The sequence below is a fragment of the Carcharodon carcharias genome, chromosome 4, assembly GCF_017639515.1.
Source record: "Carcharodon carcharias isolate sCarCar2 chromosome 4, sCarCar2.pri, whole genome shotgun sequence".
NCBI classification, from domain to species: domain Eukaryota; kingdom Metazoa; phylum Chordata; class Chondrichthyes; order Lamniformes; family Lamnidae; genus Carcharodon; species Carcharodon carcharias.
In genome coordinates, this window is record NC_054470.1 from 68289902 (window position 1) to 68434080 (window position 144179).

The 144179-nt window shown below is 48.8% G+C and overlaps 1 protein-coding gene across 2 annotated transcripts; it reads right to left on the reverse strand.

Annotated features, from left to right (window-relative positions):
• Positions 1–24483: 24483 nt before the first annotated feature.
• LOC121277299 (CXXC-type zinc finger protein 5-like) lies at positions 24484–91505 on the reverse strand. Of its 2 annotated transcripts, XM_041186584.1 has the most exons (3): positions 90771–91505; positions 80664–80717; positions 24484–26041 (listed from the first exon to the last, which is right to left on the reverse strand). In XM_041186584.1, the coding sequence occupies exons 1-3, from the start codon at positions 91500–91502 to the stop codon at positions 25994–25996; spliced, it is 834 nt and encodes a 277-aa protein (XP_041042518.1). In that variant the 5' UTR covers positions 91503–91505; the 3' UTR covers positions 24484–25993. The 2 variants fall into 2 exon arrangements, with proteins under 2 accessions (XP_041042518.1, XP_041042519.1); XM_041186585.1 differs by lacking the exon at positions 80664–80717.
• Between the last annotated feature and the right edge of the window lie 52674 nt (positions 91506–144179).

The following is a 144179-nucleotide window of genomic DNA, read 5'->3' on the forward strand; positions in this document are numbered from 1 at the left end:
GGTACCTGGAGGACTGCTGGAGGACAGAAATCTGCTGAGTCCAAGTCAGATGATGAGCCTCTGGACTCAGTCATACCTCAGTTGTCGCAGCTGCAAAGTCAAGCCTGGGAGCATCAGGAAGGAATGTCCGCTGCACTCTTCAAATTGCAAGGCACAATAGAGGAGTGCATCGGCCTTCAGGCTGAGGTGATAGCTCCAGCATGCCCACACACTGAGGTCAACACTGGCAGAATGGCAGCTGCCATGAAGACCTTGGTCCAGAGCATCATTCCTGCACTGCTGCATGGGCTGAACTCCACCACTGATGCCATAGCTGGCCTCCAACAGTCTGTACGCGAGAGGGGTGTGGGGCAAATCGATCTCACTCCAGCTTCATCTTCTCCTCAAGGAGTCAGCCAGGGATTGTCGGGCACCCATAGGGAAAACGACTAGCAGCTCGATACCCCAAGGCCATCTACCCAGGTGACTCTGGGAGTGTCCAGCACATCCGAATCCCTTTTTCCTGTGACCCCAGCAGCTCCAGTTCCACAGGCCGAGGAGGTTGCCGCTGCCACATGGCAGATCCCCAAAAGAAGGCCAGGGCCCTCCAGGCGTCAGCCCTCCAGGCGTCAGCCCTCCAGAGCACGCCCGCCAAGGCCATCACAGACAGGGCATAGCAGTCAGCAGGCTGCCTCCACCTCCGCTGTGGATGTCTGGGGAGCACCAAGATATAGCAGGAGGGTTGGACAAGTTAAGACAATGCAGTCACACAGCCTAGGCAAAAGTGTTAATCACTTGTACATAAAGTTCACTATTGTAAATAAACTCCCAAGAATGTCTCCCTGCCTATGGCTCCTTGTTCTGATGAGCAGCGTTCTTATCACTCAGATGTGAAGCTTTTCTGCACAAGATAAAGCAGGTGTCTCAGTCCAGGGCCTCTTCCCTGTGCTCTGTGCAGCCTTCAGACCAAAGTGATGGTCAGCCTCACATTCCCTGAACACATTAGTGACCCCATCACCTCGACAAGCGCTTGTCATTGCTGCCAGAATATAGTGGGCAGGCGCCACAGAGTACTCTCATTCTTTCAGGTGGGGTTGGCCCCCATCACTTAAGCATCTGTGACCAGTGATGCTGTGCTCCTGAAGGGCTCAGGTGCTGAAGACGGACAAAGGATCAGATGCTTCTAAAGTTTCATGGCTGCGTCTCTATGATATGACCCTGATCACAAAGCGCAAGTGAGCTGCCCTCAGCCGAACAGAAGTCAGACATTTACGGAGGCTATGTGAAGATCTACTGAGTGTCCTCACTGCATGTTGTCATCATCCTCCTGCAATCGAGCGACTATCAGGGCCTCCACTGCATCTCCATGACAGGAGCATTCTCACAGAGGGTATTGGCGCTGACATAAGCCAGACTGGAGTCAAATGTTCAGAGATGCAATGTGAGGATTTATGGGGTCACCTCACTGCACATCGTCATCATCCTCCACAAATCTAGCAGCTATGAGGGCCTCCTGAGTGCGCCTGCTTCATCTGACCAGTGCGAGGGCCACATCCCCATCGTCGTCACTTTCGAGGACCCCTCACCCTCATCCCCATTGGCGTCCTCCTCATTGGAGGAGACCTCCAGCTTCAATATCTCCTCCTCAGCCAGCTCCTCTCCCCTTTGCAGCGCCAGGTTGTAAAGGGCACAGCCGACGATGACAATGCGCGACACCCTCTGTGGACTGTATTGCAGGGCTCTACCAGACCGGTCCAGGCACCAGAACCGCATCTTTAACATCCCGATCGTCTGCTCCACCAAGTTGTGAGTTGCTGCATGAGTTGCTGCATTATACCGTCACTCTGCTGCAGTCTGAGGCCGCCGCACAGGTGTCGTCAGCCACGTCCTCTGCACGTAGCTCTTGTCCCCGCGGAGCCATCCCTGCAGCCTCTGTGGACCCTGGAAGACTGCAGTGATCTGCGGACGACTCAGGATGAAGGTGTCGGACACATTCCGTGGAAACCGTGCACACAACTGCGGGATGCGTTTCTGGTGGTCGCACACCAGCTGCATATTCAGCGGTTGATGTCGTTGACCACGTGTTGCCATGGAGATCTGAGCACCATGTAAGTGCAGTCAATCACACCCGGCGCTTGAGATCTTGGCAAATCCAATCGCTCCTGTAAGCTGGCTCTCCTGATCCCGGGCGAAATGCACAAAGTTGTGTGTCCTCGCCAAGAAGGCCTCCAGGTCCTCATGGATACATTTGTGGGTGAAGGCTTATGAGATTCTACAGAAGTTACCTGTGGAGCCCTGAAAGGAGCCACTGGCGTACAAATTAAGCACCAATGACACTTTCAAGGCCACTGGCAGTGGATGCCCTCCATGTCCCCGTGATGCTAAATCCTACAGTAGCTGGCAGGTGTGACCAACCAGTTCCCTAGACATGCACAGTCTTCGGCGACACTGGTTCTTGATCATCTGCGTCCATAGGTGCCGACCAGCAATGGCTCCCTGTGGTTCTTCAGTGACGTGTGCAGGAGCCCCAGCCACCCCTTTTCCTGAGGGTGCTGCTCCTCCCTCTGTCCAGCCAGGCATCTGAGTCTCTTTCTTCTTCTTTGTCTCCGCTCCCTATAAGCCATGAGGCATACAGCTAAGTCATCAGGCTCCATGCTCCAGATGTACTCCTCCTGCAGGATATAAGAGAGAGATGCGTGAGTTAGCATGGGTGTACTAAGATCCTCTCTTGATTAAATCTGAAGGCCCCTTAACGCATCCCAGAGAGTGCTGGCAACCACTTGGGTGGCCAGAGTTTAGTGCGGTGCTTGGCTGCCTGAAACCCTACCCAACTCTGCCCCACTCCACTTGACCATTTAGCGGCAGCTTTGCCCATTGGACTGCATGCTGTGCTCTCAGCTCAGGCACAGGTATTCTCCTAACCCACACTGCAAGGTTGCACTGTTAGCTTGAACCATGGGGGAGACCGAATGATGACTTTGCAAGGGGCTATGAGCACCTTCACCAATGACTGCTCCACGTCCAGCTTTAACAAGGAGATTGTATACCTGCCTGGTCATCCAACTGCTCTCCAGTTCACTAAAACACTCATTCTTTTGCAGTCTGTGCCAGGGGGTGAAAAGTTCAGGAGCACTTGGTGGCACTTTCAGGCCTCTGCATTGCTTGAGTGGGCAGATAAGCTAGGGGCCCAGCTCCTCGCATGTCAAAGTGGCTGCAACTAAACTGTCTCAGCTGCAGGGCAATGGTCACTTTATGCAAGGCTTCCCTAGTGCATGGCTGCTTCCCCCCTTGCCCCCCGCCCAACCCTGCTTGTGCTTGCAGTTTATCATCAACTGCAGTGCAGCTCTTGCCTCTCCCCAACTCACCTCAACCACAGTGTAGCCCTTATTGCACCCCCCCATCCGCTCCACCAACCAAGCCGCCTCAACCTTTAAGTCCAACAGGCAACCCTGGTGTGCGCTGCGCCACTTTACTGTGCATTCACCTCCAAGTTTCCCTCAAAGTGCAGCCTGCCAAGTGCACGCCTTGCATATGCTGTTGTGAAACACATTGGCGTACAATCATGCTGACAAGCTCGGATGATCCAGCACAGGGGGTAATGATTCCAGCGGGCTGGGCTTAGAATGATGTGCAGATGTGTTACAATGAGGTTCCTGACATCTGACGGCAGGAAACTCAGCCCACCATTGACAGATGGAGTGGACAATTGCAAACTGTTTTCCATAACACCATAAGCCGTAGGAGCAGAAGTAGGCCATTTAGTCCATGGTGTCTGCTCCGCTATTCAATGAGATCGTGGCTGATCTGATAATCCTCAACTCCACTTTCCTGCCTTTCCCCCATAACCTTGGATTCCCTTACTGATTAAAAATCTGTCTATTTCAGCCTAACAATATACCTAACAACCCAGCCCTCTGCAGTAAAGAATTCCACAGAATAACTGCCCTCTGAGAGAAGAAATTCTTCCTCATCTTTGTCTTAAATGGGCAACCCCTTATTTCGAGATTATGCCCTCTAGTCCTAGACTCTCCTACAAGGGGAAACAACCTCTCAGCATCTACCCTGTCAAGCCCCCTAAGTATCTTATAAGTTTCAATCAGGCCACCTCTCATTCTTCTAAACTAACTTCTCCTCATAAGAAAATCCCTCAATACCAGGGATCAACCTAGAGAACCTTCTCTGGACTGCCTCCAATGCCAGTATATCTTTCCTTAGATAAGGGGACCAAAACTGTTCACATTATTCTCAGTGTGGTCTAGCTGGTGCCTTGTATATTTTTAGCAAGACTTCCCTATTTTTATACTCCATTCCCTTTGAAATAAAGGTGAACATTCCATTTGCCTTCCCTATTAGTTGCTGAACTTATAATCTAGCTTTTTGTGATTCATGCATGAGGACCCCCAAATCCCTCCGTGCTGCTGCTTTCTGCAGTCTTTCTATCATTTAAATAATATTTAGCTCCTCTATTCTTCCTGCCAAAGTCCATAACCTCACATTTCCCCACATTAAATTCCATCTGCCAAATTTTTTACCCATTCACTTAACATGTCTATATCCCTCTGTAGACTCTTCGTGTCATCCTCACCACTTGCCTTCCTACCTATTTTTGTGTCATCCGCAAACTTGGTGATAGTACATTCATTTCCCTCATCCAAGTCATTAATATATATTGTAAATAATTGTGGCCCCAGCACTGGTCCCTGTGGCACTTCACTAGTTACAGTTTGCCATCCTGAAAATGCCCTCCTTATCCCAGCTCTCTGTCTTCTATTAGTTAGCCAATCCTCTATCCATGCTAATATACTATCTCCAACACCATGGGCTCTTATCTTATTAAGTAGCCTCATGTGCTGTATCTTATTGAATGCCTTTTGGAAATTCAAATTTATTACATCTATTGGTTCTCCTTTACCTATCTTGCTGGTTACCTCCTCAAAGAATTCTATTAAATTTGTCAGGCATGATTTCTCCTTCATGAAGCCATGCTGACTCTGCTTGATCATATTATGCATTTCTAAATGCTCTGCTATTACATCCCTTATAATAGAATCTAACATTTTCCCAATGACAGATATTAAGCTAACTGGCCTATAGTTACCTGTTTTTTGTCTCCTCCCCTTTTTGAATAGGGGTGTTACATTGGCAGTTTTCCAATCCTCTGGAACTTTCCCAGAATCTAAGGATTCTTGGAAGATTACTACCAGTGCTTCCACTATCTCTATAGCTACTTTCTTTAATATCCTAGGATGCAACAAGTCAGGTCCAGGGGACTTATCAACCTTTAACCCCATTAGTTTCCCTAGTACTTTTTCTCTAGTGATACTTATTGTATTCATTTCCTCTCCCGCTTTTGCCCCTTTGATTATTTAGTATTTTTGGAATGTTATTAGTATCTTCTACAGTGAAGACTGCTGCAAATTATTTATTCAACTCCTCTGCCATTTCCTGGTTCCAAATTATTATTTCCCCAGCCTCATTCTCTAAGGAGCCTATGTTCACTTTGGCCTCTCTCTTACTTTTTATATATTTAAATTGTAAAAACAATTTTTGGCCTTCTTGTCATATTGTCTGCTCACGCCGCCAAATATGCCCACGCCCAGCATGCACAGAAAATTGTGCCCAGAACATAAGACCACCTGAGACAAAATTATATTCAAGGGATTTGGTTTTTTTTGTTCTTTCACAGGAATGTGGGCTTTGCTGGCTCAGTCAGCATTTATTGCTTATCCCTAATTGCCCCTGAGAAGGTGATGGCTCACCAACCCCTTGAATCGCTGCAGTCCATATGTTGTAGGTGCACTTGTAATGCTGTTAGAGCAGGAGTTCCAGGATTTTGACCCAGCAATAGTGAAGGAATGGCAATATAGTCCCAAGTCAGGATGGTGTGTAGAGTGGAGAGGAACTTGCAGGTGGTAGTGTTTCCATGAATCTTTCCTTTTAGGTGGTAGAGGTCATGAGTTTGGAAAGTGCTGTCAAAGGTGAGTTGTTGCTGCAGAGCATCTTGTACCATGGTATGCAGTGTTGCCATCTTGCATTGATGGTGGAGGGAGTGAATGTTTAAGGTGCTGGATCGGGTGCCAATCAAGCAGGCTGCTTTGTCCTGGATCGTGTCAAGCTTCTTGAGTGTTGTGGGAGATGCACTCATCCAGGCAAGTGGAGAGTATTTCGTCACACTCCTGACTTGTGACTTGTAGATGGTGGACAGGCTTTGGGAAGTCAGGAGATGAGTTACTCACCACAGAACTCTCAGTCTCTGACCTGCTCTTATAGCCACAGTTTTCAGATTGCTGTTCCAGTGCTGGTTCTGTTTAATGGTAACTCCCAGGATGTTGATGGTGGGGTTCAACAATAGTAATGCTATTGAATATCAAAAGGAGATGGTCATTCCCTGGCATTTGTGGGGCAGAAATGTAACTTGCCACTTATCAGCCCAAGACTGAATTTTGTCCAGGTCTTGCTGCATTTGGACATGGACTTCTTCAGTATCTGAGGAAGTCATGAATGGTGCTGAACATTGTGTAATCATCAGCAAACATCCCCACTTCTGATTTTATGATGGAAGGAAGGTAATTGATGAAGCAGCTAAAGATGGTTGGAACGAGGACACTACCCTGAGGAACTCCTGCAGTGATGTCCTGGAGCTGAGATAATTGACATACAACAAATACAACTATCTTCCTTTGTGCTAGGTATGACTCCAACCAGACGAGAGTTTTCCCCTGATTCCCATTGACTCCAGTTTTGCTAGGGTGCCTTGATGGCATACTCGCTCAAGTGCTGCCGTGATATTAAGGGCAGTCACTCTCACTTCACCTGTATTTTAAAAGAGAGGGCCATAGGAAATGGAAAGGCCCTGGTAAGGTTGTAATGGTAGGACAGTACTCATCAAACATAGCAATCAAACTATTAAGGTTCATTCCTCACAATTAATTGGAATTAATTACAAAATTTCAAACTCCAAGTAACTGATAGAAGTAAATAAGGCATCTTAAAATTCAGAAATTAACATGTTTTGTGATGAAGGTCCTGAGAGACAGAATACAGTAGATCAAGGGCTGGATATTGGTAACGTGAGCAATCATGACACAAATGACAGAGCTATTAAGACCACAGGCCCATTACCCAGAGTGGGCACTCGGATAACCTGCAGAGGGGACTAGTGAATGGAGGGATGCGACAACTGTGGAAGCAAGAAGCAAGGCCCATGTCCTGGCAGAATGGGGTGAAAGAATAGAGAGAAAGAAAGTGCAGTGCATGTATTGATAGTGGGTCTGGAAGTGACTCTTCTGTCAGAAACAATTGCAAAACCAGAGAGAGAGAGCCTTCAATCTTGCAGTAGTAGTCCCGACAGGCATAAGCATGCAAGCGAAGGTTGTTTATTGAATAGATTACAAAATAAGTACCACAGAAACTAAGAGCAAAACTAGCAGTAGGATTGCTCATGGTTGTTATGTTTTAGAGTTTGCCAATAAACTTGAAGATAAACATAACAGAGGCAAAACAAAGGGAATTAGATAGTTAGAGAGGGTTTGGAGTTTATTCTGAGGTACCAGATAAGGGACAACCAACTTTGTACTGGATTTGTACTGAAAAACTCCTTGCAGATGGACCTTTTAGCTGGCTAAAGCAAGGCTAATTGTAAAGATTTTGAAGAGTAACTGGGTGATGCAGGTGTTAGAGTAGACTTTCTCCATAGCTGAAAATGTAATCTTGAAAATCGTTTTAGCCCTTCTGGCTACCTGTTCATGGGAGTATAGATCAAACAATGTAAAAGGCACATGTCTATAGGGCGATATTTTTCATAGGGAAGTGCTTCTGAAACCCTTCAAAGAGGTAGCACACACAGAAGGGAAACTATGGAAATTTTAAAAAATTATTAATGTGTTCTTAATAATATTAGAATCAAATTTGAAATTGGGAATCAGGCTTATGGTGTTTTTAAATATATTAGTTTAGATTTTAAGCAGAGTAGGTCTGGAATAACTTTAAATCAACAATCCTATTAAGAGAATATTACTCCAACCCAGCTAAATGTACCAAGTCCTCTCGGAAAGCTGATGTTATTTCTAAAAGAAGGGACAGAGTAATTAAGTATCATAGTGTCATTACGGTGCAGGAGGCCATTTGGCCCATCGTCTACAGTGGCTCTCTGAAAGACCATTCCACCTAGTCCCACTCCCCTGCCTTATCCACATAACCTTGCACATTCTCTCTTTTCAGATAGCAATCCAATTCCCTTTTGAATACCCCAATAGAACCTGCCTCCACCAGTCTTTCAGGAAGTTTGTTCCAGACTCCAACCACCCTCAGGGTGAAAACATTTTTCTTCACATCACTTTTACTCCTTTTGCCAATTATTTTGAATGATATCCTTTATTAATAGAGGAATTGAACATAAAAGTAAGGATGTTATGTTTCAGTTAAAAAAGCATAGGTGAGGCCACATTCTTGAATACTGGGTGTAGTTTTGGTCTCCTTATTTCAGGAAGAATGTTGGAGGCGGTTCAGGAAAGGTTTACTAGATTGATAACTGGAATGAGCAGGTTGTCTTATGAAGATAGGTTGGACAGGTTGGGCTTGGTTCCACTGGAATTTCCTCTTGTGGGTGAGTCCAGAACTAGGGGGCACTGTTTTAAAATTCGGGGTCGCCCTTTACGGACAGAAATGAGGAGCAATGTTTTCTCTCAGAGGGTTGTGCGACTTTGGAACTCTGCCTCAGGAGACAATGGAAGCAGGGTCACTGAATATTTTTAAGCCAGAGGTAGATAGATTCTTGTTAGGCAAGGGAATCAAAGGTTATCGGGGCAGATGGGAATGTGGAACTCAAAACACAAACAGATCAGCCATGATCTTATTGAATGGCGGAGCAGGCTCAAAAGGTTGAATGGCTTACTTCTGCTCCTGTTTCATGTGTTCATATGTTCACAGTCCCAACAATTTACTCAATAAACTTCCCTGGTGATTGTAATTTTCCTGAGTTCCTCCATCGCTTCAATTTCCTGATTTACAGATATTTCTGGGATGTTACTTGTGTCCTCTATAATGAAGACCGAAGCAAAATACCTGTTTAATTCATCCGCCATCTCCCTTCTTTCCCTTATCAATTCCCCAGACTCACTTTTTAAAGGACCAATGCTCACTTTGTTAATTATTTTCTTATTTAAATATCTGCAGAAACTCTTACCAGCCATCTTTATGTTACTAGCTAGCTTTCTCTTGTACTCTAATTTTTCCCTCCTTATTAATATTTTGTCATTCTTTGCTGCTCTTTATATTATTTCCAATTTTCTGGCCTTCCACCCATCTTTGCGTAATTATATGCTTTTTCTTTAAGTTTGATATTGTCTTTAATTGTATTAGTTAACCACAGATGATGGGCCCTCCCCTGGAATTTTTCTTTCTCATTGGAATATATATGTTCTGTATATTCTGAAATATCCCTTTAAAAGTCTGCCACTGAACCTCTATTGACTTATCCCTTAACCTCACTTGCCAGTTCACTTTAGCTAGCTCTGTTTTCATGTCTTCATAATTGCTCTTATTTAAGTTTAAAATACTAGTTTTGGGAGCACTCATTAATCCCTCAAAATGAATGTAAAATTAAGTCATATTATGATCGCTGCTACCTAGGGGTGCCATCACTATGAGATTATCAATTAATCCCATCTCATTGCTCAATACCAGGTCTAGTATAGCCTGCTCTCTGGTTGGCTCCAGAATGTGATGTTCTAAGAAACTATCCTAAAAACATACAATGAACTCCTTATCTACGCTACCTTGGCCCATCTGACTTTTCCAGCCTATAAGTAGATTAAAATACCCCATGATTAATATTGTACCTTTCTGACAAGCTCCCATTATATCTTCTTTTATACTCTGCCCTACCGTGTCATTATAATTAAGAGAACTGTACACAACTCCCATAATTGACTTCTTACCTTTATCATTTGTCATCTCAATCCAACCTGCTTCTAAATCCTGGTTTTCTGAACTTAGGTCATCCCTCTCTAATGTGCTAATATGATCATTAATTAACAGAGCCACCCATCCATCTTTTCCTGACTTCCTGTCTGTAGTAATTATGGTTTTGTTTAGCGTGTAATGTACCTTTAAGAATAATACTTGTTAGGCAAGATCACATGATCTGTAGTAACCAATAGGAGAGTAGCACGATCTACCTCAGCAGTCAATGTAGTGTTACAGTTGAAGTTGAAAGCACACGTGTAGCTGCTGCTGAGTCTATTGCAAATAAATTTAAAGTTTCCACCCAAGAAATGTCTGCAGATCGACTCTGTCATTAATAGTACAACTCGGCCACCTATAACAAACTGGTGATGAGGATAAAACAGGATTGAACAGAAGAAATCAAGTTAAAAAGAAATCGGCACTGTACCTTGCCCAGTGATTGTAAGCAGCAAGCTCTGTTAGAATTGAACAAGTTATCCTCTCTCAAAATGCCAAAATTTGGGAGAATTGATCCTATTGAACCTACTACAGATGATTGGTCTCAGTACATAGAACGCCTCATGTTCTTTTTTCAAGTGAACGAGAATATGGGGGAAGAGGCAAACAATCCTCTTGAGTACTTGTGGGAGCAAAACCTACAGCTTGATTCGAAGTTTGATAGCACCCAGTGCCCCAGATTCGAAAAATTCCGATGAATTGACGGACCTTGTGAAGGGTTGTTTTCAATTAAAGCTCTCAGTCACAATGCAGAGGTTCAGGTTTAATTCGTGAAATAGAGCTCCGGGTGAGACAATTGCATGCTACGTGGCAAATTTGAAGCAGCTAACAGAGCATTGTGAGTCCGGTAGGACTCTGAATGACATGCTCAGAGATTGTTTAATGTGTGGTGTAAAAGAGGACTTTATTCAGAAAAGATTATTGTCCAAAGTAAATCTGGATTTCAAGAAGGCGCTCAAGATAGCATTGGCCATGGAAAGCACAGTAAGAGATTCAAAAGCAATACAGGGTGAAAAATGGTGCCATCCTCCACATCGGACAGGAAACCTCAGCCGAAAGTGATGCCACAAAGCGAGACTCCGCCAAGAAGCGGGAAACAGCCCCTGCCAGCTGAAGAATAAAGAAAAATAATTTAGCAGCGAAATCAAAGATTAATTTTAATAGAGGTGGAAACAATCAATCTTTTAGCAATTGGCATTCAAAAAAACTGAATGCTAATATTGTAACAGAAATGGACATATGATGCGGCAATGCAAGGAATGATTCAAGCAGGCTTGTAAACAAAAGAAGAAGCAGAATGAAATTTACAATATAGAAGAGCCTAAAACAACAAATTCAGACATTTACTTGTTGTTTAGTCTGAAAGTTGGAAAGACAGAACCAATATTCGTCACAGTGAAAGCAAATGGCAAACCTGTTGGAATGGAAGTGGACATGGGAGCCTCCATTGCAGTAATTGGGGAACATACTTTCAGATATTTGAATAACGGTGAGCATCAATTATATTTAGAAGAAACAGCTGCCAAGCTAAAAACATATGCGGGTGAAGACATTCAAGTAAAAGGCACAAGCAGAGTAACTGTCCACTATGGAAGCCAATCGGCATAGCTCCCAGTGTTGGTATTGAGAGGCAGAGGACCAAGCCTTCTAGGGTGAAATTGTTTAAGGGAAATCAACTTGATTGGCCACTGGGATTCCAAAAGGAGCTGGAAGCATTCCCGTTTTGAAAAAGGAGTGTGTAAGGACTCAACAACCTGAAGAAATGCTGGCTGCCTTAAGCCAAAACCCGGAAGAACAGCAAAAGGAACTTGAAGAGACCCTGCTAGATGACAGAGTTCGAGGCGAGGTGAGCAACCTTCAAACAGTAAAAGAAAACCTGCTGAAAGACCTTCACACACTACAAGATGCCCTCAAGTCAAAGTTTGTACCCCTAGAAAAGCATGAAGAGAAACAGAAAGAAATAGGAAGAATTCAGCACTTCTCTGAACAAACTGAAGGATGAATTGGCAGAGAAGACACAACAATGTTCAATTTTCCAGGAGGCAGCAAACAAATACAAAAAAGAGACAGAAGAGCTGAAGAATCAGCTAAATTTTTAAAAAATCATTCATGGGATATGGGTTTCGCTGGCTGGGCCAACATTTATTGCCCATCTCTAATTGCCCTTGAGAAGGTGGTGGTCCCCTGCAGTCCATGTGGTGTAAGTACACCCACAGTGCTATTAGGAAGTGAGTTCCAGGATTTTGACCCAGCAACAGTGAAGAAACGGCGATATATTTCTAAGTAGGGATGGTGAGTAAGTTGGAGGGGAACCTCCAGGTGGTGGTGTTCCCATCTCTCTGTTGCCCTTGTCCTTCTGGGTGGTAGTGGTTGTGGGTTTGGAAGGTACTGTCCAAGGAGCCTTGGTGAATTCCTGCAGTGCATCTTGTAGATGGTACATACTGCTGCTACTGTGCGTTGGTGGTAAAGGGAGTGAAAGTTTGTGGAAGGGGTGCCAATCAAGCGGACTGCTTTGTCCTGGATGGTGTCCAGCTTCTTCAGTGTTGCAGGACCTGCACTCATCCAGGCAAGTGGGGGGTATTCCATCACATTCCTGAATTGTGCCTTGTAGATGGTGGACAGGATTGAGGAGTCAAGTGAGTTACTTGTCGCACGATTCCTAGTCTCTAACTTGCGCTTGTAGCCACAGTATTTATATGGCTAGTCCAGTTCAGTTTCTGGTTAATGGTAGCCCCCAGGATGTTGATAGAGGGGGATTCAGTGATGGTAATGCCATTGAACATCAAGGGGCGAAGGTTGGATTCTCTCTTGTTGGAAGTGGTAATTGCCTGACACTTGTGTGGCCTGAATATTACTTGCCACTTGTCAGCCTAAGCTTGGATATTGTCCAGGTCTTGCTGCATTTAGACACAGACTGCTTCAGTATCTGAGGAGTTGCAAATGATGCTGATAACTGTGCAATCATCAGTGAATATCCGCACTTCTGACCTTATGATGGAAGGAGGGTCATTGATGAAGTAGCTGAAGATGGTTGGGTCTAGGACACTGCCCTGCGGAACTCCTGCAGTGATGTCCTGGAATTGAGAGGACTGACCTCCAACAACCACAACCGTCTTCCTTTGTGCTAGGTATGATTCCAGCCACTGGAGAGTTTTCCCTCTGATTCCCATTGACTCCAGTTTTGCTAGGGCTCCTTGATACCACACTCGGTCAAATGCTGCCTTGATATCAAGGGTGGTCATTCTCACCTCACCTCGGGAGTTCAGCTCTTTTATCCATGTTTGAACCAAGGCTGTAATGAGGTCAGGAGCTGAGTGGCCCTGGCAGAACTCAAACTGGGTGTCAGTGAGCAGGTTATTGCTAAGCGAATGCTGCTTGATAGTACTGTTGATAATCCCTTCCATTACTTTACTGATGATCAAGAGCAGACCGATGGGGTGGTAATTGGCCGGGTTGGATTTGTCCTGCTTTTTGTGTACAGGACATACCGGGACAATTTTCCACATAGCCAGGTAGATGCCTGTGCTGTAGCTGTACTGGAACGGTTTGGCTAGGGGTGTGGCAAGTCCTGGAGCACAAGCCTTCAGTATTATTGCTGACCAAATGAAGCCAAAGAGGCTTTGGAAGCAAAAGTTGCAGAATTTTCCAAGAAGCAGACAGGTAATGAAATTTTGGGAGGCTCAGCCACTGAGCTCAGACCAGTTGAGCTTGCATCTGAGAGAAATCTGGCCAATTTGTGAAATCAGTGAAGTCAAAAAGAAAGCCGAGACTAAAGTCTGCACTAGAAAGAAGAGGGCACGCAGAAAGAGGATATAGAAATACTAAAAGAGCTTTAAGTCTGGCAGCATCCAAATACACTTTCGTACATTGGTCTGGCAAACAAATCGAAAACGCAGATACCCTTAGTCATTTGCCTTTACAAGAAAATGATGAGCATTTCCCAGTTCCACAGGAACTTGTTCTCATTGTTAAATTTCTTAGATTCCTCACCGGTATGTGCTCAACAGATTAGAGACTGGACAAGTCGGGACATAGTCGTATCTCAGGTACGAGAACAAGTGCTACATGGTTGGTCACAGGAGTCCGTATCTGACGAAATGAAACCATACTTCAACAGAAGACATGAAATAACCAGCCAGGATGGCATCTTATTGTGGGGAGCATGAGTGATAATTCCTCCAAAGGGAAGGGAGCCACTTTTAATTGAACCGCACAGTGTCCATCCAGGAATTTCCTGAATGAAGACCATAGCATGTAGCTATCTATGATGGCCTGGGATGGATGGTGAAATAGAGAATTTAGCAAAGCACTGTGTGCAATGTCAGCAACTGCAAATTTGTCAGTGACCATTCCATAACACTCATGGGAGTGGCCAGGTAGACCCTGGGTGCGGTTACACATTGACTACATTGGACCTTTCCTGGGAATAATGTTTCTGCTTATTGTCGATGCCTTTTTAAAATGGTTGGACATATATAAGGTGAAGTCATCAATGTCAGCCGCTACAATTGGGAAATTACTTCAGAGTTTTGCCATTCACAGACTACCAGATAGTCATTTCCAATAAGGGCACAGCATTTACAAGTGCTGAGTTTCAACAGTTTATCAGCCTCAACAGTATCACTCACGTAAAAACTGCACTGTACCACCCTTTTTGTCTGCCCTGGAGTGCTATGTTTGGCTGCAGTAGAGAGCTTCAGTTGGAGATTGGAGACTGATGGAGTTTAAGGGTTACATTAAGGGTTAATTTCTATCTAAAGTCTAGTCTTTCTTTAATTTAGCAATTAACTAAAATTTGCTGTTAGGGTTGGGAGAAGGTGAGTTTTAGATCGGAAAGGAGAGGCCAGTGAGAACGGTATAAAAGGCCGCAAAAAACAGAATGAGACCAGAGAGGAGAGGTGTACCCTTAGGACCTTCAGGCGGTGGAGTTCAAAGTGATGTCACGATTCAAAAAGTGACAACTCAGGGGAAGCAGCTGATTGGTAAGTAAGAAGAGGCGAGTACTTCTACTACTTTTTCTACTAACTAAACTGCTGCAGTCCATTAGCTTAAACAAAACAAGATGAGGACTTTGGGCTGTAGTGGAAGTGTTTGGAGTGGTTTAAGGCCCCTAGCATAGTTATTATTCTTTAAAGGGAGTAACTAACAAGCTTAACCTAAAGGGAAGTCATGGCAGCAGAGCTTGCACCTGTGATATGCTCCTCCTGTGCTATGTGGGAAGTCATGGAAACTTCCAGTGTCCCTGGCGACCATGTGTGCAGGAAATGTGTCCAGCTGCAGCTACTGGCTAACTGCATTTTGGAGCTTGAGCTGCGGGTGGATTCACTGTGGTGCATCCATGATTCTGAGATTGTTGTGGACAGCACGTTCAGCGAGGTGGTCACGCCGCAGGTAAAGACTGAACAGGCAGAAAGGGGATAAGTGACCACCAGGCAGAGTAGAGGAATGCAGGTAATGCAGGAGTCCCCTGTGACCGTCCCCCTCACTAAAAGATATACGGTTTTGGATACTGTTGGTGGAGATGACTTCTCGGGGAAAGCAGGAGCAAACTACAGATGGCTCTGCTGCACAAAAGGGGAGGAAGAAGAGTGGCAGGGCTATGGTGATAGGGGATTCAATTGTAAGGGGAACAGACAGGCATTTCTGCGGCTGCAAAAGAGACTCCAGGATGGAATGTTGCCTCCCTGGTGTCAGTGTCAAGGATGTCACAGAGAGGCTGCAGGGGGAGGGCGAACAGTAGTACATATTGAGACCAGTGACATAAGTAAAAAAGGGATGAGGTCCTACAAGCTGAATATAGGGAGTTAGATGTAAATTAGAAAGTAGGCCCTCAAAGGTAGTAATCTCAGGATTACTACGAGTGCCACATGCTAGCAAGAGTAGAAAAAACAGGATATATTGAATGAATATGTGGCTGAAGAAATGGTGTAGAGGGGAGAGATTCAGATTCCTGGGACTTTGGTAGGACCAGCACAAACAGGACAGGTTGCATCTGGGCAAGATCGGGACCTCCTCTGAGGCGGTGGGGGGGTGGGGGGTGATGTTTGCTACTGCTGTCGGTGGTGGGGGGGGGGGGGGGGGGGGGGGGGGGGGTGTGGTGGTGGTTTAAACTAGAAAGGCAGGGGGATGGAACCTGAGCAGGGAGACAGAGGAGGGGGAGACAAGGATAGGAACGAAAGACAGAAAAGTAAGAAGCAAAAGTGGAAGGCAGGAAAAACAAGGGTGATAAACAAATGGATTCATAGTGCAAAATGAAGTTAAGGTGACTAACAAGGTTAAAAAGACAAGTCTAAAGGCATTGTACCTTAATGCATGGAGCAATCACAATAAGGTAGATGAATTAACAGCGCAAATAGATATAAACAGTTATGATATAGTTGCAATTATGGAGACATGGCTGCAGGGCGACCAAGGATGCGAACTAAACATCCAGGGGTATTCAATATTTAGGAAGGACAGACAAATAGGGAAAGGAGGTGGGATACCACTGTTACTAAAGGAGGAAATCAATGCAATAGTGAGGAAAGATATTGGCTTGGAAAATCATGATGTGGAATCTGTTTGGGTGGAGATAAGAAACACCAAGGGGCAGAAAACGTTGGTGAGGGTTGTCTATAGGCCCCCCAAATAGTAACGGAGATGTAAGGGAAGACATTAAAAAAGAAATTAGAGGTACACGCAATAAGGGTACAACTGTAATCATGGGCGACTGTAATCTACATATAGATTGGACAAACCAAACTAGCAATAATACTGTGGAGGATTTGCTAGAGTGCGTACATGATGGTTTTTTAGACCAATACATCGAGGAGCCAACTAGAGAGCGGGCTATACTAGACTGGGTATTGTGCAATGAGAAAGGATTAATTAACAATCTTGTTGTGTGGAGTCCTTTGGGGAAGAGTGACCATAAAATGATAGAATTGTCCATTAAGATAGAGAGTGAAGAAGTTGAATCTTAAACTAGGGCCCTGAATCTAAATAAAGGGAACTACGAGGGTATGAGGCATGAGTTGGCAATGATGGATTGGGGAACCTTACTAAAAGGGCTGACGGTGGATAGGCAATGGCTAATATTTAAGGAAGGTATGTATGAATTACAACAATTATTCATTCCTGTCTGGTGCAAATTAAAACAGGAAAGGTGACTCAATCATGGATTACAAAAGAAATTAGGGATAGTATTAGATCCAAAGAGGAGATATATAAAATTGCCCGAGAAAGCAGCAAGCCTAAGGATTGAAAGCAGTTTAGGATTCAGCAAAAGTGGACAAAAAGATTGATCAAGAAGGAGAAAATGGAGTATGAGAGTAAACTTGCAGGGAACATAAAAACTGATTGTAAAAGGTTCTATAAATATGTGAAGAGAAATGATTAGCAAAGACAAATGTAGGTTCCTTACAGTCAGAAATTGGGGAACTTATAATAGTAATAAGGAAATGGCAGAAGAACTGAACACATATTTTGGTTCTGTCTTCACAAAAGAGGACACAAATAATTTCCCAGAAATGATAGGGAACCAAGGATCTAGTGAGATGGAGAGATTGAAGAAAATCAGCAGCAGTAAATAATAGTGCTGGAGAAATTAATTAAAGGCTGAAAAATCCCCATGACCTGATAATCTACATCCCAGAGTCCTAAAGGAAGTGGGCCTGGAAATATTGGATGCAATGGTGATCATTTTTCAAAATTCTATAGACTCTGGAGCAGTTCCTACAGATTGGGGGGTGGAAAATGTAACCCCGCTATTTAAAAAAGGAGGGAGAGAAAAAACAGAGAATTACAGACCAGTTAGCCTAACATCAGTAGTGGGGAAAATGCTAGATTCTATTATAAAAGACACGGTAACCGAACACTTGGAAAGCATTAACTGGATTAGACAAAGTCAGCATGGGTTTATGAAAGGGAAATCATGCTTAACTAATCTACTGGAGTTCTTTTGAGGATGTAACAAGTGGAATAGATAAGGGAGAACCAGTGGATGTGGTGTATTTGGATTTCAAGAAGGCTTTTGATAAGGTCCCACATAAGAGGCTAGTGGGCAAAATCAAAGCACATGAGGCTGGGGGTACTATACTGGCATGGATTGAGAATTGGTTGACAGACCAGAAACAGAGTGGGAATAAATGGGTCTTTGTTCAGATGGCAGGCGGTGACTAGTGGTGTATCACAGGGATCAATGCTTGGGTCCCAACTATTCATGACACATATATATATAAATTACTTGGATGAAGAAACCAAATGCAATATTTCCAAGTTTGCTGATGACACAAAACTGTACAGGGTTGTGAGTTGTGAGGAGAATGCAAGGAGGCTTCAGGGCAATTTAGACAAGTTGGGTGTATGGGCAAAAACACAGCAGATGTCGTGTAACATGGATAAATGTAAAGTTATATGCTTCGGTGTGTAAAACAGAAAGGTAGAGTATTATTTAAATGGTGATATATTGGGAAATGTGGATGTACAAAGGAATCTGGGTGTCCTTGTACACCAGTCAATGAAAGTAAACAGGCAGGTGCAGCAAGCAATTAGGAAGGCAATGGTATGTTGACCTTCATTGCAAGAGGATTTGAGTTCAGAAGTTGGGATGTCTTACTGCAGTTATACAAGGCCTTGGTGAGACCACACCTGGAGTATTGTGTGCAGTTTTGGTCTCCCTATCTAAGAAAGGGTATACTTGCCATAGAGGGAGTGCAGCGAATGTTCACTAGGCTGACGTCAGGGATGGCAGGACTGTCGTATGAGGAGAGATTGGTTCGACTGGGCCGGTATTCACTAGAGTTTAGAAGAATGAGGGGAGATCTGATTGAAACGTATAAAATTCTAACAGGGCTAGACAGACTAGATGCAGGGAGGATGTTTCCCCTGGTTGGGGAGTCTAGAACTAGGGGCCAGTCTCAGGATATGGCACAGGCCATATTGAATTGAGATGAGGAAAAATTTCTCCACTCAGAGGGTGGTCAACCCGTGGAATTCCCTACCACAGAAGACTGTGGAGGCCGGGTCACTGAATATATTCAAGAAAGAAATTGACATTTTTTTGGATATTAGGGGCATCAAGAGAATTGGAGAGAAAGCGGGAATATGGTGTTGAGATAGAGGATCAGCCATGATTATATTGAATTGCGAAGCAGGCTCGAAGGGCTGAATGGCCCATTCCTGCTCCAAGGCCAGAATTTTCAGCTCGGCGAGCGGGAGCAGAGCCTGCTCACCGAGGCATATAATGACGTGGGGTGATGTCGGGCGTGCATCCCAACATCACGGCGCGTCATTTAGATTTTCAGTTCGGCTGCGCACCTGCCGACCTGTCAAAGGCCTATTAAGGCCATTTAAAAACCAATTAAACTAATAAGCTGAGCTGCCTGTCCAACCTTAAGGTTGGCGGGCAGGCGAAGAGCCCAGGTGGCCTTCGCATTTTTCTTGGAACCTCATCCATGGGCAGGATGAGGTTTCATGAAGTGTTCATAAATTGAATGAAAACTTTTATAAAAATTTATGGACATGTCCCAGCTCATGTGACACTGTCAGATGAGGGGACATGTCTTAAATTTTTTTTTCTTTATTTAGATTTTTAAAACTTAAACTAGTCTCCCTGAGGCACCTCTGTGCCTCAAGGAGATTTCTGTGCTCTTTCACGCACATGCCCGAAAAAGCGCAGGCCCCGACTCAGGGAACCGCCATCCACCTGCACAGGGAGCGCTCAGCACTTCCAGGCACACGTCACGCTGGCAGGCTTTAATTGGCCCACCCATGTAAAATGGTGGCACGGACCCGATCGGGGTGTGCCTGCCCCCGCCCAATCCCCCCGACGGGGGAAAATTCTCTCTCCAGTTTCTATGTTTTCCTCAAACAGACTGGCCGAAAGGGCAGTTCAAATGTTCAAGGTAGGCATTGAAAAAACTAACTGGCGATTCCTTGGCAACCAAACTAGAACACTTTCTTTTTCATTACAGGACTACTCTTCACACTACAACAGGTGTCACACCTGCGAAGTTATTTTTGAGACCGCATCTCAGGATGAGATTGAGCTTAATAATGCTAATTTTAGAGCGGAAGGTGGAAAGGAGTCAGGGAAGCCAAAAAACTAAACATGTCTGGCATAGTCACAAGAGGAAATTTACCGTGGGAGAGCCAGTAAACATGAAAAATTTCAGGGAAGGACCAAAGTGGTTACCAGGTGAAATAAATGCGGTGACCGGACCTCTATCTTACCACATGGAGGTGGAAGGCCGGATCATCCGTAAACATGTGGACCACTTAAGGAAGAGAGAAAGACAAATCATCAAGATTTGGTTCCACCAGCGATCATGAACGGGGCTGCGTTTCCTGTTGAGGATACTCAACCCAGGATTGACATGTCTGACGTTCCTGTAAGAGTTGAGGATACAGAACTGCAAGTGCCCACCAAAGCACCTGATGTTCAGGCAACTCTGGAAAAGGAAGTTCCTGACAAAGAATCTGAAGTTGTGGAGCTGCGACATTCCACACGTACCAGGAAACCACCTGAAAGACTGAACTTGTAAATTCCTTACCCAGTGTAAATATTATTTTGTCTTGAAAAATATGTACTTGTAAATATAGTATGTATAGCAGAGTTAAAGGGGAGGAGTGATTTTATTTAGTGTACAAGGTACCTTTAAGATCACATGATCTGTAGTAACCAATAGGAGAGTAGCGCAGGCTACCTCAGCATTCAGTGAAGAGTTAGTGTTGGAGCTGAAAGCACACATCTAGTTGCTGCTGAGTATACTGTAAATAAATTTAAAGTTTGCACCCAAAAGGAATCTGCAGATCAACTCTATCATTAAAAGTGCAACTTGGCTACCCTACAACACTGTCCTTCCTAAGTGTCATGCACCTTTCAATATTCAGGTCTCAGTCTATGTCATCCAAAGCCATGGTCTCTGTAATGGCTATCAGATCATACTAATGTATTTAGATTTGCGCTATCGGTTCCTTTGTTTTGTTTCAAATGCTATGTGCATTTAGATAGAGCACATTAGTTTCGCCCTTTTATTATTTTTGTAGTGACTAGGCTTGACTGCTGACTTACTCTTAGATTTGTACTCTTTGTCCCTTCCTGTCACAGTCTGTTTATTATTTCCCATAATACCTTTCTCTCTTGCCTTGTCACTACTCTTTGGTTTACCACGGGCTGAATTTTGCCGCCGGCGAGCAGGGGGCAGGGCCTGCTTGCAGACGCGCAAAATGATGCAGGATGACATTGGGCGGAACTCTCGACGTCATCCCACTCCATTTAAATTTTCAGGAAGGCGGGGGCACAGCCAAATCAGCTGTGGGCCCACCGACCTGTCAACGGCCAATTGAGACCATTGACAGGATAATTAAAACAATTAAAGGACCTGCCCGTCCAACCTTAAGGTTGGTGGGCAGGCCAGGAACCCTGGCGAGATGAGGTTTCATGTAGGGTTCAAAAAACTTTAATAAAGTTTGAGTGAAACTTATTAACATGCCCCATCTCGTGTGACATTGTCACTTGAGGGGGACATGGTAAGGATTTTTTTATTTTTCCATTTTTAATGTTTGTACAAGTGTCAGCGATCTCCCTAAGGCAACCAAACTAGCACACTTTCTTTTCCGTTACAGGACTACTCTTCACACTACAATAGGTGTCACACCTGCGAAGTTATTTTTGAGACCGCATCTCAGGATGAGATTGAGCTTAATAATGCTAATTTTAATAATGCCTGCACAGGGAGCGCATAGCGCTTCCCGCCGGGCGTCACACTGGGCAGGCCTTAATCAGCCTACCCATTTAAAATGCCGGTGAGGCCTGCTTCTACGGCGGGAATCGGCTCCCCGCCCGCCAGAGATTGGGTCGGGCCCGCCTGCCCGGTGGGCAGAAAATTCTGCCCCATATCTTCCCAAATTTGATCCCTTGCCCTCACTATTCAGTTTAAAACCCTCTCTACTTCCCTAGTTAGGTGGATTGCGAGGTCACCAGCCCCAGCATAGTTTAGGTGTAGACCATCCCAACAGTACAGATCCCTTTTCCCCAATGCTGGTGCCAGTGCCCCACAAGCCGGAACTCACTTCTCCCACACCAGTCTTTGAGCCATGCACCCATTTCCCTAATCTTATTTGTCCTATGCCAATTTGCACATGGCTCAGGTAATAATCCAAAAATTATTACCTTTGAGGTTCTGCTTCTTAATTTGGTGCCTAGATCCTCATACTGACTATGCAGAACCTCCTTCCTCATCTTGCCTATGTCGTTGGTACCTACATGGACCACAAACACTGACTCCTCACCCTTTCACTGCAAGTTCCTCTCCAGCCCTGAGCAGATGTCCTGAACCCTGGCGCCGGGCAGGCAACACATCTGTCGGCACTCTTGCTCTTTGCTACAGAGAACAGCATCAATCCTCCTCACTATACTGTCCCCTACTACCACTACACTCCTTTTTGCTCCCCCAACTTGAATGGTGTCCTGTACCACAGTGCCATGGTCAGTTTACTCATCCACTCTGCAGCCCCTGCTCTCATCCAAACAGGCGGAGAAAACCTCAAACCTATTGGACAATTAAAGAGGCTCACACTCCTGCAGTCCTGCCCTCCAGGTCCCTTTACCTCCACTCACAGTCACACCCTCCTGTCCTTTACCACTGACCAAATCAGAAGACCCTATCCTAAGTGGTGTGACTGCCTCCTGGTATAAAGCATCCAGATAACTTTCTCACTCCCTGATGTGTCGCAGTGTCTGCAGCTCAGCCTCCAGCTCAATGATTCAGAGTCAAAGTTCCTCAAGCCGCAAACCCTTACTGCTGACGTTTTTGACCTGGGTCACAATGTTATCCAGGAGCTCCCACATGCTGCAGCCTTTACACATCACCTGTCCTACCATCCTTAATGTGTTTTAATTAATTACTTATTTATATTAATCACTTATTTATGTTGCTTTCTTATATATTTTATTAACTTTACCACCAATTTGTGTACTATTTTAAGCCTCAGAACTTACTCACTTACCAGATGCTCACCAAACAGCTAGCTCCTGTCTCTGTGGTAGAGCAAGAACCCATTCCTATGGGATGAGAAAGATAGAAAAAGGAAACAAAACACCTTCTTTCCCACCCCCCTTCACCAAACTCCAAGTCTTCATCCAGTTAGCTGCAGTCCGTTTTGAAGTTAGAAGGTTTTGGGTACAACAACAACATCGGACTTTTAAACATATAATGAAGGCTAACACTTCAGTGCAATATTCAGGGGCTGCTGCCTGGTCAGAAGTGCCATCTTTCAATTGGACATAAAACATCCCACAGAACTGTTTGAAGAAGAGCAGGGGCGTTCTCCCTGGCGTTCTGGAAGATTATCTGGTCATTATCACGTTGTTAGCTGTGGGATCTTACCATGCACAAATTGGCTCATGTATTTATCCATATTACACTTCAAAAATACTGCACTGGCTGAGAAGGGCTTTGGAATGTCCTGAGATCATAAAAGCTATTATAAATATAAGTACCTTCTTTCCTTGTTAGCATCAAGGATGAAATAAAAGACTTAAATGGATGCAGATTCCTGACTTTTGAGCTGATCTTAGTAACACACTTTATTTTGGTGCATGTTAAAACTACTCACAAAATCAGTTACAAAAATAGTTTTAGTTCAATAAAACGATGCCACACAACATCTTGCCCTAGACTGAACGGGTCAGCGAGAGGCTACTAGTCCACATTTAGCGACGATTGATTTCAGCTACAAGGTCATCAAAGAAAAAAGATCAGGGAAGTACGAACATAGCATTCAACTAACTCTGGCTGCAAATGTGCGTCTGCAGGCTGTTACTGCACAGGTCCCCAGATGCCGAGGCCTAAAGAGACTGAAAAATAAAAGCAAGAAATGCTAGAAATACAGAGTAGTCTTATCTGCGACCCTTTAGAGAAATGACGTTTCAGGATGTTGACCCTGCCTCACTTTTCATTTTAATTCAGAGTTACAGTTTCATTTTACTTCATAGCCAGTTAATGTGAAACACTGATCAGACCTTCAGCTTTGATCCAATTGCATGTAACTGGCTAAATGAGAGAACATTGTAATTTATTTTAACAAAACATTTTCACTAAATCAAGCAGGTTGCATGAATAAAACTATGGGTCTAATTTTGACTTTGTTCAAATTCAAAATGATCCCCATCCAAGAAAGGTCGTAGGCAAATCAAGGTTGTTTTCTTTAACTTTGGTGAATATCTTATTACTTCTTAAAGATGAGAAATGTGATAACTGAAACACTATTACCCAAAGCACCAACTGGAATTCCCTGGGGTGCTATACCACAACCAAATGCAGCCTTAACTTCCCTTGACTCCATAAGACCATAAGAAATAGGAGCAGAAATTAGGCTATTCGGCACATCGAGTCTGCTCCGCCATTCAATCATGGCTGATAAGTTTCTCAACCCCATTCTCCTGCCTTCTTCCCGTAACCTTTGATTCTCTTACCAATCAAGAACCTATCTATCTCGGTCTTAAATACACTCAATGACCTGGCCTCCACAGGCTTCTGTCGCAATGAATTCCACAGATTCACCACTCTCTGGCTAAAGAAGTTTCTCCTCATCTTTGTTCTAAAAGGTCTTCCCTTTACTCTGAAGGTGTGCCCTCGGGTCCTAGTCTCTCCTACCAATGGAAACATCTTCCCCACGTCCACTCCATGTCAACAAATTGCCGAAAACCCTGAAGCAAAACAGCATGCCCAACTAAACTATTGGGAAAATTTTCTTTGTTCCAAAAATCACACCAGTGGTCTCTTTATGTGAGACTCTGAGTACAATGCCCAGTTGGGGGCAACTTTTTCCATGCATCTGCACTCAGCAAGTGAGCGGGTTGAGATTTCTCAAAGTTATTGCTTGTCGAATGCTTGCTGTTAGTAAAAGCGAGAGAAAGGGTTTTGTTCTAGACATTGAAGCTGGACTGGTGCTCTGGGTTTCAGAGCTAAGAGGTCAGGGCAGTGGCCCACTAAACTGCCCCCTCATCCCCTTGTACTTCAATAATCTGGCACAGAACTGAAAGATTAAACAACCATTACAGGCACTTTCATCGTAAAGGAGTCATGAGGAGCATTCAATCTTATTTATGGAGGTAATTTTGCACTTTGGAAGTGGCCCTGCTAACTGCAGTGACACATTTTCTTCCTGTCAGAAGCTTGAAGGGAAGGTTTTGCTGACACCAGTTACTGGATGAAAATATACCTGAGTGTCTTCTGAGGTCAGTTGCTAATTCCTGATTAGGAATTACACAATGCCCCAAATGGCGGATTCTGCAAAGACCACTCGGCCTGTACTGTCACCAAAATGTATCTCTTTTTTAAAGAGAAGACCCTGTGAAGTATGTCTCTTTGCTGGTGGTGTGTAACAAATGTAACTGACGGCTAGGAGGGCAAGGGGATTTCATTACAACCAACGACCTCCTCCATCTCCCTGTGCCTCCTCCTATGCTGAACAGAATGGCCTTTACTACTCATCTGTTATTCAGTTGGTCCACTATTTTTGAAAACCAAATGGCCTTATAACAGCCCTGTTGGCTTCTTCAGTCAGTATGAAGAAACAGCTGATAACAGGCTGAGGAAGCAAGAGCTGGGAGCATGCTAAGAAATACAAACATGTTGCTAAACAAAGAGGAAAAAGAATTGGCTCTTAGTAAAACAGTTATATCCTTCACTAGCTTACAAATCATGCTCATTATCTATACAATTGCACTGCAGGTTATTGCTTAATCCCCATCTTTTAAAACAAGTTCTTTTTAATAAACAATAGCACTGGCCACAAATGCATACGTAATATGTTATAATGATTGTCCAGTTCTCTCCATCAAACAGTACAAGTTGCATTTTTGTACAATTCATCTCTAATAATACCAACACGTAGTTTTCACATAAAACCAAAGATGCTTAAAAAATACAATGTCCACTATGATAACAAAAAGGAACCACTGGCATAGAACTCATGCCTTGCGTTAGGAACACATGCAGAACACGTTCTCCACTTGTGAGGCAAATCACGTTCCATGAGGTTGTGAGGAGCTCCTCAATTACTCTCAGAAGAACCACCTGAAAGCTTCCCCTCCACCAGGGACGATTACCCTCTACAAAAGGGAAAGGAAGGAAAAGTTAGATTATCAATTAAAATAGAAATAAAAACCTGCCAACAATGAAGTTGTTGTTTTTGTATCTTCACAATTCCTTTCTTGGTGAATAGAGTGAAGTAGATTTGTAGCCTGATTAACAGTTTCACAGACTGTGATGTGAACACTTATTCCAGAACTGTAGCCATCTTCATACCAGCCCATAGGCTGGCTCGTCTTGTAAGATGAAAGGGATTTTGGGCTACAAGAACCCAAGGGGGGGTGGGGTGGAGGAGGTGGAGGATTGCCTACATCGACAACAGATGCAGGGAGCCCACTGGATGTCAACCCAGGATTCTGAGCCACAGCTTTGGTCTCCATTCACTGGGACTGTGTGTGCAGAGCACGGCTCGAACTTAGCAACTTCTGATTCAGCCACCAAGCCGAAGGTTCACTTTCAATGCTGAAGTCAAAGTAAAAAGCAGAAAATGCTGGTCAGTTAGTGTCTGTAAAATCAGGTTAAAGTTTTGAGTGTGTTCTTAAGTGAACTCTGGTGAAAGGCACACAGACAACAGGATATGGTCACCTACTTGGCTATGGTAGAGGAAGAGCAAGTTAGAGATTAGAAGCTCAACTCCCACCAAGGCAAATTTTGAAATAAATTCAACACATCTGGGCTAGCAGCAGAGAATGACCACTAAAGCTGCTGGATTTTTGTAAAAGGGTTTACTCATGATCGTTAGAAAAGAGAACGTGTCAGTCCTACCCAGTCTGGCCTATGTGTGATTCCAGGCCCACACAATATGGTTAACTTTTAATCCCCTCAGGACATGCAACTTGTGATGCACTGAAAACCCATTGGGAATCATTTTGATTTCATCACTGTACAAAAAGATGAAGCTCTTACACTGGGTTTAGTATTTAATGGAACAATTGCCCTAACCTCTAGAATCATTTTAATTCATTACTCAGTGTAGGATTAGCTGTTTTATGTTCCTTTTCTAAGGTTCACTAAATTACATAGAACATATAGCACAGAAACAGGGCAATCAGCCCAGCCAGTTGAATTCATATGCCACTCGAGCCTCCGCCCTCTAACTCTATTAGCATAACCCTCTCATTCTTTCTCCCTCTCGTGCTTAACTAGTCTCCCTAAAATCCATCTACACTATTCACCTCAACAATTCTCTCTGGCAACGAGCTCCACATTCTCACCACTCTCTGGGTAAAAAAGATTTTTCAGGATTTCCCATTTGATTACTTGTGACTAACTGATTGCCTCTAGCTTAATTTTTCCCCAGAAGCAGAAACACTCTGATGCTGCTGTATTAAAACATTTTGTAATTGTACAGATCTCTATTAGGTCACCCCTTGGACTTCACTTTTCAAGAGAAAAGTGACCCGGCCTCGCTGTTCATCCTTTCCTGAGAGATATAGCCTCTCTGCTGGTATCATTCTTGCAAATATTTTTGCACCCTCTCCAGTGCCTCTATCCTTTTCATAACAGGGCAAGCAGAATTGTGCACATTACTCCAAATGTTGTGTAGCCGAAGTTCAATACAAGTTTCGCATAACTTCTCTACTTTTCAATTCTATCCCTCTAGAAATAAACTCCAGTGGTTGGTTTGTTTTTTAAGGGCCTTTATGCTTACTGTCCTGGAGTTCAGAATTGCTCGCATCTTAAAAGGCTTCTTGGGTTTAATAGTGGACATATACAGCTTTCTTCATTAACAAAAATTGGGAGAAATTTTGATTTTTACAAGGGAGAAGAAACTGGGCAAGGTGTAAAATGAGCTGCCAATTCATTATGATTTCTTTATCACCCAAGACAGAAGTTAAAATTACTCCCATCATAATTACATGCAGTTCCTGTTATGCCAGTGTTAAAGGTGCCATACTGTGTGACACACAACAGCTGCTATTTTATAGTGAGAATATATTACCCTGAGATTGTGCAATCTGGCCACTGGGTTCCCATTAATTGACTAACATGCTTCTGAGATTCTATTTTGCCTACCAGTTTTCTCATATGTAACACATGCATTTCAACACAAAAAATAAAGATCTAATAATATATTTTTCACAATATCATTAAATTTATCTAATAACTTTTACGTGCCTTTTAATTCATTCATTAAAGTTTTAACTTGAAGACCTAAGCCTCTTCAAAGAGCCTGGGCTTGGAGTTGAAGCCTTTGTGCATGGCACTGACTGAATTTGATTTGTAAACTCTTAGCATGTGCATGGTGTATTGGTATCCTGCAGTGGTGCAATATTTTTCTTCAACTTTCAATTCATTTTAAAAAACAAGAGGACACATATAACAAAAGCTTTACTGAGGTAATATTTATTTTCAGTGTTTTTTTTTAAAGGGGAGGGCTTGACAAGCGAGAGGAAAAATGACAGTGGTCAGTCTGATTACACAGCTATTGCTGTGTTTGTCCGTGTGAACAATGACTACTGTAAGTGTATCAAGCTGAGGGAATGGGTGTGAGAGAGAGAGAAAGAGAAACTGGAATGGGATGGACTGGGAAGGGAAAAACTGCCAAGCAACTGCCTCTTCCATTATTGCTACTTACAAAAAGAAATGCATTGACTTTTGAAGTCAACTAGTTATCCCCACCTCTGTGCTGCTGTGAGGTTGATCTAAATACATACCAAAAGATTATAGAGACAGATGGGAAAAAGGTAGACTGAGGGAAAGGCAAAAAATAGTTTCTTTCCACATTCTATCTTGACTTATCTTTTTAAGAAAATTGAAAATCAAACAAAGACACAGGCAGAAATTTTCTGGTCCTGCCTTGGGGAGGGGCCGGAAAATTCTCGCTTCAGAGTTGGGGTGCAGGTTACGGAGTTGTGAGGGGGGTGAAGCAGAGGGAAAAATAGCAGAAGAGAATGAAAGGAGGAGGGGAGAAGGAATGTAAAAATGGGCCTGTGAAGGAGGGAAAAATGGGAGGGGAACGAGGGGCTATCAACATGTTTTCAAAGTTGGTGAACAGAATGCAACAGCAACAACAGAAAAGCCACTGATGCATGCCTAACAAGACAAGCTACTAAGAATTCTGCTAGAGATTACAATACATGGTGATGTGCTCAGTCAGGGAGAAAAAAAAATATGAAAAAAGATTGGAATGGATTTTCAATTGGGTTGGGAACCAGAAATGCGGGTTAGTTCTGAGTTCTGACCTTGCATGGTGTGCTTTAGGCAAGCCCACACTTCAGGTAATTACGGCAAAGGAATGGGCTCGCCACTCAATCATGAACTCCAAAGGGAGCCTTCCAGCACAGTGACTGGCAGCCCCTCCAACCAAGGTGGGAGCTGCCAATCTGAAGATGGATTTTGCGAGGGAGAGGCTGTGTAAGATTGTTTTTATTTTTCAAAATGCCAGCAGCCTGGCCATGATACTGGGGGGGGGGGAGCGCGCAACTTCTCCAGAGATGGCCAACAACTGCAGCTGTGGTCCCCCAGTTGTTATGGGGTCTGGGACTGGGGTCCTTCGTTTGATCTGTAACTCCCCCAACCCATTTCAAAAACGGGCTCATAGGGGAGGTTTTTCCCCTCGTCGGGATGGCGCAGCGGGCGGGCCTGGGAGCAGCCACATAACGGTCCACCGTCCACAATTGGGCCCCGAATGCGGTTTCACGCTGGTTAGCCAATTAACAGCCAGTTAACTGGGTGCTGAAATACTCAGCGCTGACTGGGGGGCCGGGTGCAGAAGTCAGCGCATGCACGTGGGTGTGCTCAGTGAAAGCTCCCTGAAGGCACTGAGCTGCCTCAGGGAGCGGAAGATTTTTCACATGAGAAATAAAGTTTTTTGGAAAAAGAAAAACATGTCCCCTCATATGACTCTGTTCTAAAAATGTATATTTTATTTTTAATTAACATCGGAAATCTCATCCCACCCTTGAGTGAGGTTTCCTCAAAAATCCAAAGGCCGCTTGATCTATTCGCCCACCCGCCAACCATAAGGTTGGATAGGCAGGGGAAAAATTCCATTTAATTAATTGATTAATGGGCTTAACAGCCCTCTTAATTGTCGATGGGCACTGCCAACTTCCATGCGCACCCGCTGACTGAAATATCGTACATTATTCCACATTCATGTGTTTCCATAGCGACTGGGTAAAATATTTGCTTTTGTTTAGGGAATACAATGAGGTAATGAAGATGCAATTAAAAGGATTATTAGTAATTATGAATCAATAGAGAGGGAGGGTGGGGATGAGAAAAAGGAGGGCATAGGAAAGTGGACAGGAAGGGGAAGGGGAAAAAGAGATGGGAGGAAGGGGGAAGGGGAGGTGGAAAAGGTAAAATGGAAGCAGGAGGAGAAAGGTAGGGGAAGGGTGTGGGGAGATTGAGGTGGTAAGGGAAGGGGAGAGGAGAGGTTAGGGGGAGATTGGAAGAGGGGAAGAAGTAAGGAAATGGAAAATGGAGGGATGCATAGGAAAGTAGAGTGAAAAAAGGGAAAATGGGGAGGGAGGGAGGTATCAAAGGGGAGGTAGGGTTGAAGAGGAAAGCAGATGTGTAAAGGATGGTGAGGAGGAGAGGTGAAGGGGAAAAACAGGAGGGCTCTAAGAAAGGGGAAGGAACAAGCATGGAGGGAGACATGTGTGATTGGGATCTGAGGAAGGAAAGGAGCCACTGAGGATGACATTTCTCCCCCTCATCCCAAATCCAGCCTGAAGTCTTCAATGGCCGGTAGCTCCATTCAAGCCATGTCCTTTCCAACAGAAAGGAAAGAAACAGAAGGGGACAGAAAGGGAAGTACAAAGAACTAATAGAATAGAATCACAGGGTGGAATTTAATTACCCCAGTGGCAAGTTTAGAGGCGGGCGCGAGCTAGAAGCACTGCTGTCTTCCCGCCTCTGCTCCGATTAAGTCGGGTGGGAAGGTTCCTGAGGCCTTCTGGCCCAGGTGCTAATTGAGGCCCTTAAATGGGCAATTAATGCCACTTAAGGAACTCATCTCGCCACTGCAGGTATTCAACCAATGGCAGGTGGGAGAGTTGCCATGTGGGAAGCCCGAAAAGCAAACCAAACACAGTGCAAGTCTTGAATCACGGACTGATTTGCCACAGGAATAGTTGAGGCAGAAACCATGCCTTCTTAAAGTGAAAGTTGGATAAATATTTCATGCAGAGGAGATGCAAGGATATGGGGAGTGGACAGAGTAGTTGGCTTAGTTTTAGGTTGCCTCAGCAAAAAAACCAGCACAGACACAACGTGCTGAATGGCCTCCCTTTTTGTGCTGTAAACACCTAGATTTAAACTGCCTTGTAAAGAATACTGGCACAATCCTACAAGTAGCAGTACTGTATGGAGTATTAGAACCATCCTATAAGGAATATAAGTAGAGTATTACACTGTCCTGTACGAGTATTAACACTACAATATTAGTACTGTAAAATTATTAGTACTGTAAGGAGTATTAGCCTCACCTTCCAAGCAGTTTTAATATATCTATAAAGGTTACAGGTACTGTTCTGTAAACAGTATCTCGCTCCCAAGTATTATTACCTGCATTAATACCTGCAGTTACAAAGGTCAATGCTGCTATACACTGATTAAATAAGGTAAATTACTCAATTGTTTTGTGATAACTGCTACATCTCCACTGAAGTTTGCAATATTGCAACATTCAAATCATTACAATTAATGGGCAGGAAAAACAGAAGAATCTTTACCCCAAAAGGCCATAATTTGCTAGGGTAGGGCATCTAGCAATATCTGCCGTTAGTTAGACTGGCCCTTGCATGGTTAGGTTTGTTAAATTTTTGTGACAAGCTGCTGAAAGTGTGAGCTGTTAACATCACAGCAAGAGAAAGAGGGTACCTGGGACCCAAAAGAATGGGGAAAGCAAGTGTGTATCTCTTTAAATAATCAGATTAAAGGATTCTGAAATGAACAGCAGAAGGACTGAGAGCCAAATTTGCGCTCCCGCATCAGGAACACAGAGTTGGGAAATTCCTGACTCCACAAACCTGACTCGTGCATAAGTGTCCCATATGGTCGGGTTTTTGTTCTGGGGGTTGGGGTGGTGCTAAATGGAGTCAGGCCTGCCGCCCCCTGAAACAGTATGAAGGCCTCCACAGGGGTTGTTGGGTGCTAAGGCAGCCTGTTTAAACGGCCCGCTTCGGTGATCTAGGATTTTGTTCCAGTTGTAACAGAAAGAACAAAATAAAAAGCAGCCCTCTAGCTCTCACACCCCCTCATCCCCCACACACTCCCCATGTCCCAGCTATGCCAACTCATGCCACCTCATGCACCCAACCTACCCCCATGGTCTCTCATACTCTCCATGCCAACCAATGCCCCTCTATCCACCTTCCATGTCAAATCAGTGCCAACTTATGCCACTCCATGACCCCCACACATCCCCATAGCCCTTTGTAAGCCCCATCTTCAGTCGTTTCATCAATGACCTTCCTTCCAGCATAAGGTCTGAAGTGGGGATCTTCACTGATGATTGCACAATGTTCAGCACCATTCGCGACTCCTCAGATACTGAAGCAGCCCATGCCCAAGTGTAGCAAGACCTGGACAATATCCAGGCAAGTAACATTCGTGCCACACAAGTGTCAGGCAATGACCAGCTCCAACAAGAGAGAATCTAAACATTGCCCTTTGACGTTCAAAGGCATTACCACAGCTGAATACCCCACTATCAACATCTTGGGGGTTGCCATTGACCAGAAACTGAACTGGACTAGCCATATAAATACTGTGGCTACAAGAACAGGTCAGAGGCTGGGAATCCTGCAGCGGGTAACTCGCCTCCTGACTCCCCAAAGCCTGTCCACCATCTACAAGAAATAATCCAGGAATGTGATGGAATACTCTCCACTTGCCTGGATGAGTGCAGCTCCAACAACACCCAGGAAGCTTGACAGCATCTAGGACAAAGCAGCCCACTTGATTGGCACCCAATTCATAAAAACATTCACTCCCTCCACCACCAACGCATATTGGCAGGAGTGTGTGCCATCTATAAGATACACTGCAGAAACTCACCAAAGCTCCTTAGACAGCACCTTCCAAACCCACAACCACCACCACCTAGAAGGATAAAGGCAACAGACACATGGGAACACCACCACATGGAAGATCCCCTCCAAGCCACTCACACCCTGACTTGGAAATATATCGCCATTCCTTTACTGTCACTGGGTCAAAACACTGGAACGCCCTCCCTAACAGCACTGTGGGTGTACCTACACAACATGGACAGCAGCGGTTCAAGAAGGCAGCTCACCACACCTTCTCAAGGGCAATTAGAGATGGACAATAAATGCTGGCTTAGCCAGCAATGCTCGCATGCCATGGATGAATAGAAAAATGCCAGAATAGTGCCAACACATAACTCCCAATCATCCCAATAGCCTACAATAGCCCCATGATACCTCATACCACACCCACCAACTTTTGCTCTTACATCCTCCATGCCAACTCACCCAGTATCCCACCATGGGCAGACTTTAGGAGCCATGCTAAGATAAAATAAAATGAGGTTCTAAGTATCTACTACAGACTTCCCTATATTTAAAAAAACTCTCATTGATAAAAACCTATTCAATTCATTTAAATCCCTTCAAGTACTTAATCCCTAATAAAACAAACATTTGTATCATAACCCCACATCAAAGACATCTAATCTCTTTATAACCACGTAGAGCTATCAATTAAACTGTGAACTTACAGTTGTATGATAATGATAGATAATCGTAGGTTGTGGAAGCAGTCAAGCAGCACTAATCCTATAATGACAACCCTCAGGCTTATGTCGACAAACAGCTCATGAAATTGCAATCTCCAATTTCTTTCAACCGCGAACTGATTTTTTTTCAAAAACTTAAAGGGCAGAGGATTAAAATGACAGTGTGACAGTTCTACAGATCTTATCAATTTTTATGCACATTCATGTCTATGCTAAGCAATCCCAAAAGGTACCAGACCTCTCTCAGAGGGGTACCTGACCTTGTCAAAAGGGTATCTAATCTCTCCAAAGAACTCCAACAAGTTTAGATCTTTTGTTCAAATGTCTAAAGCCCATGAGTCATGTTTCAGAAAGCTGGGTGACCAAAATTGCTACAGATTGAAGGCACTTGCACTTTTGAATATGCAGTTGCCTCTGTAACCCACATATGAGCTAAGTATGTTCTGTCCCATTTCCAGCCCCCCTCCTCCAACACATTCCACACCCCCAGCAAAAATGGCGGGAGTGAGGGACGAATTTCTATAATTGGGGCTCCACTGCCATTTTGACTGATGTGCAGAGCTCTTCCAAATCGACAAAATTTGGGCCAGAGAAGGTAATGTAAAATAAGGTGGGTAAATTCAATGTCAAATTAGGTACAGAAAGAGAAATTAAGAGAGGGAAAGAAAGATCGGATTAAGAGAATAAGAGAAAAAGATGAGAAACAAAAAGTAAACTTTTATTTTTAATTTTACAATTTTAAAACTTTTAACAAGTTAAAATGTGAAGGAGTAAAAGTGCACACACTTTAATCTTTCAGTGCCAGTGTGGTTGATTTGCGATAAGTAACACTTATCACATCATTAAAAAGAGTACTTAGTCTGAAAGGGACAAGTGAATGACCTGGCAAGTTTCTTTCATATATACTGAACTACAGCAACTTAATGCCGTTGAATGCATTTCAATGATGAGGCATGATGCCACCCCAACATACTCGGCACTGTCTCTAGATAGGACTCTGCCCTTCTGGAAATATTTGAAGAATATAAGAACATAAGAACTTTGAGCAGGAGTAGGCAATTCAGCCCCTCGAGCCTGCCCCGCCATTCATTACGATCATGGCTGATCTCAGTTCGGCCTTAACTCCAATTTCCCGCCCTCTCCCCATAACCTTTCAACCCAGCGTCCCGGCATCCACTGCACTCTGAGGTAGTGAATTCCACAGATTCACAACCCTTTGCAGCAAAAATCACAACCAGAAACAACCTGCTAACCAAATTTGCTGCATCCACATGGAGTGCTGCTTCCACAGCACTCCAGACCCCACTTGTCCTATCATATACCTCAGCAGAGTACCGTGCACCTGTCTGGCAAAGTTCATAACACATATATCTTGTTGACACTCAACGGAATGCATCATAACTGGATCTCTCCACTTAACACCTCTCCCTGGCTTCCTGTCCTTGCAAATATCACTTAAACACACATCCACTGACTGATGAAATCCCACAAGCTGGCTGAAACCATCTGTACTGAACCTCACTTTCCACTCCATGATGACCTGTTCAACCCACCTACTGCCCGCCTTGCATCTTGTCGCCCCATATGGAGCACCTTTCTTGAGCAAGATCTACCAGCAAACATCCTTTGGGTCAAGGAATGGGAAACACAGGAAGTCACTAACAAGTTCCTTGTGACAAACCCCATCTGTTGAATGGCTTTGAACTGCCATGGCGACAGTGGTCCTTGCTAAATAGGTTCAGGACAAGCCAGGGCCCCTTTGCAGCCAGCCTCCACTGCTGGGGCCTCAGTACAAACCCCTAATGCACTTGTGGAAAGACACAAACGATGGTGCACATTACCGAGGAGTGTCACCTCTACAGACTAAGTGGTGGAATAATCACCATAAATTCAGTTAATCAGGCAGCTATCGTTTCGCTTCGCAGATTTGGATTTGCTAAATAAATAAATGATGAAGCAACTAGCGAGATGACATATTTGTGAAGCTCATGCTGTAATGGCACAATCTGAACAGCAACTTTTGGATTTTCAAGTTTACATCTTTTGCATCAGTTTTCACGGTGGAGGACAATAGTGCCACCCCAATAGTAACAGGTAGTGCAGAGGGTATAGAGAAGGAGAAACTTAGAACAATCACCATCACTAGAGAAAGAGTCCTGAGCAAACTATTGGAATTAAAGGGTAACAAGTCCCCAGGACCTGATGGCCTACATCCCAGGGTCTTAAAGAAAGTGGCAGCGGAGATAGCAGATGCATTGGCGATAATATTCCAAAATTCCCTGGATTCTGGAAAGGTTCCAGTGGACTGGAAAAATGCTAATATAACGTCCTTATTCAAAAAGGGGGGGAAGCAGAAAGTAGGAAACTTTGGGAAACGTTGGGAAATTGTTGGAATCCATTATTAAGGAAGTAGTAATGGGGCATTTGGAAAGTCAAAATGCAATCCATCAGAGTCAGCTTGGTTTTATGAAGAGTAAATCATGTTTGACTAATTTGCTAGAGGTCTTTGAAGATGTAACAAGCAAAGTCGATAATGGGGATCCTGTAGACATAGGATATCTGGACTTCCAGAAGGCCTTTGATAAGGTGCTGCACAAAAGATTAATACACAAGATAAGATCACACAGAGTTAGGGGTAATATATTAGCTTGGACAGATGATTGGCTAACCAACAGAAAGCAGAGTCAGGATAAATGGGTCTTTTTCTGGATTGCAAGCTGTAACTAGTGGGGTCCCTGGGCCCCCACTATTTACAATCTATATTAATGACTTGGATTCAGAGATAAAAGGTACTATAGCTAAATTTGCAGATGACACCAAAATAGGTGGGAAAGTAAGCTGCAATGAAGAAATAAGAAATTTACAAATAGATATGGACAGGTTAGGTGAATGGGCCAAAATTAGGCAGATGGAGTTTAACGTGGATAACTGTGAGGTTATCCATTTTGGTTGGAAGAATAAAAAGGCGACTTATTATTTAAATGGAGAGGAACTTCAGAATGCTTCAGTGCAGAGGGATCTGGGTGTCCTCGTGCATGAATCGCTGAAAGCTAGTATGCAGGTACAGTAGGTAATATGGAAGGCAAATGGAATTTTGGCATTTATTGCTAAAGGAATAGAGCATAAAAATAGGGAAGTGTTGTTGCAACTGTACAAGGCATTGGTGAGGCTGCACCTGGAGTACTGTGCACAGTTTTGGTCCCCTTACTTGAGGAAGGATGTAGTTGCATTGGAGGCAGTTCAGTGGCCTGAACCTCTAGAGGAGGTTCACTAGATTGATTCCAGAGATGCGGGGCTTGTCTTATGAGGAGAGAATGAGCAGTTTAGACCTATACTCGCTAGAGTTTAGAAGGATGAGAGGAGAACTAATTGAGGTAGATAAGATGCTAAAGGGGAGAGACAAAATAGACGTGGAGCAGACGTTTCCCCTTGTGGGGCATTCTAGAATGAGAGCCCATAGTCTTGGCTAAAGGGTGGTAGATTTAAATCAGAGATGAGGAGGAATTACTTTTCTCAAAGGGTTGTGAACCTGTGGAATTCACTACCTCAGAGTGCAGTGGATGCCGGGACGCTGAATAAATTTAAGGAGATAGACAGGTTTTAATTAGTAATGGGTTGAAAGGTTATAGGGAGAGGGCGAGAAATTGGAGTTGAGGCCGAAACGAGATCAGTCATGATTGTATTGAATGGCGGGGCAGGCTCGAGGGGCTGAATTGCCTACTCCTGCTCCTAGTTCTTATGTTCTTGCTTGAAGCTCCCATAACATTTACGCAAAAGCAAGTGTCATACACCACCTTGTTATTTTGCCAGTGAATTATGCCCCCTTAATCCTTTGGGTAGTTAATGTCCTTCAAATAGCTGCTTTCAAAATAGTAATCACTACCTCTGTAGTAATGTGAGAACTTACCAAGGATGGTTAATGCTGAGAGAAACATTGACTTTTCCACTACAATTTCACATGCAGCCATAGCTAAGTGCTGCATGAGTAGCAAGAGGGCCAATTATGACACAATCTTGTGCACAAGCATGCTGCTGAAACTCTCCAAACAGTGTGAAAACTCTACAACTAATTAACTCCCTGATCAGCAACCGACAGTTCCATGTGTACCTTGGAGATCAAACTGAGCTTATATTCTCCGGAGTTTAGAAGAATGAGAGACAATCTCATTGAAACTTACAAAATTTTGATGGAGCTTGATAGGGTGGATGCTGAGAGATTGCTTTCATTGGTCGGGGAATCAAAACACGGGGGCACAGTCTCAGGATAAGGGGTCGATCATTTAGGACTGAGATGAGGAGAAATTTCTTCACTCAAACGGTTATGAATCTTTGGAATTCTCTACCCACGAGGGTTGTGGATGCTCCATCATTGAATACATTTAAGGCTACGATAGACAAATTTTTGGCTCCTCAGACAATTAAGGGATATGGTGAGCGGGCAGGAAAATGGAGTTAAAGCCCAAGATCAGCCATGATTGTACTGAATGGTGCAGCAGACTTGATGGGCCACCTGGTCTATTGCTGCTTCTATTTCTTATGTTCTTATCAAATCAGCCACCCATGCATAACCAACAACAGGCTCCATCAAGATCAGTCCTTCCACTGGCTCTGTTCATCATATATACCAGTGATCCCTCTCCGACAAAGTCACTGCTCTTTGCATATGCTGCAACTTGGCTCTTGCTTTTCAGGCCAAAGAACTTTAGTACATTAAGAAAAGACCTACTGAAGATCTATGTTCTCTGAAAACCTACTTCAGAAAATGGAGACTTCAGCCAAACACTTCCAAGACTATTGCTTCAGCCTTCCACCTGAACAACCCGAGGGCCAGGGAAGAACTTTATGTCCAGTTCTGTGGCCAACCAATCACTTACAACTCAATGACAAAATTGCTTGGTATCACTCTTGACCACACATTGGCCTACTAATAACACCTCCAGAACACCGGAGCCGAGATCAAGACTAGAATGAATGTTATACAGAAACTGGTGGGTACCACCAGGGGCAGCAGAGCCAACACACTATGCACTTCTTCACTTGCCCTGGCTACCCAACAGCAAAATGCTGCTGCTCAACCTGGCGCAGGAGCTGCCAACAAACGTGGTAGATATCCACCCCCAGGAAGTCATGAGGACTATTTCGGGGTGTTGAGACCAACACAGCTCGAGTGGCTTCCTGTGCTAGCACCCACTGAACCTCCTGATGTCCTCAGGGAAATATCCTCCTCAAAAAACACCACCGGCTGATAGCGAACGAAGCACTCCTATTTACTGAGGACCTCAAAAAACCCCATGTATTCGTGTGAAATCCCTTAGTCCCGACTGGGACACACTCCACTCCCCACAAACTAACAACAGCCATACCTCTTAATGGTGCGCCACCAGGTTGACTTCAAACATCATCAATCGCAACCTGGTAACTGACCCGAGCGGTGAAGTTGCAGGTTTTTAAGCTTAAATAATACAAATATGAGGGCACGAAAGCAAATCTAGCTAAAGTGAACTGGCAAATGAGGTTCAGGGATAGATCAATTAAGTTCAGTGGCAGACATTTAAAGGGATATTTCAGAATATGCAGAATATATACATTCCAATGAGAAAGAAAAAAATCCCAAGTGAAGGGCCCACCAACTGTGGTTAACTAAAGAAGTTAAAGACAGTATCAAATTTAAAGAAAAAGCATATAATTATGCAAAGACAGGTGGCAGGTCAGAAGATTGGAAAGAATATAAAGAACAGCAAAGAATGACAAGATTAATAAGGAGGGAAAAATTAGTGTACGAGAGAAAGCTAGCTAGTGATATAAAGATGGCTAGTAAGAGTTTCCATAGATATTTAAATAAGAAAAGGGTTAACGAGGTGAGCATTGATCCTACAGAAAGTGTCTGGAGAACAGATAATGGAAATGGGAGATGGTGGATGAATTCAACTGGTATTTTGCTTCAGTCTTCACGATAGAGGACACAAGTAACATCACAAAAATATCTGTAAATCAGGAAACGGATGGGAACAAGGAACTCAGGAAAATTACAATTACCAGGAAGTGGTATTGAGCAAATTGTTGGGGCTGTGGGCTGACAAATCCTCAGGTCCAGATGGAATTCACCCTAATGTTTTGAAAGAAGTGGCTAGTGAGATAGTTGATGAATTGGTTTTAATTTTCCAAAATTCTTTAGCTTCAGGAAAGGTTCCATTAGATTGGAAAATAGCAAATGCAACTCCTTTGATCAAAAAGGGAGGGATATAGAAAGAAGGAAACTACAGGCCAGTTAGCCTAACATCTGTCATGGGGAAAATGTTAGAAGCTATTATTAAAGATGTTATAGCAGGGCACTTAGAAAAATTCAAGGCAATCGGGCAGAATCAACATGATTTGTGAAAGGGAAATCATGTTTAACCAATTAATTGGAGTTCTTTGAAGGAGTCACATATGCTGTGGATCAAGGGGATCTAGTGGATGTACTATACTTATCAAATGCCTTCTGGAAATATAAAGTGTCTTGACAGGGTGGGTGTGGAGAGGATGTTTCCTCTTGTGGGAAAATCTATAACTAGGGGTCACTGTTTAAAAATAAGGAGTCACTCATTAAAGACAGAGATGAGAATTTTTTTCTCTCAGAGACTCGTGAGTCTTCGGAAATCTCTTCCTCAATAGGCAGTGGATATTTGAATATTTTTAAAGCAGAGCTCGGTAGGTGGTAAAAGGCTACCGGGGGTAGGCAGGAATGTGGGGTTGAGATTACAAGTAGATTAGCCACGATCTTATTGAAAGGCAGAGCAGGCTCAAGGAGCTGAGTGGCCTACTCCTGCTCCTAATTCATATGTTCATATGTAACCTGCCGTGGAAAATAAGGACAACCCTCAACCACTTAAGGACAAGCCAGAGCAAGTGAAACGTGAGGAAATTGTGATTGTGGCCATCCAAGTCAGACCACCCCGGTGCCCTAAGAGATCCATTACCGAGGCCAACACAACCATTCACACTACATCAGCTGAAGCTGTTGAATGCATTGTTAACCTTGACATCAAATTATAATTGTTTCCCTAGCCATTCGAATAAAATAAAATTAGGGGACAACCTGACTAAAGCAAGCTGACTTTTTCTGCCTTACATACTGTCCAGCTGCTATGAATTTTAACACAAACTGAACAATGTCTAATTATCATGCCATCCGCTCTCCTTTAAAAACATTAATGAGTAACATAAGCAGCAGGCAGAATGAGTGACATTTGAGGGAGGAGACAGAAGCCTGGAGGGTAAATTATTATTCGTGGCTCAGTGTAGTACTCTCACCTCTGAGGCAATAGATTGTGGGTACAGATCCCACTCCAGAGACTTCAGCACAAAAATATCACTGACTCTTCAATGCTAAACTGTGGGAATGCTGAGATGCTGGTACAGCTATATTTTGCTGGCACAGGATAACGATGCGGATGGCCCACGTGCACGCAGCACTCCAGCCCATGCCAGTTCCATTGTGGGGGTGGGCAATCCACCTGTCTTCACAACCCCATCAGCCTGCACCTCCCTGCCAACCTCCAAACAATTTTTGTGCAGTCAGGCCCCTTTCATAATACCTGTTTCATAGCATCTCAAGAGGAGTCGTGAACCACAGTCCCAAGTGGAGAACCAAAAAAAGTCACCTGCTCCTGGAATTCTTTCAATGACAGGCTTTGAAATACAAAAAAACTCTGTTCTTTCAACTTCAATGGTTAGATATTATCAAGTAGATGTGTTTTAACTGCAGTGATTGATTATAGGACTCTGCCTGCAAAGTTGACTATTACACTGACCTGCATGGTGTAAGTATTGAGATGAATTAGAGTACTTTTCCCATTGTTAAAAGTGCTATTATGCATTCAAAACTGAAGAAAACACTGGAGTGCCATAATCTGAAGTGATTTAAATCTCCTCAGCCCTTTAAAATTGAAAAAAAGTCTGTAGCTTTCACTTAGAGAGAAAAAAACACCTGCTCTTGGAGAGCATTGATTGACAGGTCATCTGATGTCACTTAGGAAAAAACCATAGCCATCTGTTTTTTTTCAATTTCAATAGGCTTCATTGTCTGGAACTACAATGGCTTGTTTTGATAGCTGGGGCTGTATGAATGTTTGGCTGAGTTAAAAAAACTCCAGGATCACTTATCTCAGCAAAGGGATTGCGTTCACATTTTGATTGACAGTTGGAAGAGGTTATTAAATGATTATCTGTCTTTGATGTAGTTAGTGAAATAGATAAAAGCAAAAAACTGCGGATGCTGGAAATCCAAAACAAAAACAAAAATACCTGGAAAAACTCAGCAGGTCTGACAGCATCTGCGGAGAGGAATACAGTTAACGTTTCGAGTCGGAATGACTCTTCATCAGAATTACAATGAAATAGAAATAGAAGTTTGTTTTTAAAACAGATTAATCACTTGAGGGGTTTTTTGAATGGCTTTTATGAATGAGTTTTTTTCAGTATGAAGTATGTTTGAATGAGAGCTCTATTAGATTATTAGTTTATTTTTTTTTCATTTCCATTTCAAAAACATGGCTCCTGAGGTCTGCCCATAGTGGATACTGTGTGATTAGCTATAGAAGATACATAGTAGCATGAGTCATAATTCAGCCAATAGTCCAGTAAATAGAGGCAGGCATTCTAGCCCACCGGCCTCACCATCTGCCTGCCTCGGACCTGCCTCTGGAGGTGGCAGGCCTGAATCCATTCCTCACCCACCTCTCTGGAATGAAAATATGGCAGGCAGGGTGCTATTTAAAGGAGACGGGTAGGGAAGTTACCCGACTTAAGCTTCCCGCCTCCTCCATAAAATCTGTCTTCAGCATGATTAGCTAAGCCAATGTCCCGTCTGCCTTCTCAAATGGACTTAAAAGGTCCCTGGCACTATTCAAAGAAAGGAGTTCTCCCTGGTATCCTAGATAACATTTATCCCTCAGTCAACATAATTAAACCAAAAAAAAATGATCTTGTCATTTATTTTATTGCTGTCTGTGGGAAGTTGTTTTACATAAATTGGCTACCATGATTCCTGTATTCCAACAGTTACTTTACTTCAAAAGTATTTAATTGGCTGTAAAGCCCTTTGAGACATTCTGAGGTAGTTAAAGGCACGATAGAAGTGTAAGTTCTTTCTTTTGCATATATACTGGGAATGTGCCAACTCTTTGGCATTGAGGGACTACCATGTTTTTACCTCATCAAGGATGTGCTCACTGATGTGGTAAAATCCTCTACAAAATAATTTCCCCTAATCTCTCTCCCCGCTCTCTGAAAATTGATGATCCTCAATGCCTTCCCAGGAGGAAATAAGTATTTTCCTATTCAGCCAGTTAAAACCTTCAGACTTTTAAAAACCTTTTCTAGTTCCGTAGCAATCATCCCAGCATCCCAATTCCCTCCTCAGAACTATCATCCTGGTGAATCTATACTGAGCACTCTCTACGGTTTTAATGTCCTTCCTATAACTGCACTCTATGGAGTAACCAATGTTTTGTACAAATTTATCATTATTTTTAAAAATCTTGTACTCTACTGCCCGGTTTATAAGTCCAAAATACTATAAGCCTTTTTTTTAATGACTTTATTTACTTACACATGCCCCACAGGGAATTATATCTTTACATCCCTAGATCTCTCTGTTAGTTGACATCCTTCAATGCCTTTCACTGAGTGCATACTCTATTCCATTTTTCTTACCCACATTAAATTATCTGCCCTTCTATCAGCGCATTCCACTAACCCATTTATATCTTCCTGAAATACAAACTGTAAATGCTGGCTCAGTTTATAAATTACGGGTAGTTCCTTTCTAGACCTGTGGTGGAATATCTAAAAATCCAGGAATTTTGGGTGACTCTTTTCTGGTAAAAATAAAAAGTGCTGTTGGTGTGTGTCTATTTGTAAGTCCATTTGAAAACAGTTGCCGGTTTGAAACTCCTAAGAATGTGAAAACATCAGTTAGTATTTCCCAGAAATAGTATCAATTATTTCATACTCTGGAAGGAGGTGGTGGCGTATTGTCACTGGGCTAGTAATCCAGAGCCTAGAGCAATGTTCTGTGGACCTGGGTTGGAATGCCACCATGGCAGATGGTGATATGTTAATTCAATTTTAAAAATCTGGAATTAGAAGTCTAATGATGACCATGAAACCATTGTCGATTGTTGTAAAAACCCTTCAGGTTCACTAATGTCCTTTAGGAATGAAATCTGCCATCCTTACCTGGTCTGGCCTACATGTGACTGCAGACCCACAGCAATGTGGTTGACTTTTAAAGGCCCTCAAGGGAAATTAGGGATGGCCTAGCCAGCGATGCCCACATCCCAAGAACAAATAATTTTTAAAAATCGCCTTCAACAGCGGTAAGCAATTCAAGGAAAACAATTACCATCTGCTCTTTTAAATTTATTTACAAAGAGTTTTAGGCACCCACTTATTGTCCAAAATATGTGAACAGTGAAACCTAATTTCTACTCCATTATCTTTTGTTACTTTGCCCCCTCAAGGACTTAGGTGGAGGATACCCACTTTATTGGAGGATATCCACTTTATTGGAATATAGAGCTTTATTATGTGACTGTTTCTTATGTGTTTGTAAATCTTCTGTAAAACAAACTTGCTCGATACTTTAAACTTAAAACAAGAACTGATGGCGGCACTAGTCCTAGCTGAAAGTGATTATCAGGTAGTGCTTGCTTCCTTGACACATTACCAAAAGCTTACAAAGGGCTCCATGTGATTACAGATACAAACTCATGAGAAGTTGGGACCCATTAGTATGATCCAAGATAGAATAAGATGGTTTAAATCCAGCCAATAACTGAATGGAAGAAAGATATAAACAGCCAATCATGACTGAATAGCTTAAGGCTCCATATTCTTCAAGTCACCTATGTCATTCCCAAACATTGTTAGATTGCAAGCAGTAGACAATCCATGATAACTGAAATGGATAGATGGCAAAACTGAATGTCACCTGTCGACACAGCAAGGTTATTACCCTGAAAGTATTTCCACTTGTCGTCTATCATGGCATGGTGTTATGGGCAAGTTCCTGGAAGAAAAGGATCCGTCCAGTTATGGGAGGTAAGTTATGATGAGTTGAGGTCAACAATGGTCTCCTGGAACTTTGCTCAATTGCCTAAGGGAGACGGAAGGAAGTTCTCCAGATTCTTCCTCAACTGGCTACAGCTTTTTGTTAATTTTGCTTCAGCTTTGTTAGGACGTGGATGGACAATGTGCAAGATTACATTATTAACTCGATAGAATAGGCTTGAGGAGTCTGATGGTATTTTCTTACCTTTCTTCTGGTAAGTTTGCAATACAGAGTGAAGATGAATCAAAGGGTGCTATGACACTGCAAATAAGTTCACACACATTGTTTGGTTTGGTATTTCTAGTAATACTGCAGGCAAGTTTTCTTAGGATATGTACATTTTCCTCAGATATCAGCCATGACAGTGACCACAGCACTCAATTTCTACGCCAGTGACTCCTTTCAGGGTTCCACAGGTGACCTCTCTGGGATCTCACAAGCCTCCCAAATGCATCCATGAGGTCACGGATGCCATCTTCACAAGGGCACACAACTTTGTGCATTTCGCCTGGGACCAGGAGAGCCAGGATGCAAGAGCGATTGGATTTGCCCAGATCTCAGGTTTCCCACTGATGCCAGGTGCAATCAACTGCACTCATGTGGCACTCAGATCTCTGTTGCAACACGCGGTTAACTACATTAACCGCAAGGGGTTCCACTTGCTGAATGTGCAGCTGGTGTGTGACCACCAGAAATGCATTCTGCAGGTGTGCGCACAGCTTCCAGGGACTGTACATGATGCATACATTGTCAGTCGGCCACAGATCCCTGAAGTCTTCCAGGGTCCACAGAAGCTGCAGGGATGGCTTCTCGGGGACAAAGGCTACCCGCACAGGCTGTGGCTGATGACACTGTGCGGCAGCTTCAGACTGCAGCAGAGCGATGGTATGACAAGGCTCATGCTGCAACCCGTAACTAGGTGGAGCAGATCATCAGGATGCTGAAGGTGAGATTCCGGTGCCTGGACTAGTCTGGTGAAGCCCTGCAATACAGTCCGCAGAGGGCGTCACGCATCGTTGTCATCTGCTGTACTCTTTACAACCTGGCGCTGCAACGGGGAGAGGTGTTGGCTGAGGAAGAGATGGTGGAACTGGAAGTCTCCTCCGATGAGGACGACGCTGATGAGGATGAGGGTGAGGAGGTCCTTGAAGGCGACGACAGGGATGAGGCCCTCAAACTAGCCAGATTAGACAGGTGTGCTTGGGAGACCTTAATAGCTGTTAGATTTGTGGAGGATGATGATGGCATGCAGTGAGGTGACCCCATAGATCCTCACATTGCATCTGTGAACACTTCACTCCAGTTTGGCTTATGGCAGCCTGAATACCCTCTGTGAGAATACTCCTGTATGGAGATGCTGTGGATGCAAGAGGATGATGACATGCAGTGAGGACACTCCACAGGTCTTCACATAACCTCTGTAAATGTTTGACTTCTGTCTGGCCGAGGGCAGCTCACTTGCACTTTGTGATTGGGGTCATAACATACAGTTGCAGTCATGAAACTTTAGGAGCATCTGATTCTTTGTCTGCCTTCAGCACCTGAGTACTTCAGGAGCACAGTGTCACTGGTCACAGATGCTGAAAAGATGGTAACAAGCCCAAACTTAAAAAGTGTTGAGAGCACATAGAGAGGATGATGGAACTCTGTGACACCTGCCCACGACATTCTGGCAGCAATGACAAACACCATTGAGGTGCAGGCATCAGTAATGTGTCCAGTGGGTATGAGGCTGGATCATCACTTTAGTCTGAAGGCTGCACAAAGCACAGGTAAGAGGCCCTGGACTGAGAAACCTGCTTTTATCTTGTGCAGAAAGGTTTCACATCTGTGTGACAAGAAGACTGCTCATCAGAACAAGGAGTCATCGGCAGGGAGACATTCTTGGGAGTTTATTGACAATAGTGAACATTATGTACCAATGATTAACACCCATGCCCAGGCTGTGTAACAACACCTTCTTAACTTTTCTAACCCTACCGCTACGTCTTGGTACTCCTCAGACATCCACAAAGGAGATGGATGCAGCCTGCTGACTGCAACACCCTGCTTGTAATGACCTTGATGGGCATCCTCTGGAGGGCTGAGGCTTGGAGGGCCCCGGCCTGCTTTCAGGGTCCTGCTCTGCGGCAGTGGCACCCTCCTCAGCCTGTGGAGCTGGAGCTACTGAGATCACAGGAAGAGAGGATTCGGATCAGCCAGACGCTTCCGGACTCACCTAAATGGATGGCCCCAGGGTGTGCACTTGCTGATCCTCCTCCCTATGGGTGCCCAAAGGCCCCTGGTTGTCTCCTTGAGTAAATGAAGTGAGATCGAGCTGCCAGGCACCCCTCTCACAACACAATGTTGGAGACCAACAATGGCATCAGCGATGGAGTTGAGCCCGCGCAGCAGTGCAGGAGTGAAGTCCTGGACCAAGGTCCCCATGGCAGCTGCCATCCTCCCAGTGTTGACCTCAGTGCGTTGGCTTTCCGGCGCTATAACATCAGAGTGAAGGTGAACGGTCTCTTCCATCGTGCCTTACAATCTGAGGAGTACAGCGGACATCCCTTCCCGATGTTCCTGAGCTTGCCTTTGCAGCTCCAGCAGCTGTGACATGGCCGAGTCAAGAGGCTCACCATCTGACTCAGACTCAGCAAAGTTCTAGCCTCCAGCAATCTTCCAAGTACTGGACACCAGGGAAGTCCCTGCTGCTGCCTGCTGTGGATCAGAAAGTGCAATGTGCTCACCAGGTTATGATCCAGCGTCTATTCTAATGATAGGTCCCACTGAGGTGTGTCTCTGCACTGGTGGAGGGTAGGGGCTGAGATAGGACTTCAAGGGGGGTGCCTCCAGATTTCTCTACAGAGGTTTCTCTGTGGTTTGATTGGAGGCCCTATGCCACGGACTCAGGTGTGCCTGCTAAAGCAAGGGGAGATAATTAGTGCACGGCAGTGATCTGTGGAACAGGACACATCACTCATGGCATGGTTGTCTGATGTTGCACTGCTGGATCCTCACTTGGTGGAGCACTGCTGACCTCACCGTCAGCACAGGATCGGCTCAGATCCTCACCAGCCAGCTGGATGACTCTGTTTTCAAAGCCCATAAGGACCTTGATTTCAGGCATTTCTCCACCGGTCTGCAACCTCTCCCTCTTGTGTGTCAGTTTGTCCTGCATGAATAGAGATGGAGTTAGTGTTATTAGGTTGCCTGCCAGGCCAGATGATAAGCATGCCTGGCATGTGTGGGTGGTGAGTGGTCCCATGGACGGGATAAGGACAATGACGGTGAGCGTAAGAAAGTGAAAGGTGACGTCCCTTGTACCGGCACTGAGTAAGGGCCCTGTGCGTGTGCGGTGTGTTTGTGAATGTGTGAGTTGAGAGTGATGAGAAGAGTGACTAACCCTGGCAGAAAGGAGAAGATCATTCATCCTCTTGTAGCACTCAGTGGCTGTTCTCTTTAACAGGGCGTTGGCGCTGACTGCCACTGCCACTACCTCCAAAGCCTGGTTGGTCATTGCACTACCCATCCTGCAGCCAGAGCAGGGGTAAAAGACAGCCTAGATGGACTCCACGGCATCCAAAAGGCATTCCAGTGACGTGTCAATGAACCAGGGGGCTGCAGTCCTTTTGCCTTCCGTGGACATGTTCCCTGCAGCAGTCGTAGGCTGGAAGCACTGAGGTGTGTGCATGAGGCTGGATTTTAAATATGGCGCCCAGCGTGATGAAGCGGCGAGGTGATGGCAGGCAGGTGAATGAGAGTCCATCCACTATGGAAATGGCGTGTTTCCCAGGAATGCATAAATAATGTGACAGGTTTCAGACGATACGGCGTGAAAACCTTCCATTGCAGCCAGCGGGTAAAAGATTGTTTTACCCATCCGCTACTGCACTTAGTGCAAATCTGGGAAAATTCCACCCATAGGGTTGTAGTAACAGCAAGTTTTTAAAAAAAGTTATGTATGTCATTTTTTTAAGCTTTATCACACGTCTTTGTTACTATAGAGCTCATTGGTCACCTATAGAGTGTATACAGGGTGAATGGACACAGAAGTGTTATGAGTTGGCATGAAGGGTATGAGGGGCCATTGGGGTAGGTGGAGGGGCATGGGGTGGCACAGATGGGGCATTGGGAGTGGGTGGGTGAGTGAGGGGTAGAGGGCCTAATATTGAATAAAACGACTGGAGTGAAGTCCCAGAGAACTTGGCACTCAGCAGCCCCTGTGGCCACCTCCGAACTGTTTCTGGGGGCAGTGGGCCCAAATCCAGCATGTAGCAGCACCTTCCAGGGCAGAAATCATGCCTTTCCAGGCGCTTTTCCTCCCCGAGGTGGGTGCATCAAGCTGGGAAATTTCCCTACTCCCATTACCCACCTTCAACATGAAAATCCAGCCCAATATTTCATCTGAAAGGCAGCATCTCCAAAAGCACAGCACTCCCTCGGCCGCTGAAATGTCAGACGGGATTACGCGCCCACATTCAAAGCGGGACTTGAACCCACCACCTCGAGCTCCGAAGCGAGTGTGATGGTACATGTCTCTTTCAGCTCCTCACTGCACAAATCATGGCTGTCCAGAGTACTGCCCAGAGAAGCTATTTCTCAATGTGGTGCTGATCAGGGCCCATCACACTGCATCAGTTTCTCAACATTTCCCCCACGACAAACTGTGCTAAAAAGAATCTATTACTAACTTCTCCAAAGCCTCATAATGGCTGCCTAATTTTAAACAGCAGTCACAACTCATTCAACCGTACAAATTTTGGACTGGTTAGGGTAGTTGTCAGAGGAGAGCTGAATAATAGTCACTTAATACACCTGACATTAACTCGTGCGTGTATGTTTGTATTCTGTTGTCTGTAGCTACTGTACCATTGTTGCATAATAATAATCAGGGAAGCCTTCTCCATGCAGTCAGTAAAAAGTAATAAGCCCACCCTTCAAAACTAAATGCAAATAATGATTTTTTTACACATAAGGGTAGATTATCTAGTCCTCGTCCAGCATTATGGATTGGAAAATTTCAAGTGACATGCCTGTAATATTCTGATACACTCTGGAGGTGGGTGAGCTTTCAGATAATCCACCCTAAAATGCAGAGAGGAAATCATTCTCTTTGGCAGTTAACCAAAGCTATGGTCTGAATGCCAAATCTACTCCTTTACTGAAGGCAGGTGGTCACATGTATGTCGCTGGCAGAATGTGATAGAATGAAAATCTGTCTCCCCTGGTATTCCAGGAATTAGTGAGAAGTCAGTCGGCGGCATTTCAATGAGGTCTAGGAGTTAAAGCGTCCCAGACTTTCTTTTTCCCTTCCCCCAAGATGGGTGAATTTTTACTGCCATCATAGCTCACCTGCTGAAAGCTGTTTCCCAGTTAAATTTGCATTCCTTGAAGGTTAGGCCTACAATAGTTACAATATTTTAATGAGGATGATCTACCTGTGTTTATTATAACCCTAGTCGAAGAGCTAATATTGGCACAGTCATGAAGGGCCAAATGACCTTCTGTGCTGGAAATTCCACATTTGCATCTTTTGTATTTTTTTTGTCAAAAAACAGAACTCAGGTCACATATCAAGGTTCATTTTTTGTTCAGTAACACTCCTGGGAAGCACCTTGGAGTGTTTTACTACAGTAAGGTGTCATATAAATGAAAGTTGTTGTTGCTGAGCATATACTCCCTCCATGTACAGTACACTGAGGCTGCACCAACACTGCAAATTTAGTATTGGTGTGAAACAATTTTCAATTCGTGATGCCAAAGCTGCAGAATATACCCAGAGTGAAATTTCTGACCTGACTACACAGTGCCTTCTGGTCTCACCTCGCCTTGGTTTCATGCCAAATGGAGCATAAAACCTGATTTATAACATGACCTAGAGTATTAGTTAAATGTCCAGGCACATTCCAAACTCACTCAACCTCAGTTTAAATGTTCACAGACACTTCCCTCCCCCACTCTCTGAAACACTTAAGCACCTAACTGTTGAGAGAGCTCTGCCAATGAGTGCATTCAGGGTGTCAACCATGCAGGATTGACTTTGGAATTTCCAGGAATGAATCTCCTGGACACTGTGGTGAGAAAAATCATGAGGCTATTAAAAATAATAGTGCTGTTTCCACACCGCTGCCCCCCGCCCCTGTTTCCTTTGAATACTTTATTAGTTATAAAAATATTGGAAAAGGAAGTATAAAGGTTGTTTAGCCTAGCAAGGTGATTGGTGGTGAGAGGTCATGTGATGAGAGCTCCATGAATATGTCCATTTAGAGTTGAGAATCCAAATTTTGGTAGGAACATGGCTCTCCCCCAAACAGGACAGCTTATGTTCCAAGAGGCCCAGAAATGCCAGGAGGCCTACGCCAGGCTGGCACAAAAGCCACAGGCAACGGTCTTAGAGTGCAGTGTAAATATGGCATTCTTTAATCATGAATTAGGCAGAGCAAATATAACAGCTCAGCTCATTTGAGCACACGTAAACATGCAGAAAGAATATAGGTATGGGAGTATATTCCAATTTAAATTACCTTCCCATTCAAAGCAAATACAAATAGAAATAAATTTCCATTTAAAAGGAATGAGTGTTCTCAAAATTTTGTGCCAGAAAAATCACAGCATGATAAGAGTTGAAAGATTTGCAAATCAGGATAAGCCAGCAGTTAACTGAATTAAAGGCAATATTTCACTGTTGTGAAGGATATCTAATTCATAAGAACCATTGTCACAAGAATAGTAACTTGCATTTACATAGTACCTTCAGTATAGAAAATAGCCTATGGCACTTTACAGGAATGTAACCTAAAATGAAAACTGATACAAAGATGAGACAGGCCTATAGACTAGCTGGTCTTTTCCTGTCATATTCTGCGGCAGAAGAACATCCTCTGTTAACCTTGACTCTTGTTCAAATATTTTCCTGGCCCTAAAATATTAAGTGACCCTCTTAAACTGGGAACTACTTTCTTTTTCACCTCCTGCAAGGGTCATCACCCGGCAAAATAGTTGGTATCACTTTGCAGACTTGTATACCAGCGGCCTTCCTTTAACTGGAGCACAAAGGGTTACACTGCAGGATTCCATGCATCCAACACAAAGCTTTGTGCAGCATGAATGTATATAGGGAATTTGGGAGCAAGGGTCAGTGCACATCAGCTGCAGCAATTTTCAGGCCATTAAAGTACAAATTATACCCTTTCAGCTCACTGTGCAACCTGAATTTTTTAAACTTACAGCAGAATGAGCAAGTGCAGAAGATGGAAAAGGTTTTGCCTTTGATTAAGAGAAGTCAAACCAACGATGTATATTAGATAAAACAAAAACAGAATTACCTGGAAAAACTCAGCAGGTCTGGCAGCATCGGCGGAGAAGAAAAGAGTTGACGTTTCGAGTCCTCATGACCCTTCGACAGAACTTGAGTTCGAGTCGAAGAAAGAGTTGAAATATAAGCTGGTTTAAGGTGTGTGGGGGGCAGAGAGAGAGAGAAGTGGAGAGGGTTGGTGTGGTTGTAGGGACAAACAAGCAGTGATAGAAGCAGATATCCACCATAGTTTGGCCATCTCTCTACTTCTCCTCACAGTGGGATCTTGTCTCCAAAGGATTCAGCCTCACACACACAACTGAGGACAGGAAGGCACCAGTGGCAGTGGGGGAAAGTTGGGGGGGGGGGAGCGATTTAATGGTGGGTGCTGTTGAGACACACAGAAGAGCTCAACGTCAGTTTCAATGATGTCTTGACCAAGCTTTGGCTTGTGCTGCATAATGAGCAACCCTGATAGATGCCAATGGCAAACAAAAAGTTTTCCCAAGTCTCCCATCACCTGGTCTGATTGGCCCCTTCTTCCTCTCTGTGACCTGGAGAAAACCATATTCCAATAACTACCTTGCCACTTATGTTCTCTTGTGCTGCTCAGCTGGCAGCCTGCTTCTCAGGAGCCAAGACATCAATGAAAAAAGATTGTGCTGCTATCCTGCATTAAACAATGGAAAGTACATCCCAAAATGTGCCTGCATTTAACACCGTCACAATAGTAAATCAAGCCCCCAGATCTCTACAATTTTGCACAAAAGACCTGTGACCTTTCCTTTTTATTTAACCTGTATGATTTTTGAGTCTCCTCTCTGTACTTATTTATTCAGGAAATAAATGTTTGAAATCAAAGCTTAGTGCCAGAAATTTGGCAGGGAAATTGGATATGCGAGCAGGGTGCACTGTTCCAAATCCACCTTTTTTCCGCCCACCTTGCCATCTGTCAGCCCATCTATCAAGCTGCTTTACCTCCCTTGATACACTGGTGGCATATTGCAAGATGCAGCTTTCCTGTCTCTGCAATATGTAATCCTAGCTGCATCTAAATTTCCCACCACTTACAGGACAACTGAATAAAGGACCTAAATATAGCTCATACCTAAGGGTACTAAAACGAACATCTGCTTTGCCCAGGCTCTGAAACGATACACAATGTTTCGAAACGTCAATGGTGCATCTGTACTAGTATCTTGAAATGGCCTCCTCTGAATTTAGAAGAAGTTTCCAATGCATCAACTCCCTGTTCTCACCCATTATTTATCTTATGTCAGCTGCTAGATTATTAATCTTTGCAATTCTTAGAGCTGAGTCAAAAACTCAGCTGAATACCTAATCTTAGGTGCTTTGTAATTTCAGTCTAAGAAGGACATAGTGCTATATGCACACCACATTTCATGGGTCAGACTCCCTTGCAGGATAGCTGTAGTACAGTTGAGTGATTCTGTGATAGTACCAATCTTATCAATCTATACAATACAACATAGGACAGCGATCACACCAATTTGTGCAGTGCTTGGGGCATGGGATCAACACAGAAAGCAAAATACTATGGACATTGGAAATCTGAAACAAACAGCAAAACTGAAAAATTGCTGGAAATACTCAGCAAATCAGTCAGCATCTGTGGAGAGAGGGAATAAAAAGTTAATGTTTCAGGTATAACTTGTCAGAAAGAAAGCATTACAAATAAAGAGCTTCTGAATCCACTTTTCTTTCTCTCCTACAATTACATAGTAATTTGGTGTCAGCCTTGGCACTCTCACCTCAAGTCAGAGGGTCATGGGTTTTGACAAAGAGTTGTACCTGAAGTATTAACATTTTTCTACTTATAGTCGTTTAGCAGTACACAACTTGAGTATTGCTGAAAAAAGAGATAAGTCAAAGCTTTTCATCTTGCACTCACCAGGACACTTCACAAGAATACCAATATAAGGGAAAACAACAATTTATACTGTATGTGAAGAGAGTGCTGATTGGTTGGCAAGTGGACTCTGATTGGTAGAGACGTTGCCATGGGAAATGCACGTGTGATGGTTACTGGCAATTAAATGCCAAGCATTGTTTGAAATTTAAACCAGGCAGCTCGTCCCTGTACGTACTTTAAATCTGACTTCACTACAGAAGTGGGTACAGCCAATATAGCAATAAAGGACGGTGTAACAGCAATATTGGAAAGGATAAAAATAGTTAATGAGGAGCTACTTAAAAGCTAGTAGTCCTCAAAGTAGAATCTCCAAATATTTTGGATAGGATACATCCGAAGTTATTGAGAGAAGTAAAGGTGGAAAATGCGGAGGCTCTGGTCACAATTTTTCAATTCTCCTTGGATAGAAGGTGATACCAGAGAACTGGTGGATTGCAAATGTTACTTCCCATTTATTAAATGGGGAAGGGTAAACTCGGCAACTACAGGCCACTCAGCCTAACATTGGTGGTGGGAAACTTTTACGGAAAATAATCTGGGACGCAACTAACTGATATCATGAAAAGTATGGGCTAACAAATTAAAGTTGGCACGAATTTGTTAAAGGAGAAACATGTTTGACTAACATAATTGCGATAGATATTAATAAGCTAGACTTGGGCATACAAGGCACAATTTCAAAATTGCAGATGGCACAAAACTTGGATGTCTTGTAAACTGTGAGGAGGATAGTGAGAGACTTGTTTTTATTCTTTCATGGGATGTGAGCACTGCTGGGAAGGCCAGCATTTGTTCCCTATCCCTAATTGTCCTTGAACTGAGAGGCCTAATCAGAGAGCAGTTAAGAGTCAACCACATTATTGTGGATCTGGAGTACATGTAGGCCAAAGCAGGTAACGATGGCAGATTTTCTTCCCTAAAGGATATTAGTGAACCTTAAGAGTTTTTAAAACAATTGATAATCATTGTCATGGTCATGAACACTAAGACTAGCTTTATATTCTAGATTTATTAGCTGAATTTAAATTGCACCAGCTACCATGGTGGGATTTCAACTCATGTCCCCAGAGCATTAGCCTGGGCCTTAAAATTACAAAACCAGTTGTATTAGCACTACACCATCATCTCCCTAGACATCAAAGAGGGCATAGAGAGGCCGATGGAACATGTGGACGTATGCGTCTTGAAGCTATTAATATATATAATATTTTGGAAAATATTTCTCTTTTAAAATAGAGGTTTAGTCTGCAGGTATGTTTTAATTGGATTAAAGCCAGCTAGTCTGGGTGCTTTGATGGGTACTAGTTTTGATATGTAAGAGAGATAGCGTGCATATGCATTTTTTGAATAGAGCATTCAAGAAGTGGGGTGAAAACGTACGTCTTTCTAGCAGCTACCAAACAATATGTTTATATCACTGATAAAGTTGGTATTATGAAACGGGTTTCATTGTTAAAAGGTGAAGTTCAAAGAAGTTATTGATATAATTAACATTCAGTGAGGCTGGTAGGTATAACCTCAGCAGTTTTCAAGTGAGCAGAAGCAATGTAAGATCAAAAGATAACTGCAAACCTCCAACTGGCTCCACAGTGAAAATAATCTCATTTTGAATTTGTAAAGTGAAAAAGCTTTGCCTAGTGTCTGGTTAAGTCTATGGGTTGCTGTTGCTTTAATGGAGATTAGTTTGGGAATTTGTTAAAAGTTATGATAGTAGTAATTTGTAGCCCTGTGTATGTATATTGAACCTGTGTAAATTAATAAAATGTTTCATTTAGTTTAATGTAAAACCTCGAGAACTAGTGATCTGATTCCTGAGTTTAGAGTCACATCTCAAACATAACACTTAAAATTATAGGTTATAACAGTTGTTTAAAGTTTCCCTCTGGGATTTATAAAATAACTTTGTTTTACCAACTGCATCCATCATAACAGTGCAGCATATGAAATTTAATGCAGAGAAATATGAAATGATACATTTTGGTAGGAAGAACGAGGAGAGGCAATATAAACTAAAGGTAAAATTCTAAAGGGGGTTCAGAAACAAATAAACCTGGGGTACATGTGCACAAATTGTTGCAGGTGACATGGCAGTTGGGAAAGTGAGTTAAAAAGGCATCCAGGATCCTGGGCTTTATAAATTGAGACACAGAGTATGAAAGCAAGGAAGTTATAATAAACATTTATAAAACCACTGGTTCAGTCTCAACTGGAGGATTTTGTCCAATTCTGAACTGCAAAGGGTTAATGGTTATATTAATTAGACAATGATGTTAATGATGATGTAAGCATGACATCAGGGTCAGAGGACCAAGCGACTCCAAGGGAGCGAGACAGAGAACTCTCTGGCTTGGATTTTTGCCACAACGGAGAGCATCTTCATGGTGGCGAAAATCCCCGAAGAGGCCAAAATTTCTAAGTCCCATCCCGAACCCAACATTTTCCATCTTCACGGAGGTGGGACTGGTGTCGTGCTGGGGTTCGGGCATGCGCAATTCATGGAGGCAACTGGTCATTTAAATCACCAGCTACCTCCACTGAAGTGGGATTTTAGTAGGCCATGAGTGTGAAATCCAGAGTGTGCAGATCAGTATGGGTAAGAGGGGGTCTGACTTGGAGAATTTTTATGGACAGCCAGGTTACCCCTTTGGAGACGTTCCTGGGATATTTTTGGGAGAGGCCATTCACTCCTTGGGAGAGGTAAGCTGTCCAAGAAGCATCAAAGCTGGCCAAGAAGTGTCAAAACTATTCAAGAAGTGTCAAAGCTGTCCAGGAATTGTCAAGGAAGTGTCCTAGGATACTAAATGAGTTGGCATGGAGAGGGTATAAGGAGTGGTTAGAGGGACAGTAGTTGGCAGAGGAGTATAGTGTAGGTAGAGGGCCATGGGAGTGTGAGGGGTCATGTGGGGTGTGTGGGGGCATAGGATGACGTAGGGATATAAGGGTGTGGATGGGGACATGGGTTGGGATAGGTTGGCATGGATGGGGCACAGGGAGTGTGTGGGTAGGTGAGGAATGAGGCACTGTGTTTAAATAGCAATAATTAATGATAAAACAAAATACACACCACCAGCCCTCACCAACACCCTCCACCCCCTCACGTACTCCCTATGCCCCATCCATGCCAACCTAAGTCAACCCATACTCTCCACCCACCCCATGCCCCCACACCCCATGCCAACTTAGTGCTCCTCTACCCACAACTCATGGCATCTCACACCCTTCTGCCCACTCCATTGCCCCATACACCTATGTCAACTTAAAGCCCTTCAATCCACCCATATTGGTCCCTACTCCATGCCATCTCATGCCAGCCCATGCTCTCACCACCCGATGCCTTAACCCCCTCCATGCTAACTAATCTAGTACCCTTGGACAGTTAATTGACAGCTTTGACACCTCCTGGGTAACTTTTGCAGATTTGACACATCCTGGATAGTTTTGATAGGTTTGACACTTCCTGGATGGCTTTGACAGCTGGACAGTTTCTGGAAAGTTCCAATACATTTCCTTGACAGCTGGATACCTCATTTGCGGCTTGACAGTTTCAAAGAGTTTGTATGTAAAAAGTGCATAATCATGTTTACTTTTAACAATCCCAAAGGATGCCTTACCTCTCCCAAAGGTGTCCTGGAATCCTAGCCAAAAGGGTACCTTACCTCTCCAAAGGGGTACCCAAGCTATCCATAAGAATCCACCGAGTTCAGACCTCCTCATACCTGGTCTCATCTGCACACTCCGGGTTTCACGCCCCTGGCCTACCAAAATCCCACTTCTGTGGAGGCAGCTCATAATTTAGACAGCCAGCTGCCTCTGCGAATTGCACATGCATAAACCCCAGCCCAACACCAGTATTGCTCTTGCGAAGATGGAAAATGCCGGCTTCTGGGGAAGTACTTAGGATTTTTGCTACTTCTGGGATTTTTGCAATGATGGGGAGAGCTCTATATCATGGCGAAAATCCAGGCCAAAGTATAAAAAGCAAATTTGAACCATTAATATATTTGAAAATAGAACCAGCAGTAGGCCACTCAACTTCACCCAGTCTATTCTGGCACTAAATTAGATCCTGGCTGAGCTGCATCTCAATTCTATTTACCCGCCTTTGCTTCATAACCCTTAATGCTCTTAGCTAAGAAAAATCCATCCATCGCAGTTCTGAAATTTCAATAGTTCTGAACAACCTTTTTGGGGGAGAGAGTTCCATATTTCCGCCACCCTTTGTGTGAAGAAGTGTTTCCTGACATCATCCCTGGATGATTAGTTCTAATTTTAAAGTTATTCCCCTTTTCCTGGATGACCCACCAGAGAAAATAGTTTCTCTCTATCCTATCAAAACTTTCAATCAATTTGCAATTTGATCATCCTTTAATGTTCTGTGTTTAAGCGAACGCAAGCCTGCTCAATGCATTTTGTCCCTATAATTTAACACTTTTTGGCCCTTTATCACTCTGATGAATCTGCACTGTACCCCCTCCAAAACCAATATATCTTTTCTGAGATGCAGTGCCCAGAACCAAATGTGGTACCCCAGACACGGTTTAACCAGAGCTTTATATTAGTGTAGCATAGCTTCCACCCCTTTGTAATCCAAGACCCTTGAGATAAAAGTCAATATTTTATTGGCCTTTTAATTTGTGTTGTATCTGTCCAGGGATCCCTAAATCTCTCAAGCCTCATTAAGCATTCTTGGCTGACAGCCCAGACATCCAATAGCGTACTAAAACACCTCAAAGAAAACATCGCTTGATTGACAGCCCTGGCTCTCTGGTTTCTGCTGTCAATTTCCAAATGTTTATTCACACAAGGTTAAGAGGTTTCAAGTGCTTGCAGCTATTGAAACCTTGAAAGGGCTAGATGATTGGCACTTTTAATGCCCTGTAGTAATAGGCTTTTTTTTTAAACATTGGAAAGTTATGAATTAATGACTTTTTAAAAAGCTTTTTTTTTTTACACATCCTATTGTCATTGTAGGGTTCATTGGTTCTACACAGTGTATAGTGGGTCAGTGAGCATAGAGATGTCACAGCTTGGCACAGGGGGCATGAGGAGGACTTTCTGAACTTACCTTTCAAAGGTCCTCTCATGCAGACTATGGTTCATGACACCTCTAGACTCTTTAAAAAGTTCCGTGAAAATTGTGGAGGACTAGTACATGCCTATCGCCACAATGGAGCTGGCCAGGTTGGGAATGCAGGGTGCAGGCTGTTGACCCGAACCAGCCCACACCCGTTAAAAGCCCTGGTGAAAATCAAAAAGCCTGGGAATGGGGTTGGGAATCCTGGAATTGGAACCACCCCCCACCATTTTTAAAGGACTCCCGAGTCATCTCAACTCAGTGAAAATCCAGGCTTTAGTGTCATCAGCAAACTTGGTTGTATGGCTCTCTAGTCTTTCACCTCAGTCATTGCTCATTATAACAAAAGGCAGTATAGATACCTGGGACACACCACGAGTCACATCCTGAAGAACACACCATTATCCCCATTCCTTTTCTCCTAATCAATTCCCTACCCATGCCAATAGTTCAACTCCAATTCCAGACCCTATTTTTTTGTGAACAGTCGCTTATTAAAAAATTGAGGGATTAAATTATTGCATCTGCAAAAGATATGCAGCCAAAGTTCAAACAGTAAAATTATCTCTATCTAGACTAGCAAATGAATAATGGAACCAAAGAAAAATAGATTGATGCAAGTTTACAACATAAGCTGAGGCAATTTTGATCATCATGTCTTTGTTGGCTCGGTGTTATAACAATGCAAAACTACTCCCACTGCCTGACTCTCCCCATAGACCTGCATCTACCTTTGCTTCAACAGAACTAACAGAACATAAAACACTGATATCTAACTTTCACAATGGAATAGACTGAATAGCTAGCACAGATTGACATCAAGGCGTCGCATGGAAAGAAAAATGCCAAAACTGAACAAATCAAACCTGGACAATTACCATCATATTTGTGGCCTTTCAATTATAAGGCAAAAATGCAAGTAGTAATCAACAGTGCCATCAAGCAGCCCTTGCTCACCAATAACCCGTTTGCCAATACTCAGTTCGGGTCCACTAGAGCTGCTTGGCTTCAGACCTCATCACAATCTTAATGCATATATGGATGCAAGAAGGGAGTTGTAAGTATCTGCCCTTGGCATCAAGGCAACATTTGATTCATGTAGTTTGTAGCAAAACTGAGGTCAATGGGATCCATGGGAAATCCTCCAGTGGCTGGAGTCATACCCGACATAGTCATAATTTTTGGAGGCCAATCATCACTGCCCTAAAACATCACAGCAGGAGTTTCTCACAGTTGGCATCCTCAGCCTAACTATCTCTCAATGACAATTAACAGTACCACCAATGCCAAGGCCCCATCAACAACATTCTGGGAATTACCGCTCACCAGAAAAAGTATTCACCGCCCGCTAGGATGAAGACAGCCACCGCAACACTCAAGAAGACAGAGTCATTTGTTCTATTAGTACTTCTACCAACATCCACAGTGGTGATGCAACAGGTGTCTCCATGTTTGGGTGGACAGTTGCCTATTGTAAAGCCATGACAATAATTTGTCATCCAATGTATTCCCCCATCATAAAGAAAAAGTGTGCAGTTCGATGATGTCTTTCATGACTTCAGGATGTTTCAAAGTGTTTTACAGATGTGGAAGTACTTTAATTTTGAAGTGTAACCAATGTTATAATGTAGGAAATATGGCAACCAATTTGCACACAGCAAGGTCCCATGAACAGCAATGAGTAGATAATCTTTTTTTAAGTGATGTTGGTTGAGGGATAAATATTGGGCAAAACAATTGATGCACTTCTTATTCTTCATTGCATAGTGCTGTGGAATCTTTTACCTCAACTGGAATGGGAAGAAGGGCTTTAGTTTAATCTCTCAACTAAAAGATGGCATTTTTGGCAATGCAGCGCTCCCTCGGTGTAGCATTGAAGTGTAAGCCTAGATCTTGTGTTCAAGTCTCTAGAGTGGGACTTAAATTTTCTGACTTAGAGAGAGAGCGCCATCACTGCTCCATGATGACCCTTAAACGCTTTAGCAATGCAAGGAATGAGGACTGGCGGTACAGTCCTGGTACCCAGCGTTACTATTGCAATGAGGGGGGGACGAGAGAGGAAAGTGGGCTTAAAATTTAACAGACATGTTTAGCTAACATGAGTTGGTGACAATATGAAATGATCACAGAAAAACCAATGGCTGTAGACAATGTTGAGAATTTAATAAATATTTTTGTGTAAGCCAGCCATGCAAACTATACTATGTTACATCAAGTATTACAAGGATTCTCCTCCTTGTCACCCCAGGTAAGCAAACCAGTAGCATCTGGAATACTGACAGGACCCATCAAAAAGATTTAATTAGGCAGACTCCATAATATCTCCCAGGATCAGGGGGAAGGAACATGGGCAGGATTTTCACCGATAATTGGAAGCGTGAGAGCGCAATGGCATGGTGTGTCTCAAACACAGATACAAGGCTAACTTTGTGTCAATGAACAGGTTGAAATGCACTTACCTGCCTATCAGAGATAACATGCAAACAATGCACTTACTTGGACGTCAGAGTTTTCACTGGTGCTTTACATGTCAAGTAAGAGGAAAGACTTAGATAAATCATTTTTATGCTATGCTGGTGCCTCTCTATGGTATCCAGGATAATGAAGAATGAATCATTCTTCAGTGTTGTCTGCGTAATCTTTTACCCCATCCATCATTGGAACTCTGTGTGGGCATGTGCAGTACTATTGGCAGAAAGCAATAATGGAAGCTTCAGCACATAATTGATTAGTTGGCCCAACAATGAAAGTGGAAAAGACCAACACACGGAATTTAACAATGGGCATCCTGCATCTAGTTGGTTTTCAGTGTTGTAGGAAAAACCTGGAACTGGTTGCTTTATTTATTAAAGTTAAAATTGTGGCCCAGATTTCACCACAACGGAGAGCCTCTCCATCGTGCTGAAGGTCCCAGGAATGGCCGAAAAGTCCAAGTATTACCCCAGAACCTGGCATTATCCATCATCATGGGAGCGGGACTGGAGTCGGGGTGGGGTTTGGGCATACACAATTCAGCTGGCCGTCTAAGTAATGAGCTGCCTCCACTGAAGTGGGATTTTGAAAGAACATGGGTGTTGGGCCTGGAGTGTGCAGATTAGGACAGGTAAGAAGAGGTCTGAACTTGATGGTTTCTTATGGATAGCCAGGGTACCCCTTTGGAGAGGTAAGGTACCCAACCTTTTGGATAGGACTTGGGGCACCTTCGGAAGAAGTAAGGCATCTTTTGGGATTGTTAAACGTGTACATGATTATGCACTTTTTACACACAAACTCATTGGAACTGTCAAGCTGTAAAAGAGGTGTCCAGCTGTCCAGGAGATGTCCAGCTGTCCAGGAGATGTTAAGGAACTGTAAAGCTGTCAAATCTGTCAAAGCTGTCCAGGAAGTGCCAAACGTGTCAAGTCTTTCAAAGCTATCCAGGAAATGTCAACCCTGTCAAGGAACTGTCCAAGAATAATAAATGAGTTGGCATGAAGGGGGTAAGGGTAAAGGGTGGTGGGGCCATTGGTTGGCATTAAGTTGGCATAGGAGTGAGTGTGGCCATGGGGGTGGGCAGAGGGTAACTAAGTTGGCATACAGGTGCCTGGCACAAGTTGGCATAGGCTGGCATGAATTGGGCATAGGGTGCGTGTGGGTGATGATGGGTAAGGTCTGGAGCAATGTTTTTTGTTTTCTTTTATTTATTTAAACACAGTGCCAGAGCACAGGGGCAGACCTTGCACCCACCTCCAGGCCCTCATTCCAGGGTTGCTCATCCTGACTTCTGTTTCAGCCCACCGTCGCCCCACCCCCACCCCCAACTGACCAAAATTCTCATCTGCGGAAGTCCATTTTTAAAGGTCAGTTGCACCAAGCTGGGAAATCACCCAACTTGCCACGCACGGCCTGGTGAGGAAAATCTGAGCCTCTGTCTTTGATCCAGAGGACAAAGTGGCTTATTCACAGAATCACACAGTGCAGAAGAGGCCCTTCGGCCCACCGAGTCTGCACCAACATGTGAGAAACACCTGACCTATCTACCTAATCCCATTTACCAGCACTTGGCCCATAGCCTTGAATGTTATGACGTGCCAAGTGCTCATCCCGGTACTTTTTAAAAGATTGAGGCAACCCGCCTTCACCACCCTCCCAGTCAGCGCATTCCAAACGGTCACCACCCACTGGGTAAAAAGGTTTTTCCTTACCCTAAACCTCCTGCCCTTCACCTTGAACTTGTGTCCCCTCGTGACTGACTCTTCAACTAAGGGGAACAGCTGCTCCCTATCCACTCTGTCCATGCCCCTCATAATCTTGTACGCTTCGATCAGGTCACCCCTCAGTCTCTGCTCCAATGAAAACAACCCGTCTATCCAACCTCTCTTCATAACTTAAATGTTTCATCCCAGGCAACATCCTGGTGAATCTCCTCTGCACCCCTTCCAGTCCAATCACATCCTTCCTATAATGTGGCGACTAGAACTGCACACAGCACTCCAGCTGTGGCCTCACCAAGGTTCTATATAACTCCCTACTTTTGTAATCTATGCCTCGATTGATAAAGGCAAGTATCCCATATGCCTTTTTCACCACCCCCCTAACATGCCCCTCCGCCTTCAGAGATCTATGGACACACACGCCAAGGTCCCTTTGTTCCTCAGCACTTCCTAGTGTCATGCTGTTCATTGAATACTTCCTTGTTATTCCTTTGATTTAATTAGCATGGCTGTTCTTTTGAAATGAAAACTGGTCTGTTCCATCGTGAAAGAAAGACTTGCATTCATATAGCACCTTTCATAACTGCAGGATATCCCAAAAGTGTATTACAGCCAATGAAGTACATGTGAAGTGTAAACGTCATTGCAATGTAGGAATTGTGCTAAACAATTTGTGCACATCCTGATCCTACAAACAGTAATAAAATAAATAACCAGATCATCCATTTTAGGTGTTGGTTGAGAAATAAATGTTGAGAACTCTCCGGAAATAGTGCTTTGGGATCTTTTATGTCCACCTGAGAGGGTAGATGGGGCCTCAGTATAATGTTTTATCTGAAATACAACAACTCCAATATTACACAGGGTGTCAGCCTAGATTATATGCTCAAGTCTCTACCGGGGTCATAAACCTACAAACATTTGACTCAGGGGCAAAAAAGCTATCACTGAGCCAAAGCAAACTTGCAAAGTGTAATCTTCTTCAGCATTCACCACCATATTTCTACCTACTGTCAATGGGCTAATTGTGTAATTATATGAAGGATTGATAACTGCCTCAGAACCTCTACTGCAAAAGCTTTATTTCAACATTCAAGTAGTTAACAACAGCAATTTGAAATAATGGGGTCGATTTTTTTCGTCACCAGCTAGAGTGGTTATCTGGCAGAGTGAATCTCCATCCATTGAAATCACTGAATTGAATATCAGACAGCCTCTATAAACACAGGCAAGCCACCCATGTTATGGCAAAGATGAACAGCTACCCTAGTACAAGCAAATGTAATTTTGGGAAAGCTGACATTTGAACAAAATGTGAAGAGCTTGGTTACTGTCCCTGCTCAAGTGACAGATCCTTGTAGCTTTTCAAAAGGTAAAGCTGGCTGAATAAGTTCATTTAAACCAGAACTTTGTTCAACAAATTTTTTCATTCATTCATGGAATGTGGGGGTTGCTGGCTAGGCCAGAATTTATTGCCCATCAGTAAATGCCTTTGAGAGGGTGGTGGTGAGCTGCCTTCTCGAACTGCTGCAATCCACGTGATGTAGGTATACTCACAGTGGAAGGGAATTCCAGGATTTTGACCCAGCTGGACGTTGCCCTCCAAACCACTCACCATCTTGACTTGGAATGCTGATAGTGGGGGATTCAGTGATAGTAATGCCATTGAATGTCAAGGGGCAATGGTTAGATTCTCTCTTGTTGGAGATGGTCATTGCCTGGCACTTGTGTGGTGTAAATGTTACTTGCCACTTGTCAGCCCAAGCCTAGATATTATCCAGGTCTTGCTGCATTTGGACATGGACTGCTTCAGTGTCTGAGGAGTCGGGAATGGTGCTGGACATTGTGCATTCATCAGTGAACATCCCCACTTCTGACCTTATGATGGAAGAAAGGTCATTGATGAAGCAGCTGAAGATGGTTGGGGCCTAGGACACTACCCTGAGGAACTCCTGCAGTGAAGACCTAGGACTGAGGTGATTGACCTCCAACAACCGCAGCCATCTTCCTTTGTGCTCAGTATGACTCCAACCAGAGGAGAGTTTTGCCTGATTGCTACTGACTTCAGTTTTGCTTGAACACGCTGATGCTAAATACTGCCTTGATATCAAGGTATATCTAGGTATGACTCCAACCAGCAGGGAGTTTTCTCCCTGATTCCCGTTGACTCCAGTTTTTCTAGGGCTCCTTGATGCCACAGTCAAATGCTGCCTTGATGTCAAGGGCCGCCACTCTCACTTCATCTCTGGAGTTCAGCTCTCTTGCCCACGTTTGAACCAAGGCTGTAATGAGGCCCTGACTGAACCCAAACTGAGCGTCAGTGAGCAGGTTATTGCTAAGCAAATGCTGCTTGATAGCACTGTTGATGATCCCTTCCATTACTTTACCGATAATCGAAAGTAGACTGATGGGGCAGTAACTGACCAGTTTGGATTTGTCCTGCTTTCTATGTACAAGACATACCCGGGCAATTTTTCATATTGCCAGTAGATTTACAAATATAACTCAGCCTGAAGCCATTCTTACAATGCAAAATTACAGTAGCCCGATATAGGCATTAGAATATTAAGGGTTGAATTCACTTTCTATTGACAGGTTAGTGGGTGGGCAACTTGGTAAACCTGATCTAGCGATTTCACTGCTGACCTACTGTTGTTTGGGTTAGGAGCAGTATACTGCTACTCATTGGGCTACTGAAGAATGACTTGCATTTATAAAGTACTTTCATCACCTCAAAATGTCCCAAAGCAATTAACATCCAAGGATGAACTTTTGAACTGTTGTCACAGGACTGGATTTGGCTCCCATGGCGGGTGTGCAGAGTCAGTAAATTTTCTAGCTCACTATACCCACCTCAGGGGAAAAGTGCCCGAATGGCAGGGTCATCATTCTCGGGGAGGAGGTTGCGTGTTGGAGTTGGACTCACCACTCTCGGATGCATTTTGGAGACAGCCAAAGGGGCTACCTAATGCCAAGTTGGGCTGGTTAAAAGGCCTGCCTCAGTTCTCCTGGACTTCACCCTGTTCTGTTGTTAAATATTAGACTCTCTAGTCCTCATCCTTCACACTCCTCAACCCCATCCACTCCCCATGCCCCTCTACTCATCACCTATGCCAACTTAATGCCACTCTTGAAACCCCCCAAATTCACCCCCATGGCCCCATATAGCTCCCATGCTAACTTAGTGTGCCAAATTATGACCCCTGTCCCCACCTTTTGCCTTTACACCATCCATGCCAACTTATCCAGTGTCCACCATGGGCAGACCTCAGTAGCCAGGCTGAGATGAAATAAAGTTCTAAGTTTCATTACAGACTTCGCTAAATGAAAAAATTCATAAAAGCTCATTCAATACATTTAAATACCATCAAGTACTTAATCCCTCATAAAAACATATATTTGTATTCATAACCCCACATCAAAGGCAGCTAATCCTTTAATAACCTCTTGGAGATGTCAATCAAACTGAACTTACAGCCCCCCACAGTGATAATGGCAGGTTGTGGAAGCAATCAGGCAGTAAAATGCTATAATGATAGCACTTAGGATTGCGTCAGCTAACATCAATTGAAAAACCAAGCACAGAGATAAAAACAAAAAAACTGTGGATGCTGGAAATCCAAAACAAAAACAAAAACAGAATTACCTGGAAAAACTCAGCAGGTCTGGCAGCATCGGCGGAGAAGAAAAGAGTTGACGTTTCGAGTCCTCATGACCCTTTGACAGAACTTGAGTTCGAGTCCAAGAAAGAGTTGAAATATAAGCTGGTTTAAGGTGTGTGTGTGGGGGGTGGAGAGAGAGAGAGAGAGAGAGAGAGAGAGAAGCACAGACTGTTTTCAACTCACTGACATGGGCAGGATGTGTTTTTTTAAATTTATAGGGCAGGGAATTTTAATAATGTGACAGCTTGACAGTTCCACAGCCCTTATCCACCCTTTACAAGCATTTATGTCTACACTAAAAATTCATAACTCTCACACAGTGGAAGAAGGCCACTGCTGCAGTGAAAATATAGTCTGTTTGAACTGAGCACCAAGTTCAAATGGACTTGCTGAGTGCAGGTTTACCCCATGTGAGAGTCATGTCCCACCCCCATTCCCCTACCAGTGAATATAGATCTGTCAGGAATGGAAGAAGGACTTCCAGATGTGTTCCCAGCGCCATTTTGGATAGGTCCTGGAGCATCTATGGCCCTAGGCCACAGTTATAATTTAGGAAATACTGCCACTGGAGAAAGGAGGAGGCAGCAGGGATCATGTGGCAAGGAAAGAAGTCGAATGATTTAGCATTTAAAATACTACAGCTATTTAAATAGTTTTTTGGACAGTTAGAGCCACAAGTGAAAGAATGCTTGAAAGTGCAGAAGCTGCCGGGGAGTGGAGGGAGGTGAGGCAGAAGTGGCTAGGTATGGTATCAGCTGGAAGGGTTTTTTTTAGCTACATATGTAGAAGTTTTACTTGCTGAAGTGAGGGCTGTAGGGAAACAACTCTTAGGTGCCAAGACAGGAAGCCCAATAAGAGGCTGGTTCAGGCCCTGTGGAAGGAGGCTGCTGAAGCAGTCAGTGCAGTGCAACTTTCAGCACCCTAAGGACTGCCATACAGTGCAGGAATAGTTTCAATGATCTCATAAGGGCTGCCAAGGAATTGATCAAATTCCACATCCTGTTAATAATTAAAGAGGCTTTACTCACCTCCCTGCCTCTCATGTTCTTGGCCATCACCCGTGTGTCAGGAAAACTGAAGCACCATCATAGCTCACAACCACTCTGTGAACTCCCACTGCCTGTCTCAAGCAGTTCTGCTAATCCTCAAGAGCAGTTTATTTAAAGTCATAATGCACCTAAAGATGAGTGTGCTCATATGGGGGGAAAAAAAACACGAGTCAATGCCACTCATTGGCTTTTCGTATTAAGATTGCTCTCTATGAAAGAGGAAGGTTGCATACAATTATTGACAGAAAACTGCAAACAAGGGGGAAACATTATTACTGGAAACCCTGAATTAACAGGAGAGACATTGCAGTTGACAAGAGAGACTGTGAGAGATGGAGAGATTGGAGACAAAAGCTGACAAAGCCTGGATCAGGCTCATCTTAGACGGTGCCAGCTTTATGTACTTTCTTAAAGTGCAGCAATGTTCTTACATAGCCGTTTTGGTTTAAGAAAATCAGAGAACATTGATCTCACTTTCCGATTGGAAATGGTTTTGAAGTATGTGGTTCAAATGATGCAGAAATAAGAAAAATCCACTACATGTATCTGTAAAACATCCAGAAAGCTTCTCATGACCCGCTGAACAGACTGGCAAGACCACTCCTCAACAGGCTCTCCAAGGCCTGATTGGGATCATTCAGTTTATCATGATGCTAACCAGTAGCACCTTTGAGTCGGTGTCCAGCATGGTCAGAGAAGTTGCTGTCTTTCCAATGGGCTTATTTACTTCAGGATCCCTCCACTCATTAGATTAGTTCTCCCCCTATCTCCTCCAGTCCAAAATTGTACATTCTGCACTGCTGGCTAAATAAGCAGGTCAAATGTTTACGAGCACCATATGCCTAAAATTGATATACAAAGTATAACCCATCTTCAGTTCTAGCAAACAAAATAGCCCCGCAATGCAGCATCCACCTCATACCATTGCTTACATAGTTTTATTAGGGTTCTGGTCAGCATTGGAGAAGAACGAAGTCTGGGTGGGTTGATCAAGTCCACCTGACCTCATTTAAATGCATCGGGTGGGCAGGTGAAGGGAAAATGTACTTTATTTCCTAGCAAGAAAATGTGGGTGTAAATTTGTAACCAGTAGATTCAGTGATAAGACTTAACAGCCAATTTTACTTAGTTTTACACCCTAAAACAAGTGGTAAATCAAGAGGAAAATCCAGCTCTTAAAATGTACAGCACAGAAAGTGCCTATTCCACAGGGACTATGCTAACTCTGATATTCATATCAAAATATTTAATATTTATATCCAAATTTATGTTGTTGTTGTAATCCACAACAAAGCCCACTGCCTCACTGTTTCTCCATATCTCCTGCTGTTTCAAAATTTTCATCTACTCTTCTTTTAAAAGGTGCAACATTCTTTGTCTCAATCACTCCCTGTGGCAAGACATTTAATGCTTCAATAACTTAGTGAAGAAAATTTCTCCTAACCTCCCTCCTCAGTCTCAGTCAAAGTTTAAAACTGATAACCACGTTACTATTATAAATAAAAACAGCAGGGACCTGAACTACGTTCCGCCTTAATTCCACTGAAAATGCTTGGAAAAAGGTTGACACCTGGATAGATTGGGTCTTGACCCTAGCAAGGAAATTCTTGTTGCCTCGTAGAGGGTAGGAAAAGCCAAAGAGCCCCTAAGTTGGATGTGCCTGATGTCCTCGCCCATAAAATCACCCAGCCTAACACTAGAGGCAGCTGCACCAAGTCAGGGGAGGTATACCAGATTCCAACACAGCAGAAGTCGGCCTCATTCAAAGGATCCAGAATCCCAAAAATTGATTTTTTTTAAAAAAAAAGTTTTACATTTGGTCCCTCACAAAGATGACAAGGGAAAGAGCAGTTTCTGCCAGTATAGGTCAGGTGGGTTCCCAAGATGGCGCCCATTATGGTAATCATGCTCTCTGACCCCATGTTAACGAGCCCATGAAGGCCAGGATGCGTCCCTTGCATTTCGGGGTCTATTTGCTTTCACTTATAAGAAGATGATCAATTAATCGCAGTTAATGTCTGTAATTAATATATTCAACTATTTTGCCAATGCGTTAATTGCAGAAGTTATATGCGAAGGAGAGCGCAAAACGAGGGTGGCAATGAGATACTGGGACAGAAAGTCCAAGAAGATAAAACAGGGCGTGTAGGAACAGAATATAAGGAGGGAAGGGCTCAGAGAAAAGGGACCTAGGCAAGAGTGAAAATGGGTTGTGGGGAGGGAAAGCCTGAGATAGTAGGGAGCAGGACAACAGTGGGAATGGGATACACAGAGGGAAAGGCTGAGAGAATGGGGAGATGGGAAAGAGTGGGAACAGAATACCAGAGAATGAGAGGGGAGAGAATGAGGATCAGAATGGGATATGGGGAGGGCAAGTCAGAAAAGAAACAGGGTGAGGTTAGGAACAGGATACACAGAGGGAAAGGCTGGGGGAGTAGGAAGAAAGGAAGGAGAGAAGAGTGCATACAAGTAAGGGTAACCTTCGGGAAGAGAGAATGAGAGTAGGGGCAGGAACTGAAAAACCTAAGCCCTTTATAAACAGTTCAGGATGCTGTCAGTTACACCAAGCATTCTACTTAGGAGCTAAATTTTCCTGGAAAAACAGGGATAGGTCACAACACCCACACAAATCAACCAGCAATTTCAGGGATACACTGAGTTGTGTATCTGCAGGACTTCCTGGTTGATTGATGCCTCTCTGCAACTTGCCTCAAACAAATGGCATCTCTCAAGGTCTCAGGTGTCCCAATTATTGTTACCACACCATTGTCAGATCCCACATCCACCAAACTACAGTAGAAGGTATATACAAGCTGAAGGATGCAGTAAAATGTCTAATGATAGATGCTGCGAGGTGCGGTGCTTCAGCAAGGTTTGCCCCATTTTCTACCAAAGGCTGGGAATAATTAAAGAGTAGCATTGATAGTTATCCTTTACTTTTATGATTTTACTACCTGATTGTTTCTGCATTTGCCATTAACTATAACATGCATAATCAACAATGCTCCATGTACTAATTTATCCACCAATCTCCTCCTGCTGATATCAAAATTACACACAAGCCAAAACTGACACCAGTATATTCAACATAGCAGCCAGCGGCTATAAAAGTAAGGGCTGACATGTAAATAGAATCATAGAATGATACATCACAGAAGGAGATCACTCAGCCCATCATGCCTGTGCCGGCTCTTTGAAAGAACTATTTGATTAATCCTGCTCTCTTACCTTTTCCCTAAAGCCCTGAAAGTTTTTCCTCTTCAAGTATATATCCAATAACATTTTGAAAATTACTATTGAAACCACTTCCACTACCCTTTCAGGCAGTGCATTCTAGATCACAAATCACTGCGTTAAAACTCTCATCGCTCCTCTACTTTTTAAAAAATCCTTAACAATGAGTATCTATTAAATACTTGATTAAAACCGTTAAATGTGGGATTAATTGTGATCAATTTTTTCAATCACTTGATAGGTCTAATCTCTAAACATCTAATTTGTATGATCATAGACACATTTGGAAGAGAACTTGGAGCTGTCACTTCGGATAATGCCAAATGCACAGGCTTCAAGTTAAGCAATAGTCAGACCCTCAGGGGAAGTATAAAAGCAGAAAGAAGATGACATAAGGAAAAACTTGTTTTACATAGTGAGTGGTTAGGATCTGGAATGCACTGCCTAAACGTGTGGTGGAGGCAGATTCAATCATGGCTTAGTAAAGGGAATTCGATACGCAGTCAAATAGAAATAATTTGCAGAGCTATGGGGAAAAGACAGGGGAGTGAGACTAGTTGAGTAGCTCTTACAGAGAGCTAGCACTGACACAATGGGTTGAATGGCCTCTTTCTATGCTGTAACCATTCCATCATTCTATTTTCGAGAAGGGTCAGACAAATAAAATATCTATTAAATTATTTACTGCATTAACATGCAAGAAGCAAAGTTCTTAATAGCACTGAGGCCAGGAAAATTCAATCTTCTTATGCATCTGCCAGATCAGAGCAGTGGCTTATTTCACTTGGGGCATTAGTCAGAAAGAAATTGCCCCGTGTGCTGTGTTCCTTAGAGCATTAGGAATTAAAACTGAAGCAGAGAGCCACAGCTCCAGCTCTCCACCCACTGCATCTTACATTTCCTTTGGGCATATCTGGCATGGAAAGAAAATTCTAGTTTCTTTCATTTCACTAGAGTACCAGTAACATATGACTGGTGTCAGAAAATGACCTGCATCGTTTTTGCCTAGAATTCCACTGAGCATCGAACAGGAAAGATGATTTACCACAAAAACTGGGTGTTAAATGGTTCCTTCAAATCAGGAGGGCCCATTGAGCTGGAGCCCGAAACTTCCACTTACTTCTAGTCAGGATTTTGGAGGAGAAATGGGGCATCACGTAATAAAGATGCTCAGCAAGGGTTGTGGAGGGTGGGGGGAGAGTGGGCAAGGGGCTTCACTGGCCAATAAGACATCAAAGCTAACAGGGGCAAAATACCTGCTAATGATGGCAACATGGCAGACAGAGAATGTGGGACAGTGGGGCATTGTTGGCAATCCTGATCCTAAAGACCAGCTGTCCGGAAAGATTTGAACAGACCCAAGCAACTCATGGACTTGCCACTTGGCTGTTCGGGTGCTGCAACAAATTGAAAAGGCAAGGCTCTGTAAAGATAATTGGTATTTGGATATGTGAAACAAATTTTTATTACTGTTTTATGTTTCAGGTAAATATTTCTTTCTGCAGTATTTTCTGCTTAGGCATTCTAACATCATTCTATAGTCAGAAAATTCCAAAATCCCAGAAGTGACTTGGTCTCAAGCTTACTTGCTACAAAACTGTTGTGTCACCATGGCCCAGATCTTCTGTTTCCCGGAGAGTGGTGGAGGGGGTGGGGGCATGGGTGGAGGTGTGGTTCATACCCCAGAGGTACCCCAGAAGATACACTGGGGGATGCCCTTGAAGTCCCCAAGCAAGGACAATACTGGAATTGTTTCAACTCCAATGTAAATCAGAGTCTTTGGATGGTTCTGACTCTCTTCGTAGAATAGTTACCCAGAAAAAATTAGGATTAAAACCACTTCTATCTTCTGGGTAGCTATGGTACTGACCCCCTTGACTGCCAACTGGACCCCTCGACTACACCCATCCACTCCCCGACTAGCTCCCATCTCCCTGATCACCTGACACCCCCCCACCCCTCCAACTACCCCACAAACTCCCAACTACCCCATTCCCCAGCAACGCCCCAACTCTCCAACTATCCCCATTCCCTGACCACCCCCAACACCATGACCCCCAAACACCTGACTATCCCCCAACCTCCACTCCAGGCTACCCAAACCCCCAAAGACCCGACCACCCAACCCCCGACTCCCCACGCCAACACCCTGACACGACCTCCACCCCCATGGCCCATCCCACCCATTTACTTTGCACACTTACCTTCTCTCCTGTCAAAGTGGCTAGGACCTTGATGGTTATGGCAGCAAGTGCCATAAAAAGGGGCATGGCTTTGTTTCTTCTGAAGCTGCTGCACTGCACAGAAAGAACTCCCGGAGCAGGCGTGCTGCATATTTCTCAGCAGGCCCAGCTCGGAAGTCCGAGTGACAAATGTGCAGCTCCAGTCTAGGGTAAGTAAAGAGGAGCGGAGTGGCAATCCAATGGTGATTGCCACTCCATAGAAGATTCAGTTCCATGTGACTAATAACAGAACATGCGTTCTAGAACCTACCAGGGAACAGGCTATTTTGGACCTGGTAATGTGTAATGAGATTGGATTAATTAAAAACCTCATAGTAAAGGATCCTCTAGGCAAGAGTGATCATAACATGATGGAATATTGCATTCAGTTTGAGAATGAGAAATGTGGGTCCATAACTCATGCTTTAAACTTAAAATAAGGATGTGAAGGCAGAGTTGACTAAAGTGGATTGGGTAAATAAGTTAGAAGGGAAATGGTGGAGAACCCTAAACAAACTTACATTCCATTGAAGAAGAAAGACTCTACCAGAAGGATCCACCATCCATGGCTAGCTAACGAATTTAAGTGGTTATCAAATGAAAGAAAAGATATACAATGCTGTAAAGATTAGTGGTAGGCTAGAAGATTGCAAGAGTTTTAGAAACTAGCAAGGATGACCAAAAGAATAATAAAGAGGGAAAAATTGGCATAGGAGAGAACACTAACAAAAAATATGAAATCAGACAAGTAAATTGAAAGGAAAAGAGTAGCTAAGTGAACATTGGTCTCTTAAAGGGTGAGACTGGGAAACTAATAATGGGAAATGAGGAAATGGCAAAGATTTTGAACAAGTATTTTGTATCCACCTTCACAGTAAAAGAAACAAAAAGCATCCCAACAATAGCAGAAAATCAAGAGGCAAAAGAGCAGGTGGGGGGGCTGGGTAACTTAAAGCAATCATCATGAATAGAGAAAAAGTAATGGGAAAACAAATGGAACTTAAGGCTGACAAGTTCCCTAGGCCTCATGGCCTGCATATTTGGTCTTAAAATAAGTGGCTGCAGAGATAGTGGATGCATTGGTTGTAATCTTTCAAAATTGCCTAGATTCTGGAAAAGTCCCAGCAGATTGGAAAAAATGCAGGTGAAATACTGCTATTCAAGAAAGGAGAGACAGAAAGCAGGAAACTACAGACCAGTTAGCCTATGGTCTGTCATTGGAAAAATGCTAGAATCCATTATTAAAGAGGAAGCAGTAGAACATTTAGAAAATCATAATACTATTAGGCAGAGTCAACATGGTTTTGTGAAAGGGAAATCATGTTTGACAAATTAATAGAATTCTTTGAGGATGTAACATGCAGAGTGGATAAAGGGGAACCAGTACATGTGTTCTATTTGAATTTCCAAATAGCATTTGATAAGATGCCACATAAAAGGTTACTACACAAAATAGGAACTTATGGTGTTGGGGTGATATATTAGCATGGACAGAGGGCTAGATAACAAACCGGAAACAGAATTGGGATAAATGGGTCTTTTTCAGGATGTAAAACTGTAACTAGTAGAGTGCCACATGGATCAGTGCTGACGCCTCAACTATTTGTGAAATATATTAATGATTTGGATGAACAGGTTGAACGTATTGTAGTCAAATTTGCTGATGATATGAAGATTCGTAGAACCGCAAGTTGTGAGGAGGATATAAAGATTCTGTAGATTGGTTAAGTGAGTGGGCAAAAATTTGGCAGATGGAGTATCACATGGGAAAATGTGAGGTTGTCCACTTTGGCAGGAAGAATAGAAAAGCATAATATTATTTAAATACAGAAACATGTGTCCTTGTACATGAATCACAAAAAGTTAGCATAAAGGTACAGCAAGTAATTAGGAAGGCAAATGAAATGTTGGCCTTAAATGGAATGTTGGCCTTTATTGCAAGGAGGATGGAGTATAAAAGGAGAGAAGTCTTGCTACAATTCTATACAGATGGGACCACACCTAGTGTACTGTATACAGTTTTAGTCATCTAAAGAGGGACATCCTTGCACTGGAAGCAGTTCAGAGAAGATTCGGTAGACTGATTCCTGGGATGAAGGGGTTGTTTTATGAGGAAAGGTTGAGCAGGTTGGGCCTATACTTATTGGAGTTTGGAAGAATGAATGGTGATCTTATTGAAGCATATAAGATTTTGAGGGGGTTTGACAGGGTAATGCGGAGAGGATGTTTCCTATTGTGAGGGAACCTAGAACAAGGGGGCACAGTTTAAAGATAAGAGGTTTTCCGATGAGGAGGAGGTTCTTCTCTCAGAGGGTTGTTAGTCTTTGGAATTCTCTTCTCCAGAGAGCACAGGAGGCTGGGTCATTGAATATATTCAAGACCAAGTTAGACAGATTATTTGATCAACAAGGGAGCTATGGGTTATGGGGAGGCAGGCAGGAAAGTGAAGTTAAGGGCACAATCAGATCAGTCATGATCTTACTGAATGGCGGAACAGGCTCAAGGGGCCAAATGGCCTACTCATTTTCCTATTTCTTACATTTCTTAAATAATATACTTATTCCATTGTAAACAAATTCATAATTTATTCATTTACGAATCACTAGGTAGCACTGACTTTCCTTGTCCCCTGACTCCAGCTGCCTGGGTATTCAGACCTCTCCAACTTGCACAAGCTCCATAAAACAGACAGCTGAGCCCCCCCCGCTACTACCTCCCCGCGCAGGCCCCCTCTCCACTCCTGCTCATTGCTGTTTATGTGCAACACCTCTACAATTGGGGCTGTTAAATGCCCAGTTAATCTGGTGGAATGGAAATCTGCCCAGATTTTTCCATTTATCTGATCTCCTTAAGGGAAAGGAATTATCCTCCTTTTAGATGACACTGATGGAGTGTGACCTGGCAGGCAGCCAATTTTCTCAGTCTCTGCAGCTTTTGGTGAGCCTCTGCGGAGGATCTACATGACAGAACCTTGGAATGCTCCCCCCACCTCCACACCACCACCCCCCAACTCCCCCCCACCCCACCCAACCCCACAGCACCTACATGTTAGATACAGCTTCCGACTCACAATTATTCAAAATCCCTGGCAAGGAGTGGAAGGGCATGTGTTATCACACAGCTACCACAGACAACTACATGATACAGTTTCCAACGGCACAGGGTTAATGGAGCTTAAGCTCCCAAATGTTAACAGAACTACTTCACTCTTTCCAACCTGGGCCTGCCACAATCATTTTAATAGGGGAGTATATGTATGGTACCTCGAACACTTACAAAAAAATCTAGCTCAGATACTGGGGTGTTTATTCCTTCCATTGCTGCCTCCTGCTACTTTCTGGAGGAAATTATTCTTACAGTTCATCACAGAGTATGTGACAAGTGATCAATTCTAGGCTGACTAAAATCAGTAAATAAAATCATTAGTTCTCTCTCCAATCACCATGTCCACAGTGTACATGTTAGCCCCTGATCCTTCCCAGCAACTGCTGCAATCCAGCACTCTGATGAGGCCATTAGCACTGAGGTCAAAAATAGTTTTTTTATTGTACAGGAAGCAAACAAAAAACTAATCTGCAATCAGATAGATAGTGGTCTGCATGGAAAGCAGAGTGCAAGTTAATGGAGCCAATGGTACTTGTGTCATATGTCAAAATGAGAAGCCCTTGCAAACTAATGTGAGCTCAGCTTCCTTAAATATTTTAGTGTATATCCCAGCTTAGCGCACATCGCAATGGGAGTGTGTCAGGGGTTGGAATGTCATGCAGCAAAACTGCTCATCTTTCGAATCAGTAGGTCATAGGTTCAACCCTCAGTTCAGGACTTGAGCACATAATTTAAGCTGACTTGTCACTGCAGTACCAAGGGAGTGCTACAATGCCCGAGGTATGTCTTACGAGACGTTAAATCAAAGCACCTTCTGCCTGTTCAGGCATTACTTCAAAGAAAAGCAGCAAGTTCTTCCACTGCACTAGCTAACAGTCCTTGTTCCTATTAACACCACCAAAACAGATTATCTGGTCATTACTGTATGTGGGATCTTGCTGTACATACATTAGCTGCTGCGCTTCCTACATTACGGCAATGACCATACTTCAAAAATACTTCATTGTTGTAAAGTGCTTGGGAAGGTTGTAAGATGCAAGATTTTTCCCCCGAACGTACGGCTGAATGAAAAGCAGAAGCCACATTTATTGTAAGTGTTTTTTTATTGGAATCTGCTTTGATTTCCAACTGCGCAGTTTTGCACTGAGAAACTCTCTCATGGTGAATGGCCTTGGTCAAGCTATGAACTCTTAATAATTAGTGAGAAACTGTAAGCAATTTCCTAACTGTGCTACCGAAAAGCACATCCCCCATTCCCCACAACCAATTTTAATGAAACAGGTTGTCCGCTGGAGTTTGTTTCTTTGATGCAGATAAATCAAGTGCCTTGTCAAAGAAACAGCACACTGGCAGCGAATTCTCCCTCCTCCCCTTCTCACATTTCATTCCCCTGCCTCTTGCTCCCCTTTCCCACCACACTATTCCCCACTGCCTTTTGCTTCGCTTTCCCACCACACCATTCCCCACTAAGGTTGAGCAAGTGAACTACTTTCAGACATCAATAGTGCTATTCTGCAACCAACAGCTGTGGGTGTTGCAGGATATCGTAGAGTAACTGGCCTACTATCTTGTTCTTCTCAGGAGACTGACAGTTCTGTTTTACCCAAGGTCCAGCTTAGCAACTCGCTATAATGTTCTTTAACTTTAACCATCAGAATGGAAAACTGGATCGTCATCCCAATTTACATGGTGTATAACAGGAGATTATATGACCATTATCCTACTGGCAGTGAAAGTTAAAACCCATCCCAATAGGTGAGGAATTATAGGTACAATCAGCCTCTCACTTTTTATTATTCGTTCGTGGGGGTCACTGCCTGGGCCAGCATTTATTGCCCATCCCTAATTGCCCTTGTTCAAAGGGCATTTTGAGAATTAACTACATTGCTGTGGGTCTGGAGTCACATATAGGCCAGACCAAATAAGGACAGTAGATTTCCTTCCCTAAAGGACATTAGTGAACCAGATGGGGTTTTTACAATCAGCAATGGAGCAATGGTCATCATCAGACTTTTAATTCCAGATTTTTATTGAATTCAACTTCCACCATCTGCCGTGGTGGGATTCAAACCCAAGTCCCCAGAGCATTACCCTGGGTCTCAGGATTACCAACCCAGTGTCAATACCCCTTTGCCACCACCTCCCCTTAACTTGACTTGTGGCTAAACCTTAAAACGGGACAATGATTTCATGTTTCTTTCAATTCTTCAAAAACAGTTTATTCCCCTTCACTTTCCTGTCTCTACGTAGTCCAGAAACCAGCAATTGCCTCTAACCTTTGATCAGTCCACCTTTGTTCTCCTCCTTCCAATGTCATTCATAACACCATTATCCCTTTTGACCTAAAGTAGAACAGCCACATCTTCCTCTACCACTGAAGTGTTTCCAATAAGACTGGATTCCTCAGTTTATCAAAATACACCTTTGCCTCTCAAAAACTTTTCAAACAAGGCTTGAATCTCTTCCCATAATATTTGTCTCTCTCAGTATTAAACATGAGACAAGAAAGAGTTTACTGCCCTGAAGAAGTTTCTCCTCTCCTTTCTAAAGGCTAATTTTGGAAGTGCCCTTCCAAACTTTGCTCATTTATTCCATTTGGTCTCCCAATATCTCTTCTACACCCACAGTCTTATGGCACACCATTATTGAAGCAAATTTATTTTTGAAAGGAATTTAAGTAGTTATCTGCAAAACAGGAATATTACAAAGCATATAGGCCAACCAGGAGAGTTATATTAGGAGGTTCATGTTGAGAAAAACATTGGTACAGACTGAAGAACCAAACATCCTGTAATGCTAGAATGTTTTAAGACTCTAATTTTAAAACTCTAATTTTAAAAATGAGATTTTCATTTTAATTGTGCCTTTCATAAACACAGGACCGTCCAAAACACTTTATAGTCAAAGAAGTGCTTTTTGAAGTGCAGTCACTGTTGTACTGTAGGAAACACAGCAGCTAATTAACACACAGAGAGTGGTATTTTACGCTCTCCCCATGGCAAGTTTGGAGGCGGGGAGGGCATTTAATCGGGAGAGATAGTGGCCTGATTATCTCAAGCCTTCATTCGATTAAGTTTGTGGAGGGAAGGCCCATGGATGGCTGTCCCATCCAGTTGCCAATTGAAGCCTTTAAGTAGGCAATTAATGCCCAATTAAAGGCCTCATCCTGCCACAGCTGGTGGCAGGAAGGCTTGTCGCCAAATGAGAAGCACACTGAGGAATCCTGTGCGGGTTACTTGTGCTTTCCCATGGGAGTCCCTATTCAAAGACACAGTGCCTGATCCAGGGGGCCAGCATCGGGAACGGGAGGGTGTGGGGAGGCGGGCTGGGGACAGGAGGGCCACTGAGGGCCAACATCTGCCCCATGCTGCTGATCCCCCTACTCTCTAATTCTCTGTGAAACCCTTCCTGCTATCATTCACCTGAGTCCAGGGATCCAACGAAGATCCAGGCCTTGGGTGGGTGTCTTTCTTGAGACACCCACTGCCTCCTGGTGGAGCTACTGAACAAAAGAGCTGCAAGCCTCTGATTGGCCAGCCAATCTCAGCAGGCTGGAATTCCGTCTCAGGATCCTTGATCCCGGGGAAAGACCCACTGGTGGATTCTTAACAGCCTGATTGGTAAGTAATATGGGCCATCCTTCCAGGAGGAGGCAACAGATCCCTTGTTGGCTTTCAAGCTGGCGGCTGAGTGCCCGTCACCTCCATAAAATTCCATCTAGACAGGTCCCACAAATTGCAATGTGATAATGACCAGATAATGGTGCTGATTGGGGGATCAATATTGGCCAGGTCACCAGGAATAACTCCTCTGCTCTTCTTCAAAATAGTGCCTTGGAATCTTTTACATATGCCTGAGTGGACAGAGATGGCCTTGGTTTAACATCTAATTCGAAAGATGGCACCTCTGACAGTGCAGTACTGCACTGGAGTGTTGATCTTGATTTTTATGTTCTAGTTTTGGATTGGGCCTTTGAACCCACAACCTGCTACCCAACTCAGAGGTGAGAGTGATACCAGTAATCAACAATACAGTGACTGCTTTAAGAGTCAATTCTTCTACTTAATGGAAAAATGATATCTTACTGAATATCCACAGTCTACATCCATTGCCCGAGTCAAATGGTGCGAAAAATGTTCCTGTAATCGGAATCAGGCAGAATAAAAAAATGAAAATTAGTTATTAAAAAAATAGAAGCTGAACAATTCCTGATTTACATAAGAACTAGGAGCAGGAATAGGCAATTCAGCCCCTCAAGCCTGCCCTGCCATTCAATACGATCATGGCTGATCTCATTTCAGCCTCAACTCCAATTTCCCGCCCTCTCCCCATAACCTTTCAACCCGTTACTAATTAAAAATCTATCTCCTCCTTAAATTTATTCAGCGTCCCGGCATCCACTGCACTCTAAGGTAGTGAATTCCACAGATTCACGACCCTTTGAGAAAAGTAATTCCTCCTCATCTCTGATTTAAATCTACCATCCCTTAGCCTAAAACTATGGCCTAAAACAATTTAAGGATATCTTTTCCTTACAAACTGGCTTTGTGTTCATTAGATAAAAACAAAAAAACTGCAGATGCTGGAAATCCAAAACAAAAACAGAATTACCTGGGAAATCTCAGCGGGTCTGGCAGCATCGGCGGAGAAGAAAAGAGTTGACGTTTCGAGTCCTCATGATCCTTCGACAGAACTTAAGTTCGAGTCCAAGAAAGAGTTGAAATATAAGCTGGTTTAAGGTGTGTGTGTGGGGGGCGGAAGCAACATTTCACTTGCATTTCCCCCAACTTAGTCTACTGCATTCATTGCTCTCAATGTGGTCTCCTCTACATTGGAGAGACCAAACGTAAACTGGGCGACCGCTTTGCAGAACACCTGCGGTCTGTCCGCAAGAATGACCCAAATCTCCCTGTCGCTTGCCATTTTAACACTCCACCCTGCTCTCTTGCCCACATGTCTGTCCTTGGCTTGCTGCATTGTTCCAGTGAAGCCCAACGCAAACTGGAGGAACAACACCTCATCTTCCGGCTAGGCACTTTACAGCCTTCCGGACTGAATATTGAATTCAACAACTTTAGGTCGTGAGCTCCTTCCCCCATCCCCACCCCCTTTCTGTTTCCCCCTTCCTTTTTTTTTTCCAATAAATTATATAGATTTTCCTTTTCCCACCTATTTCCATTATTTTTAAAATTTTTTTAAAATCTTTTATGCTCTCCCCACCCCAACTAGAGCTATACCTTGAGTGCCCTACCATCCATTCTTAATTAGCACATTCGTTTAGATAATATCACCAATTTTAACTTTAACACCTATGTGTTCTTTTGTTCTATTGTTGTTGACATCTTTTGATGATCTGCTTCTATCACTGCTTGTTTGTCCCTACAACCACAACCCCACTCCACTTCTCTCTCTCTCTCTCTCCGCCCCCCACACACACACCTTAAACCAGCTTATATTTCAACTCTTTCTCGGACTCGAACTTAAGTTCTGTCGAAGGGTCATGAGGACTCGAAACGTCAACTCTTTTCTTCCCCGCCGATGCTGCCAGACCTGCTGAGTTTTTCCAGGTAATTCTGTTTTTGTTTTTTTGTTCATTAGACCTGGATTCAACTGCAAAATAAAGAAGTCAAGCACCACTGCAATATGCTATATGACGACTCCTCAATCAGTGCCATTTTCTATCACATGGCACTGCTTTTTCACCAAATTCTTTCCTGTCACATGATCTGCACTCAAACTGTGCAACATATTGGCAGGAACAGAAGCTAGAGCATGAATGATAGATACTGGTTAACTGCTGCAAGTTGTGAGACAGAGGTGTAAAAAATCAAATGGGACAGTTGTGATTGCACCATATATCACAAAATCCCAACTGCCTAACAAGTTGACTGATTTAGGCTTTCAATTCAAAGTTAGCTTTATATTCTTTATGTGCAGTCTGTTTTAGTCACTCTATAAAATAAAATGCATATAAAAATATATTTTGCACCAAGAATGCTCAGGTAGTGATAGTAGCATGACAGTGATGAAAGGTTACAAGCGAGGAGCTGCAGGCACATGTTTTTCATGTATGATTCAAATACTATTGCTCCCTGTACCATAATGCAGAAGTAATGATATTTTAAACATAGACTATACAATCTGGGGCTGATTTTACAAACATCCACTGGTAGCACAGACTGTTGTTAAACATGGAGGAGAAGAGAGAAATTCTTCATCCATTTACTTTAATGGAAGCAAACTGGTGAAGAGCATGGCTTCAGGTTTGTTGATATGCACTCCCAGCAGATGAGACGTTTTGCCACGAGCATGATTTTGTAAAATTGGCCCTAGGATTAGGTTGGCCTGTAGTACAACTGAGGACACTGCAGACAGTACACATCATTTGAACTTCACAATTACATTTCACGTTGCTCTCTAATTTGGATATTTCCCAATAGAAAAGGGGTAAGGAAAAAGAGGAGAGGCATGGGGCGGTTGGGGGGGGTGGGGTATGTGCGAAGAGAGGTGGACGGAGGAAAAGATTAGCATTATTAATCATGTGCATTGTACTAAAGTCAATAATAAGTTTTGGTGGTGAGGAAAGAAACACAAAGAGATTAATGAAGTGGATACAGAGTCATGGTGGGAGAGTTAGGAGTGATGACTGGAAGTTTGACAGAAAATATGAAGAGAGAGGAAAAGAAATGAAAGAAATGGAGAAGTGAGGGGGGCGGGAGTGGGGGCAGTCAGCACTGTGGCTGAGACAGCTCTGCCACCACTGGCAGGCTAATGTGAGGGGGAAATGCACCTAAGGCCGGAACTTTGGGATCAATAGGTGGAGGTCTCACATCTTAGAGAGTTGAATAGATCCCACTTTTGCCACACACCCCAATATTGCAGTCCCAACTTAGAATCAGTGTTCAATTCGTTGTTGCAACACTAGTGATTCCAATACTGAGCATCAGCAAACCCCCATGCTAAATTCCCTTCAACCAAACCCCCCCTCCACATAGCTCTTCTAAGATCTACCCATCATTTTCTACCATTCAGACAATTTCTTATCCATTTCCAAGATGAATCCCTGTCACTTTGAGTCTGACCAAAGGTTTTCATGTGGAATTTTGTCAAAAACCTTTCTGAAAGTATAGGAATACTATGCCATTGTGTTTAATCATCATCCACTTTAGTTGTCACTTCTGTAAACAAAGTTTAGAACAGTCATCAAACAGGATATTCCTCTTTGAACCCAAGTTGACTGCTTTATACTAGATGATTATCTGTTCCATAATAACCAAGCTTACAGCTAATAATCAATTCCATTATCCTACCTAGGAGTTAAGGTTAATGGGTTAACATCTGCCTGGTTTATCCCGTTTTCTTCAATAGAGGTGCAGAGCTAACTTTGTTGCTCGTTGGCTTGTCCTGTCTGAATTCTGTAAGCCTGGTAGTTTGGAAAGGGGCTGTTGCCTTAAAGCCTAAATCAGACACTGAGAGCTATTGGTCCCTTAGAGGATGAGACGGTGGAATTAATAATGGAAAAGATGGAAATGGCAGAAGTATTCTGGGAAGAGTGTCCTGCAGTCAGCATCGTGGTGAAGCAGTCTGGGAAGAGTGTCCTGCAGTCAGCTTTGCAGTGAAGCAGTCTGGGAAGAGTGTCCTGCAGTCAACATCGTGGTGAAGCAGTCTGGGAAGAGTGTCCTGCAGTCAGCATCGCGGTGAAGCAGTCTGGGAAGAGTGTCCTGCAGTCAGCATCGCGGTGAAGCAGTCTGGGAAGAGTATCCTGCAGTCAGTTCTTGTTGAAAATAAGAAGAGTGATATCAGGCTGTTCCCAGGGATACACATCGAGACAAACATCAACTGCAGCTGGAGGATCATCAGCTCGGTGAAAGATGCTCTTTAGTCTGCCCGAAACTTGTTGGTCTTCCAGTGCAAAGAGTTGTCCCTAACCGAGTGTTGCAGACTGGCACATTCCAAGGTCCAGGACTACGTACTGAGGAACAGAAGGCACAATGGGGAAAGGTCACTGTCTAAGACCTTTCTGCCATAGTGCACCAAGGGGATGGGACTCCTTGGCCGTACAACTCACAAAGATTGTATGTAGTGAACACTAAGTGTATCATAATTGTATTGAAGCACCTCAGAGTGCAACATGATGTATGTCAATAACTCCAATGCCATGTTACTGTCTGACTGTCTATAATGACCATATTGAAATGACTAATATTCATTGATTGTATTGAAGCACCTCGTGATCCATGTGTAAAAGTTGAATCTGATTGCACTTTTTGTGATGGCCATTTTGAAATGTTTTGTAATGTTCTTTCAGATATTTTATGAATAAAGTATATTTTCCAAAAAAAGAGTGATATCACAAGGCAGTGAGAGGGCGCGGTGGAGAGATCAGAGTGCGGGGAAGCTTCAAAAAGTGACATCAGCACAAAGGTGGGAGCTGATTGGTGAGTAGTGGGTAAGTGTTTTTCTCCAGTTTAAAATAGATTAAGCTAAGGAAAGGTAAGGGTTCTAGTTTATATTTAAACTACATAAATAATTTAACATTTTTTCCTGTATTTAACTTAAACTAAGGGGTTTTTTTTAAACTAGAGGCAGGGCAGCTCAGTCCCATGTTATGTGCCACCTGCAACATGTGGGAAGTCCGAGACACTCCTTGTGCTCTGACCGACCACGGTGCAGGAAGTGCTACCGGCTGCAGCTATTTGAGCTCTAAGTTTTGGAGCTTGAGCGGCAGCTGGAGGCACTGAAGTGCATCCATGAGGCTGAGAGTTGTGTGGATAGCACGTTTTTAGACGTGGTCACCCCTCAGCTTGTGGAAGTGCAGACAGAGAGGGAATGGGTGACCATCAGTCAGAAGAAAGGTGTCAGGCAGGTAGTCAGGAAATCCCCAGGGTGCATCTCGCTCAAGAACCGTTTTTCTGTGTTGGAAAACAGTGAGAGTGACGGTTCCTCTGCAGCCACGCTCACGGCACTGAGTAGCTCAGCTGCACAGGTGGGGGGTGGGGGGGGGGGGTGTGTGTGTGGAGGAAAAAGAGGGAAAGAGCAATAGTGGTAGAAGACTCGATAGTAAGAGGAACAGACAGGTGTTTCTATGGCCGTAGACGTGACTCCAGGATGGTATGTTGCCTCCCTGGTACCAGGGTCAAGGATGTCACTGAACGGCTGCAGAGCATTCTAAAGGGGGAGGGCAAACAGACAGAGATCATGGTACATATTGGTACCAATGACACAGGTAGAAAGAGGCATGAGGTCCTGCAAACAGAATTTAGGGAGCAAGGAAACAGATTAAAAAACAGGACCTCAAAGGTAGCAATCTCTGGATTACTTCCAGTGCCACACGCTAGCGGATATAGAAATAGGAGGTTAGTCCAGATGAATGCGTGGCTGGAGAGATGGTGCAGGAGGGAGGGCTTTAGATTTCTGGAACATTGGGACTATTTCTGAGGGTGGTGGGACCTGTACAAGGTGGACGGGTTGCACCTGAACCAGAATGGGACCAACATGCTTGTGGGGAGGTTTTTGAGTGCTGTTGGGGAGGGTTTAAACTAACTTGGCAGGGGGATGGGATCCTGAGAGGAGGTTCAGCAGGGGGAGATGCACAGCCAAAATTAGGAGAGCAAATGAGTCTGGAAGGCATAGAAATTATAGGCCAGTTAAGGCACAAGGGAGTGTGGCAAGGTTGGATGGTATTTATTTTAATGCAAGGAGTCTGACGAATAAGGCAGATAAGTTGAGGACACAAATTAACACATGGAAGGATGATGTCATTGCTGTCACAGGGACATGGTTGAGAGAGGGGCAGGATTGGCAGCTCAATATTCCAGGATATCGGGTCTTCAGGCGAGACAGGGAAGGAGGTAAAAGAGGAGGGGGTATCGCAATATTGATCAAGGAATCAATTACAGCAGTAAGGAGGGATGACATCTTTGAAAGCTCCTCAAATGAAGCCATATGGGTAGAACTGGAAAACAAAAAAAGGAGCTATCACATTGCTGGGAGTGTACTACTGGCCCCCATACAGTCAGAGAAATAGACGGGCAGATATATAGGCAAATTTTAGATAAGTGTAAAAATAATAGGGTAGTAATAGAGGGGGGTTTCAACTTCCCCAACATTAACTGGGTTAGTCATAGTGTGATAGGTTTAGAGGGAGTGGAACTTTAAAATGCATGCAGGAGAGTTTTTAAGCCAGTATGTAGAAGGCCCTACAAGAGAGGGGGCGGTCCTGGACTTAATTTTAGAGAATGAAGCCGGGCAAGTGGCAGAGGTATCAGTGGGGGATCATTTTGCAGATAGTGATCACAACTCTGTTAGATTCAAGGTTGTTAAGGAAAAGGACAAAGATGAGCCAGAAATCAGAGTTCAAGATTGGGGGAAAGGCCGATTTTAATAAGATCAGATATAATTTGGCCAGAGTGGACTGGGAGCAGCTACTTTTAGATAAATCTGCGTCAGAGCAGTGGGAGTCATTCAAGAAGGACATAGGGAGAGTACAGGGCCAACATATTCCAGTAAAGACAAAGAGTGGGACAAACAAATCCAGGGAACCCTGGATGTCAAGGGATATACAGGATTGGATAAAGAGAAAAAGGGAGGCTTATGGCAGATACCGAGGGCTCAAAACAGCAGAAGCCTTCGAGGAGTATAGAATGTGTAGGGAGGAACTTAAAAGGGAAATTAGGAGAGCAAAAGAGGGGCATGAAGAAACATTGGCAGGTAAAATAAAGGAAAATTCAAAGCTATTTTACAAGTACATTAAGAGTAAGAGGATAACTAGGGAAAGAGTAGAGCCCATTAAGGACCATAGTGGTAATTTGTGTGTGGAGCCGGAAGACATAGGTAGTGTTCTGAATGAATACTTTGTGTCGGTGTTCACAAGTGAGAGGGATGACGTGGGTATGGAAATCAGACAGGAGGACTGTGATATAATTAAAGAAATTAGCATAGAAAGGGGGGAGGTTCTAAGTGGTCTGGCAAGCTTAAAAGTAGATAAAACTCCAGGCTCGGATGAAAAGTATCCCAGGTTGCTGAGTGAGGCAAAGGAGGAGATAGCAGGGATGCTGGCAATAATTTTCAATACCTCTCTGGCCACAGGAGAGGTGCCAGAGGACTGGGGGACAGCTCTCCTAATTTCTCTCTTTTAAGTTCCTCAGTACACATTCATAAAGGGAGGAAGGGATAAACCAGGGAACTACAGGCCAGTCACCCTAACTTCAGTGGTGGGGAAACTATTGGAAGCAATTCTGAGGGACAGAATTAATCTACACGTGGAGAGGCAGGGATTAATCAAGGACAGCCTGCATAGTTTTGTTGAGGAGAGGTCATGTCTGACCGGTTTGATTGAATTTTTCGAAGAGGTAACCAGGTGTGTAGATGAGGGCAATGCATTTGACGTAGTCTACTTGGACTTCAGCAAGGCTTTTGATAAGGTTCCGCATGGGAGACTGTTAACGAAGGTAAGAGCCCATGGGATCCAAGGCAATTTGACAAATTGGATCCAGAATTGGCTGAGTGGCAGGAAACAGAGGGTGATGGTCAAGGGGTGTTTTTGTGACTGGATGCCTTTGTCAGGTGGGGTTCCACAGGGATCGGTGTTGGGTCCCTTGCTGTTTGTGGTATATATAAATGATTTAGACTCGAATGTAGGAGGGTTATCAGTAAGTTCGTGGATGACATGAAAATTGGTGGGGTGGTAAATAGTGAGGAGGATAGCCTTAGATTACAAGAGAATATGGATGGGCTGATCAGTGGCAATTGGAATTTAATCCCGATAAGTGTTAGGTTATGCACTTTGGCAGTACAAACAAGGCACGGGGATACACGATGGATGGTAGGACCCTGGGAAGTACCGAGGATCAGAGGGACCTTGGTGTGCATGTCCACTGGTCCGTTAAGGTAGCGGGACAGGTCGATAAGGTGGTTAAGTAGGCATATGGGATACTTGCCTTTATTAGCCGAGGCATAGAATATAAGAGCAGGGAGTTATGCTGGAACTTTATAAAATGCTGGTTAGGCCGCAGCTAGAGTATTGTAGGCAGTTCTGGAATCCGCATTATAGGAAGGATGTGATTGCACTAGAGAGAGTGCAGAGGAGATTTACCAGGATGTTGCCTGGGCTGCAGTTTTAGTCATGAGGAGAGATTGGATAGACTGGGGTTATTTTCCATGGAGCAGAGGAGATTGAGGGGGGACATGATTGAGGTGTATAAAATTGAGGGGCATAAAGAGGGTAGTTAGAAGGAACTTTTCCCCTTGGTGGAGGGCTCAATAACCAGGGGGCATAGATTTAAGGTAAGGGGTAGGAGGTTTACAGGGGGTTTGAGGAGAAATTTTTTCACCCAGAGGGTGGTGGGAATCTGGAACTCACTGTATGAAAGGGTGGTAGAGGCATAAACCTCATAACATTTAAGTATTTGGATGTGCACTTGCGATGCCACGGCATACAAGGCTATGGGCCTAGTGCTGGAAAATGAGATTAGAATAGTCAGGTACTTGCTTGACCAGCACAGACTCGATGGGCCAAAGGGCCTTTTTCTGTGTTGTAGACCTCTATGACTATGACATTGAATAGGTATTTTGTGTATGTCTTCACTGTAAAAGGGTCTGGAAGGGTCCTATCAGATTGGAAAACTGCAAATGTAACACCAGTATTCATGAAAAGAGGGAGACAGAAAGCAGGAAACTATAGGCCAGTTAGCTTAACATTAAACATATTCAAAACTGAGTTAAATAGATTTTTGATTGGCAAGAGAGTCAAGGGTTATGGAGGAGCAGACTGAAAAACGGAGTTAAGGTCACAATCTGATCAGCCATTACCTTATTGAATGGCGGAGCAGGCTCAAGGGGCTGAATGGCCTCCTCCTGCTCCTAATTATCGTGCTCTTGTCTTGGTAACAGTTACAGGAGATATCTGCAACTTAGTAAGAATGTGCATTTACAATTTATCTGTGCCCATGTGAGATTCCATGATTCACACTAAAAAAAGTCTGGATGTCCCTGGTCTAGGGCTAGGACAGATTAGTTTACTGTTTCCAATCACTAGTTGCTCTCTCCAACAGCACGCAGCTTGTTTTAAACTTCTCCAATACATTAGATATCCAACACAGTGCCATAGATAAAATCATACCATGTATATATGGAGTAAAGCCTCAAAATGTTAACTAATCAGCCTACATTTTGCAGGTACGCACATGGCAGCCAAAAACCTTGCCCATCGCTAACATGATTTGGAAAGACATGAGTGCATTGCCCAAATTTCCACCCATTGATTTGAAGGGCTTACTGGCTCCTGGTAAATTAAGAACATTACATCCCCTGCAGATGCTAAATTTACTTACTTCCAACAGACAAGTGTCTTTACCACTTGCAACATATGGTCAGAGGATGGATTAGGGCTGGTGTATGAACTAGTCACATTGTCACACCTGTCAAAATTGGCCAACATCAGCCCTGGACCAAGAGCATCCAAGTGTTTATCTTAGTGAGTCCCCAGGAAGTCTGATAAGCACAGAGAAATTTAAATGCGCATTCCCATTAAACTGCAGATGTCTCCTGTTATTGATACAAACAGGCCCCGGTGTTCTGACTTAAGATTTATCTACCAACAAGACAACAGCCCCTTTCTGAACCTCCCCAGGCCTACAATTCAAACTGGGCAACCTAACAAGCAACAAAGTTAGCACAGTGTGTAGATTGAATTCAAGAGTATTAACCCAGAATTTGAATGCAGAACTGCCTGCCTCTAGCCAGACTGAATCAGATTACATATTCCAAGCAGAATGTTGAATGAGTGGTCTCCAGTTACACTTCCCACTTCCCAACCTTGTCGGCACACCTGTACACCGGTGAATATGTCAATGCCAGTAAACGAAGCCCAAATTTAAACATGAATTCCCAGAGATTGAAAGGTGGACTACAGGGACTCAGGGGGAAGGCACTTTGAGAAGTCCTACATAGCATTCACATTGTCATTCACTCCAACCAGCAGCTCCGTGTGCAATGCTTATCTCTGTCACCTCTCCATTCTGTCATATGACAATACATCCAGGGAAAAGGACAAAAAATGCAGCTCAAGGAAGTTGCACAACAGTTTAAATCCTCGATTGCATGGATTGAAGAAACGGGAATACTCTCAATAACTAAGAGGTCTGAATGAATGGTTAAGAATGCAGCCCCCGCCCCCAATGCTTTTACTCTACCTCTGGTGAAGAGCCTGGTTTTTTCTTCAGCTCCTCACATTTCCGCAGCTTGCAGATTTGGTGGCCGGTTTTGCGGTTCCGGCAGCTGCTGCACTCTCCGCAGTTGATGAGCCTCCTGCAGGGTGCGCATAGCCCGCACCTTTTCCTCTTCTTCTTGGTCGGGTGGCCGCCGGCAGCCGGCGCCGGATGGGACAGGGGGCAGTCTGGCAGGCTGGCGAGGTGCAGTGCCCCGTCTGCCATGGCAGCCAGGGCTGCGGGGGAGTGCAGGGCGGTCATGATGATGATGCCTGGGGGGAGGGAGATGGCCCCCAGAGGGGCGGGCAGGGCGGAGAAGGCGCCGGCCCCGGCCCCGACCCCGTCCGCGGGAGGCAGCAGCTCGCCTGAAGTTTGCCTGGGCGAGGGGGGCGGGGGCGAGGGCGGGTCTGGGTCAGTTTGCAAAGTGCCTGGCAGCCTCCCTGGGCCACTTCTCGGAGTGTCGGGAGTGCACATTGCAGCCGCTTTCCTCTCCCAGAGCTGGGCGCCGTCATTATTCCAGAGCAATCCTCCTGACCGACCATTCGGAAAGCCTGGCGCCCGCGGACACTCCGCCCCTCGGCCAGTTTGGCGGCAATTTGCGGAGAGCCTGGAACTTTCATCTTCGGAATCAGAGTCCACCACCACGACGCTCACTTCGTCCGGTTTCTGCTCGTCGCCAGGTTTCCGGGTGCAGACAAAGCCTCTTCCAGCAGACATGGCTCAAGCAACGGCGAGACAGACCCTCAGCATCCCCACCCCCCGCCCCAGGGAAGTGCCCTCACCGCCCCAGCCTCACAAGGTGCCGTCGCTCTATCACACTCTCGACTGGTTACATCTTTTTTTTCTTGGAAGCTGCTCGTGGCGCTGGAAGAAAACACACAAGAGGCTAGTGTTAAAATCTGGAAGCCAAGATATCTCTCTCTCTCTCTCACACACACACAAATCCCCAAGGCAGGTCATTGTTATAGTGGAATTGGGCAACGCAAGTTTCTTCTGGTCTCGGAATTTTAGGGGCGAGGTTTTGGATTTCAGCTTTGTCAAAGATGGTCAGGGGTAGAATGTGGGCAGACAGGAGGGTCTTCTGGAAGCCCTGAGGCGTTTTAGTGGCACAGCCTGCAGCCAGTGGAAACGACCAACAGCACAAGAATGTACACAAAACCCAGCGCTCACATCTGGTGTTGCAGAAACCCATCTCTTCCTGGCCAAACAGGGAGCAAGATGCGGAGAGAGGGAGGGATATTTCAGACATCACTCTCGGTCTTAATCTCAGAGAGCCACGTGAAGTTTAAGTCCATTGGTATCTCGGCGCTGATACCAACAGATCTCGGTGTCCTGACTTATGGTTTAACCACCCTAGTGGTTAAACTAAATAGTCTCACGTCTACTTCGAGTTAAAAGTCAGTATATTAAATTAAGTTACGATTCAATTCAATCCAAACACAACACAAACGGAGAATAATACTGTTTCTTGCATGGTATGCCAGACAATGGAGTTAATTTAAAAGCAAAAAAACTGGATGCTGGAAATCCAAAACAAAAACAAAAATACCTGGAAAAACTCAGCAGGTCTGGCAGCATCTGCGGAGAGGAGCACAGTTAACGTTTCGAGTCCGAATGACCCTTCAACAGAACTGTTGAAGGGTCATTCGGACTCAAAACGTTAAATGGGGTTAAGTAACGCATTTCAGTAATATTCACATGTAAAATGTTGCAAAGGTCGCATTTGAGTCCAGATAGGGAATGAGGTGTCTAAACCGAAAAAGGCAGTAGCAGCTCACTTGGTGAATCCCAAACACGGTGATCTGAGGAAAGTTAGAAATCAGATATTTAGCTTTGTGCCTACAAGTGGAACACAAGCTCATCTTGCAGAAGTTTGAAGGAGACATCATTTCCCAAGTTTTAGGACTAAATAGTTTAATTGATTTTGCTTTCTGTTAAGGGAATTTGTCTAACTGTAAGTTTACAAAGAATCCAGCAAAATCATAGAAATTTGCAGCCTGTGCGAGGCTCATCGTGTCCACATTGACCGATAAGCAGCCATCCGGCCCAATCTCACTTTCCAGCTCTTGCTCCATAGCTTTGTCGGTGACGGCACTTCCAAGAGCACTATGAATTTCACTGAAAGCTGTATTCTATGCAACAACATCATCAGCAACTCGTATATCTATGATACATTTAACACAGTAAAATGTATAAAGGTGCTTTGTAGGAAGTAATCAGACAAAAGTTGACACCAAGCCACAGAAAGAGAGATTAAGACGTGGTAAAATGCTTGCTTGAACAATTAGGTTTTAAGCACGTTTTAATGGAAGGGAGAATGGTGAAGGAGTTTGCGGAGGGTCTCCCAGAGCTTAGGGCCTAGATGCCTGAAGGCAGAGCTGCAAATGGTACTGTGAAGCAAATGGGGAATGCACAAGAGGCCAGAATTAGAGGAATGCAGCTATTGCAGACGGTTGTAGGGCTGGAGGAGATTACAGAGATAAGGGAGGCTGGAAATATGTAGAAAATTGGACGCAAGGGTGAGAATTTTAAAATTGAGGTGTTGCGGAATAGCATTCAATGTAGATCAGTAGTGGTGACTGAAAGGGACTTTGTGTGAGTTAGAAAATGGATAGCAGAGTTTTGGGTGAGGTCAAATCCTTTGCAAACCTCTCAGCAAATCCTGAAACATGACAAACCAAATAAGAAATAGAAGCACAAATGGGACGGAGTTGTTTGGGCATTGAGGATCAGACTGTCAGGACTCTCAAGCTATATATTGGCTTCAGAGCTGCTGATTTCACAACCCTACTCTAGTCTGAAGGAGAAGCAAAGTGGCAATGGGATTACTAAACAAAGGAAATTTCAATTATTTCAATATGTAAAGCAGCGTTTCGGAGTAAAAAGTTTGTCATTGGCAAAATCTTACATTCACTGGCTATTCAGAATAAACAGAAGACTTCATTACCACAGTGTTCAACTGCCCAGTAGTACTAGGCATGGGCTTGCAACAAGCCAGTTGTATTAATTTCTCTTTGTTCAAGTATCAATCCAATACCTGTCCCTGTGGTACCCATTTTTCAGTTATTGCCAGTACAGAACAAGATAATAAATATGGGCAACATCACCAAAAGAGATTAACTGGTCATTCATCTCATTTGTTGTTCGTGGAATCTTTCTGTGCACACATTGGTTGCTGGCTTTGACTACTTAAAAATAATTCATTGGTTGTGAGGTGATGTGGTATGTTCTGAGATTCTGTAAGGTGCAATATAAACACAGTTTTTCTTTCAAAGGGCTCTGTTGTTTTCTGATTTCACTTTTTTTTAAAGAAGGAAGAAATTGCATTTACATAGCATCATACACAATCTCAGGTTTTCCCAAAGTGCTTCAATGACAATAGAGTACTTTTTGAATTGTTGTCATTGTCGTAAACTCAGCAGCCAAATTACACATAGCAAAACCACACAAACTGCAACAATGATAATGACCAGATAACCTGTTTTATTGAAGCTGCAGGGATAAATATTTGCCAGGATTGCTGGGAGGACTCCCCTGCTCTTCTAATGGTGCCATGGAATCTTTTACCTCTATCAAAAAAGGGCAAGTGGGGCCCTAGTTTAACACCTCATCCTAAAGATAACATCTCTGAGAATGCAGCGCTCCTTCAACCTGGATTATGTGCTTAAGTGCCTACAGCGTAATTTGAAATCACAACAGTTTAACAGAAACAATAACGCTGCCACTGAGCCACAGCCAGAATTATGTAGAACAAAGTATACCTGACCATTCTGTGTCTTTCCTTTAAAATAAAATGGCTACACACCCAAGAGCAGAAAGTGCCTACCGATGGTACTCACCTTGGAACTTTGCAGCATTTGCATTGCTTGAAACAGGTGACATCTCAGCCACACATGCCTCTCAGAGGGTGACCAGTTTGAGAGTAGAAATTCTGTGTAAATCATTGATTGCAAGTGAGGAGGGAGTAGAGGTGATGAGTCAGCTGCTGTTGTGCAAAAGTACAGCACTGCCACAGGCTAGGTTACTTTGTGATTCTGGCCTGGGTTGGAAGGGGAATGAAGAGGACAGGGTCATTGATGAAACTGGAGAGCAAGACAGTTATCTCATTCCACAAGACGATGCAAGCTGGGCAGGCTAGATACACAGATTCTACCACACAGTTGGATAATGTTATGCAGCAAGAGACGTCTGCTCTGCAGACTGCCATTGAGCAGCATCCAGCATCAAATGCTCTGCAGGGGACACCTCAGGCATGGAATCATTGAGCACAGTGGATGCATCTCACAGAAATGATTCTGCTGCTGATGCCAAAGTACTGAGGCCCACAGGTAAAGAGGCACTATAAGCCAACTTTGATGCATTTTGAAACATTGTCGGGGAGAGTCACTGACAAAGGATTTGAAATTCTGAGAGTCTTTGTTATTGGTTGGAAATAACATGATGTGTCCACTGTGTGCAGGAGGTTCCAAATATTAGTCAGTCCCCGGCCAGCAATCAACATTGGGAAAGTGACAGCGAATACACCGCAAGTCACATAGAAATATTACATGAGGTAGAACAGATTCTATCAGTTCAAACAGCTTATTCCAATGTGCAAAAAGCCAGGCCATTTTAGTTAAAATGTATATACAAAGTTCTGCTTCCTTGCAGACAAGACCTCAAAAGAAAACAAGTTTAATCAGTGCCTGGCACATCTGTGGCACGATGAGCACAGCCTGATTGCAGTTGGTCTCACATTACAACTTTTCTTCCCGAGGCCTGCTTTATTGCATCTTATGCAATGCAGCTTTCAGTGGAAAAACTGTGCATCCAACAAATTTTATTTGTGTTACTTGGGTACAATCTCACACTGTACTAGAGAGAAACGCACATTAAAATACTATTTTAAGAAACTAGAAATTTACACTATTTTATTCTTGCCAGACCTGTTGTTGTGAGATAAAAACAAAAAAACTGCGGATGCTGGAAATCCAAAACAAAAACAGAATTACCTGGAAAAACTCAGCAGGTCTGGCAGCATCGGCGGAGAAGAAAAGAGTTGATGTTTCGAGTCCTCATGACCCTTTGACAGAACTTGAGTGAGTCCAAGAAAGGGGTGAAATATAAGCTGGTTTAAGGTGTGTTGGGGGGGTGGGGGGGGTTGGGTGGGGGGAGAGAGAGAGAAGTGGAGGGGGTTGGTGTGGTTGTAGAGACAAACAAGCAGTAATAGAAGCAGATCATCAAAAGATGTTGTTTGTGACATCTTTTGATGATCTGCTTCTATTACTGCTTGTTTGTCCCTACAACCACACCAACCCCCTCCACTTCTCTCTCTCTCCCCCCAACCAACCGCACCCCCCCCCCCCCAAAAAAAACACCTTAAACCAGCTTATATTTCACCCCTTTCTTGGACTCACTCAAGTTCTGTCAAAGGGTCATGAGGACTTGAAACGTCAACTCTTTTCTTCTCCGCCGATGCTGCCAGGCCTGCTGAGTTTTTCCAGGTAATTCTGTTTCTGTTGTTGTGAGAGTTTGGCAGAGGTGCCACTGGTCATAATTGGAGCAGGTAGCCCATGCCTTTCTGAAGCTTTACCGCCTTCCGTCTTTTCCCTCAAACAACTGAGAAAGCTTTAACTTCCTCAATGTCTATACATAGACAGCCATCCATGCAAAACCTGCATTAACTTTCAAAATATTTCACATAGAGTTCATATTGCATCTAAACACTGAGGAAGCATTAACCATTACTTTTGACATGAAGGGATGAGATGGCAGAAAGAAGATGGGAGGGGGAGGGGTGGTAAAAGAGAGTGTAGGGAAGAGGCCGAGAATAGAGTGGGTGGGGGGGGGAAAAGAGGCTAGGAACAGAAAGGACAAGGAGAGAGACTGCGAGAGAAAAAGACAGAAAGAGAAAGGGAATGATAGGGAAAGTACTTAACAAGAGAAAGAGTGCATCAGACAGGGACATAAGGGTGTCAAATTCAGATTTTAAGAAAATGATTACAATCAAACTATGCTGATGTGCTAGGTTTCAACATTTCCCGCAATCTATACATTGTATGATTTGAAGTTACATGGCATTATCTGTGAGTACACTTAGAGCATGTGCCTCTTTGTAAGTGTACGTTTTCTTATTCTGCATGTTGAGCATTGGCAGGTTGACCACTCCTGCAACCATGTAACACTGGATCTCAAACAACTAGAGGAGGGAAGGTGAACAATGGTTTATGATTTATTTCACCAAGAGGAGATGGAACAGACTGGCCCAGGACACAAGATAGCCAAGATCAACAAATTCAAGAGGGAGTGTCATCACTGTCTGGTGAAATCACCAACAATAGTTTTTTTTTCTCTAAAACTTGCTTTGTTCAAACCACAAGATCACAATATCTTCCCAGTTCTGCATATTCTATCGCTACCAGTCAGCAATTTAACATCTTAGTTAAGCACCTCTAACACTGCAGCATCCCTTAAAGCTATCAGCCATGGTTCAGTGCTAGCACACATATAGGTCACTCCAGTTCATGAGAATAAAATCTAGACTGACTCGTCAGTGTTGTATCAATGGAGTGCTTTACAGCCAGAGGTGTCATCTTTTGGATTAGACAGATACAATTTTGAAACTGTCTGCACTCTCAGGTGCATGTACAAGATACCATGGCACTAGGCAAAGAGCAAAGGGCTGGGGGGGGGGGTGGTTCTTGGCTAATATTTACGCCTTGACAACCAAACAACCATCAGTTAAAAAATAATAATTTATCTTATTGCTGATTGTGAGCTCATGATGGGTGTAAATTGGTTGGCACGTTTCCCTATATTACAATAGGTGGCTACACTTCAAAAATACTTCGGTGGCTGTGACGCTCTTTGGACCGTCCTGGGGGAGTGTTTGGAGCATGATCATTCTGGCAACAACTGACCCATACAGCATAGGGCAGTGATGGAGTGCTTGAGGCTAGTCATGCAGAAGACGGCCAGTCCCGGCTATCGGACTCCCCTTGAGTGCACTGTTTAGAAAAACAGAAGGAGTACTGCATATTACAAACCCAATGGAAAAGGCTAACAAAAACACTGAGCTTCATCAGAAAGCGAAAGGAAGAAAAAGCAAGTTAGCAGTTATCTTTACAGGTGCTGAAAGGCATCCTAGGATGTACTAATTGGAAATACTGATCTCTTTTGAGTGACCGATGGCAATAGGTCACCTTGTTGAAGCCAGGACCAGAGTTTGGTCAGTGCTGATGGGTGACGGGCTAGGGACTGGGGAGGCTGGACCAAGAAAGCCGCACTCCACACACCCAGCAGCCAAGGGCAGGAGGTGCTGCCACCGGCCAGCGCTTCAAGCACCAGCCATGGCAGCTGGAAGGAGACAGGAGGCGGCGGAAGCGAACATCACCCGTCCGGACACTGGACCACATGCTGGACCCGTGTCAGAGAGACAGCCCCCGGTCAGCTGGATACACACTCTTCACCCAACTCTTACCGAGACCAAACTCCGAGAGCTCCAGGAACCGAAAGCAGTTGGTCAGCGCCTTTCCCCCTCCTCCTTTGCCCGCTCCGCTTCTCCCCTCCCCGGCTCCGCTCCGCGTTCCCCGCCGGGTTTTGTTTTGCTCCATCCCGTCTCCTGTCTCTCTGTCCCGGAGTCCGAGCAGCCCATTGGTCCTCGGCACTTATCCCTCCACGCTGATTGGAGTGTCTGATATTTATGCAGTGGTTTTGATTGGTCACTGTCCATGTGTAGTCCAGGTTGGGGTCCGGAGAGCGCCTATTGGCTGTGCCACTGTGTTGGGTATGGCGCATTCTATTGGACGTCCTTTCAACTCAATGCCCATAATGAACTCTCAGTCAGCAATCTCAGCAAGGGCAGCAGGGATTACATAGTGAGTAGGAAATTGGACAAGTGGCCAAGAGGATGAACAGTGGGCAGGACAGTGAGCAGTGGAAGGGACAGTGAACTTTGGGCAGGACAGTAAGCAACGAGAACTACACAGAGCAGTGGTCAGGACCATGAGCAGGAGACAGGTCAGTGAGCGGTGGACAGGACCGTGAGCAGTGGGCCGGAAATTGAGCAGTGAGCAGTACGAAGAGCAGAGGGCAGGACAGTGACCAGTGGGCAGGAGAGTGAGCAATGGGCAGGAGAGTGAGCAATGGGCAGGACAGTGAGCAATGGGCAGAACAGTGAGTGGGCAAGACAGTGAACAGTAGGCAGGACAGTTCACTGTTTTGCCCAGTGCTCACCGTTCTACCCACAGCTAACTGTCCTGCTAACAGTTCAATCGGCAGGACAGTGAGCAATGGAAACTACACTGAGCAGTGGTCAGGACAATGAGCATTGGACAGGACATTGAGCAGTGAGTAGTATGAAGAGCAGAGGGCAGGACAGTGACCAGTGGGCAGGACATTAAGCAACGGGCAGTACGGAGAGCAGAGGGCAGGACAGTGATCAGTGGGCAGGACAATGACCAGTGGGCAGGACACTGAGCAGTGGACAGGTCAGTGAGCAGTGTGCAGGTCAGTGAGCAGTGTGCAGGTCAGTGAGCAGAGGGCAGGACAGTGAGCCCTGGGCAGGGCAGTGAGCAGTGGGCAGGACAGTGAGCCGTGGGCAGGACATTGAGCAGTGGGCAGGATAGTGAGCAGTGGGCAGGTCAGTGAGCAGTGGGCAGGACAGTGAGCAGTGGGCGGGTCAGTGAGCAGTGGGCAGGACAGTGAGCAGTGGACAGGACAGTGAGCAGTGGGCAGGACAGTGAGCAGTGGGCAGGACAGTGAGCAGTGAGCAGGACAGTGAGCACAGGGCAGGACAGTGAGCAGTGGGCAGTGGGCAGGACAGTGAGCAGTGGGCAGGACAGTGAGCAGTAAGCAGGATAGTTAGCAATGGGCAGGAGCGTGAGCCGTCGGCAGGACAGTGAGCCATGGGCAGGACAGTGAGCAATGGGCAGGACAGTGAACAATGGGCAGGACAGTGAGCACTGGGCAGGTCAGTGAGCAGTGAGCAGTGGACACGTCAGTGAGCAGTGCACAGGACAGTGAGCAGTGGGCAGGACAGTGAGCAGTGGGCAGGACAGTGAGCAGTGGGCAGGACACTGAGCCGTCGGCAGGACAGTGAGCAATAGGCAGGACAGTGAGCCATGGGCAGGACAGTGAGCAATGGACAGGACAGTGAGCATTAAGCAGGATAGTGAGCAATGGGTGGGACAGTGAGCAGTGGGCAGGACAGTGAGCAGCGGGCAGGACAGTGAGCAGTGGGCAGGACAGTAAATGCTGGGCAACAGAGTGAGCAATGGGCAAGACATTGGGCAATGGGCAGCACAGTGAGCAGCTGGCAAGACAATGATCTGTGAGAAGGACCGTGAGCAGTGGCATAACATTGAGCAGTGAGCAGGAGAGTGATCAGTGGGCAGAAGAAGTAGCAGTGGGCTCGGCATTGAGCAGTGTGCAGGACTGTGAGCCGTGGGCAAGACAGTGAGACATGGACAGGATACTGAGCAATAAGCAGGACAGTGAACCATGGGCAGGTCAGTGAGCCATGGGCAGGACGGTGAGCACTGGGCAGCACAGTGAGCACTGGGCATGTCAGTGAGCCGTGGGTATGTCAGTGAGCACTGGGCACGTCAGTGAGCAATGGGCAGGACAGTGAGCCGTCGGCAGGACAACCAGCATTGGGCTGGACAGTGAGCCGTGGGCAGGACAGCGAGCAACGGGCAGGAGAGTTAGCAGTGGGCAGCACAGTTAGCCATGGGCAGGATACTGAGCAGTAAGCAGGACAGTGGGCCAAGTGCAGGACAGTGAGCAGTGGGCAGGACAGTGAGTTGTGGGCAGGTCAGTGAGCCGTGGGCAGGTCACTGAGCCGTGGGCAGGACAGTGAGCCTGGTCAGGACAGTGAGCAGTGGGCAGGACAGTGAGCAGTGGGCAGGACAGTGAGCAGTGGGCAGGACAGTGAGCAGTGGGCAGGACAGTGAGCAGTGGGCAGGACAGTGAGCAGTGGGCAGGACAGTGAGCAGTGGGCCGGACAGTGAGCAGTGGGCCGGTCAGTGAGCCGTGGGAACGACAGTGAGCACTGGGCAGGACAGTGAGCAGTGGGCAGGTCAGTGAGCCGTGTGAACGACAGTGAGCACTGGGCAGGACAGTAAGCAGTGGGCAGGACAGTGAGCCAGGGGCAGGATACTGAGCAGTAAGCAAGACAGTGAGCCATGGGCAGGTCAGTGAGCAGTGAGCAGTTGACAGGTCAGTGAGCAGTGGGCAGTGGATAGCTCAGTGAGCAGCGGGCACGTCAGTGAGCAGTGGACAGGACAGTGAGCAGTGGACAGGACAGTGAGCACAGGGCAGGACAGTGAGCAGTGGGCAGAACAGTGGGCAGTGGGCAGGACAGTGGGCAGTGGGCAGGACAGTGAGCAGTGGGCAGGACAGTGAGCAGTAAGCAGGATAGTTAGCAATGGGCAGGACAGTGAGCCGTCGGCAGGACAGTGAGCCATGGGCAGGAGAGTGAGCAATGGGCAGGGCAGTGAACAATGGGCAGGACGTTGAGCAGTAAGCAAGATAGTGAGCAATGGGTGAGACAGTGAGCTGTGGGCAGTACACTGAGCAATTGGCAGGATACTGAGCAGTGGACAGGACAGTGAGCAATGGGCAGGTCAGTGAGCCTTGGGCAGGTCAGTGAGCAGTGGGCACGTCAGTGAGCAGTGGGCACGTCAGTGAGCAGTGGGCACGTCAGCGAGCAGGGGACAGGACAGTGAGCAGTGGGCAGGACAGTGAGCTGTCGGCAGGACTGTGAGCCGTCGGCAGGACAGTGAGCAGGGGCAGGACAGTGAGCAATGGGCAGGACAGTGAGCAGTAAGCAAGATAGTGAGCAATGGGCGGGGCAGTGAGCTGTGTGCAGGATACTGAGCAGTGGACAGGACAGTGAGCAATGGGCAGGTCAGTGAGCCGTGGGCAGGACAGTGAGCAGTGGGCACGTTAGTGAGCAGTGGGCAGAAGAAGTAGCAGTGGACAGGACTGTGAGCCATGGGCAGGATACTGAGCAGTAAGCAGGACAGTGAAAAATGGGCAGGGCAGTGAGCCTTAGGCAGGTCAGTAAGCCGTGTGCAGGTCAGTGAGCAGTGGGCAGGACAGTGAGCAGTAGGAAGTGGACAGCTCAGTGAACAGTGGGCACGTCAGTGAGCAATGGACAGGACAGTGAGCAGTGGACAGGACAGTAAGCACAGGGCAGGACAGTGAGCAGTGGGCAGGACACTGAGCTGTGGGCAGAACACTGGGCAGTGGGCAGGACAGTGAGCAGTGGGCATGTCAGTGTGCACTGGGCACGTCAGTGAGCAATGGGCAGAACAGTGAGCCGTCTGCAGGACAACGAGCTTTGGGCTGGACAGTGAGCCGTGGGTAGGACACAAGCAATGGGCAGGACAGTGAGCTGTGGGCAGAACAGTGAGCAATGGGCAGGACAGTGAGCAATGGGCAGGACAGTGAGCAGTAAGCCAGATAGTGAGCAATGCGCAGGCCAGTGAGCTGTGGGCAGGACACTGAGCAATTGGCAGGATACTGAGCAGTGGACAGGTCAGTGAGCCGTGGGCAGGACAATGAGCAGCGGGCAGGATAGTTAGCAGTGGGCAGGACAGTGAGCTGTGGTCAAAACAGTGAGCAGTGGGCAGGATAGTGAGTAGTGGGGAGGTCGGAGAGCAGTGGGCAGGACAGTGAGCAGCGGGCAGGAGTGTGAGCAGCGGGCAGGAGTGTGAGCAATGGGCAGGTCAGTGAGCTGTGGGCAGGACAGTGAGCCAGGGGCAGGATACTAAGCAGTAAGCGGGACAGTGAGCCATGGGCAGGACTGTGAGCCGTGGGCAGGTTAGTGAAATGTAGGCAGGACATTGAGCAGTGGGCAGGACAGTGAGCAGTGGGCAGGACAGTGAGCTAAGGGCACTTCAGTGAGCTGTGGGCAGGACATTGAGCAGTGGGCAGGACAGTGAGCAGCGGGCAGGACAGTGAGCAGTGAGCAGGACATTGAACAGTGGGCAGGACATTGAGCAATGGGCAGATCAGTGAGCCGTGGGGACGACAGTGAGCACTGGGCAGGTCAGTGAGCCGTGGGCAGGACAGTGAGCAATTGACAGGACGGTGAGCACTAAGCAAGATAGTGAGCAATGAGCGGGACAGTGAGCTGTGGGCAGGACACTGAGCAATTTGAAGGATACTGAGCAGTGGACAGGACAGTGAGCAATTGGCAGGACAATGAGCAGTGGGCAGGACAGTGAGCCCTGGGCAGGGTAGTGAGCCGTGGGCACGGCAGTGAGCAGTGGGCAGGGCAGTGAGCACTGGGCACGTTAGTGAGCAGTAGGCAGAAGAAGTAGCAGTGGACAGGACTGTGAGCCATGGGCAGGATACTGAGCAGTAAGCAGGACAGTGAGCAGTGGGCAGGACAGTGAGCCCTGGACAGGTCAGTGGGCCGTGTGCAGGTCAATGAGCAGTGGGCAGGACAGTGAGCCATGGGGAGGTCAGTGAGCAGTGGGCAGGACAGTGAGCAGTGGGCAGGATAGTGAGCAGTGGGCAGGACAGTGACCAGTAAGCAGAATAGTGAGCAATGGGCAGGTCAGTGGGCCATGGGCAGGTCAGTGAGCACTGGGCAGGACAGTGAGCAGTGGGCAGGACAGTGAGCAGTGGGCAGGACAGTGAGCAGTGGGCAGGTCAGTGATCCGTGGGCAGAACAGTGAGCATTGGGAAGGACAGTGAGCCGTTGGCAGGACAGTGAACAAAGGGCAGGACAGTGAGCAGTAAGCCAGATAGGGAGCAATGGGCAGGACAGTGAGCTGTGGGCAGGACATGGAGCAATTGGCAGGATACTGAGCAGTGGACAGCTCAGTGAGCAGTGGGCAGGTCATGAGCAGAGGGCAGGACAGTGAGCCCTGGGCAGGGCAGTGAGCTGTGGGCAGGGCAGTGAGCAGCGGGCAGGACAGTGAGCAGCGGGCAGGACAGTGAGCAGCGGGCAGGACAGTGAGCCGTGGGCAGGACAGTGAGCAGTGGGCAGGATAGTGAGCAGTTGGCAGGTCGGTGAGCAGTGGGCAGGACGGTGAGCAGTGGGCAGGACGGTGAGCAGTGGGCAGGACGGTGAGCAGTGGGCAGGACATTGAGCAGTGGGCAGGACAGTGAACAACATGCAGGATAGTGAGCAATGGGCAGGTCAGTGAGCCGTCGGCAGGACAGTGAGCAATGGACAGGACAGTGAGCTGTGGGCAGGACAGTGAGCCAGGGGCAGGTCAGTGAGCCGTGGGCACAACAGTGAGCACTGGGCAGGTCACTGAGCGGTGTGCAGGACAGTAAGCATTGGGCAGGACAGTGAGCCAAGGGCAGGTCAGTGAGCAGTGGGCAGGACAGTGAGCCCTGGGCAGGTCAGTGAGCCGTGTGCAGGTCAGTGAGCAGTGAGCAGGACAGTGAGACATGGGCAGGTCAGTGAGCAATGGGCAGGACAGTGAGCAATGGGCAGGACAGTGAGCAATGGGCAGGATAGTGAGCAGTGGGCAGGACAGTGACCAGTAAGCAGAATAGTGAGCAATGGGCAGGTCAGTGGGCCATGGGCAGGTCAGTGAGCACTGGGCAGGACAGTGAGCAGTGGGCAGGACAGTGAGCAGTGAGCAGAACAGTGAGCAGTGGGAAGGACAGTGAGCAGTGGGAAGGACAGTGAGCCGTCGGCAGGACAGTGAGCAATGGGCAGGACAGTGAGCTGTGGGCATGACATGGAGCAATTGGCAGGATACTGAGCAGTGGACAGGTCAGTGAGCAGTGGGCAGGACAGTGAGCAGTGAGCAGGACACTGAGCAGTGGGCAGGACAGTGAACAGCATGCAGGATAGTGAGCAATGGGCAGGTCAGTGAGCCGTGGGCACGACAGTGAGCACTGGGGAGGTCAGTGAGCCGTGGACAGGACAGTGAGCAATTGACAGGACGGTGAGCACTAAGCAAGATAGTGAGCAATGAGCGGGACAGTGAGCTGTGGGCAGGACACTGAGCAATTTGAAGGATACTGAGCAGTGGGCAGGTCAGTGAGCAGTGAGCACAGGGCAGGACAGTGAGCAGTGGGCAGAACAGTGGGCAGTGGGCAGGACAGTGAGCAGTGGGCAGGACAGTGAGCAGTAAGCAGGATAGTTAGCAATGGGCAGGAGCGTGAGCCGTCGGCAGGACAGTGAGCCATGGGCAGGACAGTGAGCAATGGGCCGGACAGTGAACAATGGGCAGGACAGTGAGCACTGGGCAGGTCAGTGAGCAGTGAGCAGTGGACACGTCAGTGAGCAGTGCACAGGACAGTGAGCAGTGGGCAGGACAGTGAGCAGTGGGCAGGACAGTGAGCAGTGGGCAGGACACTGAGCCGTCGGCAGGACAGTGAGCAATAGGCAGGACAGTGAGCCATGGGCAGGACAGTGAGCAATGGACAGGACAGTGAGCATTAAGCAGGATAGTGAGCAATGGGTGGGACAGTGAGTAGTGGGCAGGACAGTGAGCAGCGGGCAGGACAGTGAGCAGTGGGCAGGACAGTAAATGCTGGGCAACAGAGTGAGCAATGGGCAAGACATTGGGCAATGGGCAGCACAGTGAGCAGCTGGCAAGACAATGATCTGTGAGAAGGACCGTGAGCAGTGGCATAACATTGAGCAGTGAGCAGGAGAGTGATCAGTGGGCAGAAGAAGTAGCAGTGGGCTCGGCATTGAGCAATGTGCAGGACTGTGAGCCGTGGGCAAGACAGTGAGACATGGACAGGATACTGAGCAGTAAGCAGGACAGTGAACCATGGGCAGGTCAGTGAGCCATGGGCAGGACGGTGAGCACTGGGCAGCACAGTGAGCACTGGGCATGTCAGTGAGCCGTGGGTATGTCAGTGAGCACTGGGCACGTCAGTGAGCAATGGGCAGGACAGTGAGCCGTCGGCAGGACAACCAGCATTGGGCTGGACAGTGAGCCGTGGGCAGGACAGCGAGCAACGGGCAGGAGAGTTAGCAGTGGGCAGCACAGTGAGCCGTGGGCAGGATACTGAGCAGTAAGCAGGACAGTGGGCCAAGTGCAGGACAGTGAGCAGTGGGCAGGACAGTGAGTTGTGGGCAGGTCAGTGAGCCGTGGGCAGGTCACTGAGCCGTGGGCAGGACAGTGAGCCTGGTCAGGACAGTGAGCAGTGGGCAGGACAGTGAGCAGTGGGCAGGACAGTGAGCAGTGGGCCGGACAGTGAGCAGTGGGCCAGACAGTGAGCAGTGGGCCAGACAGTGAGCAGTGGGCCGGTCAGTGAGCCGTGGGAACGACAGTGAGCACTGGGCAGGACAGTGAGCAGTGGGCAGGTCAGTGAGCCGTGTGAACGACAGTGAGCACTGGGCAGGACAGTGAGCAGTGGGCAGGACAGTGAGCCAGGGGCAGGATACTGAGCAGTAAGCAAGACAGTGAGCCATGGGCAGGTCAGTGAGCAGTGAGCAGTTGACAGGTCAGTGAGCAGTGGGCAGTGGATAGCTCAGTGAGCAGCGGGCACGTCAGTGAGCAGTGGACAGGACGGTGAGCAGTGCACAGGACAGTGAGCACAGGGCAGGACAGTGAGCACAGGGCAGGACAGTGAGCAGTGGGCAGAACAGTGAGCAGTGGACAGAACAGTGAGCAGTGGGCAGGACAGTGAGCAGTGGGCAGGACAGTGAGCAGTGGGCCGGACAGTGAGCAGTGGGCCGGACAGTGAGCCGTGGGAACGACAGTGAGCACTGGGCAGGACAGTGAGCAGTGGGCAGGTCAGTGAGCCGTGTGAACGACAGTGAGCACTGGGCAGGACAGTGAGCAGTGGGCAGGACAGTGAGCCAGGGGCAGGATACTGAGCAGTAAGCAAGACAGTGAGCCATGGGCAGGTCAGTGAGCAGTGAGCAGTTGACAGGTCAGTGAGCAGTGGGCAGTGGACAGCTCAGTGAACAGTGGGCACGTCAGTGAGCAATGGACAGGACAGTGAGCAGTGGACAGGACAGTGAGCACAGGGCAGGACAGTGAGCAGTGGGCAGGACACTGAGCTGTGGGCAGGACACTGAGCTGTGGGCAGAACACTGGGCAGGACAGTGAGCAGTGGACAGGACAGTGAGCACTGGGCAGCACAGTGAGCACTGGGCATGTCAGTGAGCCGTGGGCATGTCAGTGAGCAGTGGGCATGTCAGTGAGCACTGGGCACGTCAGTGAGCAATGGACAGGACAGTGAGCCGTCTGCAGGACAACGAGCTTTGGGCTGGACAGTGAGCTGTGGGTAGGACACAAGCAATGGGCAGGACAGTGAGATGTGGGCAGAACAGTGAGCAATGGGCAGGACAGTGAGCAAAGGGCAGGACAGTGAGCAGTAAGCCAGATAGTGAGCAATGCGCAGGACAGTGAGCTGTGGGCAGGACACTGAGCAATTGGCAGGATACTGAGCAGTGGACAGGTCAGTGAGCCGTGGGCAGGACAGTGAGCAGCGGGCAGGATAGTGAGCAGTGGGCAGGACAGTGAGCTGTGGGCAGGACAGTGAGCAGTGGGCAGGATAGTGAGTAGTGGGCAGGTCGGTGAGCAGTGGGCAGGACAGTGAGCAGTGGGCAGGACAGTGAGCAGCGGGCAGGAGTGTGAGCAATGGGCAGGTCAGTGAGCTGTGGGCAGGACAGTGAGCCAGGGGCAGGATACTAAGCAGTAAGCGGGACAGTGAGCCATGGGCAGGACTGTGAGCCGTGGGCAGGTTAGTGAGATGTAGGCAGGACATTGAGCAGTGGGCAGGACAGTGAGCAGTGGGCAGGACAGTGAGCTAAGGGCACTTCAGTGAGCTGTGGGCAGGACATTGAGCAGTGAGCAGGACAGTGAGCTAAGGGCACTTCAGTGAGCTGTGGGCAGGACATTGAGCAGTGGGCAGGACAGTGAGCAGGACATTGAACAGTGGGCAGGACATTGAGCAATGGGCAGGTCAGTGAGCCGTGGGCACGACCGTGAGCACTGGGCAGGTCAGTGAGCCGTGGGCAGGACAGTGAGCAATTGAAAGGACGGTGAGCACTAAGCAAGATAGTGAGCAATGAGCGGGACAGTGAGCTGTGGGCAGGACACTGAGCAATTTGAAGGATACTGAGCAGTGGACAGGACAGTGAGCAATTGGCAGGACAGTGAGCAGTGGGCAGGACAGTGAGCCCTGGGCAGGGCAGTGAGCCGTGGGCACGGCAGTGAGCAGTGGGCAGGGCAGTGAGCACTGGGCACGTTAGTGAGCAGTGGGCAGAAGAAGTAGCAGTGGACAGGACTGTGAGCCATGGGCAGGATACTGAGCAGTAAGCAGGACAGTGAGCAATGGGCAGGTCAGTGAGCGTTAGGCAGGTCAGTAAGCCGTGTGCAGGTCAGTGAGCAGTGGGCAGGACAGTGAGCAGTGAGCCGTGGGCACGACAGTGAACACTGGGGAGGTCAGTGAGCACTGGACAGGACAGTGATCATTGGGCAGGACAGTGAGCCAGGGGCAGGATACTGAGCAGTAAGAAGGACAGTGAGCCATGGGCAGGTCAGTGAGCCGTGGGCAGAACAGTGAGCACTAGGCAGGACAGTGAGCTGTGTGCAGGATACTGAGCAGTAAGCAGGACAGTGAGCCATGGGCAGGACCATGAGCCGTGGGCAGGTCAGTGAGCTGTGGGGATGACATTGAGCAGTGGGCAGGACAGTGAACAGCATGCAGGATAGTGAGCAGTGGGCAGGACAGTGAGCAGTGAGCAGGACAGTGAGCAGTGGGCAGGACATTGAGCAGTGGGCAGGACAGTAAGCAATGGGCAGGTCAGTGAGCCGTGGGCACGACAGTGAGCACTGGGCAGGTCACTGAGTGGTGTGCAGGACAGTAAGCATTGGGCAGGACAGTGAGCCAAGGGCAGGTCAGTGAGCAGTGGGCAGGACAGTGAGCACTAAGCAAGATAGTGAGCAATGAGCGGGACAGTGAGCTGTGGGCAGGACACTGAATAATTTGCAGGATACTGAGCAGTGGACAGGACAGTGAGCAATGGGCAGGACAGTGAGCAATGGGCAGGACAGTGAGCAGTGGGCAGGACAGTGAGCAGTGGGCAGGACAGTGAGCCCTGGGCAGGGCAGTGAGCCGTGGGCAGGGCAGTGAGCCGTGGGCACGGCAGTGAGCCCTGGGCAGGACAGTGAGCACTGGGCACGTTAGTGAGCAGTGGGCAGAAGATGTAGCAGTGGACAGGACTGTGAGCCATGGGCAGGATACTGAGCAGTAAGCAGGACAGTGAGCAATGGGCAGGTCAGTGTGCCTTAGGCAGGTCAGTAAGCCGTGTGCAGGTCAGTGAGCAGTGGGCAGGACATTGAGCCCTGGGCAGGTCAGTGAGCCGTGTGCAGGTCAGTGAGAAGTGGGCAGGACAGTGAGCCATGGGCAGGTCAGTGAGCAATGGGCAGGACAGTGAGCAATGGGCAGGATAGTGGGCAGTGGGCAGGACAGTGACCAGTAAGCAGAATAGTGAGCAATGGGCAGGTCAGTGGGCCATGGGCAGGTCAGTGAGCACTGGGCAGGACAGTGAGCAGTGGGCAGGACAGTGAGCAGTGGGCAGAACGGTGAGCAGTGTGAAGGACAGTGAGCAGTGGGAAGGACAGTGAGCCGTCGGCAGGACAGTGAGCAATGGGCAGGACAGTGAGCAGTAAGCCAGATAGTGAGCAATGCGCAGGACAGTGAGCTGTGGGCATGACATGGAGCAATTGGCAGGATACTGAGCAGTGGACAGGTCAGTGAGCAGTGGGCAGGACAGTGAGCAGTGAGCAGGACACTGAGCAGTGGGCAGGACAGTGAACAGCATGCAGGATAGTGAGCACTGGGGAGGTCAGTGAGCCGTGGGCAGGACAGTGAGCAATTGACAGGACGGTGAGCACTAAGCAAGATAGTGAGCAATGAGCGGGACAGTGAGCTGTGGGCAGGACACTGAGCAATTTGAAGGATACTGAGCAGTGGGCAGGTCAGTGAGCAGTGTGCAGGTCAGTGAGCAGAGGGCAGGACAGTGAGCCCTGGGCAGGGCAGTGAGCCGTGGGCAGGACAGTGAGCAGCGGGCAGGACAGGGAGCCGTGGGCAGGACATTGAGCAGTGGGCAGGTTAGTGAGCAGTGGGCAGGTCAGTGAGCAGTGGGCAGGACAGTGAGCAGTGGGCAGGACAGTGAGCAGTGAGCAGGACAGTGAGCAATGGGCAGGTCAGTGATCCGTGGGCAGAACACTGAGCAGTGGGAAGGACAGTGAGCCGTTGGCAGGACAGTGAACAATGGGCAGGACAGTGAGCAGTAAGCCAGATAGTGAGCAATGCGCAGGACAGTGAGCTGTGGGCAGGACACTGAGCAATTGGCAGGATACTGAGCAGTGGACAGGTCAGTGAGCCGTGGGCAGGACAGTGAGCAGCGGGCAGGATAGTGAGCAGCGGGCAGGACAGTGAGCTGTGGGCAGGACAGTGAGCAGTGGGCAGGATAGTGAGTAGTGGGCAGGTCGGTGAGCAGTGGGCAGGACAGTGAGCAGTGGGCAGGACAGTGAGCAGCGGGCAGGAGTGTGAGCAATGGGCAGGTCAGTGAGCTGTGGGCAGGACAGTGAGCCAGGGGCAGGATACTAAGCAGTAAGCGGGACAGTGAGCCATGGGCAGGACTGTGAGCCGTGGGCAGGTTAGTGAGATGTAGGCAGGACATTGAGCAGTGGGCAGGACAGTGAGCAGTGGGCAGGACAGTGAGCTAAGGGCACTTCAGTGAGCTGTGGGCAGGACATTGAGCAGTGGGCAGGACAGTGAGCAGTGGGCAGGACAGTGAGCAGTGGGCAGGACAGTGAGCAGTGGGCAGGACAGTGAGCAGTGGGCAGGACAGTGAGCTAAGGGCACTTCAGTGAGCTGTGGGCAGGACATTGAGCAGTGGGCAGGACAGTGAGCAGTGGGCAGGTCAGTGAGCAGTGGGCAGGACATTGAGCAGTGGGCAGGATAGTGAGCAGTGGGCAGGTCAGTGAGCAGTGGGCAGGACATTGAGCAATGGGCAGGTCAGTGAGCCGTGGGCACGACAGTGAGCACTGGGCAGGTCAGTGAGCCGTGGGCAGGACAGTGAGCAATTGACAGGTCGGTGAGCACTAAGCAAGATAGTGAGCAATGAGCAGGACAGTGAGCTGTGGGCAGGACACTGAACAATTTGAAGGATACTGAGCAGTGGACAGGACAGTGAGCAATTGGCAGGACAGTGAGCAGTGGGCAGGACAGTGAGCGCTGGGCAGGGCAGTGAGCCATGGGCAGGTCAGTGAGCAGTGGGCAGGACAGTGAGCAGTGGGCAGGACAGTGAGCAGTGGGCAGGACAGTGACCAGTAAGCAGAATAGTGAGCAATGGGCAGGTCAGTGGGCCATGGGCAGGTCAGTGAGCACTGGGCAGGACAGTGAGCCGTGGGCAGGACAGTGAGCAGTGGGCAGGTCAGTGATCCGTGGGCAGAACAGTGAGCAGTGGGAAGGACAGTGAGCCGTCGGCAGGACAGTGAGCAATGGGCAGGACAGTGAGCAGTAAGCCAGATAAAGAGCAATGGGCAGGACAGTGAGCTGTGGGCAGGACATGGAGCAATTGGCAGGACACTGAGCAGTGGGCAGGACAGTGAGCCGTGGGCAGGACAGTGAGCAGTGGGCAGGTCAGTGATCCGTGGGCAGAACAGTGAGCAGTGGGAAGGACAGTGAGCCGTCGGCAGGACAGTGAGCAATGGGCAGGACAGTGAGCAGTAAGCCAGATAAAGAGCAATGGGCAGGACAGTGAGCTGTGGGCAGGACATGGAGCAATTGGCAGGACACTGAGCAGTGGGCAGGACAGTGAGCCCTGGGCAGGGCAGTGAGCCGTGGGCAGGACAGTGAGCAGTGGGCGGGTCAGTGAGCAGTGGGCAGGACAGTGAGCAGTGGGCAGGACAGTGAGCAGTGGGCAGGACAGTGAGCAGTGGGCAGGACAGTGAGCAGTGAGCAGGACAGTGAGCACAGGGCAGGACAGTGAGCAGTGGGCAGAACAGTGGGCAGTGGGCAGGACAGTGAGCAGTGGGCAGGACAGTGAGCAGTAAGCAGGATAGTTAGCAATGGGCAGGAGCGTGAGCCGTCGGCAGGACAGTGAGCCATGGGCAGGACAGTGAGCAATGGACAGGACAGTGAACAATGGGCAGGACAGTGAGCACTGGGCAGGTCAGTGAGCAGTGAGCAGTGGACACGTCAGTGAGCAGTGCACAGGACAGTGAGCAGTGGGCAGGACAGTGAGCAGTGGGCAGGACACTGAGCCGTCGGCAGGACAGTGAGCAATAGGCAGGACAGTGAGCCATGGGCAGGACAGTGAGCAATGGACAGGACAGTGAGCATTAAGCAGGATAGTGAGCAATGGGTGGGACAGTGAGCAGTGGGCAGGACAGTGGGCAGCGGGCAGGACAGTGAGCAGTGGGCAGGACAGTAAATGCTGGGCAACAGAGTGAGCAATGGGCAAGACATTGGGCAATGGGCAGCACAGTGAGCAGCTGGCAAGACAATGATCTGTGAGAAGGACCGTGAGCAGTGGCATAACATTGAGCAGTGAGCAGGAGAGTGATCAGTGGGCAGAAGAAGTAGCAGTGGGCTCGGCATTGAGCAGTGTGCAGGACTGTGAGCCGTGGGCAAGACAGTGAGACATGGACAGGATACTGAGCAGTAAGCAGGACAGTGAACCATGGGCAGGTCAGTGAGCCATGGGCAGGACGGTGAGCACTGGGCAGCACAGTGAGCACTGGGCATGTCAGTGAGCCGTGGGCCGGACAGTGAGCACTGGGCACGTCAGTGAGCAATGGGCAGCACAGTGAGCCGTCGGCAGGACAACCAGCATTGGGCTGGACAGTGAGCCGTGGGCAGGACAGCGAGCAACGGGCAGGAGAGTTAGCAGTGGGCAGCACAGTGAGCCGTGGGCAGGATACTGAGCAGTAAGCAGGACAGTGGGCCAAGTGCAGGACAGTGAGCAGTGGGCAGGACAGTGAGTTGTAGGCAGGTCAGTGAGCCGTGGGCAGGTCACTGAGCCGTGGGCAGGACAGTGAGCCTGGTCAGGACAGTGAGCAGTGGGCAGGACAGTGAGCAATGGGCAGGACAGTGAGCAGTGGGCCGGATAGTGAGCAGTGGGCCGGTCAGTGAGCCGTGGGAACGACAGTGAGCACTGGGCAGGACAGTGAGCAGTGGGCAGGTCAGTGAGCCGTGTGAACGACAGTGAGCACTGGGCAGGTCAGTGAGCAGTGGGCAGGACAGTGAGCCAGGGGCAGGATACTGAGCAGTAAGCAAGACAGTGAGCCATGGGCAGGTCAGTGAGCAGTGAGCAGTTGACAGGTCAGTGAGCAGTGGGCAGTGGATAGCTCAGTGAGCAGCGGGCACGTCAGTGAGCAGTGGACAGGACGGTGACCAGTGCACAGGACAGTGAGCACAGGGCAGGACAGTGAGCAGTGGGCAGGACAGTGAGCAGTGGACAGGACAGTGAGCACAGGGCAGGACAATGAGCAGTGGGCAGAACAGTGAGCAGTGGGCAGGACAGTGAGCAGTGGGCAGGACAGTGAGCAGTGGGCCGGACAGTGAGCAGTGGGCCGGTCCGTGAGCCGTGGGCAGGACAGTGAGCACTGGGCAGGACAGTGAGCAGTGGGCAGGTCAGTGAGCCGTGTGAACGACAGTGAGCACTGGGCAGGACAGTGAGCAGTGGGCAGGACAGTGAGCCAGGGGCAGGATACTGAGCAGTAAGCAAGACAGTGAGCCATGGGCAGGTCAGTGAGCAGTGAGCAGTTGACAGGTCAGTGAGCAGTGGGCAGAGGACAGCTCAGTGAACAGTGGGCACGTCAGTGAGCAATGGACAGGACAGTGAGCAGTGGACAGGACAGTGAGCACAGGGCAGGACAGTGAGCAGTGGGCAGGACACTGAGCTGTGGGCAGAACACTGGGCAGGACAGTGAGCAGTGGACAGGACAGTGAGCACTGGGCAGCACAGTGAGCACTGGGCATGTCAGTGAGCCGTGGGCATGTCAGTGAGCAGTGGGCATGTCAGTGAGCACTGGGCACGTCAGTGAACAATGGACAGGACAGTGAGCCGTCTGCAGGACAACGAGCTTTGGGCTGGACAGTGAGCCGTGGGTAGGACACAAGCAATGGGCAGGACAGTGAGCTGTGGGCAGAACAGTGAGCAATGGGCAGGACAGTGAGCAATGGGCAGGACAGTGAGCAGTAAGCCAGATAGTGAGCAATGCGCAGGACAGTGAGCTGTGGGCAGGACACTGAGCAATTGGCAGGATACTGAGCAGTGGACAGGTCAGTGAGCCGTGGGCAGGACAGTGAGCAGCGGGCAGGATAGTGAGCAGTGGGCAGGACAGTGAGCTGTGGGCAGGACAGTGAGCAGTGGGCAGGATAGTGAGTAGTGGGCAGGTCGGTGAGCAGTGGGCAGGACAGTGAGCAGTGGGCAGGACAGTGAGCAGCGGGCAGGAGTGTGAGCAATGGGCAGGTCAGTGAGCTGTGGGCAGGACAGTGAGCCAGGGGCAGGATACTAAGCAGTAAGCGGGACAGTGAGCCATGGGCAGGACTGTGAGCCGTGGGCAGGTTAGTGAGATGTAGGCAGGACATTGAGCAGTGGGCAGGACAGTGAGCAGTGGGCAGGACAGTGAGCTAAGGGCACTTCAGTGAGCTGTGGGCAGGACATTGAGCAGTGGGCAGGACAGTGAGCAGTGAGCAGGACAGTGAGCTAAGGGCACTTCAGTGAGCTGTGGGCAGGACATTGAGCAGTGGGCAGGACAGTGAGCAGTGAGCAGGACATTGAACAGTGGGCAGGACATTGAGCAATGGGCAGGTCAGTGAGCCGTGGGCATGACAGTGAGCACTGGGCAGGTCAGTGAGCCGTGGGCAGGACAGTGAGCAATTGAAAGGACGGTGAGCACTAAGCAAGATAGTGAGCAATGAGCGGGACAGTGAGCTGTGGGCAGGACACTGAGCAATTTGAAGGATACTGAGCAGTGGACAGGACAGTGAGCAGTGGGCAGGACAGTGAGCAGTGGGCAGGACAGTGAGCCCTGGGCAGGGCAGTGAGCCGTGGGCACGGCAGTGAGTGTGGGCAGGGCAGTGAGCACTGGGCACGTTAGTGAGCAGTGGGCAGAAGAAGTAGCAGTGGACAGGACTGTGAGCCATGGGCAGGATACTGAGCAGTAAGCAGGACAGTGAGCAATGGGCAGGTCAGTGAGCCTTAGGCAGGTCAGTAAGCCGTGTGCAGGTCAGTGAGCAGTGGGCAGGACAGTGAGCCCTGGACAGGTCAGTGAGCCGTGTGCAGGTCAGTGAGCAGTGGGCAGGACAGTGAGCCATGGGCAGGTCAGTGAGCAGTGGGCAGGACAGTGAGCAGTGGGCAGGATAGTGAGCAGTGGGCAGGACAGTGACCAGTAAGCAGAATAGTGAGCAATGGGCAGGTCAGTGGGCCATGGGCAGGTCAGTGAGCACTGGGCAGGACAGTGAGCAGTGGGCAGGACAGTGAGCAGTGGGCAGGGCAGTGAGCAGTGGGCAGGTCAGTGATCCGTGGGCAGAACAGTGAGCAGTGGGAAGGACAGTGAGCCGTTGGCAGGACAGTGAACAAAGGGCAGGACAGTGAGCAGTAAGCCAGATAGGGAGCAATGGGCAGGACAGTGAGCTGTGGGCAGGACATGGAGCAATTGGCAGGATACTGAGCAGTGGACAGGTCAGTGAGCAGTGGACAGGTCAGTGAGCAGTGGGCAGGTCAGTGAGCAGTGTGCAGGTCATGAGCAGAGGGCAGGACAGTGAGCCGTGGGCAGGACAGTGAGCAGCGGGCAGGACAGTGAGCCGTGGGCAGGACAGTGAGCAGTGGGCAGGATAGTGAGCAGTCGGCAGGTCGGTGAGCAGTGGGCAGGACGGTGAGCAGTGGGCAGGATAGTGAGCAGTGGGCAGGACAGTGAGCAGTAAGCAGGATAGTGAGCCATGGTCAGGTCAGTGAGCCATGGTCAGGTCAGTGAGGACTGGACAGGACAGTGATCAGTGGGCAGGACAGTGAGCAGTGGGCAGGACAGTGAGCAATGGGCAGGACAGTGAGCAGTAAGCCAGATAGTGAGCAATACGCAGTACAGTGAGCTGTGGGCAGGTCAGTCAGGACTGGACAGGACAGTGATCAGTGGGCAGGACAGTGAGCCGTCGGCAGGACAGTGAGCCTTCGGCAGGACAGTGAGCCATTGGCAGGACATTGAGCAATGGGCAGGACAGTGAGCAGTAATCCAGATAGTGAGCAATGCGCAGTACAGTGAGCTGTGGGCAGGACACTGAGCAATTGGCAGGATACTGAGCAGTGGACATGTCAGTGAGCAGTGGGCAGGTCAGTGAGCAGAGGGCAGGACAGTGAGCCCTGGGCAGCACAGTGAGCAGTGAACAGGACAGTGAGCAGTGGGCAGGACAGTGAACAGCGTGAAGGATAGTGAGCAATGGGCAGGACAGTGAGCTGTGCGCAGGATACTGAGCAGTAAGCAGGACAGTGAGCCATGGGCAGGACCATGAGACGTGGGCAGGTCAGTGAGCTGTGGGCAGGACATTGAGCAGTGGGCAGGAGAGTGAGCAGTGGGCAGGACAGTGAGCAGTGGGCAGGACAGTGAGCTATGCGCAGTTCAGTGAGCAGTGGGCAGGACAGTGAGCAGTGGGCAGGATAGTGAGCAGTGGGCAGGACAGTGAGCAGCGGGCAGGATAGTGAGCAGTGGGCACGTCAGTGAGCAGTGGGCAGGACAGTGAGCAGTGGGCAGGTCAGTGATCCATGGGCAGAACAGTGAGCAGTGGGAAGGACATGAGCCGTCGGCAGGAGAGTGAGCAATGGGCAGGACAGTGAGCAGTAAGCCAGATAGTGAGCAATGGGCAGGACAGTGAGCTGTGGGCAGGACATGGAGAAATTGGCAGGATACTGAGCAGTGGACAGGTCAGTGAGCAGTGGGCAGGTCAGTGAGCAGTGGGCAGGTCAGTGAGCAGTGTGCAGGTCAGTGAGCAGAGGGCAGGACAGTGAGCCCTGGGCAGGGCAGTGAGCCGTGGGCAGGACAGTGAGCAGCGGGCAGGACAGTGAGCCGTGGGCAGGACATTGAGCAGTGGGCAGGATAGTGAGCAGTGGGCAGGTCAGTGAGCAGTGGGCAGGACAGTGAGCAGTGAGCAGGACAGTGAGCAGTGGGCAGGACAGTGAACAGCATGCAGGATAGTGAGCAATGGGCAGGTCAGTGAGCCATCGGCACGACAGTGAGCAATGGACAGGACAGCGAGCTGTGGGCAGGACAGTGAGCCAGGGGCAGGATACTGAGCAGTAAGCAGGACAGTGAGCCAGGGGCAGGATACTGAGCAGTAAGCAGGACAATGAGCCATGGGCAGGACCATGAGCTGTGGGCAGGTCAGTGAGCTGTGGGGATGACATTGAGCAGTGGGCAGGACAGTGAGCAGTGGGCAGGACAGTGAGCAGTGAGCAGGGCAGTGAGCAGTGGGCAGGACATTGAGCAGTGGGCAGGACAGTAAGCAATGGTCAGTGAGCCGTGGGCGCGACCGTGAGCACTGGGCAGGTCAGTGAGCGGTGGGCAGGAAAGTGAGCATTGGGCAGGACAGTGAGCATTGGGAAGGACAGTGAGCCAAGGGCAGGTCAGTGAGCAGTGGGCAGTGGGCAGGATAGTGAGCAGTGGGCAGGACAGTGACCAGTAAGCAGGATAGTGAGCAATGGGCAGGTCAGTGAGCCATGGGCAGGTCAGTGAGGACTGGACAGGACAGTGATCAGTGGGCAGTACAGTTAGCAGTGGGCAGGACAGTGAGCAATGGGCAGGACAGTGAGCAGTAAGCCAGATAGTGAGCAATGCACAGTACAGTGAGCTGTGGGCAGGTCAGTGAGCAGTGGGCAGGACAGTGAGCAATGGGCAGGACAGTGAGCAGTAAGCCAGATAGTGAGCAATGCGCAGTACAGTGAGCTGTGGGCAGGTCAGTGAGGACTGGACAGGACTGTGAACAGTGGGCAGGACAGTGAGCAATGGGCAGGTCAGTGAGCCGTGGGCAGAACAGTGTGCAGTGGGCAGGACAGTGAGCCGTCGGCAGGACAGTGAGCCGTCGGCAGAACAGTGAGCCATGGGCAGGACAGTGAGCTGTGGGCAAGGCACTGAGCAATTGGCAGGATACTGAGCAATTGGCAGGCTACTGAGCAGTGGACAAATCAGTGAGCAGTGGGCAGGTCAGTGAGCAGAGGGCAGGACAGTGAGCCCTGGGCAGGACAGTGAGCAGTGAGCAGGACAGTGAGCAGTGGGCAGGACAGTGAACAGCGTGCAGGATAGTGAGCAATGGGCAGGTCAGTGAGCCGTCGGCACGACAGTGAGCAATGGGCAGGACAGTGAGCTGTGCGCAGGATACTGAGCAGTAAGCAGGACAGTGAGCCATGGGCAGGACCATGAGCCGTGGGCAGGTCAGTGAGCTGTGGGCAGGACATTGAGCAGTGGGCAGGACAGTGAGCAGTGGGCAGGACAGTGAGCAGTGGGCAGGACAGTGAGCTATGGGCAGTTCAGTGAGCAGTGGGCAGGACAGTGAGCAGTGGGGAGGACAGTGAGCTATGGGCAGTTCAGTGAGCTGTGGGCAGGACATTGAGCAGTGGGCAGGACAGTGAGCAGTGGGCAGGACAGTGAGCAGTGGGCAGGACAGTGAGCAATGGGCAGGACAGTAAGCAATGGGCAGGACAGGAAGCAATGGGCAGGACAGTAAGCAATGGGCAGGTCAGTGAGCCGTGGGCACGACAGTGAGCACTGGGCAGGTCAGTGAGCCGTGGGCAGGACAGTGAGCAATTGACAGGACGGTGAGCACTAAGCAAGATAGTGAGCAATGGGCAGGACAGTGAGCTGGGCGCAGGATACTGAGCAGTAAGCAGGACAGTGAGCCATGGGCAGGACCATGAGCCGTGGGCAGGTCAGTGAGCTGTGGGCAGGACATTGAGCAGTGGGCAGGACAGTGAGCAGTGGGCAGGACAGTGAGCAGTGGGCAGTTCAGTGAGCAGTGGGCAGGACAGTGAGCAGTGGGGAGGACAGTGAGCAATGGGCAGTTCAGTGAGCTGTGGGCAGGACATTGAGCAGTGGGCAGGACAGTGAGCAGTGGGCAGGACAGTGAGCAGTGGGCAGGACAGTGAGCAATGGGCAGGACAGTGAGCAATGGGCAGGACAGTGAGCAATGGGCAGGACAGTAAGCAATGGGCAGGACAGTAAGCAATGGGCAGGACAGTAAGCAATGGGCAGGTCAGTGAGCCGTGGGCACGACAGTGAGCACTGGGCAGGTCAGTGAGCCATGGGCAGGACAGTGAGCAATTGACAGGACGGTGAGCACTAAGCAAGATAGTGAGCAATGAGCGGGACAGAGAGCTGTGGGCAGGACACTGAGCAATTTGCAGGATACTGAGCAGTGGACAGGACAGTGAGCAATGGGCAGGACAGTGAGCAGTGGGCAGGACAGTGAGCAGTGGGCAGGGCAGTGAGCCGTGGGCACGGCAGTGAGCAGTGGGCAGGGCAGTGAGCCCTGGGCAGGACAGTGAGCACTGGGCACGTTAGTGAGCAGTGGGCAGAAGAAGTAGCAGTGGACAGGACTGTGAGCCATGGGCAGGATACTGAGCAGTAAGCAGGACAGTGAACAATGGGCAGGTCAGTGAGCCTTAGGCAGGTCAGTAATCCGTGTGCAGGTCAGAGAGCATTGGGCAGGACAGTGAGCCCTGGGCAGGTCAGTGAGCCGTGTGCAGGTCAGTGAGCAGTGGGCAGGACAGTGAGCCATGGGCAGGTCAGTGAGCAGTGGGCAGGACAGTGAGCCGTGGGCAGGACAGTGAGCAGTGGGCAGGTCAGTGAGCAGTGGGCAAGTCAGTGAGCCGTGGGCAGCTCAGTGAGCAGTGGGCAGTTCAGTGAGCAGTGGGCAGGTCAGTGAGCCGTGGGAACGACACTGAGCCCTGGGCAGGACAGTGAGCAATGGGCCGGACTGTGAGCCAAGGGCAGGATACTGAGCAGTAAGCAAGACAGTGAGCCATGGGCACGTCAGTGAGCAGTGGGCAGTGGACAGGTCAGTGAGCAGTGGGCAGTGGACAGCTCAGTGAGCAGTGGGCAGGACAGTGGGCAGTGGGCAGGACAGTGAGCAGTGGGCAGGACAGTGAGCAGTGGGCAGGACAGTGAGCAGTGGGCAGGATAGTTAGCAATGGGCAGGACAGTGAGCCGTCTGCAGGACAGTGAGCCATGGGCAGGACAGTGAGCAATGGGCAGGACAGTGAACAATGGGCAGGACGTTGAGCAGTAAGCAAGATAGTGAGCAATGGGCGAGACAGTGAGCTGTGGGCAGGACACTGAGCAATTGGCAGGATACTGAGCAGTGGACAGGACAGTGAGCAATGGGCAGGTCAGTGAGCCTTGGGCAGGTCAGTGAGCCGTGTGCAGGTCAGTGAGCAGTGGGCACGTCAGTGAGCAGTGGACAGAACAGTGAGCAGGGGACAGGACAGTGAGCAGTGGGCAGGACAGTGAGCCGTCGGCAGGACAGTAAGCAGTGGGCAGGACAGTGAGCAATGGGCAGGACAGTGAGCAGTAAGCAAGATAGTGAGCAATGGGCGGGGCAGTGAGCTGTGTGCAGGATACTGAGCAGTGGACAGAACAGTGAGCAATGGGCAGGTCAGTGAGCTGTGGGCAGGTCAGTGAGCAGTGGGCAGGACAGTGAGCAGTGGGCAGGACAGTGAGCCCTGGGCAGGGCAGTGAGCCATGGGCACAGCAGTGAGCAGTGGGCAGGGCAGTGAGCCGTGTGCAGGTCAGTGAGCCGTGTGCAGGTCAGTGAGCAGTGGGCAGGACAGTGAGCAGTGGGCAGGACAGTGAGCAGTGGGCAGGACAGTGAGCAGTGGGCAGGACAGTGAGCAGTGGGCAGGATAGTGAGCAGTGGGCAGGACAGTGACCAGTAAGCAGAATAGTGAGCAATGGGCAGGTCAGTGGGCCATTGGCAGGTCAGTGAGCACTGGGCAGGACAGTGAGCACTGGGCAGGACAGTGAGCAGTGGGCAGGACAGTGAGCAGTGGGCAGGTCAGTGATCCGTGGGCAGAACAGTGAGCAGTGGGCAGGACAGTGAGCAGTGGGCAGGACAGTGAGCCGTGGGCAGGACATTGAGCAGTGGGCAGGATAGTGAGCAGTGGGCAGGTCAGCGAGCAGTGGGCCGGACAGTGAGCAGTGGGCGGGTCAGTGAGCAGTGGGCGGGACATTGAGCAGTGGGCAGGACAGTGAGCAGTGGGCAGGACAGTGAGCAGTGGGCAGGACAGTGAGCTATGGGCAGTTCAGTGAGCAGTGGGCAGGACAGTGAGCAGTGGGGAGGACAGTGAGCTATGGGCAGTTCAGTGAGCTGTGGGCAGGACATTGAGCAGTGGGCAGGACATTGAGCAGTGGGCAGGACAGTGAGCAGTGGGCAGGACAGTGAGCAGTGGGCAGGACAGTGAGCAGTGGGCAGGACAGTAAGCAATGGGCAGGACAGTAAGCAATGGGCAGGACAGTAAGCAATGGGCAGGTCAGTGAGCCGTGGGCACGACAGTGAGCACTGGGCAGGTCAGTGAGCCGTGGGCAGGACAGTGAGCAATTGACAGGACGGTGAGCACTAAGCAAGATAGTGAGCAATGAGCGGGACAGTGAGCTGTGGGCAGAACACTGAGCAATTTGCAGGATACTGAGCAGTGGACAGGACAGTGAGCAATGGGCAGGACAGTGAGCAGTGGGCAGGACAGTGAGCAGTGGGCATGACATTGAGCAGTGGGCAGGAAAGTGAGCTATGGGCAGTTCAGTGAACTGTGGGCAGGAGATTGAGCAGTGGGCAGGACAGTGAGCAGTGGGCAGGACAGTGAGCAGTGGGCAGGACAGTGAGCAGTGGGCAGGACAGTAAGCAATGGGCAGGTCAGTGAGCCGTGGGCACGACAGTGAGCACTGGGCAGGTCAGTGAGCAGTGGGCAGGACAGTGAGCAGTTGGCAGGACAGTGAGCCAAGGGCAGGTCAGTGAGCAGTGGGCAGGATAGTGAGCAATGGGCAGGACAGTGACCAGTAAGCAGGATAGTGAGCAATTGGCAGGTCAGTGAGCCATGGGCAGGTCAGTGAGGACTGGGCAGGACAGTGATCAGTGGGCAGGACAGTGAGCCAGGGGCAGGATACTGAGCAGTAAGCAGGACAGTCAGCCACGGACAGGACAGTGAGCTGTGGGCAGAACAATGAGCCGTGGGCAGGCCATAGAGCTGTGGGCAGGACATTGAGCAGTGGGCAGGACAGTGAGCAGTGAGCAGGACAGTGAGCAGTGAGCAGGACAGTGAGCAGTGGGCAGGACAGTGAGCAGTGGGCAGGACAGTGAGCTATGGGCAGTTCAGTGAGCTGTGGGCAGGACATTGAGCAGTGGGCAGGACAGTGAGCAGTGAGCAGGACAGTGAGCAGTGGGCAGGACAGTAAGCAAAGGGCAGGTCAGTGAGCCGTGGGCACGACAGTGAGCACTGGGCAGGTCAGTGAGCCGTGGGCAGGACAGTGAGCAGAGGGCAGGACAGTGAGCCGTGGGCACGACAGTGAGCACTGGGCAGGATAGTGAGCAATGGGCAGGACAGTGACCAGTAAGCAGGATAGTGAGCAATGGGCAGGTCAGTGAGCCATGGGCAGGTCAGTGAGGACTGGGCAGGACATTGATCAGTGGGCAGGACAGTGAGCAGTGAGCAGGACAGTGAGCTATGGGCAGGACAGTGAGCTGTGGGCAGGACATTGAGCAGTGGGCAGGACAGTGAGCTGTGCGCAGGATACTGAGCAGTGGGCAGGACAGTGAGCCATGGGCAGGACCGTGAGCCGTGGGCAGGTCAGTGAGCTGTGGGCATCATATTGAGCAGTGGGCAGGACAGTGAGCAGTGGGCAGGACAGTGAGCTATGGGCAGTTCAGTGAGCTGTGGGCAGGACATTGAGCAGTGGACAGGACAGTGAGCAGTGAGCAGGACGGTAAGCAATGGGCAGGTCAGCGAGCAGTGGGCACGACAGTGAGCACTGGGCAGGTCAGTGAGCCGTGGGCAGGACAGTGAGCAGTGGGCAGGACAGTGAGCCAAGGGCAGGTCAGTGAGCCATGGGCACGACAGTGAGCACTGGGCAGGATAGTGAGCAATGGGCAGGACAGTGACCAGTAAGCAGGATAGTGAGCAATGGGCAGGTCAGTGAGCCATGGGCAGGTCAGTGAGGACTGGGCAGGAAATTGATCAGTGGGCAGGACAGTGAGCAGTGGGCAGGACAGTGAGCAGTGGGCAGGTCAGTGAGCCATGGGCAGAACAGTGAGCAGTGGGCAGGACAGTGAGCCGTCGGCAGGACAGTGAGCCGTCGGCAGGACAGTGAGCAATGGGCAGGACAGTGAGCAGTGGGCAGGACGGTAAGCAATGGGCAGGTCAGTGAGCCGTGGGCACAACAGTGAGCACTGGGCAGGTCAGTGAGCCGTGGGCAGGACAGTGAGCAGTGGGCAGGACAGTGAGCCAAGGGCAGGTCAGTGAGCCGTGGGCACGACAGCGAGCACTGGGCAGGATAGTGAGCAATGGGCAGGACAGTGACCAGTAAGCAGGATAGCGAGCCATGGGCAGGTCAGTGAACCATGGGCAGGTAAGTGAGGACTGGGCAGGACAGTGATCAGTGGACAGGACAGTGAGCAATGGGCAGGTCAGTGAGCCTTGGGCAGGTCAGTGAGAACTGGGAAGGTCAGTGAGCACTGGGCACATCAGTGAGCAGTGGACAGAACAGTGAAGAGTGGGCAGGACAGTGAGCAATGGGCAGGACAATGAGCCGTCGGCAGGACAGTGAGCCATGGGCGGGACAGTGAGCAACTGAGAGGACGGTGAGCAGTAAGCAAGATAGTGAGCAACGTGCGGGACAGTGAGCAATGGGCAGGTCAGTGAGCCATCGGCACGACAGTGAGCAATGGACAGGACAGCGAGCTGTGGGCAGGACAGTGAGCCAGGGGCAGGATACTGAGCAGTAAGCAGGACAGTGAGCCAGGGGCAGGATACTGAGCAGTAAGCAGGACAATGAGCCATGGGCAGGACCATGAGCTGTGGGCAGGTCAGTGAGCTGTGGGGATGACATTGAGCAGTGGGCAGGACAGTGAGCAGTGGGCAGGACAGTGAGCAGTGAGCAGGGCAGTGAGCAGTGGGCAGGACATTGAGCAGTGGGCAGGACAGTAAGCAATGGTCAGTGAGCCGTGGGCGCGACCGTGAGCACTGGGCAGGTCAGTGAGCGGTGGGCAGGAAAGTGAGCATTGGGCAGGACAGTGAGCATTGGGAAGGACAGTGAGCAAAGGGCAGGTCAGTGAGCAGTGGGCAGTGGGCAGGATAGTGAGCAGTGGGCAGGACAGTGACCAGTAAGCAGGATAGTGAGCAATGGGCAGGTCAGTGAGCCATGGGCAGGTCAGTGAGGACTGGACAGGACAGTGATCAGTGGGCAGTACAGTTAGCAGTGGGCAGGACAGTGAGCAATGGGCAGGACACTGAGCAGTAAGCCAGATAGTGAGCAATGCACAGTACAGTGAGCTGTGGGCAGGTCAGTGAGCAGTGGGCAGGACAGTGAGCAATGGGCAGGACAGTGAGCAGTAAGCCAGATAGTGAGCAATGCGCAGTACAGTGAGCTGTGGGCAGGTCAGTGAGGACTGGACAGGACTGTGAACAGTGGGCAGGACAGTGAGCAATGGGCAGGTCAGTGAGCCGTGGGCAGAACAGTGTGCAGTGGGCAGGACAGTGAGCCGTCGGCAGGACAGTGAGCCGTCGGCAGAACAGTGAGCCATGGGCAGGACAGTGAGCTGTGGGCAAGGCACTGAGCAATTGGCAGGATACTGAGCAATTGGCAGGCTACTGAGCAGTGGACAAATCAGTGAGCAGTGGGCAGGTCAGTGAGCAGAGGGCAGGACAGTGAGCCCTGGGCAGGACAGTGAGCAGTGAGCAGGACAGTGAGCAGTGGGCAGGACAGTGAACAGCGTGCAGGATAGTGAGCAATGGGCAGGTCAGTGAGCCGTCGGCACGACAGTGAGCAATGGGCAGGACAGTGAGCTGTGCGCAGGATACTGAGCAGTAAGCAGGACAGTGAGCCATGGGCAGGACCATGAGCCGTGGGCAGGTCAGTGAGCTGTGGGCAGGACATTGAGCAGTGGGCAGGACAGTGAGCAGTGGGCAGGACAGTGAGCAGTGGGCAGGACAGTGAGCTATGGGCAGTTCAGTGAGCAGTGGGCAGGACAGTGAGCAGTGGGCAGGACAGTGAGCTATGGGCAGTTCAGTGAGCTGTGGGCAGGACATTGAGCAGTGGGCAGGACAGTGAGCAATGGGCAGGACAGTAAGCAATGGGCAGGACAGTAAGCAATGGGCAGGACAGGAAGCAATGGGCAGGACAGTAAGCAATGGGCAGGTCAGTGAGCCGTGGGCACGACAGTGAGCACTGGGCAGGTCAGTGAGCCGTGGGCAGGACAGTGAGCAATTGACAGGACGGTGAGCACTAAGCAAGATAGTGAGCAATGGGCAGGACAGTGAGCTGGGCGCAGGATACTGAGCAGTAAGCAGGACAGTGAGCCATGGGCAGGACCATGAGCCGTGGGCAGGTCAGTGAGCTGTGGGCAGGACATTGAGCAGTGGGCAGGACAGTGAGCAGTGGGCAGGACAGTGAGCAGTGGGCAGTTCAGTGAGCAGTGGGCAGGACAGTGAGCAGTGGGGAGGACAGTGAGCAATGGGCAGTTCAGTGAGCTGTGGGCAGGACATTGAGCAGTGGGCAGGACAGTGAGCAGTGGGCAGGACAGTGAGCAGTGGGCAGGACAGTGAGCAATGGGCAGGACAGTGAGCAATGGGCAGGACAGTGAGCAATGGGCAGGACAGTAAGCAATGGGCAGGACAGTAAGCAATGGGCAGGACAGTAAGCAATGGGCAGGTCAGTGAGCCGTGGGCACGACAGTGAGCACTGGGCAGGTCAGTGAGCCATGGGCAGGACAGTGAGCAATTGACAGGACGGTGAGCACTAAGCAAGATAGTGAGCAATGAGCGGGACAGAGAGCTGTGGGCAGGACACTGAGCAATTTGCAGGATACTGAGCAGTGGACAGGACAGTGAGCAATGGGCAGGACAGTGAGCAGTGGGCAGGACAGTGAGCAGTGGGCAGGGCAGTGAGCCGTGGGCACGGCAGTGAGCAGTGGGCAGGGCAGTGAGCCCTGGGCAGGACAGTGAGCACTGGGCACGTTAGTGAGCAGTGGGCAGAAGAAGTAGCAGTGGACAGGACTGTGAGCCATGGGCAGGATACTGAGCAGTAAGCAGGACAGTGAACAATGGGCAGGTCAGTGAGCCTTAGGCAGGTCAGTAATCCGTGTGCAGGTCAGAGAGCATTGGGCAGGACAGTGAGCCCTGGGCAGGTCAGTGAGCCGTGTGCAGGTCAGTGAGCAGTGGGCAGGACAGTGAGCCATGGGCAGGTCAGTGAGCAGTGGGCAGGACAGTGAGCCGTGGGCAGGACAGTGAGCAGTGGGCAGGTCAGTGAGCAGTGGGCAAGTCAGTGAGCCGTGGGCAGCTCAGCGAGCAGTGGGCAGTTCAGTGAGCAGTGGGCAGGTCAGTGAGCCGTGGGAACGACACTGAGCCCTGGGCAGGACAGTGAGCAATGGGCCGGACTGTGAGCCAGGGGCAGGATACTGAGCAGTAAGCAAGACAGTGAGCCATGGGCACGTCAGTGAGCAGTGGGCAGTGGACAGGTCAGTGAGCAGTGGGCAGTGGACAGCTCAGTGAGCAGTGGGCAGGACAGTGGGCAGTGGGCAGGACAGTGAGCAGTGGGCAGGACAGTGAGCAGTGGGCAGGATAGTTAGCAATGGGCAGGACAGTGAGCCGTCTGCAGGACAGTGAGCCATGGGCAGGACAGTGAGCAATGGGCAGGACAGTGAACAATGGGCAGGACGTTGAGCAGTAAGCAAGATAGTGAGCAATGGGCGAGACAGTGAGCTGTGGGCAGGACACTGAGCAATTGGCAGGATACTGAGCAGTGGACAGGACAGTGAGCAATGGGCAGGTCAGTGAGCCTTGGGCAGGTCAGTGAGCCGTGTGCAGGTCAGTGAGCAGTGGGCACGTCAGTGAGCAGTGGACAGAACAGTGAGCAGGGGACAGGACAGTGAGCAGTGGGCAGGACAGTGAGCCGTCGGCAGGACAGTAAGCAGTGGGCAGGACAGTGAGCAATGGGCAGGACAGTGAGCAGTAAGCAAGATAGTGAGCAATGGGCGGGGCAGTGAGCTGTGTGCAGGATACTGAGCAGTGGACAGAACAGTGAGCAATGGGCAGGTCAGTGAGCTGTGGGCAGGTCAGTGAGCAGTGGGCAGGACAGTGAGCAGTGGGCAGGACAGTGAGCCCTGGGCAGGGCAGTGAGCCATGGGCACAGCAGTGAGCAGTGGGCAGGGCAGTGAGCCGTGTGCAGGTCAGTGAGCCGTGTGCAGGTCAGTGAGCAGTGGGCAGGACAGTGAGCAGTGGGCAGGACAGTGAGCAGTGGGCAGGACAGTGAGCAGTGGGCAGGATAGTGAGCAGTGGGCAGGACAGTGACCAGTAAGCAGAATAGTGAGCAATGGGCAGGTCAGTGGGCCATGGGCAGGTCAGTGAGCACTGGGCAGGACAGTGAGCACTGGGCAGGACAGTGAGCAGTGGGCAGGACAGTGAGCAGTGGGCAGGTCAGTGATCCGTGGGCAGAACAGTGAGCAGTGGGCAGGACAGTGAGCCGTGGGCAGGACATTGAGCAGTGGGCAGGATAGTGAGCAGTGGGCAGGTCAGCGAGCAGTGGGCCGGACAGTGAGCAGTGGGCGGGTCAGTGAGCAGTGGGCGGGACATTGAGCAGTGGGCAGGACAGTGAGCAGTGGGCAGGACAGTGAGCAGTGGGCAGGACAGTGAGCTATGGGCAGTTCAGTGAGCAGTGGGCAGGACAGTGAGCAGTGGGGAGGACAGTGAGCTATGGGCAGTTCAGTGAGCTGTGGGCAGGACATTGAGCAGTGGGCAGGACATTGAGCAGTGGGCAGGACAGTGAGCAGTGGGCAGGACAGTGAGCAGTGGGCAGGACAGTGAGCAGTGGGCAGGACAGTAAGCAATGGGCAGGACAGTAAGCAATGGGCAGGACAGTAAGCAATGGGCAGGTCAGTGAGCCGTGGGCACGACAGTGAGCAATTGACAGGACGGTGAGCACTAAGCAAGATAGTGAGCAATGAGCGGGACAGTGAGCTGTGGGCAGAACACTGAGCAATTTGCAGGATACTGAGCAGTGGACAGGACAGTGAGCAATGGGCAGGACAGTGAGCAGTGGGCAGGACAGTGAGCAGTGGGCATGACATTGAGCAGTGGGCAGGAAAGTGAGCTATGGGCAGTTCAGTGATCTGTGGGCAGGAGATTGAGCAGTGGGCAGGACAGTGAGCAGTGGGCAGGACAGTGAGCAGTGGGCAGGACAGTGAGCAGTGGGCAGGACAGTAAGCAATGGGCAGGTCAGTGAGCCGTGGGCACGACAGTGAGCACTGGGCAGGTCAGTGAGCAGTGGGCAGGACAGTGAGCAGTTGGCAGGACAGTGAGCCAAGGGCAGGTCAGTGAGCAGTGGGCAGGATAGTGAGCAATGGGCAGGACAGTGACCAGTAAGCAGGATAGTGAGCAATTGGCAGGTCAGTGAGCCATGGGCAGGTCAGTGAGGACTGGGCAGGACAGTGATCAGTGGGCAGGACAGTGAGCCAGGGGCAGGATACTGAGCAGTAAGCAGGACAGTCAGCCACGGACAGGACAGTGAGCTGTGGGCAGAACAATGAGCCGTGGGCAGGCCATAGAGCTGTGGGCAGGACATTGAGCAGTGGGCAGGACAGTGAGCAGTGAGCAGGACAGTGAGCAGTGAGCAGGACAGTGAGCAGTGGGCAGGACAGTGAGCAGTGGGCAGGACAGTGAGCTATGGGCAGTTCAGTGAGCTGTGGGCAGGACATTGAGCAGTGGGCAGGACAGTGAGCAGTGAGCAGGACAGTGAGCAGTGGGCAGGACAGTAAGCAAAGGGCAGGTCAGTGAGCCGTGGGCACGACAGTGAGCACTGGGCAGGTCAGTGAGCCGTGGGCAGGACAGTGAGCAGAGGGCAGGACAGTGAGCCGTGGGCACGACAGTGAGCACTGGGCAGGACAGTGAGCAATGGGCAGGACAGTGACCAGTATGCAGGACAGTGAGCAAGGGGCAGGTCAGTGAGCCATGGGCAGGTCAGTGAGGACTGGGCAGGACATTGATCAGTGGGCAGGACAGTGAGCAGTGAGCAGGACAGTGAGCTATGGGCAGGACAGTGAGCTGTGGGCAGGACATTGAGCAGTGGGCAGGACAGTGAGCTGTGCGCAGGATACTGAGCAGTGGGCAGGACAGTGAGCCATGGGCAGGACCGTGAGCCGTGGGCAGGTCAGTGAGCTGTGGGCATCATATTGAGCAGTGGGCAGGACAGTGAGCAGTGGGCAGGACAGTGAGCTATGGGCAGTTCAGTGAGCTGTGGGCAGGACATTGAGCAGTGGACAGGACAGTGAGCAGTGAGCAGGACAGTGAGCAGTGGGCAGGACAGTGAGCAATGGGCAGGACGGTAAGCAATGGGCAGGTCAGCGAGCAGTGGGCACGACAGTGAGCACTGGGCAGGGCAGTGAGCAGTGGGCAGGACAGTGAGCCAAGGGCAGGTCAGTGAGCCATGGGCACGACAGTGAGCACTGGGCAGGATAGTGAGCAATGGGCAGGACAGTGACCAGTAAGCAGGATAGTGAGCAATGGGCAGGTCAGTGAGCCATGGGCAGGTCAGTGAGGACTGGGCAGGAAATTGATCAGTGGGCAGGACAGTGAGCAGTGGGCAGGACAGTGAGCAGTGGGCAGGTCAGTGAGCCATGGGCAGAACAGTGAGCAGTGGGCAGGACAGTGAGCCGTCGGCAGGACAGTGAGCCGTCGGCAGGACAGTGAGCAATGGGCAGGACAGTGAGCAGTGGGCAGGACGGTAAGCAATGGGCAGGTCAGTGAGCCGTGGGCACAACAGTGAGCACTGGGCAGGTCAGTGAGCCGTGGGCAGGACAGTGAGCAGTGGGCAGGACAGTGAGCCAAGGGCAGGTCAGTGAGCCGTGGGCACGACAGCGAGCACTGGGCAGGATAGTGAGCAATGGGCAGGACAGTGACCAGTAAGCAGGATAGCGAGCCATGGGCAGGTCAGTGAACCATGGGCAGGTAAGTGAGGACTGGGCAGGACAGTGATCAGTGGACAGGACAGTGAGCAATGGGCAGGTCAGTGAGCCTTGGGCAGGTCAGTGAGAACTGGGAAGGTCAGTGAGCACTGGGCACATCAGTGAGCAGTGGACAGAACAGTGAAGAGTGGGCAGGACAGTGAGCAATGGGCAGGACAATGAGCCGTCGGCAGGACAGTGAGCCATGGGCGGGACAGTGAGCAACTGAGAGGACGGTGAGCAGTAAGCAAGATAGTGAGCAACGTGCGGGACAGTGAGCTGTGGGCAGGTCAGTGAGCCATGGGCAGGTCAGTGAGCAGAGGGCAGGACAGTGAGCCCTGGGCAGGGCAGTGAGCAGTGGGCAGGATAGTAAGCAGTGGGCAGGACAGTGAGTCGTGGGCAGGACATTGAGCAGTGGGCAGGATAGTGAGCAGTGGGCAGGTCAGTGAGCAGTGGGCAGGACAGTGAGCAGTGGGCAGGACAGTGAGCAGTGAGCAGGACAGTGAGCAGTGGGCAGGACAGTGAACAGCGTGCAGGATAGTGAGCAATGGGCAGGTCAGTGAGCCTTAGGCAGGTCAGTAAGCACTGTGCAGGTCATTGAGCAGTGGGCAGGACAGTGAGCCCTGGGCAGGTCAGTGAGCCGTGTGCAGGCCAGTGAGCAGTGGGCAGGACAGTGAGCAGTGGGCAGGACAGTGAGCAGTGGGCAGGACAGTGAGCAGTGGGCAGGACAGTGACCAGTAAGCAGAATAGTGAGCAATTGGCGGGTCAGTGGGCCATGGGCAGGTCAGTGAGCACTGGGCAGGACAGTGAGCAGTGGGCAGGACAGTGAGCAGTGGGCAGGACAGTGAGCAGTGGGCAGGTCAGTGATCCTTGGGCAGAACAGTGAGCAGTGGGAAGGACAGTGAGCCGTCGGCAGGACAGTGAGCAATGGGCAGGAAAGTGAGCCGTTAGCCAGATAGTGAGCAATGGGCAGGACAGTGAGCTGTGGGCAGGACATGGAGCAATTGGCAGGATACTGAGCAGTGGACAGGTCAGTGAGCAGTGGGCAGGTCAGTGAGCAGTGTGCAGGTCAGTGAGCAGAGGGCAGGACAGTGAACCCTGGGCAGGGCAGTGAGCCGTGGGCAGGACAGTGAGCAGCGGGCAGGACAGTGAGCCGTGGGCAGGACATTGAGCAGTGGGCAGGATAGTGAGCAGTGGGCAGGTCAGTGAGCAGTGGGCAGGAAAGTGAGCAGTGGGCAGGTCAGTGAGCAGTGGGCAGGACAGTGAGCAGTGAGCAGGACAGTGAGCAGTGGGCAGGACAGTGAACAGCATGCCAGATAGTGAGCAATGGGCAGGTCAGTGAGCCGTCGGCACGACAGTGAGCAATGGACAGGACAGCGAGCTGTGGGCAGGACAGTGAGCCAGGGGCAGGATACTGAGCAGTAAGCAGGACAGTGAGCCATGGGCAGGTCAGTGAGCCGTGGGCAGAACAGTGAGCACTGGGCAGGACAGTGAGCTGTGCACAGGATACTGAGCAGTAAGCAGGACAGTGAGCCATGGGCAGGACCATGAGCCGTGGGCAGGTCAGTGAGCTGTGGGGATGACATTGAGCAGTGGGCAGGACAGTGAGCAGTGGGCAGGACAGTGAGCAGTGAGCAGTGGGCAGGACATTGAGCAGTGGGCAGGACAGTAAGCAATGGGCAGGTCAGTGAGCCGTGGGCACGACAGTGAGCACTGGGCAAGTCAGTGAGCGGTGGGCAGGACAGTGAGCATTGGGCAGGACAGTGAGCCAAGGGCAGGTCAGTGAGCAGTGGGCAGGACAGTGAGCAGTGGGCAGGACAGTGAGCAGTGGGCAGGATAGTGAGCAATGGGCAGGACAGTGACCAGTAAGCAGGATAGTGAGCAACGGGCAGGACAGTGAGCCAAGGGCAGGTCAGTGAGGACTGGACAGGACAGTGATCAGTGGGCAGGACAGTGAGCAGTGGGCAGGACAGTGAGCAATGGGCAGGACTGTGAGCAGTAAGCCAGATAGTGAGCAATACGCAGTACAGTGAGCTGTGGGCAGGTCAGTGAGGACTGGGCAGGACAGTGAGCAGTGGGCAGGTCAGTGAGCCGTGGGCAGAACAGTGAGCAATGGGCAGGACAGTGAGCCGTCGGCAGGACAGTGAGCCGTCGGCAGGACAGTGAGCTGTCGGCAGGACAGTGAGCCATGGGCAGGACAGTGAGCTGTGGGCAGGACACTGAGCAATTGGCAGGATACTGAGCAGTGGACAGGTCAGTGAGCAGTGGGCAGGTCAGTGAGCAGAGGGCAGGACAGTGAGCCCTGGGCAGGACAGTGAGCAGGACAGTGAGCAGTGGGCAGGACAGTGAATAATGGGCAGGTCAGTGAGCCGTCGGCACGACAGTGAGCAATGGGCAGGACAGTGAGCTGTGCGCAGGATACTGAGCAGTAAGCAGGACAGTGAGCCATGGGCAGGACCATGAGCCGTGGGCAGGTGAGTGAGCTGTGGGCAGGACATTGAGCAGTGGGCAGGACAGTGAGCAGTGAGCAGGACAGTGAGCAGTGGGCAGGACAGTAAGCAATGGGCAGGTCAGTGAGCCGTGGGCATGACAGTGAGCACTGGGCAGGTCAGTGAGCCGTGGGCAGGACAGTGAGCAATTGACAGGACGGTGAGCACTAAGCAAGATAGTGAGCAATGAGCGGGACAGTGAGCTGTGGGCAGAACACTGAGCAATTTGCAGGATACTGAGCAGTGGACAGGACAGTGAGCAATGGGCAGGACAGTGAGCAGTGGGCAGGACAGTGAGCAGTGGGCATGACATTGAGCAGTGGGCAGGAAAGTGAGCTATGGGCAGTTCAGTGAACTGTGGGCAGGAGATTGAGCAGTGGGCAGGACAGTGAGCAGTGGGCAGGACAGTGAGCAGTGAGCAGGACAGTGAGCAGTGGGCAGGACAGTGAGCAGTGGGCAGGACAGTAAGCAATGGGCAGGTCAGTGAGCCGTGGGCACGACAGTGAGCACAGGGCAGGTCAGTGAGCAGTGGGCAGGACAGTGAGCAGTTGGCAGGACAGTGAGCCAAGGGCAGGTCAGTGAGCAGTGGGCAGGATAGTGAGCAATGGGCAGGACAGTGACCAGTAAGCAGGATAGTGAGCAATGGGCAGGTCAGTGAGCCATGGGCAGGTCAGTGAGGACTGGGCAGGACAGTGATCAGTGGGCAGGACAGTGAGCCGTGGGCAGGACAGTGAGCAGTGGGCAGGACAGTGAGCCAAGGGCAGGTCAGTGAGCCGTGGGCACGACAGCGAGCACTGGGCAGGATAGTGAGCAATGGGCAGGACAGTGACCAGTAAGCAGGATAGCGAGCCATGGGCAGGTCAGTGAACCATGGGCAGGTAAGTGAGGACTGGGCAGGACAGTGATCAGTGGACAGGACAGTGAGCAATGGGCAGGTCAGTGAGCCTTGGGCAGGTCAGTGAGAACTGGGAAGGTCAGTGAGCACTGGGCACATCAGTGAGCAGTGGACAGAACAGTGAAGAGTGGGCAGGACAGTAAGCAATGGGCAGGACAATGAGCCGTCGGCAGGACAGTGAGCCATGGGCAGGACAGTGAGCAACTGAGAGGACGGTGAGCAGTAAGCAAGATAGTGAGCAACGTGCGGGACAGTGAGCTGTGGGCAGGTCAGTGAGCCATGGGCAGGTCAGTGAGCAGAGGGCAGGACAGTGAGCCCTGGGCAGGGCAGTGAGCAGTGGGCAGGATAGTAAGCAGTGGGCAGGACAGTGAGCCGTGGGCAGGACATTGAGCAGTGGGCAGGATAGTGAGCCGTGGGCAGGTCAGTGAGCAGTGGGCAGGACAGTGAGCAGTGGGCAGGACAGTGAGCAGTGAGCAGGACAGTGAGCAGTGGGCAGGACAGTGAACAGCGTGCAGGATAGTGAGCAATGGGCAGGTCAGTGAGCCTTAGGCAGGTCAGTAAGCACTGTGCAGGTCATTGAGCAGTGGGCAGGACAGTGAGCCCTGGGCAGGTCAGTGAGCCATGTGCAGGCCAGTGAGCAGTGGGCAGGACAGTGAGCAGTGGGCAGGACAGTGACCAGTGGGCAGGACAGTGACCAGTAAGCAGAATAGTGAGCAATTGGCGGGTCAGTGGGCCATGGGCAGGTCAGTGAGCACTGGGCAGGACAGTGAGCAGTGGGCAGGACAGTGAGCAGTGGGCAGGTCAGTGATCCGTGGGCAGAACAGTGAGCAGTGGGAAGGACAGTGAGCCGTCGGCAGGACAGTGAGCAATGGGCAGGAAAGTGAGCCGTTAGCCAGATAGTGAGCAATGGGCAGGACAGTGAGCTGTGGGCAGGACATGGAGCAATTGGCAGGATACAGAGCAGTGGACAGGTCAGTGAGCAGTGGGCAGGTCAGTGAGCAGTGTGCAGGTCAGTGAGCAGAGGGCAGGACAGTGAACCCTGGGCAGGGCAGTGAGCCGTGGGCAGGACAGTGAGCAGCGGGCAGGACAGTGAGCAGCGGGCAGGACAGTGAGCCGTGGGCAGGACATTGAGCAGTGGGCAGGATAGTGAGCAGTGGGCAGGTCAGTGAGCAGTGGGCAGGACAGTGAGCTGTGCACAGGATACTGAGCAGTAAGCAGGACAGTGAGCCATGGGCAGGACCATGAGCCGTGGGCAGGTCAGTGAGCTGTGGGGATGACATTGAGCAGTGGGCAGGACAGTGAGCAGTGGGCAGGACAGTGAGCAGTGAGCAGTGGGCAGGACATTGAGCAGTGGGCAGGACAGTAAGCAATGGGCAGGTCAGTGAGCCGTGGGCACGACAGTGAGCACTGGGCAAGTCAGTGAGCGGTGGGCAGGACAGTGAGCATTGGGCAGGACAGTGAGCCAAGGGCAGGTCAGTGAGCAGTGGGCAGGACAGTGAGCAGTGGGCAGGACAGTGAGCAGTGGGCAGGATAGTGAGCAATGGGCAGGACAGTGACCAGTAAGCAGGATAGTGAGCAACGGGCAGGACAGTGAGCCAAGGGCAGGTCAGTGAGGACTGGACAGGACAGTGATCAGTGGGCAGGACAGTGAGCAGTGGGCAGGACAGTGAGCAATGGGCAGGACTGTGAGCAGTAAGCCAGATAGTGAGCAATACGCAGTACAGTGAGCTGTGGGCAGGTCAGTGAGGACTGGGCAGGACAGTGAGCAGTGGGCAGGTCAGTGAGCCGTGGGCAGAACAGTGAGCAATGGGCAGGACAGTGAGCCGTCGGCAGGACAGTGAGCCGTCGGCAGGACAGTGAGCTGTCGGCAGGACAGTGAGCCATGGGCAGGACAGTGAGCTGTGGGCAGGACACTGAGCAATTGGCAGGATACTGAGCAGTGGACAGGTCAGTGAGCAGTGGGCAGGTCAGTGAGCAGAGGGCAGGACAGTGAGCCCTGGGCAGGACAGTGAGCAGGACAGTGAGCAGTGGGCAGGACAGTGAATAATGGGCAGGTCAGTGAGCCGTCGGCACGACAGTGAGCAATGGGCAGGACAGTGAGCTGTGCGCAGGATACTGAGCAGTAAGCAGGACAGTGAGCCATGGGCAGGACCATGAGCCGTGGGCAGGTGAGTGAGCTGTGGGCAGGACATTGAGCAGTGGGCAGGACAGTGAGCAGTGAGCAGGACAGTGAGCAGTGGGCAGGACAGTAAGCAATGGGCAGGTCAGTGAGCCGTGGGCACGACAGTGAGCACTGGGCAGGTCAGTGAGCCGTGGGCAGGACAGTGAGCAATTGACAGGACGGTGAGCACTAAGCAAGATAGTGAGCAATGAGCGGGACAGTGAGCTGTGGGCAGAACACTGAGCAATTTGCAGGATACTGAGCAGTGGACAGGACAGTGAGCAATGGGCAGGACAGTGAGCAGTGGGCAGGACAGTGAGCAGTGGGCATGACATTGAGCAGTGGGCAGGAAAGTGAGCTATGGGCAGTTCAGTGAACTGTGGGCAGGAGATTGAGCAGTGGGCAGGACAGTGAGCAGTGGGCAGGACAGTGAGCAGTGAGCAGGACAGTGAGCAGTGGGCAGGACAGTGAGCAGTGGGCAGGACAGTAAGCAATGGGCAGGTCAGTGAGCCGTGGGCACGACAGTGAGCACAGGGCAGGTCAGTGAGCAGTGGGCAGGACAGTGAGCAGTTGGCAGGACAGTGAGCCAAGGGCAGGTCAGTGAGCAGTGGGCAGGATAGTGAGCAATGGGCAGGACAGTGACCAGTAAGCAGGATAGTGAGCAATGGGCAGGTCAGTGAGCCATGGGCAGGTCAGTGAGGACTGGGCAGGACAGTGATCAGTGGGCAGGACAGTGAGCCGTGGGCAGGACAGTGAGCAGTGGGCAGGACAGTGAGCCAAGGGCAGGTCAGTGAGCCGTGGGCACGACAGCGAGCACTGGGCAGGATAGTGAGCAATGGGCAGGACAGTGACCAGTAAGCAGGATAGCGAGCCATGGGCAGGTCAGTGAACCATGGGCAGGTAAGTGAGGACTGGGCAGGACAGTGATCAGTGGACAGGACAGTGAGCAATGGGCAGGTCAGTGAGCCTTGGGCAGGTCAGTGAGAACTGGGAAGGTCAGTGAGCACTGGGCACATCAGTGAGCAGTGGACAGAACAGTGAAGAGTGGGCAGGACAGTAAGCAATGGGCAGGACAATGAGCCGTCGGCAGGACAGTGAGCCATGGGCAGGACAGTGAGCAACTGAGAGGACGGTGAGCAGTAAGCAAGATAGTGAGCAACGTGCGGGACAGTGAGCTGTGGGCAGGTCAGTGAGCCATGGGCAGGTCAGTGAGCAGAGGGCAGGACAGTGAGCCCTGGGCAGGGCAGTGAGCAGTGGGCAGGATAGTAAGCAGTGGGCAGGACAGTGAGCCGTGGGCAGGACATTGAGCAGTGGGCAGGATAGTGAGCCGTGGGCAGGTCAGTGAGCAGTGGGCAGGACAGTGAGCAGTGGGCAGGACAGTGAGCAGTGAGCAGGACAGTGAGCAGTGGGCAGGACAGTGAACAGCGTGCAGGATAGTGAGCAATGGGCAGGTCAGTGAGCCTTAGGCAGGTCAGTAAGCACTGTGCAGGTCATTGAGCAGTGGGCAGGACAGTGAGCCCTGGGCAGGTCAGTGAGCCATGTGCAGGCCAGTGAGCAGTGGGCAGGACAGTGAGCAGTGGGCAGGACAGTGACCAGTGGGCAGGACAGTGACCAGTAAGCAGAATAGTGAGCAATTGGCGGGTCAGTGGGCCATGGGCAGGTCAGTGAGCACTGGGCAGGACAGTGAGCAGTGGGCAGGACAGTGAGCAGTGGGCAGGTCAGTGATCCGTGGGCAGAACAGTGAGCAGTGGGAAGGACAGTGAGCCGTCGGCAGGACAGTGAGCAATGGGCAGGAAAGTGAGCCGTTAGCCAGATAGTGAGCAATGGGCAGGACAGTGAGCTGTGGGCAGGACATGGAGCAATTGGCAGGATACTGAGCAGTGGACAGGTCAGTGAGCAGTGGGCAGGTCAGTGAGCAGTGTGCAGGTCAGTGAGCAGAGGGCAGGACAGTGAACCCTGGGCAGGGCAGTGAGCCGTGGGCAGGACAGTGAGCAGCGGGCAGGACAGTGAGCAGCGGGCAGGACAGTGAGCCGTGGGCAGGACATTGAGCAGTGGGCAGGATAGTGAGCAGTGGGCAGGTCAGTGAGCAGTGGGCAGGAAAGTGAGCAGTGGGCAGGAAAGTGAGCAGTGGGCAGGAAAGTGAGCAGTGGGCAGGAAAGTGAGCAGTGGGCAGGTCAGTGAGCAGTGGGCAGGACAGTGAGCAGTGAGCAGGACAGTGAGCAGTGGGCAGGACAGTAAACAGCATGCCAGATAGTGAGCAATGGGCAGGTCAGTGAGCCGTCGGCACGACAGTGAGCAATGGACAGGACAGCGAGCTGTGGGCAGGACAGTGAGCCAGGGGCAGGATACTGAGCAGTAAGCAGGACAGTGAGCCATGGGCAGGTCAGTGAGCCGTGGGCAGAACAGTGAGCACTGGGCAGGACAGTGAGCTTTGCACAGGATACTGAGCAGAAAGCAGGACAGTGAGCCATGGGCAGGACCACGAGCCGTGGGCAGGTCAGTGAGCTGTGGGGATGACATTGAGCAGTGGGCAGGACATGGAGCAGTGGGCAGGACAGTGAGCAGTGGGCAGGACAGTGAGCAGTGAGCAGTGGGCAGGACATTGAGCAGTGGGCAGGACAGTAAGCAATGGGCAGGTCAGTGAGCCGTGGGCACGACAGTGAGCACTGGGCAAGTCAGTGAGCGGTGGGCAGGACAGTGAGCATTGGGCAGGACAGTGAGCCAAGGGCAGGTCAGTGAGCAGTGGGCAGGACAGTGAGCAGTGGGCAGGACAGTGAGCAGTGGGCAGGATAGTGAGCAGTGGGCAGGATAGTGAGCAGTGGGCAGGACAGTGACCAGTAAGCAGGATAGTGAGCAACGGGCAGGTCAGTGAGCCATGGGCAGGTCAGTGAGGACTGGACAGGACAGTGATCAGTGGGCAGGACAGTGAGCAGTGGGCAGGACAGTGAGCAATGGGCAGGACTGTGAGCAGTAAGCCAGATAGTGAGCAATACGCAGTACAGTGAGCTGTGGGCAGGTCAGTGAGGACTGGGCAGGACAGTGAGCAGTGGGCAGGTCAGTGAGCCGTGGTCAGAACAGTGAGCAGTGGGCAGGACAGTGAGCCGTCGGCAGGACAGTGAGCCGTCGGCAGGACAGTGAGCCATGGGCAGGACAGTGAGCAATGGGCAGGACATTGAGCAGTAAGCCAGATAGTGAGCAATGCGCAGTACAGTGAGCTGTGGGCAGGACACTGAGCAATTGGCAGGATACTGAGCAGTGGACAGGTCAGTGAGCAGTGGGCAGGTCAGTGAGCAGAGGGCAGGACAGTGAGCCCTGGGCAGGACAGTAAGCAGTGAGCAGGACAGTGAGCAGTGGGCAGGACAGTGAACAATGGGCAGGTCAGTGAGCCGTCGGCACGACAGTGAGCAATGGGCAGGACAGTGAGCTGTGCGCAGGATACTGAGCAGTAAGCAGGACAGTGAGCCATGGGCAGGACCATGAGCCGTGGGCAGGTGAGTGAGCTGTGGGCAGGACATTGAGCAGTGGGCAGGACAGTGAGCAGGACAGTGAGCAGTGGGCAGGACATTGAGCAGTGGGCAGGATAGTGAGCAGTGGGCAGGGCAGTGAGCAGTGGGCAGGACAGTGAGCTATGGGCAGTTCAGTGAGCAGTGGGCAGGACATTGAGCAGTGGGCAGGATAGTGAGCAGTGGGCAGGACAGTGAGCAGCGGGCAGGATAGTGAGCAGTGGGCAGCTCAGTGAGCAGTGAGCAGGACAGTGAGCAGTGGGCAGGACATTGAGCAGTGGGCAGGACAGTAAGCAATGGTCGGTGAGCCGTGGGCACGACAGTGAGCACTGGGCAGGTCAGTGAGCCGTGGGCAGGACAGTGAGCATTGAGCAGGACAGTGAGCCAAGGGCAGGTCAGCGAGCAGTGGGCAGGACAGTGAGCAGTGGACAGGACAGTGACCAGTAAGCAGGATAGTGAGCAATGGGCAGGTCAGTGAGCCATGGGCAGGTCAGTGAGGACTGGGCAGGACATTGATCAGTGGGCAGGACAGTGAGCAGTGGGCAGGTCAGTGAGCCATGGGCAGAACAGTGAGCAATGGGCAGGACAGTGAGCTGTGGGCAGGACAGTGAGCCACGGGCAGGTCAGTGAGCCTGGGGCAGAACAATGAGCACTGGGCAGGACAGTGAGCTGTGCGCAGGATACTGAGCAGTAAGCAGGACAGTGAGCCATGGGCAGGACCATAAGCCGTGGGCAGGTCAGTGAGCTGTGGGCAGGACACTGAGCAGTGGGCAGGACAGTGAGCAGTGGGCAGGACAGTGAGCAGTGAGCAGGACAGTGAGCTATGGACAGGACAGTGAGCAATGGGCAGGACAGTGAGCAGTGGGCAGGACAATGAGCAGTGGGCATGACATTGAGCAGTGGGCAGGAAAGTGAGCTATGGGCAGTTCAGTGAACTGTGGGCAGGAGATTGAGCAGTGGGCAGGACAGTGAGCAGTGGGCAGGACAGTGAGCAGTGGGCAGGACAGTGAGCAGTGGGCAGGACAGTGAGCAGTGGGCAGGACAGTAAGCAATGGGCAGGTCAGTGAGCCGTGGGCACGACAGTGAGCACTGGGCAGGTCAGAGAGCAGTGGGCAGGACAGTGAGCAGTTGGCAGGACAGTGAGCCAAGGGCAGGTCAGTGAGCAGTGGGCAGGATAGTGAGCAATGGGCAGGACAGTGACCAGTAAGCAGGATAGTGAGCAATTGGCAGGTCAGTGAGCCATGGGCAGGTCAGTGAGGACTGGGCAGGACAGTGATCAGTGGGCAGGACAGTGAGCCAGGGGCAGGATACTGAGCAGTAAGCAGGACAGTCAGCCACGGACAGGACAGTGAGCTGTGGGCAGAACAATGAGCCGTGGGCAGGCCATAGAGCTGTGGGCAGGACATTGAGCAGTGGGCAGGACAGTGAGCAGTGAGCAGGACAGTGAGCAGTGAGCAGGACAGTGAGCAGTGGGCAGGACAGTGAGCAGTGGGCAGGACAGTGAGCTATGGGCAGTTCAGTGAGCTGTGGGCAGGACATTGAGCAGTGGGCAGGACAGTGAGCAGTGAGCAGGACAGTGAGCAGTGGGCAGGACAGTAAGCAAAGGGCAGTTCAGTGAGCCGTGGGCACGACAGTGAGCACTGGGCAGGTCAGTGAGCCGTGGGCAGGACAGTGAGCAGTGGGCAGGACAGTGAGCCAAGGGCAGGTCAGTGAGCCGTAGGCACGACAGTGAGCACTGGGCAGGATAGTGAGCAATGGGCAGGACAGTGACCAGTAAGCAGGATAGTGAGCAACGGGCAGGACAGTGAGCCAAGGGCAGGTCAGTGAGGACTGGACAGGACAGTGATCAGTGGGCAGGACAGTGAGCAGTGGGCAGGACAGTGAGCAATGGGCAGGACTGTGAGCAGTAAGCCAGATAGTGAGCAATACGCAGTACAGTGAGCTGTGGGCAGGTCAGTGAGGACTGGGCAGGACAGTGAGCAGTGGGCAGGTCAGTGAGCCGTGGGCAGAACAGTGAGCAATGGGCAGGACAGTGAGCCGTCGGCAGGACAGTGAGCCGTCGGCAGGACAGTGAGCTGTCGGCAGGACAGTGAGCTGTCGGCAGGACAGTGAGCCATGGGCAGGACAGTGAGCCCTGGGCAGGACAGTGAGCAGGACAGTGAGCAGTGGGCAGGACAGTGAATAATGGGCAGGTCAGTGAGCCGTCGGCACGACAGTGAGCAATGGGCAGGACAGTGAGCTGTGCGCAGGATACTGAGCAGTAAGCAGGACAGTGAGCCATGGGCAGGACCATGAGCCGTGGGCAGGTGAGTGAGCTGTGGGCAGGACATTGAGCAGTGGGCAGGACAGTGAGCAGTGAGCAGGACAGTGAGCAGTGGGCAGGACAGTAAGCAATGGGCAGGTCAGTGAGCCGTGGGCACGACAGTGAGCACTGGGCAGGTCAGTGAGCCGTGGGCAGGACAGTGAGCAATTGACAGGACGGTGAGCACTAAGCAAGATAGTGAGCAATGAGCGGGACAGTGAGCTGTGGGCAGAACACTGAGCAATTTGCAGGATACTGAGCAGTGGACAGGACAGTGAGCAATGGGCAGGACAGTGAGCAGTGGGCAGGACAGTGAGCAGTGGGCATGACATTGAGCAGTGGGCAGGAAAGTGAGCTATGGGCAGTTCAGTGAACTGTGGGCAGGAGATTGAGCAGTGGGCAGGACAGTGAGCAGTGGGCAGGACAGTGAGCAGTGAGCAGGACAGTGAGCAGTGGGCAGGACAGTGAGCAGTGGGCAGGACAGTAAGCAATGGGCAGGTCAGTGAGCCGTGGGCACGACAGTGAGCACAGGGCAGGTCAGTGAGCAGTGGGCAGGACAGTGAGCAGTTGGCAGGACAGTGAGCCAAGGGCAGGTCAGTGAGCAGTGGGCAGGATAGTGAGCAATGGGCAGGACAGTGACCAGTAAGCAGGATAGTGAGCAATGGGCAGGTCAGTGAGCCATGGGCAGGTCAGTGAGGACTGGGCAGGACAGTGATCAGTGGGCAGGACAGTGAGCCGTGGGCAGGACAGTGAGCAGTGGGCAGGACAGTGAGCCAAGGGCAGGTCAGTGAGCCGTGGGCACGACAGCGAGCACTGGGCAGGATAGTGAGCAATGGGCAGGACAGTGACCAGTAAGCAGGATAGCGAGCCATGGGCAGGTCAGTGAACCATGGGCAGGTAAGTGAGGACTGGGCAGGACAGTGATCAGTGGACAGGACAGTGAGCAATGGGCAGGTCAGTGAGCCTTGGGCAGGTCAGTGAGAACTGGGAAGGTCAGTGAGCACTGGGCACATCAGTGAGCAGTGGACAGAACAGTGAAGAGTGGGCAGGACAGTAAGCAATGGGCAGGACAATGAGCCGTCGGCAGGACAGTGAGCCATGGGCAGGACAGTGAGCAACTGAGAGGACGGTGAGCAGTAAGCAAGATAGTGAGCAACGTGCGGGACAGTGAGCTGTGGGCAGGTCAGTGAGCCATGGGCAGGTCAGTGAGCAGAGGGCAGGACAGTGAGCCCTGGGCAGGGCAGTGAGCAGTGGGCAGGATAGTAAGCAGTGGGCAGGACAGTGAGCCGTGGGCAGGACATTGAGCAGTGGGCAGGATAGTGAGCCGTGGGCAGGTCAGTGAGCAGTGGGCAGGACAGTGAGCAGTGGGCAGGACAGTGAGCAGTGAGCAGGACAGTGAGCAGTGGGCAGGACAGTGAACAGCGTGCAGGATAGTGAGCAATGGGCAGGTCAGTGAGCCTTAGGCAGGTCAGTAAGCACTGTGCAGGTCATTGAGCAGTGGGCAGGACAGTGAGCCCTGGGCAGGTCAGTGAGCCATGTGCAGGCCAGTGAGCAGTGGGCAGGACAGTGAGCAGTGGGCAGGACAGTGACCAGTGGGCAGGACAGTGACCAGTAAGCAGAATAGTGAGCAATTGGCGGGTCAGTGGGCCATGGGCAGGTCAGTGAGCACTGGGCAGGACAGTGAGCAGTGGGCAGGACAGTGAGCAGTGGGCAGGTCAGTGATCCGTGGGCAGAACAGTGAGCAGTGGGAAGGACAGTGAGCCGTCGGCAGGACAGTGAGCAATGGGCAGGAAAGTGAGCCGTTAGCCAGATAGTGAGCAATGGGCAGGACAGTGAGCTGTGGGCAGGACATGGAGCAATTGGCAGGATACTGAGCAGTGGACAGGTCAGTGAGCAGTGGGCAGGTCAGTGAGCAGTGTGCAGGTCAGTGAGCAGAGGGCAGGACAGTGAACCCTGGGCAGGGCAGTGAGCCGTGGGCAGGACAGTGAGCAGCGGGCAGGACAGTGAGCAGCGGGCAGGACAGTGAGCCGTGGGCAGGACATTGAGCAGTGGGCAGGATAGTGAGCAGTGGGCAGGTCAGTGAGCAGTGGGCAGGAAAGTGAGCAGTGGGCAGGAAAGTGAGCAGTGGGCAGGAAAGTGAGCAGTGGGCAGGAAAGTGAGCAGTGGGCAGGTCAGTGAGCAGTGGGCAGGACAGTGAGCAGTGAGCAGGACAGTGAGCAGTGGGCAGGACAGTAAACAGCATGCCAGATAGTGAGCAATGGGCAGGTCAGTGAGCCGTCGGCACGACAGTGAGCAATGGACAGGACAGCGAGCTGTGGGCAGGACAGTGAGCCAGGGGCAGGATACTGAGCAGTAAGCAGGACAGTGAGCCATGGGCAGGTCAGTGAGCCGTGGGCAGAACAGTGAGCACTGGGCAGGACAGTGAGCTTTGCACAGGATACTGAGCAGAAAGCAGGACAGTGAGCCATGGGCAGGACCACGAGCCGTGGGCAGGTCAGTGAGCTGTGGGGATGACATTGAGCAGTGGGCAGGACATGGAGCAGTGGGCAGGACAGTGAGCAGTGGGCAGGACAGTGAGCAGTGAGCAGTGGGCAGGACATTGAGCAGTGGGCAGGACAGTAAGCAATGGGCAGGTCAGTGAGCCGTGGGCACGACAGTGAGCACTGGGCAAGTCAGTGAGCGGTGGGCAGGACAGTGAGCATTGGGCAGGACAGTGAGCCAAGGGCAGGTCAGTGAGCAGTGGGCAGGACAGTGAGCAGTGGGCAGGACAGTGAGCAGTGGGCAGGATAGTGAGCAGTGGGCAGGATAGTGAGCAGTGGGCAGGACAGTGACCAGTAAGCAGGATAGTGAGCAACGGGCAGGTCAGTGAGCCATGGGCAGGTCAGTGAGGACTGGACAGGACAGTGATCAGT

Coding starts and splice junctions, on each gene's coding strand:
- LOC121277299 (XM_041186584.1), bottom strand. CDS start 91,502: ATGTCTGCTGGAAGAGGCTTTGTCTGCACCCGGAAACCTGGCGACGAG. Junction 80,718..90,770: donor AACCAGGCTCTTCACCAGAG/GTAGAGTAAAAG, acceptor TTCCGATTACAG/GAACATTTTTCGCACCATTT. Junction 26,042..80,663: donor ATGTAGACTGTGGATATTCA/GTAAGATATCAT, acceptor TCCCTTTTGTAG/AGGGTAATCGTCCCTGGTGG.